General features: G+C 46.0%; 2 protein-coding genes, 25 non-coding genes and 1 pseudogene across 28 annotated transcripts; 16 read left to right on the top strand and 12 right to left on the bottom strand.

Annotated features, from left to right (window-relative positions):
- Positions 1 to 12,001: 12,001 nt before the first annotated feature.
- On the bottom strand, positions 12,002 to 13,572 carry LOC147854613 (remorin-like). 2 transcript variants are annotated; one of them, XM_087331663.1, is made up of 6 exons: positions 13,475 to 13,572; positions 13,406 to 13,438; positions 13,103 to 13,225; positions 12,838 to 12,925; positions 12,643 to 12,724; positions 12,002 to 12,442 (listed from the first exon to the last, which is right to left on the bottom strand). In XM_087331663.1, the coding sequence occupies exons 1-6, from the start codon at positions 13,536 to 13,538 to the stop codon at positions 12,245 to 12,247; spliced, it is 588 nt and encodes a 195-aa protein (XP_087187789.1). In that variant the 5' UTR covers positions 13,539 to 13,572; the 3' UTR covers positions 12,002 to 12,244. The 2 variants fall into 2 exon arrangements, with proteins under 2 accessions (XP_087187789.1, XP_087187790.1); XM_087331664.1 differs by having other exon boundaries at positions 13,406 to 13,551.
- A 33,223-nt stretch (positions 13,573 to 46,795) lies between these two features.
- On the top strand, positions 46,796 to 48,894 carry LOC147854612 (uncharacterized). Its single transcript, XM_087330976.1, has 2 exons — positions 46,796 to 47,073; positions 47,754 to 48,894. Exons 1-2 carry the CDS (start codon positions 46,796 to 46,798, stop codon positions 48,892 to 48,894), a joined length of 1,419 nt encoding a protein of 472 aa, XP_087187102.1.
- Positions 48,895 to 59,882: 10,988 nt separating this feature from the next.
- On the top strand, positions 59,883 to 59,981 carry LOC147854611 (small nucleolar RNA Z157/R69/R10). The gene has a single exon (XR_015531090.1). It is a non-coding gene; the product is annotated as a small nucleolar RNA Z157/R69/R10 (small nucleolar RNA).
- Positions 59,982 to 60,068: 87 nt separating this feature from the next.
- LOC147854610 (small nucleolar RNA snoR80) lies at positions 60,069 to 60,203 on the top strand. Its single transcript, XR_015531087.1, has one exon. It is a non-coding gene; the product is annotated as a small nucleolar RNA snoR80 (small nucleolar RNA).
- A 2,337-nt stretch (positions 60,204 to 62,540) lies between these two features.
- Positions 62,541 to 62,747, top strand: LOC147854609 (U2 spliceosomal RNA). Its single transcript, XR_015531138.1, has one exon. It is a non-coding gene; the product is annotated as a U2 spliceosomal RNA (small nuclear RNA).
- An 811-nt stretch (positions 62,748 to 63,558) lies between these two features.
- On the bottom strand, positions 63,559 to 63,722 carry LOC147854608 (U1 spliceosomal RNA). Its single transcript, XR_015531106.1, has one exon. It is a non-coding gene; the product is annotated as a U1 spliceosomal RNA (small nuclear RNA).
- A 2,119-nt stretch (positions 63,723 to 65,841) lies between these two features.
- LOC147854607 (U2 spliceosomal RNA) lies at positions 65,842 to 66,048 on the top strand. Its single transcript, XR_015531137.1, has one exon. It is a non-coding gene; the product is annotated as a U2 spliceosomal RNA (small nuclear RNA).
- An 811-nt stretch (positions 66,049 to 66,859) lies between these two features.
- LOC147854606 (U1 spliceosomal RNA) lies at positions 66,860 to 67,023 on the bottom strand. Its single transcript, XR_015531105.1, has one exon. It is a non-coding gene; the product is annotated as a U1 spliceosomal RNA (small nuclear RNA).
- A 2,119-nt stretch (positions 67,024 to 69,142) lies between these two features.
- Positions 69,143 to 69,349, top strand: LOC147854605 (U2 spliceosomal RNA). Its single transcript, XR_015531136.1, has one exon. It is a non-coding gene; the product is annotated as a U2 spliceosomal RNA (small nuclear RNA).
- An 811-nt stretch (positions 69,350 to 70,160) lies between these two features.
- On the bottom strand, positions 70,161 to 70,324 carry LOC147854604 (U1 spliceosomal RNA). Its single transcript, XR_015531104.1, has one exon. It is a non-coding gene; the product is annotated as a U1 spliceosomal RNA (small nuclear RNA).
- A 2,119-nt stretch (positions 70,325 to 72,443) lies between these two features.
- Positions 72,444 to 72,650, top strand: LOC147854603 (U2 spliceosomal RNA). The gene has a single exon (XR_015531134.1). It is a non-coding gene; the product is annotated as a U2 spliceosomal RNA (small nuclear RNA).
- An 811-nt stretch (positions 72,651 to 73,461) lies between these two features.
- LOC147854602 (U1 spliceosomal RNA) lies at positions 73,462 to 73,625 on the bottom strand. Its single transcript, XR_015531103.1, has one exon. It is a non-coding gene; the product is annotated as a U1 spliceosomal RNA (small nuclear RNA).
- A 2,119-nt stretch (positions 73,626 to 75,744) lies between these two features.
- LOC147854601 (U2 spliceosomal RNA) lies at positions 75,745 to 75,951 on the top strand. The gene has a single exon (XR_015531133.1). It is a non-coding gene; the product is annotated as a U2 spliceosomal RNA (small nuclear RNA).
- An 810-nt stretch (positions 75,952 to 76,761) lies between these two features.
- LOC147854600 (U1 spliceosomal RNA) lies at positions 76,762 to 76,925 on the bottom strand. The gene has a single exon (XR_015531101.1). It is a non-coding gene; the product is annotated as a U1 spliceosomal RNA (small nuclear RNA).
- Positions 76,926 to 79,044: 2,119 nt separating this feature from the next.
- LOC147854599 (U2 spliceosomal RNA) lies at positions 79,045 to 79,251 on the top strand. Its single transcript, XR_015531139.1, has one exon. It is a non-coding gene; the product is annotated as a U2 spliceosomal RNA (small nuclear RNA).
- Positions 79,252 to 80,062: 811 nt separating this feature from the next.
- LOC147854598 (U1 spliceosomal RNA) lies at positions 80,063 to 80,226 on the bottom strand. Its single transcript, XR_015531100.1, has one exon. It is a non-coding gene; the product is annotated as a U1 spliceosomal RNA (small nuclear RNA).
- Positions 80,227 to 82,345: 2,119 nt separating this feature from the next.
- Positions 82,346 to 82,552, top strand: LOC147854597 (U2 spliceosomal RNA). Its single transcript, XR_015531132.1, has one exon. It is a non-coding gene; the product is annotated as a U2 spliceosomal RNA (small nuclear RNA).
- An 811-nt stretch (positions 82,553 to 83,363) lies between these two features.
- LOC147854596 (U1 spliceosomal RNA) lies at positions 83,364 to 83,527 on the bottom strand. The gene has a single exon (XR_015531099.1). It is a non-coding gene; the product is annotated as a U1 spliceosomal RNA (small nuclear RNA).
- Positions 83,528 to 85,646: 2,119 nt separating this feature from the next.
- Positions 85,647 to 85,853, top strand: LOC147854595 (U2 spliceosomal RNA). Its single transcript, XR_015531131.1, has one exon. It is a non-coding gene; the product is annotated as a U2 spliceosomal RNA (small nuclear RNA).
- An 811-nt stretch (positions 85,854 to 86,664) lies between these two features.
- On the bottom strand, positions 86,665 to 86,828 carry LOC147854594 (U1 spliceosomal RNA). Its single transcript, XR_015531098.1, has one exon. It is a non-coding gene; the product is annotated as a U1 spliceosomal RNA (small nuclear RNA).
- Positions 86,829 to 88,947: 2,119 nt separating this feature from the next.
- On the top strand, positions 88,948 to 89,154 carry LOC147854593 (U2 spliceosomal RNA). Its single transcript, XR_015531130.1, has one exon. It is a non-coding gene; the product is annotated as a U2 spliceosomal RNA (small nuclear RNA).
- Positions 89,155 to 89,965: 811 nt separating this feature from the next.
- Positions 89,966 to 90,129, bottom strand: LOC147854592 (U1 spliceosomal RNA). Its single transcript, XR_015531097.1, has one exon. It is a non-coding gene; the product is annotated as a U1 spliceosomal RNA (small nuclear RNA).
- Positions 90,130 to 92,248: 2,119 nt separating this feature from the next.
- On the top strand, positions 92,249 to 92,455 carry LOC147854591 (U2 spliceosomal RNA). Its single transcript, XR_015531129.1, has one exon. It is a non-coding gene; the product is annotated as a U2 spliceosomal RNA (small nuclear RNA).
- A 978-nt stretch (positions 92,456 to 93,433) lies between these two features.
- Positions 93,434 to 93,635, top strand: LOC147854590 (U2 spliceosomal RNA). Its single transcript, XR_015531082.1, has one exon. It is a non-coding gene; the product is annotated as a U2 spliceosomal RNA (small nuclear RNA).
- A 1,055-nt stretch (positions 93,636 to 94,690) lies between these two features.
- Positions 94,691 to 94,848, bottom strand: LOC147854589 (U1 spliceosomal RNA). The gene has a single exon (XR_015531108.1). It is a non-coding gene; the product is annotated as a U1 spliceosomal RNA (small nuclear RNA).
- Positions 94,849 to 100,961: 6,113 nt separating this feature from the next.
- Positions 100,962 to 101,099, top strand: LOC147854588 (U4 spliceosomal RNA; annotated as a pseudogene).
- Positions 101,100 to 107,427: 6,328 nt separating this feature from the next.
- LOC147854587 (U1 spliceosomal RNA) lies at positions 107,428 to 107,591 on the top strand. Its single transcript, XR_015531080.1, has one exon. It is a non-coding gene; the product is annotated as a U1 spliceosomal RNA (small nuclear RNA).
- A 725-nt stretch (positions 107,592 to 108,316) lies between these two features.
- On the bottom strand, positions 108,317 to 108,523 carry LOC147854586 (U2 spliceosomal RNA). The gene has a single exon (XR_015531118.1). It is a non-coding gene; the product is annotated as a U2 spliceosomal RNA (small nuclear RNA).
- Between the last annotated feature and the right edge of the window lie 34,636 nt (positions 108,524 to 143,159).

The following is a 143,159-nucleotide window of genomic DNA, read 5'->3' as shown; positions in this document are numbered from 1 at the left end:
ATTTGTTAGTCAACCACATAAATTAGTAGCCACCTAGTTAGAATCTAGTTAGTGTGTTGACCTTAAAGCCTTAAATAGGATTTGGTACTTGAGTGGAATACATTGTAGATCCTCCACTCCCGTGTTCATTTAATATAGGACTACGTTTGTACGTATACTATACTCACACATGTGCACCTTTGCACATGATATGTATATATTGTTGAGTGGAGAAGCTCAACTAGATCCGGATCAGCTGAATAAGCCCGAGTCGGATCGCTATCCGGAACGGAGAACCAGATCAGTATCCAGATTGGTATATGCAACCAAGATCCGGATCGGATCGTAACCGATAGGCCCCCGGTCGGCCGTTAGAGGCCTACGAATTTAGCCTAGTACTTAGACAGATTCCTTGGAGTCAGTGTTAATCGCTCGTATGAGCATTGGAGTGCTTGTCAGTACTTCAGTCAGTCCTTTATGGGCTTGTATAAAAGTGCTCACTAAGCACATTCTACGTACACCACCAATATCAAGGAGATCTGCGATGCACTCGGTTCTATGAACGTGATGATGGATGAGGACGAGATAGTCTAGATTTGCCTCAGTGGTCTAGCACAACAGTACGGGTATCTGGACGACAATTTGCACCCGGGAGAAACCACCGTCCTTCTTCGACCTATAATCAATGTTGTACACGAGATGGGTTAAGGACCACTGAAGCGGACAATCAGATGTTGTACACGGAGACAGATCGGCCCCGTGGGCATGGAGGATGAGGTGGATTGGCATGCAATAGTAGCAGTTGACAAGAGCAGAACTGGAGGCACAGAGATAGTGCCGACAGTAGTTCTGGACCCTCCACAAGCATGGGGAGTCAAAGAGGCTCCGGAAATCGGCAAGGAAGTATGGTATGTTGACTCTGGATAATCTAACCACATGACGAGCCATGAAGAGTGGTTCTCGTTTCTGGAAGAGCCGGAGCAACCGGGAGTTGTCGAAATTGAAGATGACACTCCTCACCTGATTATGGATGTCAGAGAAGTCCCTTTAAGCCATGTCAGACAAAAGGGAAAGATGATGAATGTACTACATGTTCCGACAATCACAAAGAACCTGGTGTTAGTCGGGCAGATCGTCGACCAAGGGATGCAGGTGCGGTTTACGCACCTCGGGTGCTTCATTGAGGAAGAGTGCCAGATTATTGTGCAAGGGCGTTGGAACGAGAGGATGTTCATCCTTGACACCAATGACGTTGGCACTGATTTGTTCGCAAAAGGATAGAAGGTCGAATCGGATATCAACCTGTGGCACAAGCGGATCGGCCATGTCAACTATCATAGGCTTGAAGACCTACAATCGAAACAAGTTGTTCTTGGAATGCCAGAATTTAGTGGCCAGAAGGCCCAAATTGGTGAAGCCTACCAGCTCGGGATGCAACAGGGGCTCCCATTCCCCACCGAAAGAAACCGGAGCTGTAACAAGTGTGATCTAATACATTCGGATGTATGGCGACCGACATAGAACATTAGTCTTGGCAGGAGCCGATATTTTGTCTCCTTCATCGACGACTACAACTGCCACACGTGGATCTACCTAATTGAAAGGAAAAGCAAAGTTTTCGACTGTTTCTGGAACCTGCAAAGTCTTGTAGAACGAGAAACTGAGAGGAAGATCAAGTGCTTGCAGTCGGATGGCGGAGACGAATATTTTTCCGGCCAATTCAAAAGTTATCTGCAGCAGGAAGGAATTCGGAGGGAATTCAGTTGTCGATACACACCAGAACAAAACAATGTGGCCGAAAGGAAGATCCATTCAATTGTGGAGGCGGCACAAGCAATACTCGAAGAGAAGAGCATGCCCAAATTCTACGGTCATCTACATCCGAAACCGGATCGGGGATAAGGTGTCGAAACAAGAGCTATATTTCGGGCAAATGCCAGATTTAAGACACCTTAAGATATTCTATAGCATTGCATATGTGCATGTGCTAGATAAAAAGCGGAGAATGTTGGACCCGAAGTCGGAGAACTACATCCTTGTCGACTACTCACATGAGCAAAAGGGTTATAAGTGCTATAACCCCTGAACAAAACAAGTTCGAGTGAGCCGAGAAGTCGAATTTGATGAGTTGGCATCATGGTACTCTCTATTGGCTCCGATGTTCGACTCCGACCTGATTCCGAAGGATGAGGCCAGTGAGCCCGAATCGATCCAAGCAGAAGGTGAAGAAGGAATCGGTACTCTAGATGAGAGTTTGATTTCATTCCGGCTAAGTGGGTCACCTACGCGACTGAGTCGAAATGACCAATCTGATGAAGCATCGGCGAGTACTGGAGACTCGGTTGTGCTCTCCCCACGCTAGGAACCAAGGATATGGTTCACGCACAAAGAAAAGGGGAAGAAGAAGATGTCGAAATATGCGACCGACAAAGACGAGTCGGATTGGAGCGAATCTGACTTCGAAAAAAATAGTGACGGATCTTCGGAAGAGAAGTCCACGTCGCGTCTGTCAAGAGGGCCGCGAAGTCGGCGAATCAAGAATTGTGTCGATTCACCCCCCATAAAACCCTGTGAAAAGGTACAGGTACAATGAGTAAATGGCGCATGATTATGCGTACATGGTGAAGATGGCAGCCGTGCGTGAGCCGAACAGCTATGTAGAAGCGGCTAAGGGTCCAAACTGGCAGAAGGCCATGGAGGAAGAGATGCACACACTAACTAAAAATGAGACATGCGATTTAGTGAACGTACCGAAAGGAGTGAAGACGATCAGTTGTCAATGGGTGTACAAGGTTAAATACAACACTGACGGCTCCGTCAATAGGTACAAGGCCCGATTAGTGGCGAAGGGCTATGCGCAGCAGCACGACATCGATTACGATGAGACATTCGTGCCGGTCACAAATATGACAACCGTCCATGTCCTGCTTGCAGTAGCAATGGCGATGGATGTGAAAAACGCATTCCTACAATGTGATCTTGAGGAACAGGTGTTTATGTTTCAGCCCCCCAGATTTCAGTCCGGAATGAACATGTTGGCCATTTGCCGACTAAACTCCCTTTACGGACTCAAGCAAGCCCCACGCGCCTGGAACGTGAAAATCACACAGAGATTGCGTCGGATGGGGTTTTCTCCGTCGAAATCGAACTCTTCTCTCTCCACCTGGCAAGATCGGAACGGGCCGGTTAGTATTTAACTTTATGTTGATGATTTTGTCATCGCCCGCACCAACCTAGACAAAATCTGTCGCGTCAAATCCTATCTTGCGACATCATTTGAGATGAAGGATCTAGGAGACTTTCATTACTTCTTCGTTATCGAAGTGATTGGAAACACCGAAAGCATACTAATCAGTCAACACCACTATGTGCTGAGTATGCTCTTCAAATTCGGTATGACGAATTGCCCACCAGTTTCCACACCGTTGGACCGGAACTTGAAGCTTCGTCCCGACTCCGGACCAGCTTGCCATGAGAAACGGTTCTGACAAATTGTCAGAAGCCTTATATATTTTCCGATCACCCGACCCGACACTAGCTATTTGGTCGAAGCATTTAGTCAATTCATGCAGAAGCCAAGTATGGAACACCTTCAGTGCGTGCACCGAATACTGTGGTATGTTAGCCACACTAAGGACCGGGGACTGTTATATTGACATGGTATAACCGAGAAGCTCGTCGGATATACCGATGCTGACTGGGCCGGAGATGCGTTGGATCAACGGTCCACATCTGGATTAATGTTCTCTCTAGGTAGCGCAGCTGTTGCATGGAGCAACAAAAAGCCGCTAACTATGGCTCTTTCGAGCACTGAGGTTGGGTATCGGGGTGCCACCATTGCAACCTGTGAAGCCATTTGGCTTCAGTGATTGCTGCAAGACCTCCGGATCAAAGTCCTGACTCAGATCTTGATCTACTGCGACAACATGAGGAGCATGCAACTAGCCAAGAACCTTGTGTTCCATGCTTGGACGAAGCACATAAAAGTGCATTACCACTTTGTGCGAGAGCGGGTCCTCGGTGGTGAAGTCGAACTCCAGTATGTCCGGACGGATCGACAGGTTACCGACATCTTCACCAAGGCCCTCGGAACCAACAAGTTGCAGCATTTTGACGAGATGCTTGGTCTTCAACATCTCGACATGCCGCACTTCAAGGGGAGAACCGGTACTGGTATGGGGAGAACCAAAAAGGCAAGAAATGGCACTGGACAAACCACGAGAGCCCTTGGGCCAGACACCGCGGAACTTGGGCCACGTTTGAAAAGCTGAAGGAGAAATACAGGTGGCCAGGGATGTACCGGGACATGCATCAATTCGTGGCGACCTACGAGAGCTTCCAGATGCATTCCGTGATCAGGCACAGAGATGAGTTGTACCCGATGTACCCACCGACCGTCGATTTCAAATGGATGGTGGATTTAGTAACGATGCCAATGGGAGTGGGGCAAATGCGGTACCTGGTGCTTGTGTGGGAGAACCTCACGAACCAAGTGGAGGGTCGTGCACTGCAGAACAAAATGACCGCGGCCATATGCGGGTTCCAAATCAAAGAGGTGGTTTGCCGATACGAATGCGTGGGAAAGATCGTGGCCGAACAGGGAGAATTGGACGCGTAGGAAGCCGAAGAGTTGTTCGGCCCGTTGAGGATAAAACTCTCTCTTACTACGGCGTACAATCCGGAGGCGAACGGAAATGTGGAAGACGGACTTAGTCCAATTGTGAAGGTGTTAGTACGGGCGTGTGAGGGGCAAGTCGGGAATTGGTCGCGGCTCCTACCTTACGCACTGTGGGCGGACTGAACCACGCACAGTTCGGTGACCGGATTTATGCCGTTAGAGCTTATGTACGAGTAGAAGCCAATCATGCCAATGGAGCGGATGATCCCTTCGTGGGTAGCAATCGACTGGACGGACAAAATGAGCTAGGAAGAGCTATTGGCGGCGCGGATTCGCCAACTCGAGCGGAAGTTGAAGGACGTGGAACGGGCAAAGGCGGAGTTGTACGTGGCTCGAGAGAAGAACAAAGGCCAGTTCGACCGAACACACCGGTTGAGACCAAAGAAGATCGAGAAAGACGATTGGGTGCTGGTTTATGATAGCAGCCTCGACAACCAGCACAATGCAACGCGGAAATTCACAAAGAGGTGGTTCGGGCCTTACGTGGTGACGAGCGCAAATGGCAACGCCACATACCATCTCACAGAGCTCGACGGAACACGGATGGCAGTACCGGTCGCGGGTAAGCAGGTCAAAGGCTTCAAAAAGCGATACGAGGATGAGTCGGACCCGGAGTGTGCAGACGAAAATGACGACCCGAGAAGGGCGGACGAAGACGAGGAAAACCGGCTACGAGGTGAAATAGGGGCGCGTGCGTGTGTATAGTCGCATGCGTGGATGCATAGACATTGTAAATAAACTTGTACATAATCTAAGACTAGGCTAGGTCGGCGGGAGGGGAGAGCTTTAATAGACGATAATTAATGCGTGAAACAATCAAACAAATCTCTGTCCGAAGCAGTAGAGAATAAATTATGATGTAACTGCGTGATGTGACGGCCTCTCCCTCTTTGACCTATAAAAAGAGGAAGAGCGAGCTGGAAAAAGGATCCGCGTTTTGGGAGGAAGTGTTGTCGGACTAGCGACCGAGCACCGATCACCATTGCGTTCTTCTTTTGCCAGATGCCTTTGTTCCTATAGGAAGCTCGTGTGCTCCTGACAGAGGTGTTAGAAATATTGAGAATCGATTAGATAGGTATATAGAGTTACAACTACAGAGATGGGATATATGAAAACAAAACTTCTATTACATATGAGAGTAGCTCACAATGGTAGTTTTCCCATGCACTCACACCTTAGAGCTTAGATAGGATATGGACCAACTCACTACAAAATTAGTGGGGACTGATAATCAAGCCAACCATTGTGAAAAGAAAGTGGATTGCTTTCTATGTTTGGTCTAAGTATAACATTAAATGTGCAAGTCAGTTGATAGTAGTGGAGATATTCCTTTTCTGTCAACCGACTTGTCATTTAATATGACCAACTCCCTAGGTACAGGCTAGGGCTAGATAGTACTTATCTTGAAGTCAATGACGCATACTTCAAGACTAAGTACACCGTAACGTGCCCACAAAATATTCTAGTTGACTTGATTAGCCAATCCTATAAGCTATTTCTCTCTTTCCTAAATACATTGTGTCCTACGCATCTATGGTTTCCTAGATTAACACCTTATCGACCCATATGGTCGAGTTGCACACTAGCCGCTCCTCATTTGGGGCGATATCACAAAATGTGCACTCTAAGAGCACATATGGGGATAGATTTACAACTTGGGGCTGATCATTGATTATATAGAGGTTCCATGTTCTATCTCTCCTTTGTGTGTGTGTGCGCGCACGCATTATCGACTGAGTAGTGGCTCAGTTACCGGTGAGCCGGTTGTAATCCGATCTTAATCGATCGAGGGTTTCTTCTCTCTTCTTGTTGTCTCTTGCATTGATCCGAACTCGACCGAGTTGTTCAAGCTCTGTGCTTGCCCAACACACTCTCTTTGTTTTACTTTCCCCTTCTCTCACACTCCTCGGTCTAGGACCCGTGCGGTCCCACCTTCGTTTTTTACGCGTATGCATAATAACGCAACAACGTTGTATCTTATGCATGCCCGGATATGCCAAGAAGAAGTGAACGTAGCATCTAACACTGCCAGTGGCACAAGAGGTTGTGTCACATGAGCTAGAAGGGGATGAGAAGACTTGCCGAAGATAACCTCATTCCGAAGGTGAAAGATGTACATCTTGATAAGTGCACTGATTACTTGGCCGGTTGGCAAAACTGAACCTCATTTTGGTCAAGACCACTGATGAGACGGAATGCACCACTGGAGTTGGTGCACACCGATGTGTGTCAAGGGGATACGAAGTCACATGCCGGATCAGAGTACTTCGTGACGTTCATACACAACCACAGCCGGAAGTTGTGGGTCTCACTGCTGAAAACAAAGGATCAGGTGCTATCCGTCTTCAAGGAACTCCACGCGAGAGTGGAAATAGAAACCAGCCGGAAGTTGAAGGTGGTTCGAGCAAATAACGGAGGAGAATACTGGGGGAAGTTCGAGGAGTACTTCCGGTCGAAGGGAATCCGTCTCGAATACACCGTGCCGAAGATGCCGGAATTGAACGGGCTAGACGAACGGATGAACCAGACCATAATGGAGAGAGTCTGAAGCATGCTAGCACAGGCCTAGCTATCCAAGATGTTTTGGGCTGAGGTGCTGATGACAGCGACCTATGTGATAAATAGATCACCCTCAACACCCTTGGAAGGAGACTCAGCTCAAAAAGTATGGACCGGTAAAGATGTGTCTTACCGGCATCTGAAGGTGTTTCGTTGTCTTGCATATGTGGATGTCGCAAACGACAAGAGAGCAAAGATGGATCCGAAGTCTAGGCCATGCATATTCCTTGGATATGGCGATGATGAGTTTGGTTACCGGGTGTGGGATCTAGTCGACAAGAAGGTGTTCCAGAGTCAGGACACCATTGCCGACTGGAAGTCAGAGAAGAAGGTGATGAACTCTAGATCATCCAATGAAAACCGGCTTGAGGACACAAGGACTAACCCGGTTGAAAACCGGATGTTAGCCGGTAACCGAATGACACTTGACGAACTGGCCGGACTCGGACATGAAACTGAACTGACCGAAGAAGAAGAAGAAGAAGAAGAAGACACTGGAACCGGACAAGATCCCGAATGGGATTCGGATGAAGAACAAATGGAGGAACCGGAAGTTAGAAATCAAGGACGAAGATACCCTCTCAAAGAAAGAAGAGCCCCCCGAAGATTTTTGGATGTAGAGCACGTATTGATGACCGATGAGGGAGAGCCGGAAACTTCAAAGAAGCAAAGAAAGACACCCACACCCGCAAGTGGTTGAGTGTCATGTAGGACGAGATGGATTCCCTACATGAGAACCACACATACAAACTAATGGAGTTGCTGAAAGGAAAGAGGGCACTCCGAAACAAGTGGGTGTACAAGTTGAAACCAGGAGACGCCAGAAATCCACCAAGGTATAAGGCCCGAATTGTGTTGAAGGGCTTCCAGCAAAAGAAAGAAGTGGACTTTGATGAGATCTTTGCCCCGGTAGTAAAGATGACATCCATCCGGACGGTATTGGGCATAGCAGCAAAAATGGACCTCGAGGTAGAGTAACTCGACATGAAGACGGCATTCCTACATGGCGACCTTGAAGAAGAGATCTACATGCATCAACCGGAAGGATTTGAGAAGAAAGGAAAGGAGCACCTGGTGTGCCGGCTGAAGAAGAGCTTATACGGATTGAAGCAAGCCCCCCTCCAATGGTACCAGAAGTTCGACTCCTTCATGAAGGATCAAGGGTACCACAAGATGCAAGCCGATCATTGCGTGTTTCTGAAGAAATTTGACGGGGGAGATTTCCTGATATTGCTTATGTACGTGAATGACATGTTGATCGTCAGACCGGACCGAACCAAGATTGGGATGCTGAAGAAGGCCTTGAACCGAACCTTCTCCATGAAAGATTTGGGTTTAGCAAGACAAATCTTAGGGATGCACATCATCCAGGACCGGAAGAATAAGTTATTGTGGTTGTCACAAGAAAAGTACGTGACAAAGGTGCTTTAGCAGTTCAACATGTCGGATGCAAAACTGGTCAGATCAACACTTCCGGCAAACTACAAGCTATCTGGAAACAAAGCCCAAAGACGAAGGCAGAAAAGTCGAATATGATGAAGATACCATATGCCCTGCCGTCGGAAGCTTAATGTACGCAATGGTTTGCACCCGGCCGGATATTGCATATGTTATCGGAGTAGTTAGCCAATTCATGAGCAATCCGGGAAGAGAGCATTGGAACGTGGTCAACTAGATACTCTGGTATCTGAAAGGCACTTCGAGTATGTGCCTCCGGTTTGGCTCCAATAAACCCCAACTTCATGGATTCACGGATTCAGATATGTTGGCTAATGTGGATACCAGCCGGTCTACATCGGGATATGTTATGACTTATGTAGGGGGAGTAGTATCGTGACAGTCGAGGCTGCAGAAGTCCGTTGCACTATCAACAACGAAAGCGGAGTATATGGCAGTTGTGGAAGACGGCAAGGAAGTAATCTGGATGAAGGACTTCATTGGAGAGCTAGGGATCCGATAGGAGGAATACTGGCTCTACTGCGATAGTCAAAGTGCCATCCACCTTGCGAAGAATGTGTCCTACCATTCGCGAACCAAGCACATCCAGAGGAGATATCACTGGCTCCGGGAGAAGGTAGAAGATCAAGACTTCGTGTTGACGAAGATCCACACGAAGGAGAACTGATCAGATATGTTGACCAAGGTGCTTCCAACCGACAAGCTGGACGCATGCCGAAGATGGATCAGATTAACGAGAAATCCCATGCCAGAGTGAAGGGGGAGTTTGTTGGGAATTCGGTCCATCCGGATGAGAACTGAACGAGCCGGATGAAGGAACCGGATCCGGAAGGGTTCTAGATGAGACCCGGAAACCGGATTGGGTCAATCCGGATGGACCCGGTGCAAACCGGATCCAAGGACATATTTGTAAATATGTTAGAGTAAGCCCATTGAGGCTATATTTGTAAATAGTCCTAAGGTAATATGAGTATAAATATGACTTAGGGAAATCACAGAACTGTGGTTGTTATTATTGTTGTAGAGAGAGAGAGAGAGTAGCTACGAGCACTTTCTGTTGTAACCATTGTCTAGTGAAGATCGCGAGCAGGAGCTCATTGCCTCTGTGTGTCCACTTTGTATTTTCTCTCATATAGTGATAGTTCAGAGTCCATGGGCTCCCATGGTTTTTTCCCAATTAGGGTTTTTCCACGTAAACATCTTGTGTTCTCTATCGTTGTTTTGTGTACATGCATTCATCATACTTATTTCTCATTTCTGTGTTGGTCCTTCATAGAGTGATTTGAGACTCGGTTGTAGTCGAGCAATACTTCCGCACTAGTTCCGATCACTTGAATGGTTGATCCTCTAGCTAGTCCTTCCACCACAGTTGTCGTAACTCCCAACCCCGAGTTTTCTAGAATCCTTTCCGGGGCTCAGACAACTCTCGCAAGGTATGTCTCTCTTCCAATAGGCATTTGGCCACTCTTGGAGGTTTCATCATACTAGTAACGTTTCTTGTCGAAGCGGCTACATACCCTTCTTACCACGACCCAATCCATGGTGAGCCTATCTTCTTTCTCAAGTAGGGAGTTGACCTTTTCTCTGTCTTGCACGTCCGATGCTTTGAGAAATAATAGGACTTTACTCGTGTCGAACACTATCCTATCTAGTGTCAAGAGGCAAGTGAAACGCTTGTCGAACTCTTGAAGTATTATTATCGTATTTCTCCCCTTCCCAAGGACATCAACCCATTCCATTAGGTCTTTCTTGGTCATTCACAAGGAGTCATCCAAGCAGTACTCTTCAAGGACCCTGCTTTCAAACTCCGCCATAATAGCGGCTCTCCGAAATAATCTCAAGTATCTCCTCGTGTACACTCAGCGTTACAACTCTCACAAAGCCACTAAGTTGTTGTGCGCCAAGAATGTCCCTCATCAACATCTCAACTTTGTATGCCTCTAGGCCTCTAGGTAGCGTGACACATCTTTCCCATTGATTCAACTTATCATTTCGACAACCATCTCTATGGCTCGGTCTAGGTTGGTGGTGGTCTTCCTTTCTTGCATCATTTGGTCCATGGTCACAACCATCATCAGCAAGATCCTCTCCTTGCATCTTGATTTTTCCCTTTTCACTCTTTCATGTTGGGTTCACCAAATTATGGCACATAAACACATGTGCATGTGCTACTTGAGTTGGACCATGGGGGTCTTGGACTAGGGAGTTGAAAAGATGGAGTCGTCAAGAGAGAGTAAGTCAAAGACTCACACTTGTTGAAAGATGGATGTAGTAAAAAAGTCACACTATTTGAAAGATCAAACTAATCGACAACTAGCACTAGTCGAAGGCTTGCTCTTGTTGAAGAAACGCATATGTTGAAGACTCGCTCTTGTCGAAGAAAGACACTTGTCAAAGTGTGATTTCATTAAACTCTTAGTCAAATGATTACTCAAGATTGATTACTTCATTAACCATTTTAACTATCTACTAAAAAGAAAAGCACATGAATCCTCTAAGTATATCATGAATCATTGAATTACAAATGGCACGCTTCTTCACATTTTTATTCGTGCAATAATAGACAAGGTTAGAATCAGATAGGGATTTAACATATTTTTGGATGAGTCACATTGAAAGTGTTTGGTAGCTAATAGCCAAAGAAAAGGTGTTGAATTGCTATTAGCTAAATAATCACACTCATTGCTAAATCATTACATGTTGCTCAATGTACAATACCACTCGTCCTCATCAGATATCCTAGTTTCCCTTGACAACTAGTCAATACTCACTACAATAGTGCTAGTTATTGTATATCTTACGTTTCCAAGCAACACATTGCTAATAATTGGCAAGGATCATAAGCCATTGATGAAACCTACTTTCAACAAAATGATAGTGCAAGAATTATCTCTCTTGCCTTGGAGAAATTTGTCAAACTGATGAATCATGATTTACTTCCTACCCCCATTTAGTAACTCACTTGTTCGTATAACCTTGTTCCTACTTGTAGTAGTGAATCACTTGTTACTATCGACTGTCCATGACTTGTCATGCATCGGATCATTGCAATATGAATTCACACAACTTTTTGTACAATTTGTGAACTCATTTGAAATGTCAAGAACCTATGTCAAGGATAATAAGGCTTACTCAAAACCATGAAAGAAAAATAAAATGAATAGAGTTTTCAAGAGATTGGGTATATTCATTAAAAAGGCAAAGCAATTATGAAGAAAATGAAAAGAATGGTCGAAGAACTATGATTGTGGTGGTACACATAGCAAATCAGGATAGAAATCCCTCGGATAATAAAACCCCTAAGATTTGGATGATAAAACCCCTAAGAAATCAAAAGATCTCTGAATTATTCAATTGAAACTTTGAGTGATCAATCAAATGTTAGGAAAGGAATCCCCCAAGACATCATCGAAACACTTGGGAACTCAAACCCAGGCAAGAGCTTTTGTACTCACTCGACTTTCAATCTTTACAATGGTTCCCCATAATTTACACCATAAGGTTTCAAAACTACTTTTTTGCACAAAAATAACCTCGGATCTTGCCTATCAATTTAATAAAGCAAATGTGTCAAGCTCCGAAGCACAAAAACTTCTTGGGGGCTTTCCCGATTGCTCGATGTTTGGCTGCCAGTTCCTCCGCCTTCACAAGCTCTTCACCTTTCTTTGCCTCTGCAACAGCACGCTTCTCCTCTGCACTCCTATGCACCTCGGCGATCGTGTTCTTCATTTTCTCAACATATGCCGCTCTCTTCTTCTCCAGAGCTTCCTATATAATGATCACCGCACATAAATTCGACCAAAAATAAAACCATGATTATATCGAAATCCTTAGTGCAAGTTTTCCCTCCTCAACATGAATATCTATTCTATAACCCAAGGTCCAAAGGTCTTTGTCGAAGGGTGTTTCAACTAACAATCAACATATTCGTTGATGTATTAATTTATGTTTGCAAAGATATAGCTCACCTCTTCTTGTTTTAGCTTGGCTTCGGCCGTGGCCTTCTTGGCATTCTCCCAAGCATTAATCTTCGCAATCACCTTATTGTACCTACTCAACGCGCATCGAACAGAAATGATAAAGAAACATAACATTAAGACTAATAATCGACATGAAGAATCAATAAAAATATATGAGAAAGAGATGACTAAGAGACTACATACTTGTTGAGGGACTTGGATTTTTCATTGTCTTCCCAGGCCCTAATGTGAGAGAGGGTCCTATCATGGTTAACTTTGGCAAGAGCCTCATCTATGATTATACATGCAAAAACAAATACCAAGAATAAGCACATCTATTACAGTGCTCAAATTTAAAACTTTACTACAAGAGATAGATCAGTAAAGTGGGAACCAAAATTTGTATCATGAGAGAGGATCAAAGGTTCATAAAAAGAGCATGTTTTCCTGTATATAGATGGAATTCTACCTCTATCTTTGGAGCCGAGAGTGGTGGCCGCTTCACCGGTGCTTACAAGCACAGGTAAAGAGCTCGAGCTTCCCGATGATGGCTCTGCTTCAGGGTGGACAGATGGAGATGGAGATGGTTCGTCTGCAGAAAATGTAAGAAAAAGAAATTCATATGGATTTCAGGATTACACGTGAGGCTCAGATTTAACAACCTACACACAAAATTTTGATTTTGATGTTTGTTCTGCCTGTTGAGAAGGCAATTCAACCTAATATTAGCAAGTGTAAGTTTTCAAAAAGAAAAAAGAAGGGAGGGCGAAACCTGTGGGAACAATGGTTTTGGGAACCTCTGCTGGTGAGGAGTAGGAATTCACGTCATTACCAGCAGCAGCAGGAGGAGAAGGTGGAGGTGGAGGTGGAGATATTGGGGCATGGACATGCTCCTCTGCGGCCATGGAGAGCTTTCTCAGAGATTGATGATGAATTGGCAGAAAGAAAATTAAAGAAGGCAACTGCAGGGTAGGAACAGAGCAAGAGTAATCAGAAGATATGCGGATGGATGGAAGAAGAGAATAGAAAGAAAGATGAGGAGGAGGAGGAGATGGTGAGCTGTCAAGGCTCAACACTTCCTATTTTTGAAGGGGAAGAAACAGAGACTGACAGACAGACAGAAAGGCAGAGACAGACAGAAAGATGGACATATATTATTCATGAAATTATTTTGGGATAAATATGTGATGCGGGAGGGATTTGGATTTGGATTCATTTCATTCCTTCCTTTATTCATTTCATTTCATTGAGGAAGCTCTTCCTCATCATCATCTTCTTCTTCTTCTTCTTCTTCTTCTTCCTTCTTCTTCTTCTTTTTCTCCGCTGTGCTGTCTGCATCTGCCACGTGCAATTGCCAGGTGTTCTTGCCACGTGTACGCCCATCCATCACTTCACCACCTCCCTCCCCACCTCCTTCTTTTTGTTTTAACCTAATTGCTAACACAACCACCACATCAATAAACACTATACATACATCAATATGTATATGTATATTATTATTCACTTCGTCCTCTTCTTCTACTACAGTAACTACTACTACTACTACTACTATAACCACTACTACTAGTAACTACTATTACCACTACTACTACTACTACTACTACTACTAGTTACATGTCCATTCCTCACGTCCCTCTATCGCACCGTAACTCATGTCCATCTTTGCTCTAGAAAAAATTAAACGCTTCGGAAATAAGCTTCCGCATGCTTGGTGGATATATAAGTTATAACCTTCCGCTTTTGACACCGGCCATATACTAGCATATAAATATGATTGTTACGTCACCTCGCTGCAATTCATGGATTGATCAGGATTTAACAGTTTGTACATAATCCCCGTGTAGATATTTTAGTCGCTAGGCAAAGCTGGCACGCCATATTATTTTAAAAAAGGAGAACATGCATGAATGATTACGGAAGTATTTTATGAGAAACCAGTATCGTGTCTAAATCATAGAGTTGGAGCATTTCTCTATCTCATGTAGGATCTCCTCCATGTCATCCTCGATTTGATAGAGAACATGCCAACATACGCAATAAACCATCAACTAATCTTTTATATTCACATTACAAAAATAAAAGCATGATGTTCTTTTCTTCCAATTATCATCATTTTTATCCATATGGTAGACCCAACCATGTTTGAAGAACCATTGTCGTTGACGGTTGCAAAATGAACAATAGTTATTAGAACTATGGAGGTGTGTTTTTAGCATATTCATACAATACATATTTTGCATATCATAGGTTCTTAGCATTGCTTTTAATAAGACAATGATGTTGTTTTAAATATTTGGCTCCTTGCTTTAAACTTGTGACCTCAAGGTCATAAATAAATATCTTTAAAACCACAACACTCCTCATAATTATAAATTCTACTGGTGCATAGCATGCAATGTGTTACAGGCATGACCATATAATATCCACCTGTATAGAATACTACGGTACAATCTTACCACGAGATATTATATGGTCATGCCTGTAACACAACGAAGGTTCGTTTTAGCATATAAATGATATTACTAATTGTACCAAGCTCAATGACAATATCTCATATTATATTTAGGGATATGCTCATGTGGGAGCATCACTAAAATATTGATCACCGCTTAATGTCTTATATCAACTACTCACCACTACCAATATCTAATAAGAACAAAATTATACAAATTGCTTGCATAATGGTATTTTATACATAGATGAGATTTAAAATAAAAAATATCAACTTCCTCCTTAGTGAGGATGTTAGCATATTTTCATGATCACATTAAGCAAGAGTTATCAAGATGTTCTATTCAAATTACAAGATATAAACTATTTTCCAACATATCCGTAAATATGATGTTTTAGAGTTGATGCTTCAAAGTAGCTCTTATTTGGAAAGTTACACTTTCTTTTGGCTTCCATTAACCTAATTAGTAAACAAAGAAAGAAGCATTGGTAAACAAAGAAAGAAAACTAAGAATCATAGAGTGTAGGTACATAGAAATTGGTGTGACACACTTTGATATCTTGACATTGAGTAAACGGTTAATCTAAAGTTTTTCTTTAAAAAGAAAAGGATTTGATGTGCCACAAGACAATACTCTAATAAATGATATATTGCATGATTATCTTGTGGGGTTTGGTGTGATGAACCTAACAACATCCAAGAAATGTGGCCGTGTTATATTACATTCAAAGTATCTACTTACCAGCTCATCTGGACAAGATTGAAGAACTATCTTTCACTTTGATTCAGAGATGCATTTTGACAATAGAGGATTTCTATAAATAAAATTGCGCTTATTTTAAAGTGCATGATCATAAGTCTAGATAACAAAGAGCTATTTCTTCATATGTCTAGTTAACATAAAACTAACACTTATTGCTTTGATGATGCATTAAGAAAGAATTCATGTAAATCATATCAACTCTACAATTTTAAATATTGTTGCAAGTTGCATGTGTTTTCATTGCAAGCTTAGAAACTCTATAGTTCATGTGCATAACTAAGTTGTTTTTTATTGATTTGGGTTTCAATTTGCATAGCTCTTTTGTAAAGCATGATCTAACATAACATAGATTGACATCACCGTGTGTCATCAAGGATCCTTCCAAAAATGAAGCCATCAATGCCATCTTGAGAATGTGTATGTATAATGCAACTACATAAAACAAAAATAAATATCACAAATTATGTCACAGTAATTTGTGTTTCTATTGTCTCTTATGTTGGAGAATATATGGATGCTTCTTTGTTATTTATCTTTTCATATATTATATGTGTGCTTCCTTGCATTTCCTTTCATTTTCTATTGACAAACACCAACTTTGCATTGTTTGTATGTATGCATGTGATATCCTTGTGATCACTAGCCTAAACCAACAGCACCACAGAATGCAAACAAACACTCGCCCCCTTTATCGAGTCATGGTTTCGATCGTTTATTTTCCCTTAAAAAAGTATGTCATACATCATCTCTTGTCTTTTATTTTCTCGACTTTTTAGATATTATAGCCACTTCACCATTGATTGACCTTGGTTCCAAATTTGTCAACATCATATCTTTTACCTTTAAGGTATGACATAACTAGAACATTACTTGTCGTTTAAAGAAAAATTATATATGATCCTTCAAAATTGAAGAAACTCAAACTAGTATAAAATGGAATTTTCTAATGGTTAGAAACTCTAAAAACCCAATAGTTTTGTCCCCCCCCCCCTCCTTAAACCTAGTTATAACTGATGACTTAGGTCAACCTTAAATCAAAAGAGACAAAAAGGAGATGAATTGACTATGTAATTGCTAAAGTAACTCATAACAACGGAGAAGGAGGTTATGATTTTACCACATTATTGATCGAGATTTCGTTGACTCCAAGGCATTCAGAGAAATAGTGGAATCTTATGGTGGTTTGGACAAGGAAAAAAAACTAAGGTGTTTTGGAGTTTTTCATTGAATAATATTGTTAAGATGCTGCTAAAGAGTTACACATTGAACTACGAATTAGGATTCATCCACACCATCCATCATAGAACACAATAAACTTTTGGGCAATTTAATCTCAAAACTATCAACTACATTTTTGTAGGGAACACATATGTGGACATTATCTCAATTGAATTGCACACACCATCACAACTAAATCTTTATGGCTATTTTTGCAATTAAGTTTGTGGTGTTTTAATGATAAGCAATGAATTGAGAGACAATCACTTTAATCTAAAAAGAGCAAGTCAACAATTGTATTAAACTAAGAGCAATGTGTTTAAATGTGTCATATGATACAAATAATACACTATGTATATCAAGAGGATGACAATGATAACGCCATAACCTAAAACATTTGACTATAGAGTTTATTTTTCTTGGAAATAATGTTGACTCTCATAGAGTCATGTGTGCAAAAGCATTATGCGTGTGTGAGCAAGTGAAAGAATCAAACAAAACAACCAAAAATAAAATGTACACAAAAGGGGATGAGAGCTTATGCACAAATGAGAAAACTATATTGATCGAGTATAAATCATCAACAAAACACAATGGTCTAAGTGGGCTTTATATACAAGCCCTCAAGTGACTACCACATTAAATGTGGTTGGTGGAGTCTAGTCATAGACATCCACTTGATTACGATTTTGTCAATAGAATACCTAATATTTTCTTACCACATTTACACTTTACAACTAACTAGACATTAGAATTTAGTTCTTCCTATAATAAGATAGTTTATATGGATTAAAACAAAGTGTGTTCACCCACACTTTTTTCACAAATTGTGCTTTTCTCCATAAAAACGTGTTTACACGAGTTGAGCATGATTCTCAAAAGACCCCTCAAGCTCAATTGTATGTCTTGCTAAGCTCCATTGTATCAATGTAGTTGAATACTAGGGTTGTGGTCTTCACATCGCTCCTCTGTACTCAATCTCAATCATGGAAGGTTATTTTTATCAATCCAAAAGTGTCGATAAAAAATCTCAAGGAACAATAGACTAAAGGAAGGAAAGAGGATGCCAAACCACTTGACCACCCCTTAACAACAACATGAGACAACCTTAAATCTCCTCGATCTCCCATACCATCGAGTGTTAATGTGAGTCTTACCTTGGGTTTGTGAGAATTGCACGTGCGTAGCTCAAAAGAGCCATAACTACCTTGACATAGTCTCAACATAAGTCTTGAGCATCCCTCTTAAAAAGGTAGCTAGCCTTATTATATGGGCGAAAGCCATAGGTCGTAGTGTGTTCACACTTGACTACTTTATATGAAGTGGTCATCTCATAACACACTTTGATAGTTATTCCACATTGTAGAACTGTAATTCAAATCATACCCTTACTCCTTTCGAAATTAATCCACATGCACTCATCCACTTGAGATCGGGACTCGCAGTGAAGGCAATTGACAAGTCTTCGGCAGTAGGGGACATAACATTAGGAAGGCGTCATATGTTCATGTCACAAACCCATATCAATGAGAGCGGCGACAATCTTTTGGAGATGGAGATGGTCATGCTTCCTCCAGTGGACATAGGAGGAACAGGTATCGATCCGAACCCACCTCCAGCTGAAATATTAGATACATGTATGCATCCAGACCCGAACAACAAGAAGTCGATAGGCAGGGAGCCGATCATGGCACATTCCGAAACGAACACCAAGGAAGTCATGGACAATGTCAGGCTGGAAAAGGAGGATAATGGCATTGGTCCAGTCCAAGAGAAGCCAATGGAGGAGGGCATTGATGAAAGAAAAGGAATCGACCTTTATCTTTCTCCGACAGAGAATCGAAGGTTGGTGGAAGAAGTGGGCCGATTGAAGTGTTCATTGTTCATATGTTGTCTGCTAGGAGAATGACCTAGTAAAGGGTTGCTAAGGGACATGTTGCAAGCAACCCTTTTGGATAAAATGCCACCTATCCAGAACATTTTGAGAATGGGCCTCATGTGGTTAATGTCGACAGTTATGCGGAAGTGTGTGTTCAGATCTTTTGGCTATGAACAACAAACAACATACACACAGAAGATAGAGAAGGCAGATATAGACTTACACAATTGCAAGCTTTAATGGAAAGCTTCTTATTTCTACACAACGCGTTTCTCTCTCTCAGATTACAATCGTCTGCTCGTCATCGTCACTCATTACAATGTTAGGTATTTGCTTATATACTAAACCCTAACTTATTAACGAGTTCACACTTGGACGGATACAACTTGGAAAGAGTCGGCCTTTTATGCCAACAAACTCCCCCGTAAAAGGACTACTCTTTCTTGCATGTACAAGTGCTTGGTGTTATCTCCCCCGTAAACCTAGATTACAAATTTAACTAGATCTTATGTTACAAGTCTGTCGGCAAGTAGCCGAGTCGGCAGAGGTATAGTATGAGTGTCGGTCAACTCTTACCTTCTGCTCCTTGTTCGACTTTCTTCTACTCGATCTCTTGTCGTAGCCCCATCTTCATCCTTAGCATTCCGAAGTGTCGATCTGGGAGTGGCTTCGTCAAGCAATCGGCGATGTTCACCTCAGTGTCGATCTTCCTGACTTCGAGTTTCTTCTCGTTCACAAGCTCCCGGATATGATGATACCGCTGTCGTGAAGATTTTTGGCAATAGTGTGAAAATCCCATAAAACGTATGAAATCGAGTATGAATCACGTAATAAAATAATTGTGAAGATAACATTTTAATATCTAAGTACAAAATGATGGAGGTTTCGAATGCACTTTATTACACGAGAAATGGACAACTAAATGTCAAGATATGAGGGTATAAAGTTTGTGAAAAGAAAAGAGAAAATTGTGAGATATCCCACATAGGCACGACAAATACGGCTCTCATCATATATAAGGTGGAGCAAAAGATATTATCTTTGTGTCTATGTGTGGAGCATAGAGAGTTCAAGGTAACTTGAACTAAGAGTGGAGGTGGCTAGCTACTCGTAAAGGGTTTTGGCCAACCAAAACCGGACCGGCGATGGAGCCGGTGATCTGACCGCATCCGGCCGCAATCCGGCGTCGACACCGGTATCCGGCGATGGTATCCGACGACTAGATAAAATAAATATATAAATATATATACATATTTACATATACAAGGAGGGCAAGTATGGATTCAAACCTTGCACCTCCAAGTTAGGAGTCAAATGGCTTACCATTAAGCCATGCTGTTTAGTTAAAATTATATTTCTATCATTGTACTTTTACATGTAAATTCTCATACATGAGAGCTAAAATGAGTGACATGGTTAGCATGCACCACATGTAATACTTAAGCGCCAAATGGCAAACATGCAATTTATGCATGTCTTGTACCCTCACATGCATCATATGCATGAGAGCATCTATAAAAGAGGGAAGGGGGAGGAGAAAAAACACGGTTTTTTTTTATGAAAATTAAGAGGAAGAAATTCGTTTTCAAATCAATTGTGTAATCTCAACTTCTCTCTTTCCCAATCTATCTTAAGTACTTTCTCGCCAAAGCTTGTATCGACTCTAAATCCTTCTGGTCCAGAACCCCGGCGGTTCCGCCTCACAATCCGCACGTAGTGACGGATCTTCACGACACCGCACCTCAATGTGCTTCGTCTTTGCATGGTAGAAAGAATTGTTGATGAGGTGTATTGCGCTCTGTGAGTCACAATAGATGGTCTGTCTATTCGGTTTGCAGTTCCGAAATTGACAGACAGTCGGTGCAGCAAGATAGTTTCCTTCAATGCTTCCGATGTTGCTATGTACTCGGCTTCTGTGGTAGACAGAGTTGTGCACTCTTGTAGTTTCAACCTCCATGATATCGCACCACCACCATAGGTGAATATGTAGCTTGATGTCGATTTCCGATTGTCCGTGTTTCCAGCATAGTCGGAATCAATGTAGCCTTCAACTTCAATTGATGTTGTCAAACCGAATGTCAATTGTGCATACGTGGTTCCTTTCAGATACCTAAGGATGTGCTTGACGGTCTCCCAATGCTTCTTTCCTGGGTTTGACATGTACCGGATGACCACCCCTACGACATAGGCTAGGTCGGGTCGGGTCGGGTCGCCACCATTGTGTACATAATACTTCCTATTGCTGATGTGTAGGGTATCTTTCCATTAAGCTCTCTCTCCTTGTCCGTTGTAGGAGAGTCTCTATTTGATAGTCTGATCGATGTCGAAAGCGGTGTCGGTGTTGGCTTCGCGTTCTCCATGTTGAAGCGCTTTAGCACCTTGCAGATGTAGTCGGACAGGGAGAGTCAGAGAGTTTTGGTCGTCCAATTTCGCTCTATCCTCATGGCTAGTATGTGTCGGAAATTTTGCGTGAAGGCTTCGCTTGAGCTTTCCAATCTCTGCTTGATTGCTCCCTGCAATTAGCATGTCGTTGACATAAAGGATCAGATAGATCCTAGACTCATCAGCCAATTGCCGAACATACATGCATGGGTCGGAGTTTGATCTGTTGTATCCAAGCTGCCTTATGTGGGAGTCGAACTTCTAGTACCACATTCTCGGCGCTTGTTTGAGGCCATATAGACTTTTCTTTAGTCTTCATATGAGGTGATTGTCCTCCCCCGTCGCCGTGAAGCCTGCCGGTTGAGACATGTATATGTCTTCTTCTAGATCTCCGTGTAGGAATGCCGTCTTTACGTCCATCTGCTCGAGCTCCAGATCTTCTGTCGCCACGACTCCTAGTAGGAGTCGGAGGGTGGTCATCTTGACTACTAGTGAGAATATCTCGTCGTAGTCGACCCTGTATTCCTGTTTGAATCCTTTCGTGACAAGCTGAGCTTTGTACTTGGGTTTCTCTGAGTCGGATACGTACTTGTATCAGAACACCCATTTGCAAGGTAGCGGCTTTCTTCCTGCTGGTAGTTCAACCAGCTCCCATGTCTGATTTTGATGAATCGAGTCCATTTCGGATTTCATGGCTTGCAACCATGTTTCGGCATCCGGTGCGGCCATAGCTTCGTCATACGTGCTTGGTTCGCCTGCATCCGTGTAGTTGACATAGTCGAGGCCCGGTTGATAAAACTTTGTTTGCCTTCGAGCCCATCCAAATCTCCTGGGTGCTGTAATATCTAGTTCGGATCCTTCGATCGGTTCCGATTGACGATCGGTATTTGTTGAACCAGTTGTGGCAAAAGTCTTGTGAGATGTCCCGCCCTTGGTTTGAGATTTCGGCGGTGTCTAGTTGTTCTCCCCTGTGGTTGTTGTCGACTCGGTTCTAACTTGCCTCTTAGCGACTTTGCCTTTGTCGACTCTTGTCAATTCGGCTGTGTCTTTGAAGACTTTGTCTTTGAGTTCGACGAGAGGACTTGTTGCTGATTCGGTGTCGGCAGGGAAGTTGGCAGCTTGTTGGAGTTTGACTGTTTGTCGAGTCTCCGATTCGGCCTGGTTGGTCGGTCCTTCCATGATAGTGTTATGTTGTCTTCTTCGAAGGATACCTTCTTACCAACTGTTTTCTATTGGTTCCGCTGAGAAAAGATAGAGTCTTCATTGAAGACTACGTCGTTGCTCTGGATCAATTTCCAGTTCTCAAGGTCCCATAGCCAGTAGCCGAAGTCCCCATTGGTTCCATAACCGAGAAATATGCACTTTGTTGCATGGGGTGCCAGCTTCGTCCTTTTGTCCCTAGGGATGAACATGTAGGCTTCGCATCTGAATATATGAAGCCTATTGTAGGTCGGTTGTTTGCCTGACCATAGTGCCTGTGGCACTTCGAGCCTGATTGCTCTTGACGGCACTAGATTTATCAGGTACACTGCCGTCTACAATGCCTCGCCCTAGAATTCCAGCTTCAGTCCAGCTTGCTGGAGCATTTTCGTCACCCTCTCCTGAACCGTTCGATTAATCCGTTCAGCCACCCCATTCTGCATGGGTGTGTAAGGAACGGTCTTTTGATGCCGGATCCCTTTTTCAAACAGGTACTATTTGAAGGCTCTGGAGGTGTACTCACCTCTATTGTCAGATCGGAGTGTCTTCACTCTATGTCCCGACCTGTTCTCCTCTTCAGATATCCATCGAATGAAGACCTCGAGCGCTTCATCTTTGGACTTGATGGAGTATGCCCAATCCTTCCGTGTATAGTCATCTACGAATGTGATGAAGTACCGGGAGTCTCCTAGTGATCACTCTGGCATGGGCCCACATATGTCTATGTGCACGAGCTCTAGGGGTTGTCGTACCGTCTCGTAGGGGAGAGAGTGCGAACTTCAGGTCTGTTTCCCATATCGACAGTGCTCGCAGAAGTCCGTCTTTACCTGGAGTTTCGGGATGTAGCAGACTGTCATTAGTTGATCAAGTCCGGCTTGAGACATGTGGCCAAGTTGGCCATGCCATAAGTTCGGGTCGGTTTTCTCGGCTACGTTCACGACCCCTTCAAGGTTCATCTCCATCAATGGGTATAGATTATTATACTTATGCCCACTCCCGATTTTGAGTTTTCCTTAGCTGATCACCCATGTCGACTAGTGTAGAATCGTTCGATACCCGTCTTCGGCTAACATGCCGATGGAGACCAGACTCCTCTTCAGATCGGGTATGTGCCGAACTCGGTGCATGGTTATTGTGTTGCACTCCTTCCCAATTCCGGCTATCTTGCACTCCTGCCCGTTTCCAAGTCGGATTGTGCCGCAGGCGTCAGCTGAATAGTTCGAGAACCATTCAACGTTGGGGGTCACGTGAAATGTGGCACCAAAGTCTAGTAGCCACGTATGTGCAATTTGTGCATTGTAGAGGACTTCTCCGATCATTGAATCCTCTAGGGAGAGGATTTCTCCGGATCGGGTGTCGACAACATTGATCTAGTTGCCGATTGGAGAGTGGTCCGAGTCGGAACGTCCCCGATTCTACTTGGATCGCCGACCATTCTCTTTTCTTTTTATTGACCAATAGTGGGAAACACTCTGGCCAGCTTTCCTGTAGTGTGTGCGGTATTCACTAATTCGGCCCGTTCTTGACTTCGATCGTTGTCGGTCACCCCTTGTTTTCAATCGGTTGTAGCGACGACCGGTTCTGTCGGATTGTTCTTTCATTCGACTCAGTCGAGTAATGGGCTTCTGCCGACTCATCGATGGTTAGTCCCATCGATTTTTGCCTGATGGCCTCTGTGAGGACTTGGCCGGTAGTTTCGTCCAGATTTAGGATCGATCGGCTATTGGCGTATGTCGTATAGAATACCTCCCAACTCGCTAGCAAGCTCGATAGGAGGGCAAGGGCTTTCACTTCTTCTTCAAAGTTGATCCCTTAGGACGAGAGCTCTGACAACACCCGGCTGAAGGTGTTGATGTGGGAGGTTGCAAGATCAGTCTCTTTCATCTTCATGTTGAATAATTGTTTGATCAAGATAAGTTTTGAAGATGAGGACTTCTTCTTATATACGGCCTGTAATTTCTCCCACAATGAGAACTTTGTCATCTCTTTTGCCATGCTGAAATAGACATTTTCAGCCAGATGCATTCAGATGGTGGAGCGTGTTATTTCGTCCATTGATCTCTACTCTTTTGCTGTCATCGAAGCAGGCTTTTCGTTATGCCGAATGGCTTCAACCTGTCTTCAGATAATCAACACATCCTGCATCATCTCTTTCCACAGGGGAAAAGTTTTTGCCGTCAAACTTTCTAATTTCAACTCCTATTCCGGATGTTGAAGCCATATTCTTTCTGTGGATTCGATGTTTCTAACCTGGTCTTTTCTTTTAGCTTCTTCTTATGTTATCTGTTGCCGCTGCTCAGCAGAACACGGCTCTAATACCAGTTGTGGTTAATGTTGACAGTTATGCGGAAGTGTGTGTTCGGATCTTATGGCTATGAACAACATACACACAGAAGATAGAGAAGGCAGATATAGACTTACACAATTGCAAGCTTTAATGTAAAGCTTCTTATTTCTGCACAACGTGTTTCTCTCTCTCAGAGGTTACAATCGTCAGCTCGTCATCGTCACTCATTACAATGTTAGGTATTCGCTTATATACTAAGCCCTAACTTATTAACAAGTTGTAAAAGATTGCTTGAGGAAGCATTAGAAAAAACAATACACAAAGAGAGAGAGAGTACGCGGGAGAGAGAGAGAGAGAGAGAGAGAGAGAGAGAGAGCAGGACACACTATTCTTCAAAATTATATGAATACTCTGTGCTCTCTCTGTATCTACAACGCGCTCATCAGCGCTATTTATACAAGTCCACACGAGACTGTTAGAAGTACGGTGTACTTCAATGCTCACACGAACATCTGACACTAACTATGAGACTATAACTGCCTAGTAGTCTAACCTATACTAGGCTTCCAGCTACGTATTGGATCCGGCATACCGGCTCCCCAACTCACCGGTCCTTACTGATTCATCTCGCTTATCGGCTCATGCTTATTCAGCCGATTCGGCTCCGGTTGAGCTTGCCGCTCAACACTCCCCCTCAAGCTCAACCTGAGGTAGGGTCGTAGTGTCAACCTCTGTGGCAGCCAGTTCTTCCAACTGACTTCTCCTGGCGTCGCTTCTCCTTGCTCGCGCTCCTTGTCCAGTCCGGTCCCATTTGTCGCGACCCCTTTGGTTCTGCACGCCTCGACCTTCGGCATGTCTACTCAATAGGCCCATCTCAGCTCCTTCGCTGCTATGACTCCGACGCTTGCCGATTCGTCGGTTCCTCCGCGATGGCATCGACTTCCACTGCATCCGTGTCTCCTTGGTCTCTTCAGCCGGTTCACCGTAGTCGAATTCTTCATTCAACTCCGCATCATGGCCATTACGATCGTGATGACCTCCGCATAGCATGCACTTCTCTTCCTGAGTGTACAATTCTTCTTCACAACCGCTCACTCCGACTTGTTCGGATGTGCCGACTTCCTTCGTCGACTCGGCTTCATTTTTCTTCTTGTCTCCACCTCTACTAGTTCTTCTCTTACCTACGGGTTCAATAGTTTTTTTGCATTTGCTCATTTCGGTAGTGTCTTTGCCCTTGCGTCCCCCCCTCAAGTGCGGCACGTCGAGATGCTGAACACCAAGCATTTCGGTAAAGTGCTGCAACTTGTCCGACCCGAGCGGCTTGGTGAAGATGTCGGCAACTTGCCGATCCGTGTGAACATACCATAGTTCAACTTCACCGCTTAGGACCCGCTCACGCACGAAGTGATAATGCACTTCTATGTGCTTTGTGCGAGCATGGAACACAGGGTTCTTGGCGAGCTGCATGTTGCTGAGGTTATCGCAGTAGATCAGGATCGGGGTTGGTACCTCGATCCACAGGTCTTCCAGTAGTCGCCGAAGCCAAATGGATTCGTAGGTGGCAACGGTCGCGCCCCGGTATTCAGCCTCAGTGCTGGATAGAGCCACTGTTGGTTGCTTTTTGTTGCTCCACGCAACAGCCGCGCTCCCAAGAGAAAACATAAAGCCTGAAGTTGAGCGACGATCCATTGCATCGCCAGCCCAGTCGGCATCCGTGTAGCCGACAAGCTCTTTGGTTATACCTTGTCGGTATAAGAGCCCCCGGTCCTTAGTGCCGCTTACATACCTCAGTATTCGTTGCGCTCACTGAAGGTGCTCCACGGTCGGCTTCTCCATGAATTGGCTTACCACTCCGACCGAATAGCTAATGTTGGGTCAGGTGATGGTCAAGTAGATCAGGCTTCCGACTATTTGTCGGAACCGTTTCTCATCGCAGGCTGGTCCGGAGTTGGGACGGATCTTCTGATTCCGGTCCAGGGGTGTGGAGACAGGTCGGCATTCCGTCATGCCGAACTTGTACAGTATATTCAACGCATAATGGGGTTGAGAAAGCAATATGCCGTTGGGGGTGCGGATCACCTCAATTCCCAAAAAATAATGAAGGTCCCCCAAGTCCTTCATATCAAATGTGTCCGACAATTGGGACTTGACGCAGTTGATTTCCGGAAGACCTGGGCCGGTGATGACTAAATCATCAACATAGAGTAAGATACATACTGGACCATTTGAGCCTTGACGGATGAACAGGGAAGAGTCCGACTTAGAAGCAACAAACCCCATCTTTCGCAACCGGTGCGTGATCTTAGCATTCCAAGCACGGGGGGCTTGCTTCAAGCTGTACAACGACTTCCTCAGCCGGCATACCGCCGACTTATTCACCTCCGACTGAAATCCGGGGGGCTGAGTCATAAAGACTTCTTCTTCAAGATCTCCTTGAAGGAAGGCATTCTTCACATCCATCTGATGAAGATGCCACCTCCTTGCCGCAGCAACCACCAGTACCACACGAACCGTCATCATCTTCGCTACAAGAGCGAAGGTCTCGTCGTAGTCGATTCCGTGGGTCTGCGCATATCCCTTCACCACTAACCAGGCCTTGTACCGGTTAACTGTATCGTCGGCATTGTACTTTATCTTGTACACCCTCTTGCATCTAATCGGTTTACAGTGATGGGGAGGGTCAACCAGGTCCCAAGTTCCGTTGGCATCCAGTGCCCGCATTTCTTCCTCCATAGCGGCACGCCAATTTGCGTCCTTTGCCGCTTCTGCGTAGCTCTCCGGCTCACGCACTTCCGCGACCTTGGTCATGTACGCATAATGATGCGCCATGTACTCATTATACCCATACCGTTTAACGGGATCCTTCTGGCGGGTGGACCGGCGTAACTCACCCTTACCCGGTATGAGACCCTTCTTGGCTGGTTCGGTCTTCGTTCCCGAAGATCTGCCTTGCCGAAGTCAGATACGCACTGATCGGACTCATCATTGCCGGTCTCGAATTCCGGCATCTTCTGCTTCTCTTTCTCTTTGTGTGTGAACCGTCTCCTCGGTTCCTTGCACGGGGAGAGCACGCCAGAGTCTCCATTACTTGTTGTCTCATCATCTGACTGGTTGGACTGATCCAGTCTCTCATTCGGTCCGCTTAACCGGAACGATTCCGGACTCTCATCTTGAGTCCCGGCTTCATCTTTCTCTACCTGGGCCGGTTCGGGCTCACTAGCCCCATCCTCCGACATCAAGTCGGGATCGGAAGTCAGAGTCGATAAGGAATACCACGATGCCGATTCATCAAACTCGACATCTCGGCTGACTCAGACCTGCTTCGTCCGGGGGTTATAACACTTATACCCCTTTTGCTCTTGAGCATAGCCGACTAGGATGCATTTTTCCGATTTTGCATCCACCTTTCTCCGCTTCTCATCTGGCACATGTACATAGGCTAAGCTGCCGAATATCCGAAGGTGTCTCAAATTCGGCTTGCGCCCGAAATACAGCTCATGAGCTGACACCTTGTCCCCGATCCGCTTCTGGATGTAAACGGCCGTTTGGACCGCCTCCGCCCAGTAGAACTTTTCCTCCAGCATTGCCCTAGCCACGTCAATCAGCGACCGATTCTTCCTTTCGGCCACACCGTTCTGTTGCGGTGTGTATCTGCAGTTGAATTCTCGCCGAATTCCTTTTTGTTGCAGATAGTTGTTGAATTGGCCGGAAAAGTACTCTTTTCCGCCATCCGACCGTAGGCATTTGATCTTCCTCTTCGATTCCCGTTCCACCATCTTCTGGAGGCTCCGGAAACACTCGAAGACTTCGCTCTTCCACTCAATGAGGTAGATCCACGTATGCCACGTGTAGTCATCGATGAAGGAGACGAAATATCGACTCCCGCCAATGCTAACATTTTGTGCCGGTCCCCACACATCCGAATGGATAAGATCGAGCTTGTTATGGCTTCGATTTCTTTTGGTGGGGAATGGAAGCCGGTGTTGCTTCCCGAGTTGGCAGGCTTCACAAATCTGGGCTCTCCGGCCACTAAACTTCGGCAAACCGAAAACGACTTGTTCCGTTTGCAGGTCTTGAAGCCTCCGGTAGTTGACGTGGCCGATCCGCTTGTGCCACAGGTCGATATCCGACTCGACCTTCTGTCCTTTGGCGAACAGTGCGGTGCCGACGTCATTGGTATTGAGGATAAACATCCTCCCATCTCTGCGCCCTTGCGCAATAACTTCGCCCTCATCCTCAATGAAGCACCCGAGGTGCGTAAACCGCACCTGCATCCCCTGGACGATGATCTGTCCGACCGACACCAGGTTCTTCGTGATCGTCGGAACATGTAATACATTCATCAGCTTCCCCCTCTATCCGACGTGGCTCAAAGGAACTTCTCCGACGTGCATGATCGGGTGGGGAGTGTCATCTCCGGTTTCGACAACTCCCGGTTGATCCGGCTTCTCCAAAAAGGAGAACCACTCCTCGTGGCTCGTCATGTGGTTCGATGCGCCGGAGTCAACGTACCACACTTCCTCCGATTTGGAAGTGGTCTTCTTCATTGAGTTTGCCTTGTGCTTCATCACCAAGGCTGGCCCCTTACCGTTCTTGGATCCTCCCGATCCGTTTGCGTAGTGCGAGCTTTGCCAGCCTTCCTTACCGGTCTTGCCGAATCCGGATTTGTCCGAATCGGCACGCTTTCCCCAGCACTCGCTTTCCCTGTGGCCCTTTTTGCCAAAGTACCAGCATTCCGTAGCGGATTTGTCTTGCCGGCCTCCGGCACCACCTTGACTTCCCCTTGCTTGTGGAAGTCCCGGAACTGCTGTCGGCACGCTCACTGTGCCTTCGTTCCTGCTCTTGTCGGCCGCCTCCATTGCGTGCCGACATGCCTCGTCCACCACGCCCGCGGGACTGATCCGATCCCGTGTACAACATCCGGCTGTCTGGGGATGCACTGGTAGATGCCCCGGCGTGGTTCTCCTCTACAAGGAGCATCGACTGTAAGTCGAAAAATGAGGGCGTATTCTCCCTTGTACAAACCGCAATCTGGAAAGCTCCGAACTTGGACGCCAGGCCTCCAAGACAGACCTGCACCATCTCGTCTTCCTCTATGGTGACGTTAATAGAGGCAAGCGAGTCACAGATCCCTTTGATCCGGTCTGTGTAATCTGCCACCGACATGTTCTTCTATCGAACATTGCTCAACTCCTGTCTGAGTTGCAGCTTCCGGGCAGTGGTGCTTGCGGCAAAGACCTTTTTCAAGTTTCCCCAAGCATCCTTCGGTGTCTTGGCGTCACGGATATGGCTGAGCAGCTGGTCACTGACATTGGACGCGAAGCAATACATCACCCTGCTTGCCGCCTATTCCCACACTGGGAAGTCCTTGTGTGTCATTTCCAGTGTTGAGTCGTTCACTCCATCGCATAACTTTAGTAGCCATGCCCAAGCAGGTACTGGTGCATCTTGTATGACCAAGATGCGTAGTTGGTTCTGTTGAGCTTCTCCACCGGGAGCAACGTAGCCATACCTCTGTCCATTTCTCCTTTTGTGTCTGTTTTCTGATCTGTTAGGGTTTCCTTCACAAGCGTAGATGTCTGCAGCAGAGGTTCTCAACCCACCTGCTCTGATACCATGTAAAAGATTGCTTGCGGAAGCATTAGAAAAAACAATACACAAAGAGAGAGAGAGAGTACGCGGGAGAGACAAATAGATAGATAGATAGATAGATAGATAGATAGATTATATTATCGTCTTCGGAGGTCAAATATGACCTATGAGACCAAAAATATTACATTTCACGTGATACGTGTGAAAGTGAGTAGTGACTCTCGATGTTCAAGAACTTTACCAATGAATGTTGCAATCGAGAGTGCACATTGTGGTTGTGAGAGGAATTCATGCAAAGATTGGGCTCGATCGAAGAGATGTGGAAAGCATGGTCGAATATGATCAAAGGCAGAGCATTGTATCAAAGTGTGATACTCAGACTCGCAAACTTGTTTAGGGCAAAGTGTGCATAGCCGACCACTCTCATCACTTGTACCCCAACGCCCTGTTTCACATCGCAATGCATGTGAGCTAAGTCGCATGGAAGCAATGGTTCGAATGGAAGATAACGGTATGGGCTCTAACATGTATGGATGTGTACGATTTCCCTGTTCCGCAAAGAATATGGTTTTGTAGTTAGGTGCAACATGTGTAGTATAATGTGTGAAGCGTGAGCCTCCACATTTGTCCCATGTCATGATACATTGGCGTTGCAAAAATGCCTCATTTACAGAGGAATCTAATGATGCATCATGAAGCAAGTGTCTTGCATCCCATCTACCAAACCATTTTTCTATATCTTGCATCCAACCGGAACACAAATTTTTTCTTTTATGTGTCTTTTGGATCTTTTTGCTTGCTTCCCACGCAATTCTAGGAAGTCGATGTGAGGGACTTTTTTGAACCTTAAGCATGTATTCAACAACCCTTTCCATGGCCATGATCTCAATGGGAAGCGATCCCGTCTCAAGGAGGAGGAGGGTGTAGGGCGTTTGTTTCTTAACTTGTAGAAACTTGGTAAGAAAATGCTTTTGGACATTTTCAAACTCTTTCCACATAGATTTAGGAATGCTACCACCCCATACTTCCACCCCATAGAGAAGAACCGGTGTCACCAAAGTGTCGAAAAGATATTTCTTGAGGACCCAACACTTAATATCTCCAAGATTGCATGTGTTCTCAAATGCATAGTATGCTCGCTTGCTCGCCTCTAAGCGGTGTGTAGCACATTCATTCCATCTATGATTTGAAGGAATTTCAAGGCCAAGATATTTGAAGCTTTCCACACATTCAAGTGGCTCATTGTTTTACATAATGCATGGTTTATCTCTTTTTTGGCTCTTCACAAGCATAATCTTTGTTTTAGAGCTATTGACACTTAATTTAGTATGCATGCAAAATTTTTCCAATGCCTTCATAAGCTTTTGTGCATCTCCTAAAGTATTTGCAAAAAGCACTACATCATCTGCATATAGCAAAAGCATAATCACAACATTCCCAATGGCAACTTCTTCAACACATTCTTCCTTTGCAAACTTGGTAACCATTTCTTCCAATTCATCAATGCATAGACCAAATAGTGTTGGTGAGAGTGGGCATCCTTGCTTAACACCAATAGTGCTTTTGAAAAAATCTGAAAGTTTATCTCTCATGCGCACACAACATATAACCTTCTCATAAATTTGGGAAATTGCAAGCTGTTGAGAGACAATCTCAACATCGGCCGGATCGGCTGAAGAAGTCGAGGACCGATTGGTTAGGCCGAGTGCGTAAACCGGGAAGTCGTTAGGAAAGTATTCCGTGAGGAATATATTTGGGAGTTAGTGTAGGGGCTCTTGATGAGCATTGAAGTACTATCAGTACTTCGGTCAGTCCTTTTAGGACTTGTATAAAAGTGCTCACTGAGCATGTCTTATGTACAGACTGAGTATTATTATTGAATATAGTGTTTCCGCTTTCTCTCTCTGTCTCTCCTGCGTATACCGTGTAAGCCCAAGCTCTCCATTGAACCTGAGTTTCCTCCCTTCTGTTCGATCTTCATACTTGTTTCCGCACGGTATTTTCTACATGGTATTAGAGCGCGAGGGTTGAGAACCTCTCTGCAGCCGACACAGCTTGACGAAGAAGAACAAGAAGAACGATGGATAGAGGCATGGTGAGCTCGCTTCCAACAGAGAAGCTCGACAGAACCAACTACGCGTCTTGGTCCTACAAGATGCACCAGTACCTGCTCGGGCACGGCTACTAGAGTTATGTCGAAGGAGCTAATGACGCGGCACCCGAATCGACACACAAAGACTTCCCGTCGTGGGAACAATCGGCGAGCAGGGTATTGTACTGCTTCGCATTGTGTGTGAGCGAACAACTATTGAGCTATGTTCGGGATGCAAAGACGCCGAAGGGTGCGTGGGAAAATCTGAAGAAGATTTTCGCCGCGAGCACCACAGCCAGGAAGCTTCAGCTCCGACAGGAGTTGAGCAACCTACGACAACGCGACTTGTCGGTGGCGGACTATACCTCGAAGATCAAGGATATCTGCAACTCCATCGCCTCCATAGAGGTGAACATCGAGGAGAGCGAGATGGTCCAGATCTGTCTCGGAGGTTTGGCGTCGAAGTTCGGAGCGTTCCAAACGGTTGTGTGTACCCGGGAGAATACGCCGTCCTTTTTTGACTTACAGTCGATGCTCCTAGTAGAGGAGAACCACGCGGGTGCGTCTACAAGCACGCACACTGACAACAGAATGTTGTACACGGAGGGAGATAGGCCCCGTGGACGTGGAGGACGAGGCGAGTCGGCACGCAATGGAGGCGGCCGACGAGATCAAGAAAGAAGGCACCGAAGTGATGCCGACAGCAACTCCGGACCCTCCGGAAACAGGGGGAGTCGAAGCGATGAGAACCGGCAAGGGAAGTCCATCGCGGACTGCTGGTACTGTGGCAAGAAAGGCCACAAGGAAAGTGAGTGCTGGAAGAAGCGCGCCGATTCGGAGAGAATTGGTTCCGGGAACGGCTCCAGACATACCGACAAGGGAAATCGGCAGCGATCGCACTACGCCGAAGACTCCGGGAGAGCCGGAGAAGGGACTGCCTTCGTGACGAGACACGAAGCAAACTCAATGAAGCAGACCACCCCGAGATCGGACCAGGTGTGGTACGTAGACTCCGGCGCGTCAAACCACATGACGAGCCATAAGGAGTGGTTCTCGTACCTTGAAAAACCGATACAACCTGGAGTAGTCGCAACAGGAGATGACACTCCGCATCCGATCGCGAATGTCGGAGAAGTTCCCCTTAGCCATGTCGGGCAGAAAGGGAAACTCATGAACGTGCTGCACGTTCCGACAATCACTTAAAACTTGGTCTCGGTCGGACAGATCGTCGACCAAGGGATGGAGGTTTGGTTTACACACCTCGGGTGCTTCATTGAGGAAGAAGGCCATGTGATTGCGCAAGGGCGTAGAGACGGGAGGATGTTCATCCTTGACTCCACTGACGGCGGCACCGCAATGTTCGCGAAGGGACAAAAGACTGAGTCAGACATCGACTTGTGGCACAAGCGGATAGGCCACATCAACCACCAACGGCTTCAAGATCTGCAATCGAAACAAGTAGTATTCGGATTGCCCAAATTTAGTGGCCGAAAGGCACAAATTTGTGAAGCCTACCAGCTCGGGAAGCAACACCGACTTCCTTTCCCCAAGGAGCGAAATCGGAGCCGGAATAAGCTCGACATTATACACTCCGATGTATGGGGGCCGGCACAAAACGTTAGTCTTGGCGGGAGCCGATATTTCGTCTCCTTCATCGACGACCACACGCGGCACACGTGGATCTACCTCATTGAGAGGAAGAGCGAAGTCTTTGACTGTTTCCGGAACCTCAAAGGGTTCGTGGAAACGGAAACGGGACGAAAGATCAAGTGTCTGCGGTCGGATGGCGGGAAAGAGTACTTTTCCGGTCAATTCAACGGTTATCTACAACAAATGGGAATTCGGCGCAGAGCAGAACGGCGTGGCCGAGAGGAAGAACCGGTCGATTGTGGAAGCGGCACGGGCAATGCTGGAGGAGAAGAGCTTGCCCAAGTTCTACTGGGCTGAGGCGGTAAGGACCGCGGTATACATCCAGAACCGGATCGGAGACAAAGTGTCAGCGCACGACCTATATTTCGGAACGAAGCCGAACTTACGACACTTGAGGGTGTTCGGTAGCATTGTGTATGTGCATATACTGAAGGAGAAAAGGAGGAAGTTGGACGCAAAGGCCGAGAACTGCATCTTGGTCGGTTACTCGGACGAGCAGAAGGGTTATAAGTGCTATAACCCTCGCACCAAACAAGCGTGCGTTAGCCGTGACGTTGTGTTTGACGAGTCCGCGTCCTGGTACCAGCCCCCAACTCCGAGCCCCGAGTCCAATCCGTGTTCTGACGATGAGGTCAGCGAGGCCGAGATGCCTCCGGATGAGCCCGAAATCGAGACCCGCGAAGAGAGTCTGATTTCACTCCGGTTAAGTGGACCGATTGGACGACTGAGTCGGTACGACTAGTCCGATGAAGAGCCAACGAGTAGTGGAGACTCGGCCATGCATTCCCCGCGCAGGAAGCCGAGGAGACGGCTTACACGCAAAGCAAAAGGGAAGAAGAAGGTGTCGGATTCCGGCACGAAAAGGAACGAGTCAGACCGACGTGAGTCCGACTCCGAGGGAACCGGTGAGGGGTCTTTAAAGGTGAAGACCACGTCGACCGAGAAGGCCTCGACATCGGCTAATGTGAGATTACGCCAATCTACCCGCCAGAAGAACCCAGTTGTGCGGTTCGGATACAACGAGTACATGGCGCATCATTATGCGTACATGACCCGTGTAGCGGAAGTGCGTGGGCCGGAGAGCTACGTAGAAGCGGCGAAGGACGCGAATTGGCGCGCCACGATGGAGGAAGAGATGCGCATTGGCGGAGAACGAGACCTGGGACCTTGTTGACGCACCGAAGGGTGTGAAGCCGATCAACTATAGATGGGTGTACAAGGTCAAGTACAACACCAATGGCTCGGTCAACCGGTACAAGGCTCGGCTAGTGGCAAAGGGCTACGCGCAGAAACACGACATCGACTACGATGAGACGTTTGCGCCGGTCGCGAAAATGACGACCGTCCGTGTTTTGCTGGCAGTAGCTGCGGCGAAGGGGTGGCACTTACATCAGATGGATGTAAAGAATGCGTTCCTACAAGGTGACCTTGAGGAACAGGTGTACATGGTACAGCCCCCCGGATTTCACTCCGGAACGAACTCCTCGGCAGTATGCCGATTGAAGAAGTCCCTTTACGGACTGAAGCAAGCCCCGCGTGCCTGGAACGCGAAGATCACGCAACAACTGCGTCGGATGGGCTTCGTCACGTCAAAATCGGACTCTTCCCTGTTCATCCGAAAAGGTCGACTCGGACCGGTTAGTATTTTACTGTATGTTGATGACTTGGTCATCACCGGTGCCGACCTAGGTGAAATCGACCGCGTGAAGCTCCAGCTTGCGGCATCGTTCGACATGAAGGATCTGGGGGACCTTCATTACTTCCTCAGGATCGAAGTGATCCGTACCCCCGAAGGCATATTGATCAGCCAACGTCACTACGTGCTGAGTATGCTCTTCAAATTCGGGATGGCCGACTGTAAGACCGTCTCGACTCCTCTGGATAGAACCATCAAGCTTCGTCCCGATACGGGAAAGGTATGCGACCCGACGAGGTTCTGGCAAATTGTCGGAAGCCTCATATACTTGACCATCACCCGACCCGACCTTAGTTATCCAGTCGGGGTGATCAGTCAGTTCATGGCGCGACCTACCGAGGAGCACCTTCAGTGTGCGCAACGCGTACTGCGATACGTAAGTGGCACTAAGGACCGAGGACTGCTATATCGGACCGGTACAACCGCGCAGTTAGTTGGCTACACCGATGCTGATTGGGCTGGCAACGCCACCGATCGCCGATCCACGTCTGGATACGCGTTCTCTCTCGGGAGTGCCGTGATCGCGTGGAGCAGTAAGAAGCAGCCAACAGTTGCACTGTCGAGCACCGAAGCTGAGTACCGAGGAGCGGCTCTCGCGACATGCGAAGCCATATGGTTGAAGCGGCTACTTAAGGACCTGCACGTGGAGGTGTCAGATCCGACGACGATCTACTGCGACAACCTCAGCAGCATCCAGCTCGCGAAGAACCCCGTCTTCCACGCATGGACCAAGCACATTGAGGTGCACTACCATTTCGTCTGTGAGCGTGTCCTTTCCGGTGAAGTCGAACTTCAGTACGTTCCGACGGATCGGCAAACTGCCGACATCTTCACCAAGCCTCTTGGTCTAGACAAGTTGCGGCAATTCTCATGTGCGCTCGGGTTGCGTCACCTCGATGTGCCGAGCTTGAGGGGGAGAACAGTCCTGAACGACCAAGCAAAGCAGCAGGAAAGGAGCGGACACTGCGACACCGAGTCGGTTGTCGAGTTCGACATCGGATCGGCTGAAGAAGCCGAGGGCGGACCCGCGGAAAAGTTCGAAAGCGGACAAAAGGGGAGCAACCGAAGGAGAGAGTCGAAGCCAACCACGCATGAGGAGGATGACGCCATCGAGGGTGAGAAGACCGAAGACGAGTTGGAGACAGCCAACTCGGACGAGAGTGAAGACCGATCGGAGGTATCCGAGTCGGTTCGGATGTTTGATTCAGACACGCTGAATCAACCGAGGCCCAAGCGGAAGAAAAGGCAACAGAAGAAGTGTCAACACCGCAACAACAGAAGAGCTAATGAGGGCCACATGAGTAGACAAGCCAACCGGAAAGGTCGAAGCGCGTGGAGTCAAACAGGCCGAGGAGTGAAGCCAGGAGGAACTGGTGCTGTGAAGATCCCGAAGAGCCTCAAGTTGAGCTTGAGGGGGAGTGTTGAGAGACAAGCTCAACATCAGCCGGATCAGCTGAAGAAGCCGAGGACCGACCGGTTAGGCCGAGTGTGTAAACCGGGAAGTCGTTAGGAAAGATATTCCGTGAGGAATATATTTGGGAGTTAGTGTAGGGGCTCTTGATGAGCATTGAAGTACTGTCAGTACTTCGGTCAGTCCTTTTAGGACTTGTATAAAAGTCCTCACTGAGCACGTCTTATGTACAGACTGAGTATTATTATTGAATATAGTGTTTTTGCTTTCTCTCTCTGTCTCTCCTGTGTATACCGTGTAAGCCCAAGATCTCCATTGAACCTGAGTTTCCTCCCTTCTGTTCGGTCTTCATACTTGCTTCCGCACGGTATTTTCTACACAAGCATATATTCACTTGGCACCTCAAGTTCTTCCATTCGCCTCCAAAGATGCTCAATAGGTACCATATCAAAAGCTTTCTTGAAGTCTACAAAGCAACAATATAAACCTTTACCTCTAAGGCGACTTTCCTCCATTAATACTCGAAGGGTGATAAGGTGATCAATGGTGCTATGGTGTTTCCGAAAGCCAACTTGTCCATAAGCTCTCTTACCACTTTTTTCAGCCCATACACTTATCTTTAATTCCATTATACATCCAAATAGTTTTGCCATTAATGAGCCAACCATGATGGTTCGATAGTTGTTTACATTATTTATATCTCCACCTTTATGTAAAGGTTTGATCCAATTTGTAGTCCATTCGTACAGCATACCATGTTGTAATGCATCATTAAACATATCGCTTATCCATATATGTGCTTCCTTTCCCGTCCATTTGAGCATTTCAGCCTTTATACATTGAAGATCGCTTGCCTTTCGAGAGGCCAATTTCTTAAGTCCTATGTATATATCTTCAATTGTAAAGAAGGGAGACATATGTGAAAGAGAACCATAACACGTCATCTTTCCGGCAAGAGATAACTCATATAAATTCTTACAATGCATAGACAAGTCGTGAAGAGTTAAGTCACCATAACACTCAACACGTTTTCCCTTTAGATTTCCCCAAAATTTAGCACATGCATGTGCTTTCTCTTGCGTTTGGATAAGTTGTTGAGTAACTTCCCATATTCTTCTCTTTCTTTGAATAAGCCTTTTATACTCATGCAAATGCTTTTGGTAATTCTCTTTATCCTTAACTACATCCAAAACCATAAGGCACTTTCGAGCTTCACGACATTCTTTATCAAACCATTTTTTCCTAAGTTTCTTGGTGCATTTCCAAGATGTGCGATTGGTCGAAAAACATTTGTTTGTACATGAGAGAATGACTTTCTTGAAAGCTTCCCATTTGCATTCTAGTGTGGCACCATGTTGTATCTTTGTCATTTGTAACATATCCTCAACCATCTTGGAATACATGGGTGCTCGCTTAGGGTTCATGCTCAAGTGCGGTTGTTTATTATCTTCAATTGCCTTCTCACAATCAAACCTATGCATACATTTGAGATCAATACATAAAGGCCTATGATCAGATTCCAGTGTCCATTCACCAAGTGAGAATTTATGTATACGATCCAAAATACCTTCGGAAAGTAGCACATAGTCAATCACACTATTTCCGTTGTGTTTTCTACATGTAAAACCATTAGTGTTGGGCCATAAGGAAATACCATTTACAATAAGCAATCCGGTACTATTGCACATTTGTAGGAGTAACTTCCCAAATTGGTCCGAATCTTTTTCATCGCTAGAAGAGTGGTTATACATTTGCATATCCTCTTGCATCCTCGAGATATGTGGCATGAAAGATTCTTGTGAATCAAGTTGGAAACTTCTTGTATGAGCATTCATGTCACCAAAGACAATAACTTCCCCTTTGGATTTGAAATAAGCAATATCATCTTCTAGATTGGCAAATGGTTGATCTTTATCCAAACAAGCATAAAAGTTAGAATCTTGATGAGGAATGTAACATCCAACTACAAAAGTGGGCAAATCATTAGGTGTTTCTATTTTGAGCCATATGTAGCATTTATTTTCATCATTTTTTATGATTGACACATATTTCTCTATTTCCTTCTTAATCAAACATGCCACCCCTCCTTGTCCTCTTCTTTGTCTTGGATTTTTCTTCCATATCAAAGAGTGTACATTATAGTTTCCTAAACCTTGAATCCTTTGAGTATCATGCTCTCATGTTTCAACAAGAAGTGTGATATCCGAGGCATCGGTGAACTCCTCTATGCCAAATCCCGCATTCCATGGGTATCTATTGCAATTCCAAAAGCATAGTCGTAAAAGGTGTGGGTTAGTCTCATAGATCACGTGTCCCTATTTGCCTACATTTCCATCTTTAGGCACATCCTTAACCTTGTTTTTCAATCTTTCTTCATATGCTTTACGACGAGCATTTTGTTGTGAGATAGTACGATCTTCACTCACAAAGCATTATGTACCTTTGAGGTATACCCAACTATTTTCAAGTATGATCTGCCGCTTTGTATCATCTGTCATTGTGCATACAATAGGCCTTTCTCCGAAGCGAGTAACACCATGTTTCCCAACTCGGTGTGCCCCATATACATTCACATCTGACATCCCATAATGCATGCTAAAAAAATCACCAATGGCCTTTCCAAGGGATGCGGGTGTTTCAATACTCTCTTCTTTAATCCCACAGACGACAATGTTCTTTGATCTTCGTTCACGTTCTTTCAATTCTCGAACATCTATGTTTTCTATATTCTTCTCTTGATGCATCACATGCATATTAGATGAGTTTGATAGCACATCCCCACCACATACATCGGCCCATGACTTCGTTGTACATACATTTTTCATCTCACTTACATCCCGCCTCATCGTGTCCAATTTTTTTTCTTTTAATGCTTCCTTTAACTCAATCTTGTTAAGGCGCTCATTTGTTTCAAAAGAAGCTTTTTTACATTCTTGAATCTCTTCTTGAAGTTTTGCAACCACTTGTTTAAGACTTTCATTCTCAATGACAACACTTTGGAGCTTAGTATTCTCTTTCATTAACGTCCTAATCTCTTCACCTTGCTTGTTTATGGTTTCTTGAAGAGAAATTAAGTGACTCATAAGCATTTTGTCCATTGCATTAGAATTGAGATTTGTTGGTGATCTCGGCTCATTATCAATTATACCCCCGAACTTTGCGGCGGTTTTACGAGTATTTGCCATTGTAGGGACAAACCCTACAGGAAAAGAGAGACAGAGAGGGAAGGAGAGAGAATGTACCTTTCACTCGATTTAGGGCTTCAAAATCTACCTTCCGTTTGAGGAACCGTGGGGCAAAGATGGCTCCAGATGAAAATGCTCATAACTTCTCGCTACGGTAACGGAATTCAGTAAATGAACATTCTTTAGAAAGCTCTCTCAAAGAGCTTTCCAACGATGGCCGGAGTGAACTTACAGAGAGCTTTGAAAGAGAGAGAGAGAGAGAGCAGGACACATTATTCTTCAAAATTATATGAATACTCTGTGCTCTCTATGTATCTACAATGCGCTCATCAGCGCTATTTATACAAGTCCACACGGGACTGTTAGAAGTTCAGTGTACTTCAATGCTCACACGAGCATCTGACACTAACTACGAGACTATAACTGCCTAGTAGTCTAACCTATACTAGGCTTCCGGTTACGGATTGGATCCGGCATACCGGATCCCCAGCTCACAGGTCCTTACTGATTCATCTCGCTTACTGAATTGGGATGAACAAACATTGGTTGTTTGCAGCCGTTTCGACAAACGACGCGATTGGAGCGACAGAAGCTCGTCGGGGTCAGGGCCGGTCCTAGGGAGGAGGCTCGAGGAGCCGGTATTGGTGCCGGCCGGTAGGAAGGAAGAGACCCGAATCTGGCCAGAGTCAGGGTTGGCATCGAAGGACGTGGTTAGAGGCCCATCCGGAGGAGTGGCTCTGGAGGAGTTGACACATATGGTACACGACCTGCAGATCGCACAGGCCCAGAGAGACAGCAGCGAACAACCTCGCGACCGGAGGCCGCCGGCTGGGCAGCGGTGCATGTGGTGTGACGCGATCGGTCACATTCGGAAGGATTGCGCGGATTTCACCGACGCGCTCAGGACCAACGTGGTGTACCTCTAGAACGGGTGAGTGCACGCGAGCGAGACCCGGAGAGCCCTAGAACTAAATACGGGGCGCGGCGGAATGAAGAGGTTGATGGAAGAGGCAGTGGCACGGCACGTTGAAGCCGTTAACTACTCAGTGTCGGCGGGAATTCGGGTCGGGGGTGATGAGACCCGGAAGGCGAAGGACTCCGGATTCTGGCCGCTAGTGCTAGAAGGCCTCTCCGGAGTTCGGTTGAAGAAGGAAGAGGCAGACCGCGTGGAGCAGAGGGTCCAGGAGGTCACCGGTTGGGACGATTCGGTCAAGGGCTTCGTAGAAGCCGCTTGCTAGAACTACGAGGTTCTGGTGGACGACAAATGGGCAGGAAAGACCGGAGGGGTCGGTCCCCTACAGAGGTATGAGACCCGGTTCGGACCGAAACCGATCGGTGCCGGCAACCCAGGTGCGCCGGACAGAAAGAAGCAGGCGGGGTTTTGGTTGAGCACCGAAATCGAAAGGACCATAGACCTGCGAAAGGTCCTAGAGGAACGTATCCTCGACAGTAAAGTGGAGTTGTCGTTGCGGGAGGTGTTGGGAATCACCAAGAGGGAGTTCCACGACTCCATCGTAGACTTGGTGAAGCGGACGAGGCTCTCGACGGAGCCAGAACTGGAGAAGCCGGTGGAGGTGCGGACTACACACTTAGAAGACGTGGCCCTAGAAGATGAGTTGGCGGAAAGCCACTACGCAAAGCCGCATTGGGCCAGGGCAACTACGGAAACCCCTGTGCAGATCGGCGACGTTCCGGAACCGGTGGTGGCCTTGGTAGACCATGGATCCGAAATCAACCTTATGTCCATGGATTTCTACAAGAGGGGTAAATGGCCGATCAACACCAAGCATGGGTGGAAGATACGCGCGACGACGCGTGCTATGGAGGAGCTGCATGGTGCGTGCCCGAATATACGCGTAAAGGTCGGTGACGTCGAGATAGATCAACATTTCTTCGTGCAGGAAACAACCTCGCACCCGGTGATTCTCGGCGAACCATACATTACGGCAGCACGCATGGAGACGAAGGTGTTGGACAATGGTTCGGCGTATGTGCGCATCAAGAGCCAGGACGATCGTCGTTCCGTCCAATTCATGACTGTACGTCCGAACCATGAGAGGAATCGCGAGACCCTTGGCGGCGACAACCGAGGGGATTTTTAGAGAGGGCTATCAAGGCGTGGGGCCGCGGTAGTCCGGACGAACCAGAAGAACCCCACACATGTACAGTAGGTAGGAAGTTTTGGTTTTTTGAAAACGGAGGTTGTACTATAGCCAGCGTCAGCGGCCGGGAAAGGAAGCGAGCGGAGGAGTGGCTCAGGGGATGCGGAGTCCTCTCCCCCGACGAAGAGATCAGCGGCGCCGTGGAGGCGGTCTCTTTTGACGATACCTTGGGCGAGTTGCGAAAGGTGATCGGTGAAGACCTTAGAGAAGACCGGACCGTTCTGGTTAGTTCGATGGGAATGTACGAAGTCATCGCGAACTTCGAGGAAAGGATCGGGTCGGATCAGACGGCCCGCGTGGATACAAAGTACAAGACTGTGGACCGGAAGGTGAGGCTAGTCGTAGCACCATTGCCGGAGGGCAGCGAGGAGCGGATAAAAGGGGTCGCATCAGACCCAAGTTTACGGAATTTGGCTGGCATAGGGCACCGGTTCACTGACATAATGCTACGGGAGCTCAAGGTCGGTGGGGGTGGCTTCCTACTGCGGGCGGAGGAGGACAGGTTTCGGAGAATGCTCGGAAGGCATGGGAAAGCCTTCGCGTTCTCGTCGGAGGAGATCGGGTGCGTGGACCCGACGATCGTCGAACCGATGGTGATCTTCACAGTACCGCATGTACCGTGGAATCTCAAACCAATTCCGGTGCCGAGAGCTCACATCCCGAAGTTGATGGAGCTTATAAAGCAGAGGGTGGAGATGGGCATCCTCAAACCGTCGAGTGCCCCGTATTCGAACCGGTGGTTTACGGTGCCAAAGAAGAACGGCATGTTGCGCTTCATTCAGGACCTACAACCGGTCAACAGGGTGACCATCCGTAACGCAAGAATCGGGCCGACCATAGATGAGTTCGTGGAGGCCTTTGCTTGAAGGTCGATCTATTCGGTCGGTGACTTATACTCGGGGTATGACCAGTTCCAGCTAGCAGTCGAGAGCAGGGATATCACGACGATGCGAACCCCTCTCGGCCTAGTACGGATGTGTACCCTACCACAAGGCGGGACGAATTCGGTGGCGCATATGGTGAATGCAATGAACAAGGTGCTGAGGGACTGCATCCCGGACATCACCATGCCATTCTTGGACAATATCCCGATAAAGGGGTGTCCGGTGGATGACGCGGACGAGACTGTCGGGCTAGACGGATGCCGGAGGTTCCTCGTGAACCACATCAACGATTGTGAGAAGGTGTTGCAGAAGCTCGAAAACGCACGACTCACCTTCTACGGAGAAAAATCGGCGTTCGGGCAGTCGGAGATCTTGGTGGTCGGACACTTGTGCGGGCCCTATGGTAGGAAACCGTCTCTGGCAAAGGTGGAGGCCATCTCGGCGATGAGGGATGATTGCAGGTCGGTCACGGAGGTCCGCAGATTCTTGGGAGCATGCGCGTTCTACCACATCTGGATTCCGCACTACGTGCATGTTGCGGAGCCTCTCTACGGGCTATTGAAAAAGGGGCGTAGCTTTGAGTGGAGGACGGAGCACACGAAGTCGGTACGGAGACTAAAGGAGGCGCTTACAGTAGCACCGGCTCTCCGAAAAGCGGTTTACGGCAAGGATGTCCCCATTTGCGTGACGGTGGACACGAGCCCGACCGGGATTGGGTGGGTAATCAGTCAGGAGGACAAGGACAAGGACTATCTGATCGGGACGGAGGTAATCATTGACACGGATTGCCTGCCGATACTCGGCATGGTTTCCGGATGCGCGACGCCGGACCTAGCAATGCTCCGGTGGATAGCGTACATTAAGTCCCTGAACCCGGAGATACGGCACATCTCCGGAAAGGACAACGCCATGGCCGACTTGCTTTCGAGAGCAAGGTTCAACGACGAAGACCGCATGGTTTCGGATGACGAAGAAGTCGGCGAGGATTTCTTCGGGTCGGCTAACGTAACGACGAGGAAAAGGGACACTCCGGCGCTTAACGAATTTGACGAAAGCAGGTATGATGGGGAGTGGCTCCAAATCGGGAGGTTCCTACGGACAATGACGCTGGACGTAGCATGGACGAGAGAGGAGGCGAGCCGGGTACGGAAGAAGGCGTACCGATTCTTCCTGCGGGACGGGTGCATATGGAGGCACCCAAAGAAGAGAAACGACATCCCACTCCGAGTAGTGGCAAAGAAAGAAGAACAGGGGAAACTACTGGCGGCATTTCACGAGAGTCCTTGGGCCGGACACCGTGGAACGTGGGCCACGTTCGAGAAACTGAAGGAGAAGTACTGGTGGTCGGGGTTGTACCGGGACGTGCATCGGTTCGTAACGACTTGTGAAAGATGTCAGATACACTCCGTAGTCCGACATCGGGACAAGCTACACCTGACTTACCCGCCTGCGGTCCATTTCAAGTGGATGGTGGACTTGGTGATGATGCCGATGGGAGTAGGACAGATGCGATACATGGTGCTTGTGCAAGAAGACTTAACGAACCGGGTGGAAGGCCATGCACTACAGAACAAGACAACCACAGCGGTATGCCGGTTCTTGATCGAAGAGGTAGTGTGTCGGTACGGGTGCGTCGGGAGGATCGTGGCAGACCGGGGAGAGCTGGATGCGCGGGAAGCTGAGGAGTTGTTCGACCGACTAGGGGTCAAACTCTCCCTCACTACGGCATACAATCCGGAGGCGAACGGGAAGGTAGAACGTGGGCATGGGCCGATCGTAAAGGCGTTGGTGTGTGCATGCGGAGGGCAAGTCGGGAATTGGCCGCGACTCCTTCCTTACGCACTATGGGCGGACCGAACTACGCACAGTTCGGTAACAGGGTTTATGCCGACAGAGCTGATGTATGGACAGAAGCCGATCATGCCGGTGGAACGGACGGTTTCTTCGTGGGCGTCAGTAGATTGGAAGGACGAGATGAGCCGGGAGGAGTTGCTGGCGGCGCGGATTCGGCAACTCGAGCGGAGGCCGGAGGACATGAAACGGGCAAAGGAAAAGTTGCAGGCGGCAAGGGAACGGAACAAGACCCGGTTCAACTAGACGCACCGGTTGCGACCAAAGAAGATCGAGGAAGGCGACTGGGTCTTGGTGTACGATAACAACCTCGACAATCAGCACAAGGCGATGCGAATGTTCGCGAGGAGATGGTTCGGGCCCTACACGGTGATGAGCGCGAACGACAATGGCACGTACCACCTCGCAGAACTTGACGGGACACGGCTAGCAGTACCGGTGGCTGGGAAGCGGATCAAAGCATTCAAGAAGCGGTTCGAGGACGAGCCGGACCCAGAGGGCGTGGACGAGAGCGACAACGACGATCAGTTTGGGCCCGACAAAGAATCAAAGAGCGCCGACTAAAGCCGGTTTTCTTCGGTATCATCCCGTCTCTGGCGCATGCCGGTGGATGTGTGGTTTTGTGGGGGCGGATGTCGTGAAGAAAACCGGCCATAGGCGGATTCGGGCAAAAGGGCGCATGAACCGGCTCTTACACGGATGGACGCATGAATTGATATTTTGATATTGATTCATAAATGGATCAATTGATGTAAATACTAAGTAGTGCACATTTATTAGGAGGGATTGTGCGTATCTCTATCAGAAGGGACAGGGAATAAAGCGATTTGACTAGGGAAAGGGGCACCCCTTTTTGGGAACTATTTAAGGAGAGGAGAGAAGGAAGAGAGGGGGATCGCGCGTTAAGGAGGATGAAGTGTTGCAGGACCGAAAGCCGATCTCTCTCTCCTCCTCCGACCGTCATTCTCCGTGGGTGCGGGGGAGTTCGACGCCTCTGCTTCGTGGGTAGCCCGTGCACTGCCAGCAGAGGCTTTTCCTTCTGCGTTTCTCTGGGTCCACTGTGTTCCGTCTATGTGCGTGAGTAGGGTCCCCGTGTCGGGTCCATCGCCGCCTTGCCGGTTGTAACCGTCGGAGTTTGTAATCTCTTGTTATTGTAATCTCCTGTTATTGTAATCAAGTGTTCCGTTCTATATCTCTCCTTCTCGCTTCTACGTGTCTGTGAATCTCTCTCTCTCTCTCTCTCTCTCTCTCTCTCTCTCTCTCTCTCTCTCTCTCTCTCTCTCTCTCTCTCTCACTCCTCGGTCCAAGACCCCCGTGGTCCCGCCCTTCTACGTGCACGCGCGTAACAACGCGACACCGGATAACCCAAAGTTAGTGATAGGAAGCCAGATGATACTAGTTCACAATGGGAAGCAAGTTGTGGGGGAATAATGATGACTATTGCCGAGGAAAGTGGCCATGCCTAACCTCCATGGTCTTACAGGTCCACCTACAAGTGGCAGTTCCATTTCGAATAGATTTGATATCCTGTCACAAATGGAAGAGGAATCCCAAGCAGGCAAAATATCTTTAGCAACTCCATTCGATTTGCTGCCAAGAGTCAAGACCCACGAAACACATGTAGAGCCCTCCGAAGGTCGTGGCAATAGATTTTCATCAAACCTGAGAATGGTTAAGGCATGGATCAAAAAAGGGAAGGACAAGGAAAGTCAAGCAGACATTGGGAATAGTGAATTGTTGGAAATGATCGCATGAATTGAGATCAGAAGTCCTTCAACTATGGGAGTTGAGTTTGTTATGTTGAAAGAATGGAGGATGCAAGTTATGTAGGTACCCAAGGTCGAGGTGAACATTGGTAATCCGAGGGGAAGAATTCAAAAGTGGAGTAGAGCAAATATGGTCCTCGTCAACAACAACTCAGGTAGACCTGAGACTAGTTGTTCTTTAGACTTGGAGACTGATTTGGAAAATGAAAGTGGAGAAGACTCGTCCTTGAAGTCGTTTTGTAATAGGGCATGAGTATGTATCTGGTACCTTACATCTGAAAACGAGGTTGAGGGGCTGCAAACATTGTGGAAGAGCTCCCCGATACAAGGGGAGCTTATGGAACTTGTTCAAGATGTTCCATAGGTTTGCATATGGAAGGTGCATGATCTAGTGATGAAGCTTGGTTTGTCCCACTTCGATTTTGATGAATTACCCATGGATAACAAATGGAAAATAAGTATGAAGTGGGAATTTCTATGGAGTATGGTGGAGACATATTTGTCAAGCATGGGAGATTCCCCCTTGGCTTTTTTCGTGAACCCAAGAAAATGAGAATTTGTTCTTGGAATGTGCAGGGACTTGGTGGGTCACAACATCTGCTAGAGACATGAATTTTTAGGAGAGACTTGGAAGTTGTTGGCTTATGTAGGACGATTGATATTTTGCTCTTACAAGAGCATCACCTTGGACGAGAAAGAACAGAACTTTTCAAAGACCTATTGCTAGGGGATTGGTACACATGGTGGGCTCCTGCTCACGGTGTGTTAGAGAGGAGAAGTGGAGTATGTATTTCGGTGAGGAAATCACCGGATATCGCCATTTTAGATCATGGCATACTGATAGAAGGCAGGGCCATGTTCAGCTACTTGGAATGGAGGAATGTAAAATTTGGGGTGCTAAATGTTTATGCACAAAATAGTAGCAGCGAGAGGACCTCATTTTGGAATGTGCTAGCAAACAAAATTCCCTCCTTCGGTAATTGGATAGTGGCGGGGGATTTTAACATGACAAAGAAAATGAAAGATTTTCTTGGGGCTCATTCGAACTTGTTACAGGGGGAGGAGCTTAGAGCATGGGGTTTCTTAATTTCTATGCTAGGAATCCGGGATTCATGGTATTCTAGTATGGAGGTCGAGGCAAATTCCTTGAGGTTTTCACGATTTGGTTGGAAGGAGAGTGAAGGACGTCACTCTAGATTGGACCGCATCTATGTGATCCCCAGAATAGATGAATGGCGCGACCACACATCCATTCTAGCTGGCTTTACCTATTTGGATCACCTTCTAGTCTCCATGATTCTCGATCCTGTTTATAAGAAGAAGAGTGAGGGAAATTCAAGGATTCCTCCGAAGATTTTTGGTATCCAGAAGGTTAAGGATGCAATGAATAACATTTGGGCGACATCCCCATCATCTGACAACCCGGTACAAGTATTGGAGGAAAAGATTATTAATTCTTCTTTTATTCTTCAGAAACTGGCTAGGGGGGAGTTGGTAAGGTGTCAATACCAACTGCAATGCCTGAGGAAGGTAGTCATCTCAGCTCAAAAGCTTACGCAAGTGAACCCATATTGTGCTTGGGCGAAAGACATGCTGCAAGAGGTCACGAGGGTGATGCAAGAGATTAGGCAACAACGTGAGCAATTCCTCTTCGGAAAGTCAGCATCATGGTGGGTTGTCAAGGGAGATAAAGTCAACAAGGAGTTTTTTCTTACCAAGGCTCCGAAATTGAGAGGAACACATATTCAAAGTCTCAAATGGGAGGATGATTGTTGTTCGACCGACTACTGAGACCAACAACACAACAGGGTCGAAAATTCTATATCAAACGTTCTATCAAGAAACTACGGAGTTACGAATGGAACACAAACTCACTTACTAGGTAGCTTACGATATCATATAGATGTATCGTGATCGACTAATTGACATAATATAGTTGCCGACAGAATATAACTCAGTCAATAGAACAATAAATTACTCAACAAATATGCAGCATAGATTTCTACTAACTAATAACTATATTAACCTTAAAATAGAACGATAGTGTAACAATGTCTTTGATTCCTTTTTATAGGTAACCGAAAGACAGACTCATCAAGAATTACATCTTGCCTCATCGGCAAGAACTATCCAAAACTTCTAACTAACTTTACTTTCTATGATTATTTTAAAAAATACTGACTCATTGATCCGCCTTGTCGATCCGGCTCCGATTTTATCTTTTCCGAACATTGTCGACTCCGACGCTTCCACACTTATCCGACTCTTACCCTAACTGACTAACACATGGCACGCCCGTGGGCCAAGGCCTTGCCCCGTCGAACCCATAGTACCTGTTACGCTTGCTCGGTTGGGTCAGGGTCGTCATCGTCGTTTTCATCATCGTGGAGTATGTTGAACAGTGATGGTTCTGCTTCCTGTTCAGGGTTGTTGTTGTCGTCGGCGCTATTCTCCTCGTCTTCAACGTTGGTTAGTTGTGGTGGTGGCTGCGGCGTGGGGGAAGATCCAAGCTCGGTTGTTTGTTGTCGTTGGTTTCATTCGTATTTGTCTAGCTTGGTAGCGGTGTTGATGTCATGGGCATCGAATTCCTCCATTAGCCGAGTTATTTCCTCTCGATGGCTTGTTGCTAGCTCATACAAGTCCCGAGCTAAGTCTTCCTGTACTGTAGAGATGTCTTCCTTTGTCAATTTGAAGAACCCTTGACCTTGCACTTTTCTGTTCCCCCTGTCGGCACACAAGAGTTGCAATTCGGCTGCCAGCGCCAACCAGGTCCTCAATCCTTTGTCGAGGGGTTTGGCTACCAGATGTAGCATTTTGAGCTTGTGGGCTTTTATTATCAGTCGGACTTTTTCCTCACCCATACTTACCTGGTATTGTGTCGCGGCTAATAGTTTTCTTAATTCTTCTATTTGCGCGTTGTTTGAGCCTTCTGCTTGCATTAACTTAGCTTTGGCTACCAACAACTCTAATCGTTCGTTCTCATACTTGACTTCTAACTCGGCGCAGATTCTTGTTAAATTGGTATTCATCGATTCCAGGCGTCACTTTTCTTCTTCATGCGCCTCTTGTGTAGCCCCTTTTTGGAGTTCTGTCTCGGCCATTTGGTTCGCAAAATAATCGTCCTTGATTCTGATATACTCTTCCAATTCATGTACCTGTTCTGTTTGTTGTTGCGTTTGATCCTGTTGTTGTGCCAATTGTCTTTTTAATTGTTAGATAGCATCATCTTTCTCATCCCACCACCTTCTAAATTCTTGACCTTGTGCTCTACTGCTTCGGCTCTAGCAGTTGCATCCCCCCGCTTTCTTCTCTCATGTCTGGCATGTCTGTTCTTGAGCTTCAGCTACTTTTAATTTTTCTTCAGTTTGTCGGGGTATTTCCGACAACTTGTCATTTTTAGCTTGGCTTTTTGTCCATTGGTCCTGTAGCTGATCTGTTGCTGTTGTGCCTCTCTTGTATGCTTCAGCCATGTCTTTGGTTGCCCTATTTGCCATGTCATATTCTCTATGCACTTCTACAAGTGTTGTATGTAATGGAGGCAATGGAATTGCCTCGCCTGGATTCGTTGCATTTTGTTGTCGGCTGATTCTATCAAGTTCTTGTTGTTCCTCTAGCTCGACAGCTCCAATTAAAGACTTCTGGATCATTACCCGATCCTTATGTTCTTGGGCCAACCGTTCCGATACTTCTTGCAGTTGTTGTGCGATCCATTCCACTAGTTCATACGATGTGTCAAATTGCATAAAGGCCGCTAGTTCATGTGTTGTCGGTGGAAGTTCGGGTAGCCCTAATACTTCTCTAGGAGTCATAATTGATGATTTCCCCTTTTCTACCCGGCTTGTGTCATTTGGATCGACGCGACCTTCTTCATTTGTTTGTTGAGACTGTGTATCCATCCTCTGTCTTTTCGCCACCGGTACTTCCTCGTCTGGTTGTGTGTAGCGTTGTGCTTTCTGTTTGTCCGTCTCATCCTGAGTTGTATTTCCCGATGTTAGTGTCGAGACCTGTTCTTGGGCCTGCTATGGTGCTAGGGTCAGTGTCTGTTCTAGTACTTTGCTATTGGGCATAGGAGTCGCTATTGAATCTTGTGGTTGCTCTGTTGCCATTTTTGTTTATCGGACGGGTTCCGACTATTGGTTACCGATAGAAGTCGATTCTAGTTCATGCCATTCTTCCCGTGGCACTTGCTTCCTAGCCTTTGATGTGGCATGTCTCTGTGGTTGTCCTTCTGTTTGTGAGGCACTTTGCCGACTCTCCGAACTAGGTGTTGGGTAGAGTACTACTAACCATTTGGCGAATATCGGCTTCATGGGTTTTCCACTTTGAACCTCATTGAGTTGCTCCCTAAGCGCTTCTGCAGTCAAAAGTCCCCAGTCAAACATCTCCCCTTCATATGTTGATATGATCAAACCTACCCTCTTTTTTGGCATGTAATAAAATTGTGGACTGACAAATGCTACTTGTAATAGAAATTTGGTGACTTCGTGAAGGAATTGATCTTCTCCACCTTGCGTTTGATAGGCCTTGGCCGATGGTGAGTATTCGCCGAAATAGGACGCCAAGACCTCCGGTTTCAATTTTGTCATAGCATCATACCCTTCTATCCTCAGATTAAGAATTTGATGTACCTATTTGTTGGTTATATTGGTTATGTCAATCTGTTGGATGATATGTGTGGCATGTAGGTGGGGTTCGGAATCTGCAACCTTCAGGTATCCATCCAGTCCCTTGTTGCGCAGATGGTCCTTAACAAGTTGCATATTGCCAATCAAGAATGTATCTTGTTCGTCGCCATTGATAGACAAATACTTTTGTCGCAACCCCCGCAAGTTTGTCTTTCCAAATTTTGATAGACAAAGGCTCCCACAACATACCTTGCATATATCAATTGCAATTTGCCAATCCCAACACAAAAAATTATATCGTTTAACCCTCACTTGTCGAGGAACTCTTCGAAAATTTAGAGGCTTGTTGACACATTCATTGTCAACATTCGAAAAACTAGACTCGTCATGATTTTTATCTACTTTAATATTGCTTATTTAACCTAAGTTTAAAGGCTCTATAGAAAAAAGTGACGTCGAACTTTGCTCTCGATTGTCATTTGACTCTATATGGCAATATTTATTATTAACATGGTTATATTCCTCGATTGAGAATAACGAGTTATCAGATAATTTAAAAGACTCAATAGAAAACAAAGAATTTTTAATCGAGTTTGAGGACATTTTGAGTAAGGGGGCTAAGATCACGGGAGTCCAAAATAGGCTCAAGTTTAGCTCTATAATAAGAACCATGTCCAAAAGCATTTATTTAAAATAAAAATAAAAAACAAAACTATATGAGGGAAAGTCATCTTCTCATTGTCATTATCGCATTCAAGCAACAGAAGAGCACATGAGCACAGAGCAACCAAGACTTCCAGTTTTCGCCTCCCCAGACAAGTCGACACCAACGTTAGCAACATGAACAAGGGAAAGAAGATTGCCAGGTATGTTTCCCAAACTATATTTTTAGATTCTTCTAAGATTCCTAAAAGATTCCTTTCTATGTTTGTTAATTTCTGTGTCCAGAATTCGATGCTTTCAATCGAGTGCATCGAGTTCCCGTTGAAAGGTGGGACTTTCATGATCAATATACTAGAATTGGTCACTTTCTTGCTATTTTTTGGCATTTTTCTCAATGTTTTTTATGTAACATTACACCCCTAAACAGGTGATTTTCGCTTACTTTTGCGGAACTTTACCTTAGTTTTCTGGTTTACGTTGTGGATTTTTAAGATTATCGATATATCATTGTGTTATTGCCTGTGGTTTTCAGTGAATCACGACAAAAGGTCCCATCCTTCAAATTGAAGATTCCCTCCCCAACAAAGAAAACTTCTGACACCATGCCTAAGCCTGACTCATGGAAAACATTTGTTGAGTAGTGAGGGGATGGGACTTCACACACTTTAGGAGAAAAGAGTACTGGGGAGCCTCGTCTGAAGTGGACACTAATCTATAACCAAGACGAAGGAGATTTGCTCCTTATTTTTGCGAAATCTAAAGGTGAGGGTAAGTTGTAGGTGGGGAAGACATTCACCTACGGCCATGTAAAGAACATCGAATACGAAGATAACGACTCATCGAACCTTTTGTTCGATGTTAATAGCTCGATGGGGATGCACAAAGTCAGGATAGATGAACAAAATTTCGTAACTGACTCGTGCCACCCGAAAGCTTTGAAAAAAGATGTTCAGATTAAAAATAATTTGATTGTTGCTTTGCGCCCTTTTATTAAGGGAGAGCTGATGGTCTCACAAGCTACCACACCACCAAAGTTTGCCAATAAATCAAAACAGGAACATAAGAAGTACAAGAAAAGGCAACAACCTGAGGACAACGAGCTCGAGGTACTCGAGTTCGTGGAAGATGAGGAGGAAGATACCGAGCTCGAAGTTATTCCTCCAGGGGGGCACATTGCTTCGGGAATACTCACCTCAGAGCAGAATCGGATCAGAGAAAACATTGTAAAGACAAAGCTTGTTCGTAAAGGACAACTACTTCACTTGCCGGTCTCCTCTATTCAGAGGCCACCCATTGATCCTGAAACAGGAAGACGGGCTCTAAAAATAAGAGAGCCACATTCAATGCATGTGCAAAACTTAAAAGGCAAAATGAAGATAAATCCACATGCCAGTGTAGTGTCATTCTTTGTAATGGTAGACTCTGATCAGTGCCCAACTGCTATTGACTTTAAGTATAGTTCGGCTGACGACTACACATACTATGTGATTGGAGAATCCCACTCTACTGAAGCTCGACATCAACTTGTGAAGGAGTATCCTCTTACCCCATTCTTCAAGTATGCAGAATGTAAAGTGTATGTTGGCCTTACACATGAAGAAGCCAAGTTGTTAGCTTAGGATCATAACAACAATAATGTCATGTATCAAGCGCATCAGGTTCTTCCATCACGAGTACCTTGCTTGATGCGTTGCAAAAATTTGGTCCTCGGCTGCATCCAGGATTGCGATGACAATGTCTGCTTGAAGTGAGGATAACAGTTGACGAAAGCACCAATTCTGAAGGCCTGAGAAAATATGACTCATGGTTTCAACTTGCGTTTAGAACAAGGGAGGTGTGGGACTTCCAAGATCGCATTTTTAGTATGTGGGAGCAGAAAGAAAGAAATAGGTCAAAGATCAAAGAATGCTAAGCTCGACCCGCAGGTGGAGATAAAAACTAAGTCACGTAAAAGTGACTCAGTAATTGAAGAGTTAGCCGAAGATATGAAGCTGCTTCCTTGTCGGTCACTACAAGGAATTAAAGATGACAGATTATTAATATCTGTATTATCAAGAGTGTCCGCCAAGGAGTTCAGCCTTGACGAAATGGTGACAGAGTTTCAAAAGTGAGTAATCTATGTGCATGTATCATTTTAATTGGATTGATTTGTTGTTTTGGTCTTTATTCTAATCTTAGTTTCTAAGTTTTGTTTTTTAGCCATAAGGTTTATATGAAGATACAAGAGTTGATGATGAAAAAGTTGTCCCTGCCTACGTGGGAAGAAGTGGAGCAATCGTGCCCAAAAACATCATCGTACAAGGCTCTTGAAGAATTCTTTATCGTGTTTAGAGAATGGGTATGTATGTTTTACAAATATTAATTGATTTTAGGATAATGGGTTTCTTCTTACAAAATTTATAATTATAGAAACCACATCATTCAAAGAAAATGAGTGACAACAATGAAGGCATACCGTGAGAGTGCGGAGAGTGCGTCTAATGAAGGCGATCGCCTTTTCTTGCCCCTGGCAATCAACTTGCAGGAGGACAACTCCTAACCCATGGTTTGATGTGTCTGTTTGCAACGTGAACGACTGGTCAAAGTTAGGATGGGCGAGCAACCTTGATTCTTGGACCGTGGTTTTGAGGCAACGAAAGTTATCTTCGCAAGCACGATCCCAAATGAATGACACACCTTTCTTCAAGAATTGGCAAAGGGGAAGAGTAACCAAGGTGAGGTTTGGGATGAAGCGAAGGGAAAAGGAGATCATGCCCAAAAAAAGTTGCAATGATTTTATTGAGGTGGGGCGGGGGTAGTCGATGATGGCAGCTACCTTTGCAGGGTCCATACGGATTCCGTCGCCAAAGGTGATGAAGCTAAGAAAATAGAGGTTGGTGCTTCCCCATCGACACTTCTTCCATTGGAGTTGCAAGTTATGCTTAGTTATGGAAGAGAGGACTTCAACGAGAGTTTGTAGATGGTCATCCGAAGTGGTCGTGTGGATAAGGATGTCATCAAGATAAAGAGGAGGTGGGTGTTAGAAGGCTTTAGGGGGATTTGCCAATATCCTGAGGCTAAGTCAAGGGAGGTGAAATAACGGGAGCCATCAAGCTGATCCAAGAGGTCGTCCACGCGAGGGAGCGGGTAGAGGTCATGGATAGTCACTTTGTTGAGAGGCCTGAAGTCGATGCAAAAGTGGAATGTGCCATCATCCTTCTTGATGAGGTGGGGTTCCGAAACCCAATCACTGGTGGAAGGAATGATAATACCTTTGGCGAGCATGTCGGTGACGACAGCATCGATGCGATCGTGGTCGAGGGGGGAACGTTGTTGGGTAGCCATGTGGATCGGAGTGGCTTCCCCGGTACGAATGGCATGTTGTATCGGGAAAGAGGCAGTAGGAGCATGCATGGGTTGGAGGGCTAGTGACAGAAAACGAGCTAAAAATTGGCAAATGGAGACCAATCGCTCCTATGGACTGAGGGCCACCTGGATTTGGCTAAGGTGGGGGACAAGGGAGCTATCGTGTAGGAGGGGAATAGGGGGAGCATGTGGGACAAGAAGTTTGTGGGCATCGAAATCAATCACAGTGCGACGCTTGCGGAACCAATCACAACCTAAGGTGGGGGGAAGAGTTTGTGGGGAAAGACATAAAGGTGGTGTGAGAAGGTGAGAGTGCCTAAGGTGAAGGTGTAGTGGGCTTGGGTGCGAGAGTGGTATAGATGTTGGTGATCGCCAAAAATGACTTGGATGGAAGGAGCAGTGGATGTGGGGAGGCCTAACTAGTGAAGTAAGGCGGTGCTAATGGAAGAGATACTACTACCAGATTCTAACAAGATGGTGTGGGTGGAGCGATTGATGGTAGCGAGAGCGGTGCGTACCTTCGAACTGGAAGAGGCGGCCACTTGGATGTGGGGGCCTGGTTCTTCCATCAGTACCCCGAAAGTTAGTTTCCCGAAAGCTCAGCCAACGATGTTGCGTCAGCCATGGTTATTTGGACTTGTTGCTTGTGAGACTATTGTTGCAATTTCCAGCACTAACGTCGGACATGTCCATAATTGTTGCAGTAGAAACACTTCGGGCGCCCTTGGCCATCGTGATTGGGAAGGTCACGGCGAGCTTGCAGTTGCACGTTTTGGACATCGATGTCCCATGGGGGCCGCTCCCTGGTACTGGGCTCGCAGGTCGGTCGATGAAGGATGGGACCAACATGGTTGGGAGTCGGATAACGTACAAGCTTTGATGCGTTGGGCAATGAGGATGGCATCGTTGAATGTCTTGGGACCCTAGTCTCGAGCGCGACGAGTGATGTCATGGCGCAAACGGGGCCATAAGAAGAAAAGCTTCACATGCTCGGGCATGGTAGGGTCGGTGTGAACGAGGAGTTGATTGAGGCGAACACCAAATTGGCCCACGGGTTTGTGTGCTTGTTATTGCAACATTTTGAGTTGTTGCAACGCCGTTTGGGCTGAATTTTGATGGGCGAAGTTTTGCACGAGGAGATCCCGGAGGATCACCCAGTTCTTTGTCACTTCGCTTTATTGTTGTACATACCAGGTGGCGGCGACATTTTTGAGCAGGGTACGAACTTCCAAAGCTTTGCGCTCGTCAAACCATCAATGGTAACTGGAGATCATCTCAAAGTGATCCAACCAGGCCAAGACATCCTCTAAAGGCAAGCCGGAGAAGAACTTTGGGCCGATCTTCAACGCGGTCGTTGTTCGTGGAGAGAAAGGAGAGCATAGCTTGATTCGTGTCGCTAATTTGAAGCATGGCGTTGGAGAGGACTTGCAGGTGCTGCTCCATTTGGAAAGGGGATGGCCATTCATGAGGTTGTGGGAACTCAGGCTGCATATGGGTATCGGCTTCGAAGGTAACGAAAGGGAATTGGGATGCCATGAACGAGGTGGTAGTGGCAAAAATTGTACCCCGCTTCTCCACCAATTATGTGAAATGCACATAAAAGGAATCCAAACCAGCTTGCTTGGCTTCTTACTTATCGTTCAATTTATAGAAGATACAAAGGTACCCATTTTGGGTTGGCCTAGCTACATGCGTGCTAAAAGGGTGTGTTAAAAGGGTGGTGTGTTAAAAGGCATGCTCTTGCATGAAAGGGACACCCCAATATTCTATGCCACATAACTAGTGAGTTCCATATTCCCCATGACTAATGAGTCGCCACATTCCCCAAGAGAGAGTGGGCGTTTTAGTGAGTTAATGAAGAGAGAGGGTGACCCCATATAAAGCACCATCCTCCTACTTTGTAACCGTTGGTTAATCTCCCTTGTAATGTTATTACCTTTGTACTTGCTATTCTCTACTCCTTGTTGATATACATAATGAGTATTCTATTTTTCTCATCTATCTTGTGTCTCTCCTCTCTCCTCTCTCACACACACATCTCCAAAATATTCAGCTGCATAACATCACTCACTCAATTCTTTACATGTTAAACTAAAATGTGAAATCTTGGCATGATGCAATCAGAAGATTTAATGACAAGCTTTTGGTCGGGTACGCAAAACAAGTCCTCACAACTCCTCTACGTGTAGAGTCATCAACAACTAACACGATGAAGGTTGCCAAATGATATGATTGGAGCCCAATTCAAAGTGATGACACGAGTCTCACCCTACCCACCTACATAAATAACTTCACAATGTTCGCCATAATCGAAATTAGTGCAAAGCTCAGTATAATAAGCTACAATTGTTTGCGGAAGTTGGGTAACCCAAAGATACTCTAGCGATGTTAAATTAGAAATGCTTGACAGGTCAATCCAACGACCTGATTGCATGGTGTATAGGGAAACAAGTTTTCCCTCACCTCCATCATAACAAGACCCACAAATCAAGTAGCATATGAATTCTACTTGGAACTGCTTCCTTTGAGTAGGTGGGTTGGTCATGGACTTTGGCGATGTCACAATCTCCATGAGGAAAAATAGTAAGACTGACAAAATTCACATCTACACGTGAAAGGTTCACGAACAAGAAGGAAGCCCCCTAAGGGATGCCCACTCAGCCGCCATAGAATTTGAAACAAACTTACTCGTATGCCATCCATGAAAGGAGGTAAATTAACCACTATACTTGTGAGAGATAAGTGACAGTGCACCGCGCATGCGAAAGTACAAAATGAGATGCATGCTGAAAAGAGATATACTATTTTTATTTGCATGAGGAATTCTTGAGGCCTATAAAATGGACGCCTTGCCAAATTTCTAGAAGAGCTTGGGACTAAGAACCAAGAAGACATTCAAGACAACCCACGACAAAAAACAATGATGCCGTCTCACCAATACGTTGAACAAGAACTCAAGAGTCTCCTCCTAAGGCTTTGCTTAAGCCTATATTATCACTATCTTCCTAAGCTATTTGCCAACAAGTCACTCCATGTAACCTGAAGTTGAGTTATCTTGTTTGTATCTAAATCGATCTTAAAAGCCTTTGATGTACTCTGCCCTTTTGATATTTATATAAAATTAACTTTTGGTAAGCCTATTATCTAGAGGTATTTGTAATTGAATAAGGACTGTGATAGATTTTCCAGTTCACAAATTCAAGCTTGGGACATGAAATTACATGATTTGGAAGCAAAATTCCGAATTATTGCACAAAAAAACTCACAAACCAAAACAAAGATCTTACCACAAGGGTCTTGATAGAATTTTTGGATCTCGATTTCAATCAATGAGTGATGATTTATGAGTTTACATGTAATTTTCAAATGGCGGGAGTGAAACCTACTACGTCGATTAGAGTTGATGTCCCATCCACAGGAAGCGACTTGATGAGGTGGAAAACAAACAAAGTTCTATAGAGGTTCCTTTTTCGTCTTCGCCTATCACCGCCATCTTAACACCTACAACTGTTGCTACCGCATGACTGGCCCCACCACCATTGTTGGTGCTACTTGTTGCCCTTTGTTATCACCATTGACATTTCGACCTTTGCTGTTATTCACCATCAACACCAATAGGTGACACGTTGGCTAACATTGCCTGCCACATCAAAAATTTGCCATGTCAATCGCTTTTCCTGTTCGCACTTTATTTTTTTCCCTTTCACTGTTTCCCAACTACTATTCCCATTAAAACCCACACTTCTACAATTCCCTTAAACACTTCAACTTCCCAAAATACCCTTCAAGTTTCAACAAAATGGCGTCCTACCCACTAATGAATTAATACCTATACTTAATATGGGATAGAGGACATATACAAAGTCTTGCTTGTTGTACTAAATCTCCATTGGATGGATAGATATGACCAATGAGGTAATTTGAAAGGTCTTGCATGGGCGTCAATACATACACATATGTATAATGTATGTACATATATGCTTGAAAGAGTGTATGGGCTATATGTATAGTTTCGCACAAATATGGTATGCTTCGCCCAACCGGTGGTTGTAATGCGAGCTAGGGTTTCACAGTATAAATACACTGGAGAGATGGTAGCTACCCACATCTGAATTTCTTGGCCGATGGTTTGTATCTGCTCCCTTTTCTGCTGCAGTGATGAAGCTAAGTAATATATCGGACTAGAGTTTCTGAATTTGGCTATCCAAATTTGTAGACACAACCCTTGGCTGTCTGAGCGGCAACGCGGATTACATGCATGCCATCGCTACATTCTGTCACTTTTCTTCTGATTTATGTGGGGAGTTAGATGGGCTTGTCATAGCGCCATTTACCAATATCCAGAGCTTTTCTATTCTCTCGTGTTCTGTTTGATTATAATGGCATTGGCGCTAAATGCAGATGTGGTCATTTTGGTCGGTGGACGTATATACGTGTCCATTTGATCGGGAAACGCCACAGACATTTCTTCTCAAGTTTTGTTTGTATGGTTTCTTTCATTTTTGTTCAGGTGCTTGCTTGTCTGCGAACCTGCGTCTGGCCGAGCTGTGTTACGGGAGAATGTAGAACACAGCAAGTAAATCAGATGCATAAATCATATGATTCGGACCCGTTATAACCAGCCCTTCTCTTACTAAGATGTCGTTTGTTTGAAGGTTGAATTGGGTTCTACAGAACGGTGAGAAAGCTGTATGGTGAACTGCATCCTGACTGGATCTATGTTTATTAATTATGTCTACCGAATTCTTCATACCCTTAATTTGCGTAGCGTGCTAATTTTGGTTCTATCAAATAAGGTAGGAATCAGCCCATATCTTTCATGGCTCAACCAGATACTCTGTTTTTACCTTTGTATCTATTACGTTTTCATAACAGCTGGGATATCGAATGAACCAAATTCCTCTTGTAAGCAGTGATTATAGGAGTGTTGTTATATCCAAGAAAAAGTTCACCAGAAATGTTCAACCCGGTCATGGCACTGTCACATTCACGAAGGATAAGCTGTGCACTCTGATTTTACTTTTCCGTAAGAAGATTAATAGCATTGAGAATATTGAAATTGTTTTCTAGCAAAAATTAAATTTGTGATGTTCGAGGGTTAACATAAGGTGCGTTTAAGGCCTTAAAACATAGTGTTACTAGATCCAAGTAACTATGTCTATGCTGACGTCATAGCCATGGTTAATAGTCTTCATTGATTCGATGTGCAACTGTTACATATGAACCTCTAAAATGTATTTGTGACATGTGGGTGATCAATGTTTTATTCTATTGCTGAATTGAGACGTGAGGATAAATTTCCCAAGAAGATTTGAGATACTTGGAAGCTATCTGTGGTGTTCAACTTTGTTGTCCTTTTATGATTTGTTTATTTTACAACATTCCCTAGGAGAAAACTCCTAAACTCCTGTTTGGTGCATGGTAATGATATCTTTTCTTTCATTCTCAAGAATGTGGAAGTAATTTGGATTAAATGTTATCTATCATGTTTTAAGGTCGAGACTCCCTCTCGTTGCAGAACATTGTTTCACTATTTTGTATTTCTGGCATGTGTCAAGGCATATATACAAAAATCGTGAATATTAGTTGATTGTCTTATTATGACTCCTGCGATGAAGGGAGACACCGATGCGATGTCTCAGACCTCCTGTTTCATATACTCCCCCGATCGTCGAGTGTCCGTAGAGGCCAAAGGCGTTGATCACGCGTCTCGATTACATCGTCATTGGATTGCGTCTTTGTTTAAGGTCCGTTTATGTACGCATGTGGATGGGATCGCGTGTATGCCTATGCGATGTTATACATGTCCCATACATGTAGTGTGCGTGTTCGGAATTCGTTATACGATATCGGTATCCTATGTATGATGGTGTGTGTTTTGGGGTTTAGGGTCGCGGTGCCCGTCCTCGCATTTCTGTGGGGAAGGTGCGGTGACCATCCTTATTTAACGAAATTAGTGCTACTACCCTCGGTCGCCCCGATTGTGCCATATGTAAAAATTTCGCAAAGCATGGCCACGGTGTGTATGTTGCCTTAGAAATGGGCGCGCGCCCATTCCCCATCCATTTAAGGGGAATTAGGGTTAGACCAACTTCTCATTGGGCCGCCCTTACGAATCCCGCATCGAGTCTCCCCGGTTCGTTACTTGATTAGGGGGGCGTCACGAGACCATCATTGTGAAACGCATTGGTCATGAAATAACCATGTGACGGGCCACACTAGCTTCAATGCGGAGAAGAGGGCGCGTGTCGGCGTGGCCATTAGGTTGCTCGTTAGTGTGTGCCGTTGTCATGACGAGACTTGAGGTTGGGTAACGCGAGAACGTAGCTACCTAGCTGCAACGATGCGGAACATATTTCCTTGAGGTTTATGCGCGTCGGTCGTTCAAGTAATTGTAAATGCTCTTTCCCTCGACATGCAGTGGGGCCTAATGATTTACTACGTGCAAACGGGTGGATCTCCATTACAACTCTCGTTCGATTCGGGAAGCTCACACGATTTCGTGAACGTTCGTTTGGTTCAGATATGGGGGCTTATAACCACCAATAACGAATCGCACCTATAAGGTGCACCTGGCGATGGGAGAGTATGTATATCCCGACTTGGTATAGGGATGGATAATAAGGTGGCTACAACCAAAACAACAAGTGTCAAATGTGGTCCCTAGGATTGGCTAAGGTGGTTTCGATGCAATGAGAGGACCAAAGTTTGCTTAAATGTTGAGATGATTATACGTATATCCCACATGGGGAGGCATGTTAGGGTGCAGCCTATAAGAAGCAAATCGGGGCTTCAAGAGAACTCATACCTTTCTCGGCCTTTTGGCTAAGATCAAGTGTAGTATCTGTTCTTATCAGTTTAATATCTGATACGCGGCCTATCAGGCCGCACGATATTAACCTAATTTCTTTCATGGGGCCAGCTCCCGCTCGAGGCAGCTTGCTGCTTTTGGGAGTTGCGTGCGTCGCCTCAGCCTTGCACTGACGTTGAGGTCACATAGGCGCGCCCTCATTCTACAATGATAATAAAACTGAAGGAAGATGTTACATAGGCGCCTCCCGCTTCTAATGATAATATGAAGGACGATGTCACGTGGATGAACGTTCTAGATTTATGCATATCTATCTTTTCCCAAATATTTCTTTACGTACTAGAACGGAAGGCTTTCAACGCATGGTGAGCGTCGTAGAGAAACCGACCACACCGATGCCCGGGCTAAAGAAGAACACTATTGGAATGGGAGAGAAGATAAATGGAGGATGCGGCGGGCGTCCGCCTATGGCCGTTAGGCGTACGTATGTGGTCTCTCGTGGTCCTGGCGCCCAAGGCACAGAAGTGAACTAGATTTTACATCGACGCGTGTGCAGCTCGTCGCGTGTATCCACTCACAATTCTCTTCACTCTTACCATGGATACGCCATGTGCCACCTCCGACCTATGACATGTGTATATCCTATACGTGTATATCTCCGCTTGATGGCTCTTTATGCTCCTCTCATTTCTCAGGGTAGTGGAAATCTGTGTTGTGTTGGGTGTCTGAAACCATATTTTGATCTACCGAGCAGGTGAAAATGTATTTAAAATGTGAAAGCAACAGGTGCTTCCTCCAAATCATTATGCATAACATGCATGGCCGAGGGAAGCCACCAAAAAATAAGATGCCTCCGCCAAGCAAAATGCCGAGGGACTCTTAGCGCAACCGACGCTTCCGCCAAACATGGCCAACTTGACGATCAAGCATAAGCGCATCATTTGAGACGAATCCGCCATGAGCGACCAATGCTTCCGCCAAACGTGGCCGACTTGATATCACTGGATTGAGATGGGGGCCGCGCGAACGCGAGCCCCTGCTGTCACAAATTATGACGTGCACTCTCCCGCTTGGGGAGATGCTAGGGCAAGCAGTCCCTCCGGTGGTGCAATGGAGGCACCGGCCCTAAGCCATCGGCCTTCTTGATCACCGATTGACCCCGCCCAGGTAAGTATGCTTTGGCTTAGCGCAACGCTCCCGTTTTATAGCCCCCTTGCTCTGCATCCTCTGTATGTGGGACGTTCTTATCCCGCGCCTGTATTCACCATGACACGCACGCACGCACAACCGTCATCGCGCCACCATCCTCTCACGTCAATCTACCCACTCGCTATTAGTGGTTCACTTTAACCTCGTCCATGTTTTAGCCCCTTCCCGTTTCCGTTCATATCTATAGATCACACAACACACGCTCCAACCTCACCTACCGTCTCCTTCTTGTAATTAATTTAAGTACAACGGCTGGGGAGAAACCATGCGCGTCGTGACGTAGAACCGTGCGTTAATGGCGATGGGTTGCCGAAGCTGTAGAATAACAAAGGAGGGAAACACCGATGCGATGTCCATGTACAACCAACACGCTCGCACAATCCTTGAGCACTGGCCGAGACGTGAATCCACCCGTGCGTCGCTTGTGCAATCCCCGTCGACAGTTGAAGAACGTGACCACTGAGGCGCATGTCTCACATCGGTAAATTTTGAGCATCACTTCCCGTCTCCCAAGCGCACAATTTGCGCAAATATGAGGAGGAGATACAACGCTTTCTAAAAGTTTGGAACGTCGGGAGCAAGAACTTCAGGTCGTGCGTTGCAAGGCCGGAGGAAATATAAGACGAAGCACGGAAATAGCAACAACACAAACCTTGAGATACATCAGGGATGTTCTTCATGTGCTTTATCGTCTTCTCCCTTGCTTGTACATGTTGAAGTCACTATTTTGACGTATAGATCGTTAGATCATGTTGTCTTGGTCATACTTTATGCGTAGAAACCGTATGCGTGTTAAATGTATTGCTTGTGAGGTTTACGCCTACATTACGTATTACACTATCCACTCCGTTATTCGAAATCCATATATAGTACATGTTCGATAGGAGATGTTGTGTCATACGTGTATCGGGTCAATGCCTCAAACCTCCTGTTTCATATACTCCCCCGATCGTCGAGTGTCCGTAGAGGCCAAAGGCGTTGATCACGCGTCTCGATTACATCGTCATTGGATTGCGTCTTTGTTTAAGGTCCGTTTATGTACGCATGTGGATGGGATCGCGTGTATGCCTATGCGATGTTATACATGTCCCATACATGTAGTGTGCGTGTTCGGAATTCGTTATACGATATCGGTATCCTATGTATGATGGTGTGTGTTTCGGGGTTTAGGGTCGCGGTGCCCGTCCTCGCATTTCTGTGGGGAAGGTGCGGTGACCATCCTTATTTAACGAAATTAGTGCTACTACCCTCGGTCGCCCCGATTGTGCCATATGTAAAAATTTCGCAAAGCATGGCCACGGTGTGTATGTTGCCTTAGAAATGGGCGCGCGCCCATTCCCCATCCATTTAAGGGGAATTAGGGTTAGACCAACTTCTCATTGGGCCGCCCTTACGAATCCCGCATCGAGTCTCCCCCGTTCGTTACTTGATTAGGGGGGCGTCACGAGACCATCATTGTGAAACGCATTGGTCATGAAATAACCATGTGACGGGCCACACTAGCTTCAATGCGGAGAAGAGGGCGCGTGTCGGCGTGGCCATTAGGTTGCTCGTTAGTGTGTGCCGTTGTCATGACGAGACTTGAGGTTGGGTAACGCGAGAACGTAGCTACCTAGCTGCAACGATGCGGAACATATTTCCTTGAGGTTTATGCGCGTCGGTCGTTCAAGTAATTGTAAATGCTCTTTCCCTCGACATGCAGTGGGGCCTAATGATTTACTACGTGCAAACGGGTGGATCTCCATTACAACTCTCGTTCGATTCGGGAAGCTCACACGATTTCGTGAACGTTCGTTTGGTTCAGATATGGGGGCTTATAACCACCAATAACGAATCGCACCTATAAGGTGCACCTGGCGATGGGAGAGTATGTATATCCCGACTTGGTATAGGGATGGATAATAAGGTGGCTACAACCAAAACAACAAGTGTCAAATGTGGTCCCTAGGATTGGCTAAGGTGGTTTCGATGCAATGAGAGGACCAAAGTTTGCTTAAATGTTGAGATGATTATACGTATATCCCACATGGGGAGGCATGTTAGGGTGCAGCCTATAAGAAGCAAATCGGGGCTTCAAGAGAACTCATACCTTTCTCGGCCTTTTGGCTAAGATCAAGTGTAGTATCTGTTCTTATCAGTTTAATATCTGATACGCGGCCTATCAGGCCGCACGATATTAACCTAATTTCTTTCATGGGGCCAGCTCCCGCTCGAGGCAGCTTGCTGCTTTTGGGAGTTGCGTGCGTCGCCTCAGCCTTGCACTGACGTTGAGGTCACATAGGCGCGCCCTCATTCTACAATGATAATAAAACTGAAGGAAGATGTTACATAGGCGCCTCCCGCTTCTAATGATAATATGAAGGACGATGTCACGTGGATGAACGTTCTAGATTTATGCATATCTATCTTTTCCCAAATATTTCTTTACGTACTAGAACGGAAGGCTTTCAACGCATGGTGAGCGTCGTAGAGAAACCGACCACACCGATGCCCGGGCTAAAGAAGAACACTATTGGAATGGGAGAGAAGATAAATGGAGGATGCGGCGGGCGTCCGCCTATGGCCGTTAGGCGTACGTATGTGGTCTCTCGTGGTCCTGGCGCCCAAGGCACAGAAGTGAACTAGATTTTACATCGACGCGTGTGCAGCTCGTCGCGTGTATCCACTCACAATTCTCTTCACTCTTACCATGGATACGCCATGTGCCACCTCCGACCTATGACATGTGTATATCCTATACGTGTATATCTCCGCTTGATGGCTCTTTATGCTCCTCTCATTTCTCAGGGTAGTGGAAATCTGTGTTGTGTTGGGTGTCTGAAACCATATTTTGATCTACCGAGCAGGTGAAAATGTATTTAAAATGTGAAAGCAACAGGTGCTTCCTCCAAATCATTATGCATAACATGCATGGCCGAGGGAAGCCACCAAAAAATAAGATGCCTCCGCCAAGCAAAATGCCGAGGGACTCTTAGCGCAACCGACGCTTCCGCCAAACATGGCCAACTTGACGATCAAGCATAAGCGCATCATTTGAGACGAATCCGCCATGAGCGACCAATGCTTCCGCCAAACGTGGCCGACTTGATATCACTGGATTGAGATGGGGGCCGCGCGAACGCGAGCCCCTGCTGTCACAAATTATGACGTGCACTCTCCCGCTTGGGGAGATGCTAGGGCAAGCAGTCCCTCCGGTGGTGCAATGGAGGCACCGGCCCTAAGCCATCGGCCTTCTTGATCACCGATTGACCCCGCCCAGGTAAGTATGCTTTGGCTTAGCGCAACGCTCCCGTTTTATAGCCCCCTTGCTCTGCATCCTCTGTATGTGGGACGTTCTTATCCCGCGCCTGTATTCACCATGACACGCACGCACGCACAACCGTCATCGCGCCACCATCCTCTCACGTCAATCTACCCACTCGCTATTAGTGGTTCACTTTAACCTCGTCCATGTTTTAGCCCCTTCCCGTTTCCGTTCATATCTATAGATCACACAACACACGCTCCAACCTCACCTACCGTCTCCTTCTTGTAATTAATTTAAGTACAACGGCTGGGGAGAAACCATGCGCGTCGTGACGTAGAACCGTGCGTTAATGGCGATGGGTTGCCGAAGCTGTAGAATAACAAAGGAGGGAAACACCGATGCGATGTCCATGTACAACCAACACGCTCGCACAATCCTTGAGCACTGGCCGAGACGTGAATCCACGCGTGCGTCGCTTGTGCAATCCCCGTCGACAGTTGAAGAACGTGACCACTGAGGCGCATGTCTCACATCGGTAAATTTTGAGCATCACTTCCCGTCTCCCAAGCGCACAATTTGCGCAAATATGAGGAGGAGATACAACGCTTTCTAAAAGTTTGGAACGTCGGGAGCAAGAACTTCAGGTCGTGCGTTGCAAGGCCGGAGGAAATATAAGACGAAGCACGGAAATAGCAACAACACAAACCTTGAGATACATCAGGGATGTTCTTCATGTGCTTTATCGTCTTCTCCCTTGCTTGTACATGTTGAAGTCACTATTTTGACGTATAGATCGTTAGATCATGTTGTCTTGGTCATACTTTATGCGTAGAAACCGTATGCGTGTTAAATGTATTGCTTGTGAGGTTTACGCCTACATTACGTATTACACTATCCACTCCGTTATTCGAAATCCATATATAGTACATGTTCGATAGGAGATGTTGTGTCATACGTGTATCGGGTCAATGCCTCAAACCTCCTGTTTCATATACTCCCCCGATCGTCGAGTGTCCGTAGAGGCCAAAGGCGTTGATCACGCGTCTCGATTACATCGTCATTGGATTGCGTCTTTGTTTAAGGTCCGTTTATGTACGCATGTGGATGGGATCGCGTGTATGCCTATGCGATGTTATACATGTCCCATACATGTAGTGTGCGTGTTCGGAATTCGTTATACGATATCGGTATCCTATGTATGATGGTGTGTGTTTCGGGGTTTAGGGTCGCGGTGCCCGTCCTCGCATTTCTGTGGGGAAGGTGCGGTGACCATCCTTATTTAACGAAATTAGTGCTACTACCCTCGGTCGCCCCGATTGTGCCATATGTAAAAATTTCGCAAAGCATGGCCACGGTGTGTATGTTGCCTTAGAAATGGGCGCGCGCCCATTCCCCATCCATTTAAGGGGAATTAGGGTTAGACCAACTTCTCATTGGGCCGCCCTTACGAATCCCGCATCGAGTCTCCCCCGTTCGTTACTTGATTAGGGGGGCGTCACGAGACCATCATTGTGAAACGCATTGGTCATGAAATAACCATGTGACGGGCCACACTAGCTTCAATGCGGAGAAGAGGGCGCGTGTCGGCGTGGCCATTAGGTTGCTCGTTAGTGTGTGCCGTTGTCATGACGAGACTTGAGGTTGGGTAACGCGAGAACGTAGCTACCTAGCTGCAACGATGCGGAACATATTTCCTTGAGGTTTATGCGCGTCGGTCGTTCAAGTAATTGTAAATGCTCTTTCCCTCGACATGCAGTGGGGCCTAATGATTTACTACGTGCAAACGGGTGGATCTCCATTACAACTCTCGTTCGATTCGGGAAGCTCACACGATTTCGTGAACGTTCGTTTGGTTCAGATATGGGGGCTTATAACCACCAATAACGAATCGCACCTATAAGGTGCACCTGGCGATGGGAGAGTATGTATATCCCGACTTGGTATAGGGATGGATAATAAGGTGGCTACAACCAAAACAACAAGTGTCAAATGTGGTCCCTAGGATTGGCTAAGGTGGTTTCGATGCAATGAGAGGACCAAAGTTTGCTTAAATGTTGAGATGATTATACGTATATCCCACATGGGGAGGCATGTTAGGGTGCAGCCTATAAGAAGCAAATCGGGGCTTCAAGAGAACTCATACCTTTCTCGGCCTTTTGGCTAAGATCAAGTGTAGTATCTGTTCTTATCAGTTTAATATCTGATACGCGGCCTATCAGGCCGCACGATATTAACCTAATTTCTTTCATGGGGCCAGCTCCCGCTCGAGGCAGCTTGCTGCTTTTGGGAGTTGCGTGCGTCGCCTCAGCCTTGCACTGACGTTGAGGTCACATAGGCGCGCCCTCATTCTACAATGATAATAAAACTGAAGGAAGATGTTACATAGGCGCCTCCCGCTTCTAATGATAATATGAAGGACGATGTCACGTGGATGAACGTTCTAGATTTATGCATATCTATCTTTTCCCAAATATTTCTTTAGGTACTAGAACGGAAGGCTTTCAACGCATGGTGAGCGTCGTAGAGAAACCGACCACACCGATGCCCGGGCTAAAGAAGAACACTATTGGAATGGGAGAGAAGATAAATGGAGGATGCGGCGGGCGTCCGCCTATGGCCGTTAGGCGTACGTATGTGGTCTCTCGTGGTCCTGGCGCCCAAGGCACAGAAGTGAACTAGATTTTACATCGACGCGTGTGCAGCTCGTCGCGTGTATCCACTCACAATTCTCTTCACTCTTACCATGGATACGCCATGTGCCACCTCCGACCTATGACATGTGTATATCCTATACGTGTATATCTCCGCTTGATGGCTCTTTATGCTCCTCTCATTTCTCAGGGTAGTGGAAATCTGTGTTGTGTTGGGTGTCTGAAACCATATTTTGATCTACCGAGCAGGTGAAAATGTATTTAAAATGTGAAAGCAACAGGTGCTTCCTCCAAATCATTATGCATAACATGCATGGCCGAGGGAAGCCACCAAAAAATAAGATGCCTCCGCCAAGCAAAATGCCGAGGGACTCTTAGCGCAACCGACGCTTCCGCCAAACATGGCCAACTTGACGATCAAGCATAAGCGCATCATTTGAGACGAATCCGCCATGAGCGACCAATGCTTCCGCCAAACGTGGCCGACTTGATATCACTGGATTGAGATGGGGGCCGCGCGAACGCGAGCCCCTGCTGTCACAAATTATGACGTGCACTCTCCCGCTTGGGGAGATGCTAGGGCAAGCAGTCCCTCCGGTGGTGCAATGGAGGCACCGGCCCTAAGCCATCGGCCTTCTTGATCACCGATTGACCCCGCCCAGGTAAGTATGCTTTGGCTTAGCGCAACGCTCCCGTTTTATAGCCCCCTTGCTCTGCATCCTCTGTATGTGGGACGTTCTTATCCCGCGCCTGTATTCACCATGACACGCACGCACGCACAACCGTCATCGCGCCACCATCCTCTCACGTCAATCTACCCACTCGCTATTAGTGGTTCACTTTAACCTCGTCCATGTTTTAGCCCCTTCCCGTTTCCGTTCATATCTATAGATCACACAACACACGCTCCAACCTCACCTACCGTCTCCTTCTTGTAATTAATTTAAGTACAACGGCTGGGGAGAAACCATGCGCGTCGTGACGTAGAACCGTGCGTTAATGGCGATGGGTTGCCGAAGCTGTAGAATAACAAAGGAGGGAAACACCGATGCGATGTCCATGTACAACCAACACGCTCGCACAATCCTTGAGCACTGGCCGAGACGTGAATCCACGCGTGCGTCGCTTGTGCAATCCCCGTCGACAGTTGAAGAACGTGACCACTGAGGCGCATGTCTCACATCGGTAAATTTTGAGCATCACTTCCCGTCTCCCAAGCGCACAATTTGCGCAAATATGAGGAGGAGATACAACGCTTTCTAAAAGTTTGGAACGTCGGGAGCAAGAACTTCAGGTCGTGCGTTGCAAGGCCGGAGGAAATATAAGACGAAGCACGGAAATAGCAACAACACAAACCTTGAGATACATCAGGGATGTTCTTCATGTGCTTTATCGTCTTCTCCCTTGCTTGTACATGTTGAAGTCACTATTTTGACGTATAGATCGTTAGATCATGTTGTCTTGGTCATACTTTATGCGTAGAAACCGTATGCGTGTTAAATGTATTGCTTGTGAGGTTTACGCCTACATTACGTATTACACTATCCACTCCGTTATTCGAAATCCATATATAGTACATGTTCGATAGGAGATGTTGTGTCATACGTGTATCGGGTCAATGCCTCAAACCTCCTGTTTCATATACTCCCCCGATCGTCGAGTGTCCGTAGAGGCCAAAGGCGTTGATCACGCGTCTCGATTACATCGTCATTGGATTGCGTCTTTGTTTAAGGTCCGTTTATGTACGCATGTGGATGGGATCGCGTGTATGCCTATGCGATGTTATACATGTCCCATACATGTAGTGTGCGTGTTCGGAATTCGTTATACGATATCGGTATCCTATGTATGATGGTGTGTGTTTCGGGGTTTAGGGTCGCGGTGCCCGTCCTCGCATTTCTGTGGGGAAGGTGCGGTGACCATCCTTATTTAACGAAATTAGTGCTACTACCCTCGGTCGCCCCGATTGTGCCATATGTAAAAATTTCGCAAAGCATGGCCACGGTGTGTATGTTGCCTTAGAAATGGGCGCGCGCCCATTCCCCATCCATTTAAGGGGAATTAGGGTTAGACCAACTTCTCATTGGGCCGCCCTTACGAATCCCGCATCGAGTCTCCCCGGTTCGTTACTTGATTAGGGGGGCGTCACGAGACCATCATTGTGAAACGCATTGGTCATGAAATAACCATGTGACGGGCCACACTAGCTTCAATGCGGAGAAGAGGGCGCGTGTCGGCGTGGCCATTAGGTTGCTCGTTAGTGTGTGCCGTTGTCATGACGAGACTTGAGGTTGGGTAACGCGAGAACGTAGCTACCTAGCTGCAACGATGCGGAACATATTTCCTTGAGGTTTATGCGCGTCGGTCGTTCAAGTAATTGTAAATGCTCTTTCCCTCGACATGCAGTGGGGCCTAATGATTTACTACGTGCAAACGGGTGGATCTCCATTACAACTCTCGTTCGATTCGGGAAGCTCACACGATTTCGTGAACGTTCGTTTGGTTCAGATATGGGGGCTTATAACCACCAATAACGAATCGCACCTATAAGGTGCACCTGGCGATGGGAGAGTATGTATATCCCGACTTGGTATAGGGATGGATAATAAGGTGGCTACAACCAAAACAACAAGTGTCAAATGTGGTCCCTAGGATTGGCTAAGGTGGTTTCGATGCAATGAGAGGACCAAAGTTTGCTTAAATGTTGAGATGATTATACGTATATCCCACATGGGGAGGCATGTTAGGGTGCAGCCTATAAGAAGCAAATCGGGGCTTCAAGAGAACTCATACCTTTCTCGGCCTTTTGGCTAAGATCAAGTGTAGTATCTGTTCTTATCAGTTTAATATCTGATACGCGGCCTATCAGGCCGCACGATATTAACCTAATTTCTTTCATGGGGCCAGCTCCCGCTCGAGGCAGCTTGCTGCTTTTGGGAGTTGCGTGCGTCGCCTCAGCCTTGCACTGACGTTGAGGTCACATAGGCGCGCCCTCATTCTACAATGATAATAAAACTGAAGGAAGATGTTACATAGGCGCCTCCCGCTTCTAATGATAATATGAAGGACGATGTCACGTGGATGAACGTTCTAGATTTATGCATATCTATCTTTTCCCAAATATTTCTTTACGTACTAGAACGGAAGGCTTTCAACGCATGGTGAGCGTCGTAGAGAAACCGACCACACCGATGCCCGGGCTAAAGAAGAACACTATTGGAATGGGAGAGAAGATAAATGGAGGATGCGGCGGGCGTCCGCCTATGGCCGTTAGGCGTACGTATGTGGTCTCTCGTGGTCCTGGCGCCCAAGGCACAGAAGTGAACTAGATTTTACATCGACGCGTGTGCAGCTCGTCGCGTGTATCCACTCACAATTCTCTTCACTCTTACCATGGATACGCCATGTGCCACCTCCGACCTATGACATGTGTATATCCTATACGTGTATATCTCCGCTTGATGGCTCTTTATGCTCCTCTCATTTCTCAGGGTAGTGGAAATCTGTGTTGTGTTGGGTGTCTGAAACCATATTTTGATCTACCGAGCAGGTGAAAATGTATTTAAAATGTGAAAGCAACAGGTGCTTCCTCCAAATCATTATGCATAACATGCATGGCCGAGGGAAGCCACCAAAAAATAAGATGCCTCCGCCAAGCAAAATGCCGAGGGACTCTTAGCGCAACCGACGCTTCCGCCAAACATGGCCAACTTGACGATCAAGCATAAGCGCATCATTTGAGACGAATCCGCCATGAGCGACCAATGCTTCCGCCAAACGTGGCCGACTTGATATCACTGGATTGAGATGGGGGCCGCGCGAACGCGAGCCCCTGCTGTCACAAATTATGACGTGCACTCTCCCGCTTGGGGAGATGCTAGGGCAAGCAGTCCCTCCGGTGGTGCAATGGAGGCACCGGCCCTAAGCCATCGGCCTTCTTGATCACCGATTGACCCCGCCCAGGTAAGTATGCTTTGGCTTAGCGCAACGCTCCCGTTTTATAGCCCCCTTGCTCTGCATCCTCTGTATGTGGGACGTTCTTATCCCGCGCCTGTATTCACCATGACACGCACGCACGCACAACCGTCATCGCGCCACCATCCTCTCACGTCAATCTACCCACTCGCTATTAGTGGTTCACTTTAACCTCGTCCATGTTTTAGCCCCTTCCCGTTTCCGTTCATATCTATAGATCACACAACACACGCTCCAACCTCACCTACCGTCTCCTTCTTGTAATTAATTTAAGTACAACGGCTGGGGAGAAACCATGCGCGTCGTGACGTAGAACCGTGCGTTAATGGCGATGGGTTGCCGAAGCTGTAGAATAACAAAGGAGGGAAACACCGATGCGATGTCCATGTACAACCAACACGCTCGCACAATCCTTGAGCACTGGCCGAGACGTGAATCCACGCGTGCGTCGCTTGTGCAATCCCCGTCGACAGTTGAAGAACGTGACCACTGAGGCGCATGTCTCACATCGGTAAATTTTGAGCATCACTTCCCGTCTCCCAAGCGCACAATTTGCGCAAATATGAGGAGGAGATACAACGCTTTCTAAAAGTTTGGAACGTCGGGAGCAAGAACTTCAGGTCGTGCGTTGCAAGGCCGGAGGAAATATAAGACGAAGCACGGAAATAGCAACAACACAAACCTTGAGATACATCAGGGATGTTCTTCATGTGCTTTATCGTCTTCTCCCTTGCTTGTACATGTTGAAGTCACTATTTTGACGTATAGATCGTTAGATCATGTTGTCTTGGTCATACTTTATGCGTAGAAACCGTATGCGTGTTAAATGTATTGCTTGTGAGGTTTACGCCTACATTACGTATTACACTATCCACTCCGTTATTCGAAATCCATATATAGTACATGTTCGATAGGAGATGTTGTGTCATACGTGTATCGGGTCAATGCCTCAAACCTCCTGTTTCATATACTCCCCCGATCGTCGAGTGTCCGTAGAGGCCAAAGGCGTTGATCACGCGTCTCGATTACATCGTCATTGGATTGCGTCTTTGTTTAAGGTCCGTTTATGTACGCATGTGGATGGGATCGCGTGTATGCCTATGCGATGTTATACATGTCCCATACATGTAGTGTGCGTGTTCGGAATTCGTTATACGATATCGGTATCCTATGTATGATGGTGTGTGTTTCGGGGTTTAGGGTCGCGGTGCCCGTCCTCGCATTTCTGTGGGGAAGGTGCGGTGACCATCCTTATTTAACGAAATTAGTGCTACTACCCTCGGTCGCCCCGATTGTGCCATATGTAAAAATTTCGCAAAGCATGGCCACGGTGTGTATGTTGCCTTAGAAATGGGCGCGCGCCCATTCCCCATCCATTTAAGGGGAATTAGGGTTAGACCAACTTCTCATTGGGCCGCCCTTACGAATCCCGCATCGAGTCTCCCCCGTTCGTTACTTGATTAGGGGGGCGTCACGAGACCATCATTGTGAAACGCATTGGTCATGAAATAACCATGTGACGGGCCACACTAGCTTCAATGCGGAGAAGAGGGCGCGTGTCGGCGTGGCCATTAGGTTGCTCGTTAGTGTGTGCCGTTGTCATGACGAGACTTGAGGTTGGGTAACGCGAGAACGTAGCTACCTAGCTGCAACGATGCGGAACATATTTCCTTGAGGTTTATGCGCGTCGGTCGTTCAAGTAATTGTAAATGCTCTTTCCCTCGACATGCAGTGGGGCCTAATGATTTACTACGTGCAAACGGGTGGATCTCCATTACAACTCTCGTTCGATTCGGGAAGCTCACACGATTTCGTGAACGTTCGTTTGGTTCAGATATGGGGGCTTATAACCACCAATAACGAATCGCACCTATAAGGTGCACCTGGCGATGGGAGAGTATGTATATCCCGACTTGGTATAGGGATGGATAATAAGGTGGCTACAACCAAAACAACAAGTGTCAAATGTGGTCCCTAGGATTGGCTAAGGTGGTTTCGATGCAATGAGAGGACCAAAGTTTGCTTAAATGTTGAGATGATTATACGTATATCCCACATGGGGAGGCATGTTAGGGTGCAGCCTATAAGAAGCAAATCGGGGCTTCAAGAGAACTCATACCTTTCTCGGCCTTTTGGCTAAGATCAAGTGTAGTATCTGTTCTTATCAGTTTAATATCTGATACGCGGCCTATCAGGCCGCACGATATTAACCTAATTTCTTTCATGGGGCCAGCTCCCGCTCGAGGCAGCTTGCTGCTTTTGGGAGTTGCGTGCGTCGCCTCAGCCTTGCACTGACGTTGAGGTCACATAGGCGCGCCCTCATTCTACAATGATAATAAAACTGAAGGAAGATGTTACATAGGCGCCTCCCGCTTCTAATGATAATATGAAGGACGATGTCACGTGGATGAACGTTCTAGATTTATGCATATCTATCTTTTCCCAAATATTTCTTAACGTACTAGAACGGAAGGCTTTCAACGCATGGTGAGCGTCGTAGAGAAACCGACCACACCGATGCCCGGGCTAAAGAAGAACACTATTGGAATGGGAGAGAAGATAAATGGAGGATGCGGCGGGCGTCCGCCTATGGCCGTTAGGCGTACGTATGTGGTCTCTCGTGGTCCTGGCGCCCAAGGCACAGAAGTGAACTAGATTTTACATCGACGCGTGTGCAGCTCGTCGCGTGTATCCACTCACAATTCTCTTCACTCTTACCATGGATACGCCATGTGCCACCTCCGACCTATGACATGTGTATATCCTATACGTGTATATCTCCGCTTGATGGCTCTTTATGCTCCTCTCATTTCTCAGGGTAGTGGAAATCTGTGTTGTGTTGGGTGTCTGAAACCATATTTTGATCTACCGAGCAGGTGAAAATGTATTTAAAATGTGAAAGCAACAGGTGCTTCCTCCAAATCATTATGCATAACATGCATGGCCGAGGGAAGCCACCAAAAAATAAGATGCCTCGCCAAGCAAAATGCCGAGGGACTCTTAGCGCAACCGACGCTTCCGCCAAACATGGCCAACTTGACGATCAAGCATAAGCGCATCATTTGAGACGAATCCGCCATGAGCGACCAATGCTTCCGCCAAACGTGGCCGACTTGATATCACTGGATTGAGATGGGGGCCGCGCGAACGCGAGCCCCTGCTGTCACAAATTATGACGTGCACTCTCCCGCTTGGGGAGATGCTAGGGCAAGCAGTCCCTCCGGTGGTGCAATGGAGGCACCGGCCCTAAGCCATCGGCCTTCTTGATCACCGATTGACCCCGCCCAGGTAAGTATGCTTTGGCTTAGCGCAACGCTCCCGTTTTATAGCCCCCTTGCTCTGCATCCTCTGTATGTGGGACGTTCTTATCCCGCGCCTGTATTCACCATGACACGCACGCACGCACAACCGTCATCGCGCCACCATCCTCTCACGTCAATCTACCCACTCGCTATTAGTGGTTCACTTTAACCTCGTCCATGTTTTAGCCCCTTCCCGTTTCCGTTCATATCTATAGATCACACAACACACGCTCCAACCTCACCTACCGTCTCCTTCTTGTAATTAATTTAAGTACAACGGCTGGGGAGAAACCATGCGCGTCGTGACGTAGAACCGTGCGTTAATGGCGATGGGTTGCCGAAGCTGTAGAATAACAAAGGAGGGAAACACCGATGCGATGTCCATGTACAACCAACACGCTCGCACAATCCTTGAGCACTGGCCGAGACGTGAATCCACGCGTGCGTCGCTTGTGCAATCCCCGTCGACAGTTGAAGAACGTGACCACTGAGGCGCATGTCTCACATCGGTAAATTTTGAGCATCACTTCCCGTCTCCCAAGCGCACAATTTGCGCAAATATGAGGAGGAGATACAACGCTTTCTAAAAGTTTGGAACGTCGGGAGCAAGAACTTCAGGTCGTGCGTTGCAAGGCCGGAGGAAATATAAGACGAAGCACGGAAATAGCAACAACACAAACCTTGAGATACATCAGGGATGTTCTTCATGTGCTTTATCGTCTTCTCCCTTGCTTGTACATGTTGAAGTCACTATTTTGACGTATAGATCGTTAGATCATGTTGTCTTGGTCATACTTTATGCGTAGAAACCGTATGCGTGTTAAATGTATTGCTTGTGAGGTTTACGCCTACATTACGTATTACACTATCCACTCCGTTATTCGAAATCCATATATAGTACATGTTCGATAGGAGATGTTGTGTCATACGTGTATCGGGTCAATGCCTCAAACCTCCTGTTTCATATACTCCCCCGATCGTCGAGTGTCCGTAGAGGCCAAAGGCGTTGATCACGCGTCTCGATTACATCGTCATTGGATTGCGTCTTTGTTTAAGGTCCGTTTATGTACGCATGTGGATGGGATCGCGTGTATGCCTATGCGATGTTATACATGTCCCATACATGTAGTGTGCGTGTTCGGAATTCGTTATACGATATCGGTATCCTATGTATGATGGTGTGTGTTTCGGGGTTTAGGGTCGCGGTGCCCGTCCTCGCATTTCTGTGGGGAAGGTGCGGTGACCATCCTTATTTAACGAAATTAGTGCTACTACCCTCGGTCGCCCCGATTGTGCCATATGTAAAAATTTCGCAAAGCATGGCCACGGTGTGTATGTTGCCTTAGAAATGGGCGCGCGCCCATTCCCCATCCATTTAAGGGGAATTAGGGTTAGACCAACTTCTCATTGGGCCGCCCTTACGAATCCCGCATCGAGTCTCCCCGGTTCGTTACTTGATTAGGGGGGCGTCACGAGACCATCATTGTGAAACGCATTGGTCATGAAATAACCATGTGACGGGCCACACTAGCTTCAATGCGGAGAAGAGGGCGCGTGTCGGCGTGGCCATTAGGTTGCTCGTTAGTGTGTGCCGTTGTCATGACGAGACTTGAGGTTGGGTAACGCGAGAACGTAGCTACCTAGCTGCAACGATGCGGAACATATTTCCTTGAGGTTTATGCGCGTCGGTCGTTCAAGTAATTGTAAATGCTCTTTCCCTCGACATGCAGTGGGGCCTAATGATTTACTACGTGCAAACGGGTGGATCTCCATTACAACTCTCGTTCGATTCGGGAAGCTCACACGATTTCGTGAACGTTCGTTTGGTTCAGATATGGGGGCTTATAACCACCAATAACGAATCGCACCTATAAGGTGCACCTGGCGATGGGAGAGTATGTATATCCCGACTTGGTATAGGGATGGATAATAAGGTGGCTACAACCAAAACAACAAGTGTCAAATGTGGTCCCTAGGATTGGCTAAGGTGGTTTCGATGCAATGAGAGGACCAAAGTTTGCTTAAATGTTGAGATGATTATACGTATATCCCACATGGGGAGGCATGTTAGGGTGCAGCCTATAAGAAGCAAATCGGGGCTTCAAGAGAACTCATACCTTTCTTGGCCTTTTGGCTAAGATCAAGTGTAGTATCTGTTCTTATCAGTTTAATATCTGATACGCGGCCTATCAGGCCGCACGATATTAACCTAATTTCTTTCATGGGGCCAGATCCCGCTCGAGGCAGCTTGCTGCTTTTGGGAGTTGCGTGCGTCGCCTCAGCCTTGCACTGACGTTGAGGTCACATAGGCGCGCCCTCATTCTACAATGATAATAAAACTGAAGGAAGATGTTACATAGGCGCCTCCCGCTTCTAATGATAATATGAAGGACGATGTCACGTGGATGAACGTTCTAGATTTATGCATATCTATCTTTTCCCAAATATTTCTTTAGGTACTAGAACGGAAGGCTTTCAACGCATGGTGAGCGTCGTAGAGAAACCGACCACACCGATGCCCGGGCTAAAGAAGAACACTATTGGAATGGGAGAGAAGATAAATGGAGGATGCGGCGGGCGTCCGCCTATGGCCGTTAGGCGTACGTATGTGGTCTCTCGTGGTCCTGGCGCCCAAGGCACAGAAGTGAACTAGATTTTACATCGACGCGTGTGCAGCTCGTCGCGTGTATCCACTCACAATTCTCTTCACTCTTACCATGGATACGCCATGTGCCACCTCCGACCTATGACATGTGTATATCCTATACGTGTATATCTCCGCTTGATGGCTCTTTATGCTCCTCTCATTTCTCAGGGTAGTGGAAATCTGTGTTGTGTTGGGTGTCTGAAACCATATTTTGATCTACCGAGCAGGTGAAAATGTATTTAAAATGTGAAAGCAACAGGTGCTTCCTCCAAATCATTATGCATAACATGCATGGCCGAGGGAAGCCACCAAAAAATAAGATGCCTCCGCCAAGCAAAATGCCGAGGGACTCTTAGCGCAACCGACGCTTCCGCCAAACATGGCCAACTTGACGATCAAGCATAAGCGCATCATTTGAGACGAATCCGCCATGAGCGACCAATGCTTCCGCCAAACGTGGCCGACTTGATATCACTGGATTGAGATGGGGGCCGCGCGAACGCGAGCCCCTGCTGTCACAAATTATGACGTGCACTCTCCCGCTTGGGGAGATGCTAGGGCAAGCAGTCCCTCCGGTGGTGCAATGGAGGCACCGGCCCTAAGCCATCGGCCTTCTTGATCACCGATTGACCCCGCCCAGGTAAGTATGCTTTGGCTTAGCGCAACGCTCCCGTTTTATAGCCCCCTTGCTCTGCATCCTCTGTATGTGGGACGTTCTTATCCCGCGCCTGTATTCACCATGACACGCACGCACGCACAACCGTCATCGCGCCACCATCCTCTCACGTCAATCTACCCACTCGCTATTAGTGGTTCACTTTAACCTCGTCCATGTTTTAGCCCCTTCCCGTTTCCGTTCATATCTATAGATCACACAACACACGCTCCAACCTCACCTACCGTCTCCTTCTTGTAATTAATTTAAGTACAACGGCTGGGGAGAAACCATGCGCGTCGTGACGTAGAACCGTGCGTTAATGGCGATGGGTTGCCGAAGCTGTAGAATAACAAAGGAGGGAAACACCGATGCGATGTCCATGTACAACCAACACGCTCGCACAATCCTTGAGCACTGGCCGAGACGTGAATCCACGCGTGCGTCGCTTGTGCAATCCCCGTCGACAGTTGAAGAACGTGACCACTGAGGCGCATGTCTCACATCGGTAAATTTTGAGCATCACTTCCCGTCTCCCAAGCGCACAATTTGCGCAAATATGAGGAGGAGATACAACGCTTTCTAAAAGTTTGGAACGTCGGGAGCAAGAACTTCAGGTCGTGCGTTGCAAGGCCGGAGGAAATATAAGACGAAGCACGGAAATAGCAACAACACAAACCTTGAGATACATCAGGGATGTTCTTCATGTGCTTTATCGTCTTCTCCCTTGCTTGTACATGTTGAAGTCACTATTTTGACGTATAGATCGTTAGATCATGTTGTCTTGGTCATACTTTATGCGTAGAAACCGTATGCGTGTTAAATGTATTGCTTGTGAGGTTTACGCCTACATTACGTATTACACTATCCACTCCGTTATTCGAAATCCATATATAGTACATGTTCGATAGGAGATGTTGTGTCATACGTGTATCGGGTCAATGCCTCAAACCTCCTGTTTCATATACTCCCCCGATCGTCGAGTGTCCGTAGAGGCCAAAGGCGTTGATCACGCGTCTCGATTACATCGTCATTGGATTGCGTCTTTGTTTAAGGTCCGTTTATGTACGCATGTGGATGGGATCGCGTGTATGCCTATGCGATGTTATACATGTCCCATACATGTAGTGTGCGTGTTCGGAATTCGTTATACGATATCGGTATCCTATGTATGATGGTGTGTGTTTCGGGGTTTAGGGTCGCGGTGCCCGTCCTCGCATTTCTGTGGGGAAGGTGCGGTGACCATCCTTATTTAACGAAATTAGTGCTACTACCCTCGGTCGCCCCGATTGTGCCATATGTAAAAATTTCGCAAAGCATGGCCACGGTGTGTATGTTGCCTTAGAAATGGGCGCGCGCCCATTCCCCATCCATTTAAGGGGAATTAGGGTTAGACCAACTTCTCATTGGGCCGCCCTTACGAATCCCGCATCGAGTCTCCCCGGTTCGTTACTTGATTAGGGGGGCGTCACGAGACCATCATTGTGAAACGCATTGGTCATGAAATAACCATGTGACGGGCCACACTAGCTTCAATGCGGAGAAGAGGGCGCGTGTCGGCGTGGCCATTAGGTTGCTCGTTAGTGTGTGCCGTTGTCATGACGAGACTTGAGGTTGGGTAACGCGAGAACGTAGCTACCTAGCTGCAACGATGCGGAACATATTTCCTTGAGGTTTATGCGCGTCGGTCGTTCAAGTAATTGTAAATGCTCTTTCCCTCGACATGCAGTGGGGCCTAATGATTTACTACGTGCAAACGGGTGGATCTCCATTACAACTCTCGTTCGATTCGGGAAGCTCACACGATTTCGTGAACGTTCGTTTGGTTCAGATATGGGGGCTTATAACCACCAATAACGAATCGCACCTATAAGGTGCACCTGGCGATGGGAGAGTATGTATATCCCGACTTGGTATAGGGATGGATAATAAGGTGGCTACAACCAAAACAACAAGTGTCAAATGTGGTCCCTAGGATTGGCTAAGGTGGTTTCGATGCAATGAGAGGACCAAAGTTTGCTTAAATGTTGAGATGATTATACGTATATCCCACATGGGGAGGCATGTTAGGGTGCAGCCTATAAGAAGCAAATCGGGGCTTCAAGAGAACTCATACCTTTCTCGGCCTTTTGGCTAAGATCAAGTGTAGTATCTGTTCTTATCAGTTTAATATCTGATACGCGGCCTATCAGGCCGCACGATATTAACCTAATTTCTTTCATGGGGCCAGCTCCCGCTCGAGGCAGCTTGCTGCTTTTGGGAGTTGCGTGCGTCGCCTCAGCCTTGCACTGACGTTGAGGTCACATAGGCGCGCCCTCATTCTACAATGATAATAAAACTGAAGGAAGATGTTACATAGGCGCCTCCCGCTTCTAATGATAATATGAAGGACGATGTCACGTGGATGAACGTTCTAGATTTATGCATATCTATCTTTTCCCAAATATTTCTTTAGGTACTAGAACGGAAGGCTTTCAACGCATGGTGAGCGTCGTAGAGAAACCGACCACACCGATGCCCGGGCTAAAGAAGAACACTATTGGAATGGGAGAGAAGATAAATGGAGGATGCGGCGGGCGTCCGCCTATGGCCGTTAGGCGTACGTATGTGGTCTCTCGTGGTCCTGGCGCCCAAGGCACAGAAGTGAACTAGATTTTACATCGACGCGTGTGCAGCTCGTCGCGTGTATCCACTCACAATTCTCTTCACTCTTACCATGGATACGCCATGTGCCACCTCCGACCTATGACATGTGTATATCCTATACGTGTATATCTCCGCTTGATGGCTCTTTATGCTCCTCTCATTTCTCAGGGTAGTGGAAATCTGTGTTGTGTTGGGTGTCTGAAACCATATTTTGATCTACCGAGCAGGTGAAAATGTATTTAAAATGTGAAAGCAACAGGTGCTTCCTCCAAATCATTATGCATAACATGCATGGCCGAGGGAAGCCACCAAAAAATAAGATGCCTCCGCCAAGCAAAATGCCGAGGGACTCTTAGCGCAACCGACGCTTCCGCCAAACATGGCCAACTTGACGATCAAGCATAAGCGCATCATTTGAGACGAATCCGCCATGAGCGACCAATGCTTCCGCCAAACGTGGCCGACTTGATATCACTGGATTGAGATGGGGGCCGCGCGAACGCGAGCCCCTGCTGTCACAAATTATGACGTGCACTCTCCCGCTTGGGGAGATGCTAGGGCAAGCAGTCCCTCCGGTGGTGCAATGGAGGCACCGGCCCTAAGCCATCGGCCTTCTTGATCACCGATTGACCCCGCCCAGGTAAGTATGCTTTGGCTTAGCGCAACGCTCCCGTTTTATAGCCCCCTTGCTCTGCATCCTCTGTATGTGGGACGTTCTTATCCCGCGCCTGTATTCACCATGACACGCACGCACGCACAACCGTCATCGCGCCACCATCCTCTCACGTCAATCTACCCACTCGCTATTAGTGGTTCACTTTAACCTCGTCCATGTTTTAGCCCCTTCCCGTTTCCGTTCATATCTATAGATCACACAACACACGCTCCAACCTCACCTACCGTCTCCTTCTTGTAATTAATTTAAGTACAACGGCTGGGGAGAAACCATGCGCGTCGTGACGTAGAACCGTGCGTTAATGGCGATGGGTTGCCGAAGCTGTAGAATAACAAAGGAGGGAAACACCGATGCGATGTCCATGTACAACCAACACGCTCGCACAATCCTTGAGCACTGGCCGAGACGTGAATCCACGCGTGCGTCGCTTGTGCAATCCCCGTCGACAGTTGAAGAACGTGACCACTGAGGCGCATGTCTCACATCGGTAAATTTTGAGCATCACTTCCCGTCTCCCAAGCGCACAATTTGCGCAAATATGAGGAGGAGATACAACGCTTTCTAAAAGTTTGGAACGTCGGGAGCAAGAACTTCAGGTCGTGCGTTGCAAGGCCGGAGGAAATATAAGACGAAGCACGGAAATAGCAACAACACAAACCTTGAGATACATCAGGGATGTTCTTCATGTGCTTTATCGTCTTCTCCCTTGCTTGTACATGTTGAAGTCACTATTTTGACGTATAGATCGTTAGATCATGTTGTCTTGGTCATACTTTATGCGTAGAAACCGTATGCGTGTTAAATGTATTGCTTGTGAGGTTTACGCCTACATTACGTATTACACTATCCACTCCGTTATTCGAAATCCATATATAGTACATGTTCGATAGGAGATGTTGTGTCATACGTGTATCGGGTCAATGCCTCAAACCTCCTGTTTCATATACTCCCCCGATCGTCGAGTGTCCGTAGAGGCCAAAGGCGTTGATCACGCGTCTCGATTACATCGTCATTGGATTGCGTCTTTGTTTAAGGTCCGTTTATGTACGCATGTGGATGGGATCGCGTGTATGCCTATGCGATGTTATACATGTCCCATACATGTAGTGTGCGTGTTCGGAATTCGTTATACGATATCGGTATCCTATGTATGATGGTGTGTGTTTCGGGGTTTAGGGTCGCGGTGCCCGTCCTCGCATTTCTGTGGGGAAGGTGCGGTGACCATCCTTATTTAACGAAATTAGTGCTACTACCCTCGGTCGCCCCGATTGTGCCATATGTAAAAATTTCGCAAAGCATGGCCACGGTGTGTATGTTGCCTTAGAAATGGGCGCGCGCCCATTCCCCATCCATTTAAGGGGAATTAGGGTTAGACCAACTTCTCATTGGGCCGCCCTTACGAATCCCGCATCGAGTCTCCCCCGTTCGTTACTTGATTAGGGGGGCGTCACGAGACCATCATTGTGAAACGCATTGGTCATGAAATAACCATGTGACGGGCCACACTAGCTTCAATGCGGAGAAGAGGGCGCGTGTCGGCGTGGCCATTAGGTTGCTCGTTAGTGTGTGCCGTTGTCATGACGAGACTTGAGGTTGGGTAACGCGAGAACGTAGCTACCTAGCTGCAACGATGCGGAACATATTTCCTTGAGGTTTATGCGCGTCGGTCGTTCAAGTAATTGTAAATGCTCTTTCCCTCGACATGCAGTGGGGCCTAATGATTTACTACGTGCAAACGGGTGGATCTCCATTACAACTCTCGTTCGATTCGGGAAGCTCACACGATTTCGTGAACGTTCGTTTGGTTCAGATATGGGGGCTTATAACCACCAATAACGAATCGCACCTATAAGGTGCACCTGGCGATGGGAGAGTATGTATATCCCGACTTGGTATAGGGATGGATAATAAGGTGGCTACAACCAAAACAACAAGTGTCAAATGTGGTCCCTAGGATTGGCTAAGGTGGTTTCGATGCAATGAGAGGACCAAAGTTTGCTTAAATGTTGAGATGATTATACGTATATCCCACATGGGGAGGCATGTTAGGGTGCAGCCTATAAGAAGCAAATCGGGGCTTCAAGAGAACTCATACCTTTCTCGGCCTTTTGGCTAAGATCAAGTGTAGTATCTGTTCTTATCAGTTTAATATCTGATACGCGGCCTATCAGGCCGCACGATATTAACCTAATTTCTTTCATGGGGCCAGCTCCCGCTCGAGGCAGCTTGCTGCTTTTGGGAGTTGCGTGCGTCGCCTCAGCCTTGCACTGACGTTGAGGTCACATAGGCGCGCCCTCATTCTACAATGATAATAAAACTGAAGGAAGATGTTACATAGGCGCCTCCCGCTTCTAATGATAATATGAAGGACGATGTCACGTGGATGAACGTTCTAGATTTATGCATATCTATCTTTTCCCAAATATTTCTTTAGGTACTAGAACGGAAGGCTTTCAACGCATGGTGAGCGTCGTAGAGAAACCGACCACACCGATGCCCGGGCTAAAGAAGAACACTATTGGAATGGGAGAGAAGATAAATGGAGGATGCGGCGGGCGTCCGCCTATGGCCGTTAGGCGTACGTATGTGGTCTCTCGTGGTCCTGGCGCCCAAGGCACAGAAGTGAACTAGATTTTACATCGACGCGTGTGCAGCTCGTCGCGTGTATCCACTCACAATTCTCTTCACTCTTACCATGGATACGCCATGTGCCACCTCCGACCTATGACATGTGTATATCCTATACGTGTATATCTCCGCTTGATGGCTCTTTATGCTCCTCTCATTTCTCAGGGTAGTGGAAATCTGTGTTGTGTTGGGTGTCTGAAACCATATTTTGATCTACCGAGCAGGTGAAAATGTATTTAAAATGTGAAAGCAACAGGTGCTTCCTCCAAATCATTATGCATAACATGCATGGCCGAGGGAAGCCACCAAAAAATAAGATGCCTCCGCCAAGCAAAATGCCGAGGGACTCTTAGCGCAACCGACGCTTCCGCCAAACATGGCCAACTTGACGATCAAGCATAAGCGCATCATTTGAGACGAATCCGCCATGAGCGACCAATGCTTCCGCCAAACGTGGCCGACTTGATATCACTGGATTGAGATGGGGGCCGCGCGAACGCGAGCCCCTGCTGTCACAAATTATGACGTGCACTCTCCCGCTTGGGGAGATGCTAGGGCAAGCAGTCCCTCCGGTGGTGCAATGGAGGCACCGGCCCTAAGCCATCGGCCTTCTTGATCACCGATTGACCCCGCCCAGGTAAGTATGCTTTGGCTTAGCGCAACGCTCCCGTTTTATAGCCCCCTTGCTCTGCATCCTCTGTATGTGGGACGTTCTTATCCCGCGCCTGTATTCACCATGACACGCACGCACGCACAACCGTCATCGCGCCACCATCCTCTCACGTCAATCTACCCACTCGCTATTAGTGGTTCACTTTAACCTCGTCCATGTTTTAGCCCCTTCCCGTTTCCGTTCATATCTATAGATCACACAACACACGCTCCAACCTCACCTACCGTCTCCTTCTTGTAATTAATTTAAGTACAACGGCTGGGGAGAAACCATGCGCGTCGTGACGTAGAACCGTGCGTTAATGGCGATGGGTTGCCGAAGCTGTAGAATAACAAAGGAGGGAAACACCGATGCGATGTCCATGTACAACCAACACGCTCGCACAATCCTTGAGCACTGGCCGAGACGTGAATCCACGCGTGCGTCGCTTGTGCAATCCCCGTCGACAGTTGAAGAACGTGACCACTGAGGCGCATGTCTCACATCGGTAAATTTTGAGCATCACTTCCCGTCTCCCAAGCGCACAATTTGCGCAAATATGAGGAGGAGATACAACGCTTTCTAAAAGTTTGGAACGTCGGGAGCAAGAACTTCAGGTCGTGCGTTGCAAGGCCGGAGGAAATATAAGACGAAGCACGGAAATAGCAACAACACAAACCTTGAGATACATCAGGGATGTTCTTCATGTGCTTTATCGTCTTCTCCCTTGCTTGTACATGTTGAAGTCACTATTTTGACGTATAGATCGTTAGATCATGTTGTCTTGGTCATACTTTATGCGTAGAAACCGTATGCGTGTTAAATGTATTGCTTGTGAGGTTTACGCCTACATTACGTATTACACTATCCACTCCGTTATTCGAAATCCATATATAGTACATGTTCGATAGGAGATGTTGTGTCATACGTGTATCGGGTCAATGCCTCAAACCTCCTGTTTCATATACTCCCCCGATCGTCGAGTGTCCGTAGAGGCCAAAGGCGTTGATCACGCGTCTCGATTACATCGTCATTGGATTGCGTCTTTGTTTAAGGTCCGTTTATGTACGCATGTGGATGGGATCGCGTGTATGCCTATGCGATGTTATACATGTCCCATACATGTAGTGTGCGTGTTCGGAATTCGTTATACGATATCGGTATCCTATGTATGATGGTGTGTGTTTCGGGGTTTAGGGTCGCGGTGCCCGTCCTCGCATTTCTGTGGGGAAGGTGCGGTGACCATCCTTATTTAACGAAATTAGTGCTACTACCCTCGGTCGCCCCGATTGTGCCATATGTAAAAATTTCGCAAAGCATGGCCACGGTGTGTATGTTGCCTTAGAAATGGGCGCGCGCCCATTCCCCATCCATTTAAGGGGAATTAGGGTTAGACCAACTTCTCATTGGGCCGCCCTTACGAATCCCGCATCGAGTCTCCCCCGTTCGTTACTTGATTAGGGGGGCGTCACGAGACCATCATTGTGAAACGCATTGGTCATGAAATAACCATGTGACGGGCCACACTAGCTTCAATGCGGAGAAGAGGGCGCGTGTCGGCGTGGCCATTAGGTTGCTCGTTAGTGTGTGCCGTTGTCATGACGAGACTTGAGGTTGGGTAACGCGAGAACGTAGCTACCTAGCTGCAACGATGCGGAACATATTTCCTTGAGGTTTATGCGCGTCGGTCGTTCAAGTAATTGTAAATGCTCTTTCCCTCGACATGCAGTGGGGCCTAATGATTTACTACGTGCAAACGGGTGGATCTCCATTACAACTCTCGTTCGATTCGGGAAGCTCACACGATTTCGTGAACGTTCGTTTGGTTCAGATATGGGGGCTTATAACCACCAATAACGAATCGCACCTATAAGGTGCACCTGGCGATGGGAGAGTATGTATATCCCGACTTGGTATAGGGATGGATAATAAGGTGGCTACAACCAAAACAACAAGTGTCAAATGTGGTCCCTAGGATTGGCTAAGGTGGTTTCGATGCAATGAGAGGACCAAAGTTTGCTTAAATGTTGAGATGATTATACGTATATCCCACATGGGGAGGCATGTTAGGGTGCAGCCTATAAGAAGCAAATCGGGGCTTCAAGAGAACTCATACCTTTCTCGGCCTTTTGGCTAAGATCAAGTGTAGTATCTGTTCTTATCAGTTTAATATCTGATACGCGGCCTATCAGGCCGCACGATATTAACCTAATTTCTTTCATGGGGCCAGCTCCCGCTCGAGGCAGCTTGCTGCTTTTGGGAGTTGCGTGCGTCGCCTCAGCCTTGCACTGACGTTGAGGTCACATAGGCGCGCCCTCATTCTACAATGATAATAAAACTGAAGGAAGATGTTACATAGGCGCCTCCCGCTTCTAATGATAATATGAAGGACGATGTCACGTGGATGAACGTTCTAGATTTATGCATATCTATCTTTTCCCAAATATTTCTTTACGTACTAGAACGGAAGGCTTTCAACGCATGGTGAGCGTCGTAGAGAAACCGACCACACCGATGCCCGGGCTAAAGAAGAACACTATTGGAATGGGAGAGAAGATAAATGGAGGATGCGGCGGGCGTCCGCCTATGGCCGTTAGGCGTACGTATGTGGTCTCTCGTGGTCCTGGCGCCCAAGGCACAGAAGTGAACTAGATTTTACATCGACGCGTGTGCAGCTCGTCGCGTGTATCCACTCACAATTCTCTTCACTCTTACCATGGATACGCCATGTGCCACCTCCGACCTATGACATGTGTATATCCTATACGTGTATATCTCCGCTTGATGGCTCTTTATGCTCCTCTCATTTCTCAGGGTAGTGGAAATCTGTGTTGTGTTGGGTGTCTGAAACCATATTTTGATCTACCGAGCAGGTGAAAATGTATTTAAAATGTGAAAGCAACAGGTGCTTCCTCCAAATCATTATGCATAACATGCATGGCCGAGGGAAGCCACCAAAAAATAAGATGCCTCCGCCAAGCAAAATGCCGAGGGACTCTTAGCGCAACCGACGCTTCCGCCAAACATGGCCAACTTGACGATCAAGCATAAGCGCATCATTTGAGACGAATCCGCCATGAGCGACCAATGCTTCCGCCAAACGTGGCCGACTTGATATCACTGGATTGAGATGGGGGCCGCGCGAACGCGAGCCCCTGCTGTCACAAATTATGACGTGCACTCTCCCGCTTGGGGAGATGCTAGGGCAAGCAGTCCCTCCGGTGGTGCAATGGAGGCACCGGCCCTAAGCCATCGGCCTTCTTGATCACCGATTGACCCCGCCCAGGTAAGTATGCTTTGGCTTAGCGCAACGCTCCCGTTTTATAGCCCCCTTGCTCTGCATCCTCTGTATGTGGGACGTTCTTATCCCGCGCCTGTATTCACCATGACACGCACGCACGCACAACCGTCATCGCGCCACCATCCTCTCACGTCAATCTACCCACTCGCTATTAGTGGTTCACTTTAACCTCGTCCATGTTTTAGCCCCTTCCCGTTTCCGTTCATATCTATAGATCACACAACACACGCTCCAACCTCACCTACCGTCTCCTTCTTGTAATTAATTTAAGTACAACGGCTGGGGAGAAACCATGCGCGTCGTGACGTAGAACCGTGCGTTAATGGCGATGGGTTGCCGAAGCTGTAGAATAACAAAGGAGGGAAACACCGATGCGATGTCCATGTACAACCAACACGCTCGCACAATCCTTGAGCACTGGCCGAGACGTGAATCCACGCGTGCGTCGCTTGTGCAATCCCCGTCGACAGTTGAAGAACGTGACCACTGAGGCGCATGTCTCACATCGGTAAATTTTGAGCATCACTTCCCGTCTCCCAAGCGCACAATTTGCGCAAATATGAGGAGGAGATACAACGCTTTCTAAAAGTTTGGAACGTCGGGAGCAAGAACTTCAGGTCGTGCGTTGCAAGGCCGGAGGAAATATAAGACGAAGCACGGAAATAGCAACAACACAAACCTTGAGATACATCAGGGATGTTCTTCATGTGCTTTATCGTCTTCTCCCTTGCTTGTACATGTTGAAGTCACTATTTTGACGTATAGATCGTTAGATCATGTTGTCTTGGTCATACTTTATGCGTAGAAACCGTATGCGTGTTAAATGTATTGCTTGTGAGGTTTACGCCTACATTACGTATTACACTATCCACTCCGTTATTCGAAATCCATATATAGTACATGTTCGATAGGAGATGTTGTGTCATACGTGTATCGGGTCAATGCCTCAAACCTCCTGTTTCATATACTCCCCCGATCGTCGAGTGTCCGTAGAGGCCAAAGGCGTTGATCACGCGTCTCGATTACATCGTCATTGGATTGCGTCTTTGTTTAAGGTCCGTTTATGTACGCATGTGGATGGGATCGCGTGTATGCCTATGCGATGTTATACATGTCCCATACATGTAGTGTGCGTGTTCGGAATTCGTTATACGATATCGGTATCCTATGTATGATGGTGTGTGTTTCGGGGTTTAGGGTCGCGGTGCCCGTCCTCGCATTTCTGTGGGGAAGGTGCGGTGACCATCCTTATTTAACGAAATTAGTGCTACTACCCTCGGTCGCCCCGATTGTGCCATATGTAAAAATTTCGCAAAGCATGGCCACGGTGTGTATGTTGCCTTAGAAATGGGCGCGCGCCCATTCCCCATCCATTTAAGGGGAATTAGGGTTAGACCAACTTCTCATTGGGCCGCCCTTACGAATCCCGCATCGAGTCTCCCCCGTTCGTTACTTGATTAGGGGGGCGTCACGAGACCATCATTGTGAAACGCATTGGTCATGAAATAACCATGTGACGGGCCACACTAGCTTCAATGCGGAGAAGAGGGCGCGTGTCGGCGTGGCCATTAGGTTGCTCGTTAGTGTGTGCCGTTGTCATGACGAGACTTGAGGTTGGGTAACGCGAGAACGTAGCTACCTAGCTGCAACGATGCGGAACATATTTCCTTGAGGTTTATGCGCGTCGGTCGTTCAAGTAATTGTAAATGCTCTTTCCCTCGACATGCAGTGGGGCCTAATGATTTACTACGTGCAAACGGGTGGATCTCCATTACAACTCTCGTTCGATTCGGGAAGCTCACACGATTTCGTGAACGTTCGTTTGGTTCAGATATGGGGGCTTATAACCACCAATAACGAATCGCACCTATAAGGTGCACCTGGCGATGGGAGAGTATGTATATCCCGACTTGGTATAGGGATGGATAATAAGGTGGCTACAACCAAAACAACAAGTGTCAAATGTGGTCCCTAGGATTGGCTAAGGTGGTTTCGATGCAATGAGAGGACCAAAGTTTGCTTAAATGTTGAGATGATTATACGTATATCCCACATGGGGAGGCATGTTAGGGTGCAGCCTATAAGAAGCAAATCGGGGCTTCAAGAGAACTCATACCTTTCTCGGCCTTTTGGCTAAGATCAAGTGTAGTATCTGTTCTTATCAGTTTAATATCTGATACGCGGCCTATCAGGCCGCACGATATTAACCTAATTTCTTTCATGGGGCCAGCTCCCGCTCGAGGCAGCTTGCTGCTTTTGGGAGTTGCGTGCGTCGCCTCAGCCTTGCACTGACGTTGAGGTCACATAGGCGCGCCCTCATTCTACAATGATAATAAAACTGAAGGAAGATGTTACATAGGCGCCTCCCGCTTCTAATGATAATATGAAGGACGATGTCACGTGGATGAACGTTCTAGATTTATGCATATCTATCTTTTCCCAAATATTTCTTTACGTACTAGAACGGAAGGCTTTCAACGCATGGTGAACGTCGTAGAGAAACCGACCACACCGATGCCCGGGCTAAAGAAGAACACTATTGGAATGGGAGAGAAGATAAATGGAGGATGCGGCGGGCGTCCGCCTATGGTCGTTAGGCGTACGTATGTGGTCTCTCGTGGTCCTGGCGCCCAAGGCACAGAAGTGAACTAGATTTTACATCGACGCGTGTGCAGCTCGTCGCGTGTATCCACGAAATTGCTTTCGGATGATATTGCTAATTTCATCGGGTTGAATATTTATTACCATCTTTTCTCCACCAAAATCTTACCCATGGAAGGGACGAAAAGAGTGAAACTTATTACATAAGAAGTTATAGGTAAAAATAACTCTCCCACTTCAAGAAAGGTTTTGGTGGTCGAGTCTAGGTGTAGCGTGAAGAGAGCCAAACGGTTGCTTGACGGTGGCACAGTCCTATATTACGAGGTTGTCAATCTTGACGAATATCAACCAACCTCCCATATTTCTGCACTAGAAACCAATGTATCAAAGCTACACACACTTACTTCATTGTCTAGGTGTTGGTGGTGAAGAGCTAGCGAATATAATTCTATGAAGGATCACAAAATGGATTTAAATTAGGCCTCTATAGTTTAATGGGGCATTTATGGGAGAAGGGCGAAATGAGCTTGGTTTGTAGTGTGAAAAGCTTGTGTGGTATTATTATTGTTGCTTGGTGCCAGATAATGCGAATATGGTAGCCAGACATAGATATATATATATATATATATATATCCCACATATTAAAGCCTTCTTAACAGTAGCCTATAAGAAGCAGAGAGGGGCAATGGGCAAACTATAGCTTTCTGAGCCTTTTGTCTAAGATCAAGAGTAGTATCTGTTCTTATCAGTTAAATATCTGATATGTGCCTATCAGGCTACATGTTATTAATCTAATTTCTTTTAATGGGGGCAGATTCTGCCCGAGACAGCTTGCTACCTCTGGGAGTTGTGTGCGTCGCCTCAATCTTGCACTGCCTCTTGAGGTAATGCTTGTGCGTCGCCTCAGTCTTGCAGCCCTCCATTACAAATTCAAATTTGAGAAGAATAATATACTGTAGTTTAAAATGGGCTCTTCAAATTAAACGGAAAATCCGACTGATAGTTTATGGAATAAAAACCATAAACCGTTCAATGTATGTGCACATGGAACCAGGATATATATGCTTCGGCCAACAGATTTATACATCTGACCGAATTGGCCCGTTCCTCACAGGAGCAACAAAACGCAGTTTCGCTATTATTTTAATCATTCGTTTTACATACCATAGAGGGAGGCTCCGTCTTTCTTAGACATTGTTAGATGCCTTAAGACAGATTTGAAGCACGTTTGCAATTAAATTCCGGACGAATTAAGGAGAAGACGCCATGCATATACAAACGTCCTTAATGCATATACATGGAGGTGCACATGGAAAAAATGGATGTTGAGAGGGCAGAGGCCGACAGTGAGGTTAGATCTGACCACCTCGGATCATGCCTTTCCTATTCAACACCATTTCCTGTTTGTAAGCTTTGACTGACTTTCTGAGCGATTGGGAAGAGAGAAATCGATTAATCTACACGTCCTAACCCCTTCCAATAGACTAATCGATTAATCTACACGTCCTAACCCCTTCAAATAGACTAACCCCTTCCAATAGACTAATCGATTAATCTACACGTCCTAACCCCTTCCAATAGAGGTTCAAGGAATCAAACAAATACAGGCCATGTTGAATGCCGTCGGGAGCTTCTAAGAAATGTCATGGCGAAATAGCAAGCAGCTTGACACTCGCTCGAAGTCTTTGAAATAATTGCCTCGAGACCTTGCTTCGGTCCTTCTCGACAGAATCGTCACGAAGCGAAAGGCTCACATGGCAAAAGTGAGAACTAGACTTGAAATCCCACACTGAGGTTTTAATTGCAGAGATTCGTTTGCAACAGGATAGGAGGCGGATTATGATGAAAATCATGCACTACCACCAAGTGGAAATTCGTTTGCTTTCCAGAAATCACAGTAGGAGTGGAGAACTCATTTAATCGGGCAACTGCACTACATTGAATTAAATTGATAAGGGGGGCACGTGAACGCGAGACCCCGCTGCCACAAATTATGACGCGCACTCTCCCACATTGGGGAGATGCTATGGCAAACAGCCCCTTCCGGCAGTGCAATGGAGGCGCCGGCCCTAAACCATCAGCTTTCCTGATCACCGATCGACCCCGCCTTTTCTACATCTAAGCTCCTTCTTTTTATACCCAACTCTCTATGTGGCCTCTCTAGGTGGGATAATTCGAATCTAATCTTTCATAATGCTGTGTTTCTTTTGTACACAATCAATCTATAAAATACCAGCCCACTATTATTTGTGGGTGGGTGAGTGCGTGTCCCTGTAGCCTCGCTCGGTACTTAGCCACTTCACTTCTTGGATCTTGGTTCCTATCTATATGTATATACAAATATCACACCTCATACACACCCAGCTCACCTCAATTTTCCTTTTTATACATAAGTATGCTACATACAGTTATTGGAGACCAAGGTTGTAACGTACCAACTAGGCATTGATGGTGAGGGTTACAAGAGTTGTACAACAGCATGGGAAGGGAACACCAATGCATTATGCACGTACAACCATACACCTTTGCACTCCCTAGACAGCAACCAGATGTGCCACTCATGCAATTCCCATACATGATTAAGGAACGGGATTTGTTTGCCCCGCAAAGAATGGCCAATAGTAGGACAATGACTTGGACTTGTTTCTAAAAAAATTGCAACATTTCTTGGCAATTTAATGGTGTTCAGTGCAATTGACAAATATTTGAACCTAATGGTATTACATCAAGAAAAATATATAGAAGCACAACTCAGTTGAACGTACTTTAACTGTTTGAACTAGATGGCTCCTTTGCCAAAACTTCATGAAACGCAACCATACAAGGTTAAGGTTATCCTCGACACCCTAGCACCAGCAAATGTTGTAAGTGTGGAATTGATTTGTGCACTTAGCAAGATTGAAGGGTAGATCCCACCATACTGTTGCATATTTCATTAATATGGACAATTATTGGATTAAAAAGCATAGACAAAACTATTGCTCGTATTGTCGTAAGCATCAAAGGATTAACTAGCATGCTACAAAAAAGAGCTCCATGTTTTTGACAAAGACATATGATGTGTTTATCGACTAACATATTATGCTTGTAATATTGTCGAAACCAAGTAGTTAGTATTTGTCCTCAATGTTACTTCAAATGTTGTTATCTAATGTCAAAATCTTCACGAAGCGATCAAGCCAAGGGTTTCGAAGGTATGACATCTTATTGTCTCAAGTCATTTTTATGCCCTATCAAAATGATGTCCACCAGCCAAACACTTATCCATTTGTGAGTTCTCGAAGAATCTTGTATCTTGGGTCAAAGATCAGTGCCAAGAGACAAAATGCATGATAGCACCAAGTGCTCGTGTCATTTTCTTTTCAATGAGCATGTTAATCCCATCAAAACAAAAGTCTTATTTCTATGAGCTAAGATCTTGGGACAAAACAAAAGTGACCAAAACTGAGAAAAATGCAAGAACCAAATTCCTATACGAGAATGTGAATGTGATCTAGAGGTTTGGAAGTGATTGATGTTCTCATTACCTTAATGATGTCATGGTTCGCCTTTTAGGCAAGCATCGAAGAGCTCCCCTTACCACCATAGATGTCATGGCTAAGTGGAGAGATAGCTCTGAAAATATATTTTTTAGTGTCCTTATTAAAATAGTCATCATTATCAAGATCATATTATAGCCAATAGATACGTGTGGCACTATTTTGTTTTTGAACTTCCTATCAAGTAGGCACATGACACACCATTTTGGCTAGTCTACAAGCAAGACACCATTGTGCCAATGGAGTTCGTCATATCTAATCTACAGATAGTCATCCAAGAAGTAAAGTCTAGTTCAATAACAAGATCAAGGACAAAGACCTAGAGGAAAGGTACATAACCCTCGTGTTCTCCTCAAAGTGTCATAAGGAGAAACTCAAACTTGTGGGAGAGGGTCCCTATATAATAGCATAGGTCACAAAAGCAAGTGCATGTAAACTTAAAAACTTTGACAAACAAGACCTCCCCAACTTTACCAACAAAAGTTTGTTAAAAATATACCGCAACTAGCTAATATTAGAAACCTTACTTTCCCTTTGACATTAGACATATTGTCTTATGTTTTTCTTCTCCCTCCTAGTAAAAATGGGCATAGGACAAACTGTTATTCATGTACAATTGCTACTTGTGGAAGCCAACATATTGCCTCATGTTTTTCTTCTGCCTAGTAAAAATGGCCACAAGACAAACCATTGTTCATCTATAGTTATTGCTTGCAGAAGTCTCAAAGCAACAATGTCCTTTGGGACAAATTTTTTGTCATGAGAGTAGGTGCATGATTGCGTCAAGGGACCATGCAATTTTGACCATCAATGATCTTGAATGGAAAGCTAGTTGAGACTTCGGACGACCATATCAAACAAACTATTGACCCTCGGTCCTAAGATCTGACCTTGAACTAGCACAATCTATAACACCAACTATAATGTATAACAAATTACAATGAGCTAAAGTGGCAACCTCTAACCTACAAAACATATAGAAACATTCTGGTTTGGCCAAAATGTCAAAGGTGCAATGTGTTAGGAAACAGGTCCCTCCGGATGGGAAGTGAGAAGAACAGTGTTGATGAGCAAACTCAGCCGAGGCCGAAACCAGATGTGGAGTACCCGGTGAGAACTGGATGACGAGTACCCGGCAAGAGCCGGATGGCGAAGGCCCGGTGAGAAGTGCTCACCGGATGAAGGGACATATTCATAAATATGTTTTCTAAGAGTCCATCAGGGCTATATTTGTAAATAGTCGAAAAGTCATATTAGTATAAATATGACTTAGGGCAAACTTAGTGTGTAGTTGTTGTCATTCTTGTTGGTGCAAGATTTGAGCGCGTAACTGTGTACAGAGAGAGAGAGAGAGAGAGGAAGAGGTCGTTGCCTCTGTTGTAACCGCCGCATGTGGCGAAGATAGCAAGCTCGAGGTCGTTGCCTCGGTGCTTTACTATTGTACATTGTGATATAGTGATAGTTTGCAGTCTATGGGCTGCCGTGGTTTTTCCCTAGTTTGGGTTTTCCACGTTAACATCCTGTGTACTCTTCTCTTCACTGTGTCGTGCATACCTTACCCGTTTTCTGTGTTTGATCCTAGACTCGGTTGTGGCCGAGTGTTGTGCTTAGGGAGCGTGTATCCCTGTCACAATGGTTCCCCACAAAAGGCTCTCAAGTGCCTTCTAGGAAGTAACTAACTAAGGCCCACAGGTGGACAAAGGTGCAACCCATGATAGAAGGCCAAAGCACTATATTGCAAAACCAAATGTGAAGGGGTGGGTGTGAAGAGACATTTAAAAGTGAATGAAAAGGCAAATCGTCGGGGACATACAAGTTGGCACCTCATTATGTGCCACTATAATTAAATATCCAAGCCTTCATTTTTTTCCAAGTAGGATGATGAGTAAGAACAAAAGTGGAGGGAGATATTCAAATATGAGGAGAGAAGATGGGAAAGGACCAAAATGGAGTTGTATGGCTAAATATGCAATGAGCACCACTACAAAATCGGGCAAAGTTCCATGTGAGACTCTAAAAGAACTAATGCACAACGTGAGATCAGGGTTCATTGGAAATGGGAGAGATTGGAAATGAGTGACGCCCTTGATGACTACACTATTTGAACAATATGTTTAACCCCCACCTAACCAACTATGGTTTGCAAATACCGAATCACACATATGTAAGATCCTTGTTCACTATCTTCACCCTCTAAGTGAGCATTGGTTGCCCAATCACCTTCACTCAATAATGTTGCACTCCATCCACTTTCATCACACTTGTGCTACCATCAACAAATCATTTTGGATAATTTGAGTCAAGATGGAGCTCATCAACATTCTCATTGGGATCCTCGACCTAGACACCCATACAACCTCTCAGTTCTTGGTGTTGCCTTCACTTTGCCTCTCCATTTGACCCTCAACACCTCCACACTTATGACTAACGTAGTTGGAGCCTCACTTTCAACCTTAATAAACATTGTATTAAGCACCAAATGCTCAATCTTTCCTCATCCTTCAAACAATACTTTGAGGTGATGAAATCCTCTATGATGAACACACATTTAACCAAACTCTCCCTATTCTCCCCTACCTCAACATACAACACCTCTAGTGCTCACAGTTGCTCGATCACAAACACCAACCTCCTCGCTCCATCCATCCATCCCCTTCCCCCCACAACAATTAACCCATCACTAGCTTCACTGCATCACTCTCCATCTTCTAACACCCTCTTCAACAATTGCCCACTCTTCTCCAACCTTGACAACCTTCGCCTTGTGAATTGTCTGATTAACATTAAGTGCTAATTAGTTGAACGTTAATCATACCTCTTTTGTTTCTGGCATGTGACTTCCCTTCTTAATCAAGTTAGGTTGAGTACTATTGTGTCATTTTGTGACTTCAGATGTGTGTGTACTTACTTAATAAATTTAAGCTTGCTTAAGGTTTAGGTTAACTTCTTAATTAGGTTTGTCGTAGTTAGGTGAGAGTGATGGTTCATGAGGCTAGGGTTTGCATGGCTAACAACTCAAGCGTGATTGGCAACAACTCTTGCACGGTTCACTACTATTAGGGTATACAACAAATAGAACCCCTCGGCCAACAATATCTGTCTCGAGGTAAAATGTGCTGATATATAGGCATGTAATCAACGTAACACACTAATAGATGATTGAATAACAATTTGCACCTCTTTATGCATATCATGATGCCTACAAGTATATTCATAAAAGCCACATTGTTTTAACATAAAATCAATGACACAATGTACTCTAACACATAAACTATTACGTTCTCATGTTCGGTATCATGTTGGTCACGATACACCATTACTAGGAGTTGCATGGAATGAGTTTTTTGGTACCTTTTACTTTGTTGGCTTTAAGAATTAGAGGAAAATTGATTCATGTTATATAACATTTGAGTTTTATATAGACAAGGAAGTTGATGCACTCCATTTTATTTACTGATTGTGATTCGTTTCTAGAATTTGTTTCGTGGTTTTCTATCCCCCTTAAAAGAATTTTCACATAAACAATTTTGGTGTATTGTGCAATCCTTATGTTGTAGTCTTGGTTTGTATTTAAAATAACTTCCATGAAATCACCTTTGCCTCCTAATCAAGTAGTAGATTGCTTTTGACATTCCTAACATGGCCACAAGCTCAATTCTGTTTCATTTAGGGTTTACTTTCATTTCTTTTGTTTGATTTTGGGTGTAATTGTATTTGTTTGTGATGGTTCTACTTCCCATTACATGTTGCTCTTTATGGAACTCAAGTAGGCTTTTTTTATTACAACAAAGAAAAAAAAAGTGAAGACATAAGAAGCTCCGAAGGACAAACAAATCTTATCATGTGTCAAATGTCATGCTTGAAAGTAGTTACTCTCAATTGTGCATTTCAAGTAAACATCTTAGTCAATAATTAATTCATTATTTGTGTTTAATTAATCTTTCTTATTAATGAATATTCTTATATGAACTAGCCTTTTATTGTGAATGAAAACACCATGCTTTTATAACATATCCTCTTATTAACTCATTCTCCATGCTTAATTCTTCAAAGATTATTATTATATACTCATCTTTAGTCTTTAATTAGCCATGTTTTTTGCCCATACTTGCCAAATGCTCTTGTGTTAATTCACTATTAATTGGTAAGCAATAATCATCGACGATTTTTCAAGTTATACTAGCCAGACAATACAAATGCTCTAAGCGTTCTCACCTCAATATTGTTTTCTTTGACTTGTATTCTTGTCTAATGCTAATCGTGATGCTCTCCACAATAGAGGGAATTATTCCTTTCTGAAGGATCTCAATTCTTCTATACTTGAGTGTTTTCTACATGTATTTATATCTTTTGCATGTTCAGAGGTAAATGGACATGCATATGGAAGGCATCATATGGGCATATATGGGTGGGTCATTCGGGTTTTATTTTGGTGAGGCAAAATATCCCAATTCACGTTGAGGATTCTCTCTAGGGCCATAATTTGGTGTTAGAAAAGACGTTAATATATCTTTCTTTCTTTCTCTTTATCTATGTGCCATGGGACATCTGAGTATGGAATATGGAATATGGAATGAATGGTTAGGTCTGTGGCTGAGTCTAGCAGGCAATATTTGGGCGTCCCACATAGAAAGGCAAGGGAAGGCTATGGCTATAAATAGTGAGGGGCTTCTCTGTTGTTATTCATCTTTGCGCTTGGGGCAATGACGCAGTTAGTGAGGGCTTCCCGAGACGCGTCAATTGCTGGTTGAAAACTATTTCCAACCCCCCTCCCCGGCTCCTGCAAGGGAACCCCGGAGAATTTTTGTCAAAGGCCCTTGCTCCTCTCCGGAGGAGTGGGCCTCTAAAAAATCCTTTCGAAAATGATGAATGGAACAATCAATTTAAGGAGTTATCGTGATTTTTAACTGCAGATGCTGGATAATCGACTCCTGCTGCTGTATTTGCCAAGATAGTTATATAGATGCTGATTTCTGTTACATTTCAACGGATTTTATCTATATCAGTCCCTGGTGTGTGAATTATTGCGGCATATGATCTCGTTTCCATTGTTGTGTATGTATCTCAATTCGCTCAGGTAGATAGATCGGTGCGTTTCTCATACCTCAAAGAAAAGAATCATCTCAAGTCGCATAGGTAGATCTGTGCATTTCGATGATTGTTATGTGTGTACTGATTAGGTAGATCTGTGCATTTCGATGATTGTTATGTGTGTACTGATTCTGAAATTTACTGTCATCTGCCTTGGGTTAGGTTGGCATCTTAATATATAGGAGGCAGGCCAATGCCACATACACGCACATTACTATAGACATTTGGTAGCGTTGAAAGGGCAGCCCCCAGAATCACTCTAGTAATCACTCGATGATTATATAAACAGATCCCCACAACCACTCTAATCGCTTCCATAATGGTGATCAACCACTCTAATTGCTCCCAGATTATATCTCTAGGTGCAAAGGTTCTTACATACCGTAAAGCAGGTTTTATCAATATATAATTGTAATATAAATTTCAAAATGTAGAAGTAGTTTCCCAACATTGTAAATTGAACAAACTTGTGTTTCTTTTCCAACAGCTGGGAAATGCGATTACATGACTTCTGTATGAAATAGTGAAAGACTTAGAAATCTGATTTTTGTTGATGAATATTGTTGTTTTTAAATATTTGGAACATAATTTCAATTTGATTCAATGTAATTTTGTCATGAAACAATGTAAATTTTTTTATTTGGATTTTGGGGTAACCAAGTTCGTGTACTTGCCATTACTGTTGCCACTATTATTATGGTAACTCTCCTTATTTCTTTCCATTAAACCATTCCCTTGTTGCCTGTTTCTTCTTCAATTCATCTCTCGATGTTGCAACGATTCTTATCCAACTAAAGAGGGCCTTATTATAGCTACCAAATCTCTTTTGCTAAAGGGGCCATAGTTTATAGCTTCTGCTTAATTACAGAAGTGATCTATGATGGCTAATTTATCACTGCTTTTGCCAGCAAAGAGAATGACTGTCATGTGCATTTACATAGTCTAACAGAATCATATTGTGCTTTGCACATAACATCCTGTTTGTTTGCTAGGGTTTCTGGTATCCATATCTTTATTGCATAAGAGGATCTGGTGTCCCGCATCACTTTCCAGTTAAATCTAATGACACTGTTTGTATCCTTAGCCTGATGTCTTAAATCAAAGGATATATAACCGATACCCAATGAAAAGGGGTAAAAAGAACTTTAGCTCAAAAATTTGTTGCACCTTTTTCCTGTCAAATCCTGGAAGATCTAACCCTCTCTCTCTCTCTCTCTCTCTCTCTCTCTCTCATAGATTCATCATACTTAACTCTTCTTCTTATTCTGGTGTAGATTTTTGCCATATCTACTCTAACTTGAAGCTTCCAAACTAATAATGTCAAGCCTATTCAGTCTTTCAAAATCAAAGCTCAGTCCCCAGTTTCAGAGAGATTGTTTCATGTTATGTATACCCAAAAAATGTCATTACTAGCGTGCCCCATATGATAAAAAACACAACAATGTCAACGAAACAACCTACCAATAACTCTTTTTGGAACCATAATTGAGTTTGATAAAAAAGGATTGAATTTGCATTAAATCTGAATAATTTGTCCACACATAGGGCAAATTGTTGCATCTTTTTGTCAAAACGGAATGTAAGTGTATCATTTGATTCATCACAAACCTTGATGCCTTCCATAACATCTCGGTACTTCACACACATTACTAACCAAAATAGCCCAAGCAACATACTCATCCCCTTACAACACATCCTTAGCCCATATGTAGAGAAGTGCTCAGTTCTTGTTCTCGGGGCCTCCACCATTTCTAGTGTTTTCCAGAACGTGCTCTGGGTCCATCCGTCATTTTTAATTTCCTCTAACGGTATTCCAAATCTCATAATTTTGAGCCTCATATAAAGTTGGGGGTTTATATTTGTGTGATTGCATCCATCTACTTGATTACGCTTACAGATTTAGTGTATGAATTGGCAAATATTTAGAAACCAAATAACGATGGCTTAATGGGCTCAACATTGCTAAATTGTTGGCCAAATCAACTATATGCATGCTCAATGGATCCATGGTAGTATACATTGTCTAATGTATCTTCTCTATAGGATTCAAAATGGTATATAATTGAAAGAGGGGATCATTCTAATTACATTCTTCTCATATTGTGCTTTCTTTGTTCTTGTTTGACAACGCATACCATATGCAAACTAATCAGATGAGTCTCTTATTCACCATTTGGAGATTGTGAGAGAATGCAAGAAAGTCATGAGATGAAGTAGGAAATTAGTAAAGATTTAGTAGAATGTTTCTGCATTTCTATTCGACACATACATTCCCTTGATACATATATGTTCACATGTAGAGCACCAAACAAGAAGTAATGTATGGTGAAAAATGAGGGTCACTAAAGTAATGTATGTATTACTCTAAAAATGGAATGGAATGGAACGAGATGGATTAATAGAATGAATTTGAGTGAGAAGAATGCTAATTTCCACAAGGTAGCAATGGGGAATGTGTAGGTAAACATGTATGCAAAGACCTTCAATCTGGATCAGCTATCAAAAGAATGAAAGGAAAGTAAAAGGAAAGAAATGAGATATATAAGAAGAATGGAATGGAACGAAAAGGAAAGAAATGAGAGAATTGATGGAATGAAACTGGTGATTTTGAATTATACCAGATTGTCAGTAAGTGTAACAGGGTTTTGTATACGGGAAACAGGGTTTTGAAACTGGGGATTTTTCCTAACAAGCCATTAACTATGAATTAGTACCCTGTCAGTAAAAAGCTGGAATCTTTCAATGTTCCTTCAGAAGCTTCTCATGCTTTCTGCACTATCTCAGACCTTTGAAGCTCTGCGAAGAGATGAAGGGATTTGGGAAGGAATTTGGTCATGCCTAGGCAGTCTATAAGGAGAAGGAGAAGAAGGTTAGGTCTGTCTGGACCTCGAGTAGACTCCATTGATTACATACTACCAAGAAGAGAAACAGAACAAAGAAAAAGCTCTCAAGGACAAATAAAGCTGTGTTACATACTCCCAGTTAGAAAGTCACTGCTTTCTGTGTTCTTTATCAGCAGCATAGCGCCCCTGCCAATAGTAAGTACATCAGGTAAATGTCCTAAACAAGTTTTTAATCCAGATTCTCCGTGTTTAATTCTTTCCAAGCGTATTAATGACTGCTGATCTATGAACTGGCTCTTTAATTAACCCAATGTTGCAGGTCGTATTAACTTGTTAGCAATACAGATCCTTAGCATCTTCTATCTCTTTCCTGCTACTTGCTCCCAAATCCAAATTCTTATTTAAATCGAATCCAATCTCGTTTGTTTAGGTTTTCACTCTGAGCATTCCTTTACGGTTTGTTATGTCTAATCATGACATTCTCTTATAAAAATTGAAATGTTCATAATCTGGCTTATTAATACAGGTTATTTTGTGGGTCATGGCTTGACATGTGTGAAGGGCAATTCTACTCATCAAGTTGAATTTCAGGAAGTGGTTTGGATACATTAGGACATGTCTTCCAAACCCTAATGTATAGCTGGCTTCCATATCTTCCAATTATGCTACCATGGGTCCTAGGGGACATGCACTCCTTTTTTATAATCAAAATTTGGTATGCGTGTAATAATGCCACAGTTTTTATATTTTCCATTGTCTACTTCGGTTTAGGTTAGGTTAGGTTGGTTAGCCATGCTCATGGATTATGCGAAAGAATGGTCAGAGATGTGAATGCACAAGCTTTAGGGTTTAGGCCCTTCGTTTTTAAAGCCGCTTCATCGATATGTAGTCTAGGTGCTAAAAACTGCATTGGCACAATTGTTTCTTGCTCGTACCCTCATAGGAAGTTCAAAATAAAACCGTTCCAATTGTCTCTATTGGCTCTAATATGATCTTCTTGATAGGACAACTTTTTGGTAAGGAAGCTAAAAAGAATCTTGTTAGAGCTCTCTGCTCATCCTTTCCATCTCATGTAGTTAGTTAGAGGATCTCTTTCAACGCTCATCCTTTGTTAAGGAAATGAGAACATCCATTACTTACAAACTCTAGAGGGCACCCACAATGCATGATTGCGTTCTTGTATAGAAAGTTGGTCATGGTCCCAACTTCACTTTTCCTTACTATCAGTTGCGACCACATGTATGTTATTAACCCACACATTAAGTTCGTTTGGTGCTTGTGAGGGGCATAGGGGTAGATTTTGTTGTAGGCATGATACTTGAGTTCCATTTGTGAACCTAATCAATTTTGGCGCTTATCTCCAATTTGGTAACTTTTGTTTTGTCCCAAGGTCTTAGGTCAGTCAGGACTTGATTTAGGTTTGAAGTCTAGATAGGAAGTGGATCTCGTTCACATTTTCCCTCCATGTTAGCCTCACATGTTTTGATTAATGATTCTCATTGAAGTCCATTGGTCATTGAGAAATGGTATGATCACTTAGTGTCATCATGCATTTTCTCTCTTGGCACCAATTTACCCTAAGATGCAAGATTCTTTGAGAACTACCATGGGCATTATTCGCATGTGGATAAGTGGGTAAGTGGAAGGCTTTGTAATTGACCTTGTGTTTATGGGTAGGTTTGTGTATGTGAAATTACATTTTTTTGTTTTGGACACCATATAAATGAAGCATAGCATGATTCCTAGGCACAACGGTTTGGTGACAAGGAGTTCCAATGTTGGGCTCATCATGTGTTTTAGATGACAACATACAAGTAACATTGAGGCAACATTGCCTACTTGCTTTCAACTAACAAACGTTTAAACCCAAATAGTTCAAACTGAACTGTTACAAAAAATCCAAACTCAAACCAAATGGTTTTAGAGATTTTCAAACCACATTTTCACGGTTTGGTTTCTGTCTTCAAGTTAGGTTTTAATTCAAAACTTTCAACATTTCAACATTTTAAATATTTTTCCTAAAATGCGAAAATTAGGCCTAAAAATGAAAAGGTTGGTGAAAGCAATATTCAAGAAAATAATCAAGTGTCGACCCTAAATTGTCAAACCGTTTATACCAGAAACCATTAAATTAAGTTGATAAAGGCTCAAACTGCAGTGTTGACCCCCCCCAATCCGAACCGATTACAAAAACTTGAACTTGAACCAAATCGTTTTAACTGTTAAGCCATGGTTTCGTGGTTTGGTTTGGTTTGGTTCACAAGCTAAATTGTTATTGACTAGTAATTTCGAACACATTTTTCGGTAGTATGTTGGCCAATACCACATCAGATCATAGGACTACTCAAGTATGATTTTCACTACCATATTGGATGTGTCTCGCAAAAACATGGAACCCTTTATTCTAGTATAGTGGTCGATCCTTTAATGCTTTCAAGAACACGTGCATTAGATTTGGATATGCTTTTTACCCAACCAATGTCCATGTCATTGAAGTCTTCAATAGAGTGGCAGGATTTGCCTTGCAAGCCTACTCAACATTTCTTGGCCTTGGGGCTTCAAGAATAGTCTTGCTCATCCGTTGCACTTCTTCTTCCCTTTCCTCCAAAGCTTGCAACTTGTTGCAACACAAATGCCTTCTCAACCATGTTCGTTTATAAGTCGATGGGGGGATCACATCTCACAAATGGTGGTCATGGAATGCAAGGGTGTATGGTTGTATGTGCATAATATATTGGTGTTTCCTTCCCACGATACTCAACAACTTTTGTAACCCTCGTCATTAGTGCTTGGTTTGTACGTCACAACCTTGGTCTCCAAACATTGTATGTAACATATGTATATAAATGAAAATCGAGTCGAATTGGGTGTGTATGAGGTGTGATATCTCTATATACATATATAGATAGGAACCAAGGTCCAAGATGTGAGACGTGAAGGGGCGAAGTAAGTACGGGGCAAGGTTAGAGGCACACACACTCACCCACCCTCTAATAATAGTGGCGTTCACCCTAGATTGATTGTGTACATACATATATATACATATGTATAGGAGGGGGAATGGGATGGTTAGTTAGTAAGGAAGCAATGTGCGTATCGTCATAGTGAGAATAAATACAATGAACAGCATTGTGAAAGATTAGATTAGAATTGTCCCACATACAAAGGCAACAAAGCGAGTTGCCTATAAAAGGAAGGCGCTTAGTGATTCTAGAACATACTTACCTGGGCGGGGTCTATCGGTGATCAGCAAGGCCGATGGCTTAGAGCCGGCGCCTCCATTGCACTATCGGAGGGGCTGTTTGCTCTAGCATCTCCCCAAGTGGGAGAGTGCACGTCATAATTTGTGGCAGCGGGGGCTCGCGTTCGCGCGGCCCCCTTCTCAATTGAATGTAAAATGTTTAATTTAAGAGACTGCGTATAGCCAATCTACAAACCTATAACATTATATCACTGTTCTCATGATATTACTAAATGAAATGTGTGATTTCGAGTCAAGTTCGCACTTTGCCGTGTTAACCACGAGCAGGAAATGGTATGAAATAGGAGAGGCCTGAGCCAAGGTTGTGAGATCTAATATTTTTATATATGTCGGCCTCTCAACATACTTTTTCCATGTGCATCTCCATGTATGTTTATGCATAACGACGGTTGTGTCCATCCCATCTAATTCTCCCATATATATATTATATAAATATATGTATCAGTCACTATACTTTCCTCTGATGCATGGTGTCTTCTACTTACTTCGTCCGTAACTTAATTCTGAACGTGGTTGAAATCAGTCCAAGACATCCATCCAATCAAAAAGAAAAAGACAAACCCTCCATGGGTATGTAATATAACAATATGATTATTAATCGCAAAGCTGCGTCTTGTCTCTGTTGTGAGCCACGAGCAGGAATGGTATGAAATAAGAGAGCTATGGGCCAATTCGGTCAGATGTATATATAAATCTGTCGGTCCTTCCGCCGGCCGCCAAGCATATCCTGATCGACATGTGTCACATTCATCAGATCCTGTGAATAATGTGGTGTTGCTGCGGTTTTCCTGTAATCCGCAGTTTTTCTTCAGATTTATTATTCTCTTCTTTAACATATTTGAAAGGGGGGCGCGCCTGTGTGACCTCAGAGGCAGTGCAAGACTGAGGCGACGCACGCAGCTCCCAGAGGCAGCAAGCTGTCTCAGGCAGGAGCTGCCCCCATGAAAGAAATTAGGTTAATATCATGTGGCCTGATAGACCACGTATCAGATATTAAACTGATAAGAACAGATACTACACTTGATCTTAGCCAAAAGGCCGAGAAAGGTATGAATTCCCATAGTGAGTTGGTTTGCTTCTTATACGCCACACCCAAACATGTCTTTATATGTGGGATAATATAATACTGTGTCTAGCACCTTTACTTTTGATTTAGATACACACATCCTAATTTATTATCTATTATGTGATCCTCCATAGAGAACTATATTCGCTTGGTCTTCACAACTAACACCTGGAGAGGGGTTTGCCCGCCATCACATAACCATTACTCCGATCTCGTGAAGTTCATGTATAAGTCCACAAGTAAGTCTGGGATGAGACATGTTCCTGCCTCTTATGACTACCTCAACTAGAGAACTTTTAGCAGACATATGTCATACATGGATACCACTTAATGCTACGAGCATTACTCCTCACCTAGAGATACCTAATTCTTGGTGAGATTTCATCCAAAACAAGACTTAATTTAGCTGCTTTCTCCAAAAGATGCAAATGCATTTGAAAAACATCTCCGGTATATGCTTCTCGCATTGATGGTCTTAACAACAAGAGAGACATTCGTCAATGAGCTTGGCCTTGCTACTTGATATCATCAATCAAATTTTTATCATTAGCAAAATAGATATTTTGATCCTATATAAGTGGTTCAAATTGCTATACTAAATGCAGCCCCACACTAGAGCCTTGGAAAGAAAGCTAATTTCTCCACTAAATTGGAGTCACATACAATTATGAATTTGTGGATTAAAGGTTAAAAAGTTTTAAGTTGCATTAATAGAGGTAGAAATTTGATTATTACAATAATTAAAATGAGCACATTAGAGTTTATAGAGGTAATAAATATGAGTAAACAATGATTAAAAGTTCAAAGTTGAATTAATAGAGGTAGACAAATTTATTATCACAATAGTTAGAATGAACACTTTAGGCTTTACGGAGGTAATAAGTTTGCATAAAAAATGATTAAGTATTTTTTTGGTGAATTGTATTTACGATGGAATTGGAGTGGAAATTTTTAATAGAATGTATGACTTTGTGTTTATCATGCTCTATCCTCCAAGAAGTTTGTCTCCATTAGTGTGAAGAACCATCCAACAATTATATATAACATGTAGGAATTTGTAGGTTCTGGTACGAGTACATGAAGATTTATACATCAATCTGAATCCTTTTATAGGCATCCAGTACGAGTTTACAAAACGGTGCCTTACTGGCTACCGGCTACTAATCAATGTGGATTTGGATCGGTACAACTAACCGGATCTTTCCTTTCCTTAATAATTATTAACTACTCTTTACATAATATTCATCTAATCCATCTCTTCCCTGTCCACACTTCTCCTCCAGGTCATGCTCTTAGGGCCAACACTTGGCATGCTCGTGGGACAGTGCCTTGCACATCGAACCCATGGGTTAGCTTCATCACTCTTCATCGAGTATATCCAATATGCTATGGTCCAGGGGTTTGAGTGGTTCCTCCTCTGTTTCCGTCCTCTGCTACTATTGCTCCGTCTTCAGTTTCGGCTGCTTCTCCCGTGGCTCTGGCTCTGGTCCTGCTCCTGCCATCTGCTCCGCTCTGTGTGTGTCTGGCTCCGTTTCTAGTTGCTGATCCGGTTGTGTCCCTTGCAACTCTGTTCCTCCCGTTTTTGTTTGTGTTCCCGGCGTTGTCTCCGTCTCATCCACCTGTTATTGATGCTGTTGTTGTTGTGTGGAAGCCCTTGTCTCCGGTTGCTGATCTTCATCACTAATATTTATCTGCTCCACTTTTTTCTCTGCTTCCTTCCGTCGTCGCTCCCACTCATAGCCTTCCAACTGTAGTTGCACTCGGAGTTGGTCATCTTCAATTCCGTCAATGAGCTTTCAGACGGCCTCTAATTGTGTTTCGGCTAGGGCATAAAAATCATTCGACAATTCTTCTTGGATGGTGACTATACTTTCCTCATCCATCTTATAGAAATTGTCGCTAGCTTTCTTTCCATTTTTAGCATCTGCCCGAGGCAGTTGAAGTTCCGCCGCTTGTTTTGACCACTGATTCCATACAGCCGTTGAACAATCGTCTATCTTTATTTTCATCTTGTCCCTCCATGCTCCGACCATCATCCGGATTCTCTTGATGCCCATTTTCACTTTGTCTTCTATGGCCTCTTTTTCTTTCTTCAGCTGCTTGATGAGGTTTTCCACTGTCGTCGCTTGCATTTCATACTCCATAATCCGGCTTTGGTAGGTTGTTGTACCTTATCCAACACCATTTTTGACCGCTCGACCACCTAATGATGCTCTGACACCAGTTCCATCCTTTCCTTCGCCGCTTCCTCCAACAACTTCGTCATTGTTTCCGCCATCAGTTGTCCCTGTTCTGTCAATGCCTCTGATTTGTCCTTCAGCTCTGCTCGGACCTCTCTAAGGTTTTCCTGCTTCTGGTTGTAGTCTGTCTCCAACTTCTTATGATCCTGGTACAACTTATCGAAATCCTCTGGTTTTTGTTTGAGACGCCGACTGACTTGCGAACACAGCCAATCATCTGTATCCTTCTCCTGCCAGATTTCTCCCTTGAGCCGCTCAATTTCCATCTCTGCCATTCCCCAAAGTTTGTCTTTTTCCTGCAGCAGATTCTCTTTCTCCTCCTTCAGTCGGTCCTTGTTTCCTTGTGTCTTTTGGAGACTATCTTTTGTCCTCTATTTCTCTTCCTCGACTGTCTTCCGTAGTTCTTTTTCTCTCTCTCTCCCAGTGCCGCTTGAGTGACCAAATCTTCCTTGAGCGCTTCGATTTCTTTATTCCACTCGTGCTCTTTCTCCAGTGCCGTATTAGCCATTGGTTCTACTTCTTTCATCAGAGCCGCTTCCTTTGTTCTTTTCGGTTCTACCGGCTCCATTAATGTGATGGTGTTGTGGACCATATTCGCCATTATGGCCACTAAATCCTTGGCCCTTGCCAACTCTTCTTCTAAAATCCGGATCTGATTTCACGCCTTCTCCAATTCCTTGGTTACAGTCAATAAACTTTATGTCGGGGTGGGTTCGCTTCTCCATACTTGTTGTTCCACTTCCACTTGGTTAGCCAATTCGGTAACCTGCCTGCCCAACCATTCTAGCCATTGTCGGCAGGTTCCGCGTTGATTAAGTACAATGAACGATTGTACTACCTCCAACATTACTTCATGCTCCTTCCCCAAGCTCGGTGTGGTCAACTCTTCCATCTCCAATTCCGGTACCGGCCTGTGTGCCTCCTCCTGTTGTTGCGTTAGACTTTGTTGAGCGAGCAAGCTCAACCTGATCCGGATCAACTGAATAAGCCTGAGCTGGATCGACATCCGGAAGGATGAGCCAGATCTGTATCCGGAAACAACTGGCCGGATCGGGGAGCCGGATTCGAGCGGAAACCAAAAGCCTAGTAGTAGCCTAGACTACTAGGTAATCATTGTCTCGTAGTTTGTGTCAGTCGCACTTGTGAGCATTGAAGTACCTATCAGTACTTCTGTCAGTCCTTTATGGACTTGTATAAATAGTGTTGTTTAGCACGTTGTATCTACAGAGTTTTAGAGTTAATTTTTGAATATATAGTTTTATGTTCTGCTCTCTCTGTCTCCTCTATGTTTGAAGCTTTTCTATTAAACCTTCATCTCATTTTCTGTTGTTATCCAGCTGAGCTGGTTTTGTCTGATGCTTTTGCACATTAACATTCACATGGTATCAGAGCGCGAGGGTTGAGAACCTCTGCAACCGACATTTGCTTCCAAAGATGAACCCTAGAAAGCAGCAAAAAGCAGCCAAAAATGGCTCTATCTAGCACTGAGGCTGAATACCGAGGCACTACCAATGCCACCTGGGAAGCCATCTAGCTTTGGCGACTGCTGCAAGACCTGCGGTTTGAGGTCCCGACCTCGACCTCGATCCTGATCTATTGTGACAACATGAGCAACATTCAGCTCGCCAAGAATCTTGTGTTCCATGCTTGGACGAAGCACATAGAAGTCCACTATCACTTTGTGCGTGAGCGGGTTTTGAGCGGTGAAGTAGAACTTCGGTATGTTTAGACGCATCGGCAAATTGCCGATATCTTCACCAAACCGCTCGGATCGAACAAGTTGCAACACTTCACCGAAATGCTTGATGTTCAGCATCTCGATGTGCCTCACTTGAGGGGGAGGATGGCACCGGACAAGGAGCCGGAGAGGAAGAAAGAACCAACAAAGGGGGAGACAAGAGGAAAAAGGAAGCCGAGCCGACCGAAGGAGTCAACACATCCGAAAAGGTCGGAACAAGCGGCATCGGCGACAGAGTCAAGAAGGACAGAGCCGACCGGAAGAAAACGACCAAGACCCGAACATGGTCTGGTGTGGTGAAGGGCCTGAAACTGGAAGATGAGTTGGAGAACACCGACTCGGACAGGAGCTGGAACGAATCAAAGGAAACCGATTCGGAGAAGCCGGATCAACTAAAGGCCAAGCGGACACAGACATAGTGGAAGTCGACGCCAACACGAAGGAAATGACGGGTCGACAAGCGCTGGAGTCGCAACAACGAGGGAGCTGAAATGGGCCTGTTGAGCAGACAAGCCGACCGAGGAGGTCGAGGTGCGCAGAACCAGAAGGGTCGGCAAACAAGACCGGACCGGACGAGGAGCGCGAGCAAGGCGGAGCAACGCTAGAAGGAGCCGGGTAGAAGAACCAGATGCCGCAGACACTAACACCACGATCCGACCTCAAGTTGAGCTTGAGGGGGAGTGTTGAGCGAGCAAGCTCAACCGGATCTAGATCGACTGAATAAGCTTGAGCCGGATCGACATCCGGAAGGATGAACCGAATCTGTATACGGATGGTATCCGGAAACAACCGGCCGGATCGGGGAGCCAGATTTGAGCGGGAACCGGAAGCCTAGTAGTAGCCTAGACTACTAGGTAATCATTGTCTCGTAGTTTGTGCCAGTCACACTTGTGAGCATTGAAGTACTTGTCAGTACTTCTATCAATCCTTTATGGACTTGTGTAAATAGTGTTATTTAGCACGTTGTATCTACAGAGTTTTAGAGTTAATTTTTGAATATATAGTTTTCTATTCTGCTCTCTTTGTCTCCTCTGTTTTTGAAGCATTTCCATTAAACCTTCATCTCATTTTCTGTTGCTATCTGGCTGAGCCAGTTCTGTCTGACGCTTCCTCACATTAACATTCACAGACTTGGCTGCTCCATTCCTTGTGTCTCCCGTTCTGGTGCAACACTTCTGGTCTCTCTATTGTTGGCGCCTCCGGCCCTAGCTCCACCACCGTTGAGAGGGTGGTCGGTAAACTGTTCCTTTCCGGACTCGAGCCTTCCCCATGTTGCTCCTGGTGACATATTCTAGGAGGTATTTGAAGATGCTCTTCCTCTTCTTCAAGCTCCTCGTCTTCTGCGGTCTGCTAGTGAGCCGTCGTCGCTGGTTCCGGCTGCTCCCTTTCTCGCCTTCGCAACTTTATTTTAATGGGCTTTGCTGGGCTTTGCCGGTTCTTCTTTGGTAGGCTCCGGAACTGGTGCCACTTGTTGAGATACTTCTCCTTCCCATCCGGGGGTATGCCGTGCTAGTAGCTGCTACCGTTTCGGTGGTTGAGTTGGCGTTGTCTCCACTCGTGCCCTTTTCTTTGGTTTGATGGTGTGTGTTGGTGGCACAAGCACTGTCAACCATTGTGCCACTCCGGTCCATACCTTTTTTGCTGTTGACCACTGTTGAGATCACCGTTCGCAGTGCGTTGGCGATGATCAATGGCTAGTCCACCCACAAGCCTTCAAACGATGCAATGATGAATCCAACGTGGTTCTTCGGCATGGCGAGTGGTCAGGGATGTATGAATTTGTATTCAGTAGGACCTTGGCTATTTCCCAGAATAAGGGATTCTCGCCGCCCGGTGTCCGGTACGCCTTCCTTGCTATAGAAAATTCCCCGAAATAATCTATCAAAATTTGGGTAGAGGGGTTTTCAATTGATTGCAGGCCTCCAAACAGCAACTCAGTCGCCACCTGCACCATTACTTCGAAGATTCCCTCGATGTTGATGGTCATGGTGACCTTCTCCGGTTCCTTGTGTGGTGGTGCCATTGCTACCCGGATAAGCCCTTCAAGCCCGTGCTTTGTGAGCCAACCCTTGGCTTCTATAGAGAGCGCCATTGGTTCGCTGGTTTTTGTGTCAAGGTCGGTGCAGAGGCTGATTCCTTGTGCTTTTCGGGAGTTCTGCGCACTTTGTGCTCTTGAAATCGTGAAATGAGACCCCTTCGTTCTTCCGGAAATTTTGTATCCCCATCTTCCTCAGCTATTCTTGATTCCTGCGTTTACACATTGTGTATCATTATAGTATGATTATGACGTGTGGTGCTCCTTAAATGTGGCTAACATCACACCTTTTCCACTTGCCTTTTCATTATTACCATTCAAAATCTCGTATATATATAGTGCTATTATTATTGTTATGGTTATTACTATTATCATTTTTTTTCTTTGTTGTACGTTGGAAGTACAATGTAATCTAGCTTAAGATCCAACTTGCATCAAACTTAAGATCCAATGCTCTTCTAGCTCGCACAGGGTTTCCAACCAGACTCGTCCCAATTCCTGCTCACTTAACCATTCGCGTACTTGTAGTCGCAAGCTAGGAATCTGGAATTCCATTGGCATGACTGCTTCTAAGCCGAATGCCAGCCGAACGGTGTTGACAAGATGTTCATCTTATAGGTTGTCTGGTAAGCCCAGAGAGCATTGTGCAACTTCGTGCCCCAATCCGTTCGGTTCTTGTTCACAATTTTCCACAATATGTTCTAAAGCATCTTATTTGTCAACTCTGCCAGTTTGTTCGCCTGGGGTAATACGGTGTGCTCTTTTTGTGGACTACTGCGTAAAATGTTGTCAAATTTTCAACCACTTGACCTATGAAGTGTCCCCCTTGGTCGCGTATCAGCTCAATCGGACATCCATACCAACACCATATGTACTCATACAGAAACTTTGTCATGGACGTCACGGTGTTGTCTAGGAGCGCCTTTGCCTCCACCCAATTTGTGCAATAGTCCATTGCTACGATAATATATTGGTTTCCGGTTCACATCGTCGTTCGCTTGAATAGTACAATGAAGTCCAATCCCCATTTCTGGAATGGTTCGAATGGAAGTACTAGTTGATGTGGCATTTGCGCATGTTTCGTGGGTTGCCCCATTCGCTAGCATAAATCACACTCCTTATAGTACCGTACCGAGTCCTTGAGGGTGGTCGGACACCATAATCGACCTATGATAGGCTCTGTATATTTGGATGCGAAGCCTACACATTTATCCCCAGGGAGAAAAGGACCAATGTAAACGATTTCTTGCAGAAGCGTTAGAAAACAGAGAAGGTAGGGAATACACAGAGTACACGGGAGAGACAGAGAGAGCAGAACTTCAAGGCTATATTCAAAAACAATAAAAACACTCTGTACATACAACTATGCTTAGTAGCATTATTTATACAAGTCCTTGTGGGACTGACAGAAGTACCGCGTACTTCAATGCTCACACGAGCATCTGACACTTACTACGAGACTATAATTGCCTAGTAGTCTACGATAATACTAGGCTTCCGGTTACTGATTGGATCCGGCTAATCGGCTCCCCAGCTCACCGGCTCTGTTGCTTGCCGGCTCGGTTGCTCACAGCTTACCGATCCGTCTCGCTTGCCGGCTCAGGCTTATTCAACCGATCCGGCTCTAGTTGAGCTTGCCGCTCAACACTCCCCCTCAAGCTCAACTTGAGGTTGGATCTTAGTGTTAGTCTCTGTGGCAACCGGTTCTTCCAACCAACCTCTCCTGGCGTCGCTTTGCCTTGCTCGCACTCCTCGTCCGGTTTGGTTTTGTTTGCCGCAACCCCTCTTGTTCTGCGCGCCTCGACCTTCTCGGTCGGTATGTCTGCTCAATAGGCCCCTCTCAACTCCTTCGCTGCTATGACTCCGACGCTTATCGATCCGTCGGTTTCTCCGCGATGGCATCGACTTCCGCTGCATCCGTGTCTGCTTGGCCTTGAATTGATTTGGTTCTTCTGAATTTGTCTTTTGAACCGAATCGACTGTCTCTGATTCGTTCCAGCTCTTGTCCGAATCGGTTGCTCCCGATTCATCTTCTAGTTCCAAGCCCTTCACCACATCGGACCATGTCCGGGTCTTGGCCTTCTTCCTTCGGTCGGCTCTGTCCTTATTGACTCTGCCGCCTTCTATTCTTCCCTCACCGGCGCAATCAGCAGTCTCTTTGCCTTTGCCCATTCTGGTGTCTCTGCCCGTTCTCCCCCTCAAGTGTGGCACGTCGAGATGCTGAACACCAAACATATCGGTAAAGTGCTGCAACTTGTCTGATCCAAGCGGCTTGGTGAAGATGTCGACAACTTGCCGATCCGTGTGAACATACCGTAGTTCAACTTCACCGCTCAGGACTCGCTCACGCACAAAGTGATAATGCACTTCTATGTGCTTTGTGCGAGCATGGAACATAGGGTTCTTGGCGAGTTGTATGCTACTTATGTTGTCGTAGTAGACTAGAATCGGGGTCGGTACCTCGATCCGTAAGTCTTGTAGTAGTCGCCGAAGCCAAATGGCTTAACAGGTGGCAATGTGTGAAAGTGTTTTTAGAATTCAAGGTATTGAAGTCTACAAGAATATAAGGTATGGTGCGTTCACATCCGGAGGGCAAGATCACGAGCTAAGGTCTTGAGGATAAGTCAAACAAAAAGCAAGTCACGTGGAGAAAAGTAAAAGAAGAAAAAAGCGGGCACCAAAATACAGTCTACAACGAACGCTCATAACTCATTCGTTTGGAAGCCAAATATAATTTGTAAATATGGGTTAGAAAGCTTATGACGAGAGCTATCCGTAGCTTTTTAAAACTCTAAATTTGGAGCATGGATGAGGGAGATATGACGATTAGAAGATCGTTGTGTCATAGCTAAGAATAGGAGATGGAAAAGCTCTAAAAAAAGCGTGGAAAAGAAAGCAAGCGAAACTTATCTACTAGAGGAGAACTTCATATAAAGCAAGAAGAGTGAGGTGGTGAAGAGGAGTTTTTTTCTTGTGGTGTTTTTCTTGCCTATTCATGTAGTGTGTTTTTCTAGTGATCAATTCATCCTTGTAGGCTTGAGTTTATGTATCTTCTTTCTCTTGTTTCTATGATCATCACTCCTTATTAATATATCTTTGTAGATTTGGGTTTCTATATCTTCCTTCTCTCTCTTTTCTATCATCATCTCTCTTTTCATTTTGGCGCTCCAGGGAGGGTCGATCCTTTCTGTATAACGGGAGGAACGGTTGTCCACTAATTGATGGTTGGATCTACCGATTCATCATCAAACTAATGGCACGATATGGAGTTCGCGATGCGATAGATCTACGAAGAGAACTTTTCCAATTGCGTATGGTTTCACCAATGTGCTACCTCGAGTATGAGAAGACGTTTTTGGATATATGGTCCACTTGGATTGGACTTGTTGGAGGCGTTGAAGATGTATACTTCAAGATGGAAAGATTCAAAGCAGGGCTAGATCCATATTTTCAATATGAAGTGCATATGAAGTACCCAAGGTCTTTCCATGATTTGCTTCGAGTATGTCAAAGTTATGATCAACAATTGAAGAAGTTGTTATTCGGTGAAGCATATGGAGTATCGGCGTCATATACCATAAATCCAAGCTATAATAATTGTGGATCGGTCATGAGCCAACAACCAGCCTACTTGCAATGTCCGATTCAACAGGTTCCCTCATATCATTATTCTAATTTTTGGAGTTATAATGATGTCTATGAAGGTGATTCCAGAGACAATGAAGAAGAGGTGATGAATGTGGAGTCCCCCCATCTAGTTCATGAGGACAACCATGATATAAAAAATGATGATGTGAAAGACGAATCTAAGGAGATAGTTATGAGAAGCGATGTTATGGATGGTGATGCCAATGCACATCATGTTGAGGACATTATTGATACAACAAGTGATATGGTGGTTGATGATGAATATGTGCAAGAAGAAATGGAAGATATGACAAAAGAAGTTGTTGATGGTGAAGTACCCACAACGAAGTTGCAAGATGAAGAAGGTAACCTAGAAGTGATAGTTGGAGATTGGCTTTTGGAGATCAATGCGTGTAAGGAAGCATTGGTAAGTGCCAAGTTGCAGTGTATGAAGGTGTTCGTGCATGATTTATGTTTTGGATTTGCATTGAGTAGCAACAAAGTTATGTGGGCATCAACTCTTCAACAACAATTTGACCAAGAGCCAAGAGATTTACTTGTAATGCATGATTGGAGTATCATTAACTTATCACCACCAAAGGATCCACCACAACTAATCAAATGTATAAAGGAGAAGGAATCATCTATCGACATTGGCAAGCAAGAAGAGGAAAGCATAACAATTGATGAATATTCGTGGGATAGGGAAAACAAATCATTCCACATGGTGTCTAAGGAGGAGGAAGAAGTCATTGAAGAGAAAAGTATTATCACCCTAAAGGGGAAAAAGAAGATGATTTCAAACGATGTCCAAGGAGAAGAGCATCTAAGGTTTAGTTCTTTTCTTTTTGAGTTTCCAAAATTACTCATAAATGTCTATTCACATATAAAAGGAGAAGGTTGCTTCAAAGACCTTATCAAATTGAAGGTACCAATTGCCCAAACTCTTCAAGAATCTAAGGTTGTGCAAAAGAAAGATCATAAAGCATTGTTACAAGAGAGTTTCATTTATCATATGGAGAATTTGAAGTTTGTCTCACTTATTGTGGTTGTTCCAAAGGAGAAAGACGTCAACTTCCAATCCTTGAATGATTCAACCAAACGAGATTTATTTTTGCTTCCTTTTCGAGATGAGATTCTAGATGAAATGGTCATACATAAAAAACAAGGTAATGTGGAGAATGTGGTGTGCCAAGAAGAAAGTCATGTTGATGAAGCAAAGATTGACATAATTCAAAATATGACAATTCTGACAAGTCTCGAAGCTTTGAAGGTATTTGTACAAAAGGTTCGCTCGCTCGAAAGATTTATTCATATGTTAACATGCTTACTTCTATCAAGAGTTATGTATCACATAGACCTACTTCTGTTTGGAAAGTTGATGAAGATATACTAATTGTTGTAACCTCTTTCTTTGTGTTGACAAGGAGAAAGATGGTGATGGCAATTGTCAATGTGTATGTGTGTGTGTTTAGAAGTGTGAGGTTTTTCCTACCGACTAGCGGGGGTTTTACTCACATCATTTGTTTTTATTTATTTATTTATTATCTCCTTCTTTGTCTATAGCCATGAATAAGGCGAAGGAGAACCTTTAGTTTTATTAGTAGCTTAGGGTTCACCATAAATGGTTCACCAAGAAGCAAGGGGGAGGGCTAAATGTGAAACTGTTTTTAGAATTCAAGCCATTAGACACTAAAAGAATATAAGGTATGGAGGATTCACATTTGGAGGACAAGGACATGAACTAACATCTCGTGGATAAGTTCAAATAAAAGCAATAAAGATGGAGAAAAGTTAAAAAGAGAAAAAGCAGACCACCAAAACGCAGTTAGAAACAAATGCTCATAACTCTCTCGTTTGACACCCAAATATCACGTGTAAATATGGGTTAGAAAGCTTATGACGAGAGCTATCCGTAGCTTTTTAAAACTCTAAATTTGGAGCATGGATGAGCGAGATATGATGATTAGAAGATCGTTGTATCATAGCTAAGAATAGGAGATGGAAAAGCTGTAAAAAAAGCGTGGAAAAGAAAGCAAGCGAAACTTATCTACTAAAGGAGAACTTCATATAAAGCAAGAAGAGTGAGGTGGTGAGGGGAGCTTTTTTCTTGTGGGGTTTTTCTTGCCTATTCATGTAGTGCGTTTTTGCTAGTGATCAATTCATCCTTGTAGGCTTGAGTTTATGTATCTTCTTTCTCTTGTTTCTATGATCATCACTCCTTATTAATATATCTTTGTAGATTTGGGTTTCTATATCTTCCTTCTCTCTCTTTTCTATCAATCATCTCTCTTTTCATTTTCCTGGAGCGCCAAAAATGAAAAGAGAGATGATGATAGAAAAGAGAGAGAAGGAAGATATAGAAACCCAAATCTACAAAGATATATTAATAAGGAGTGATGATCATAGAAACAAGAGAAAGAAGATACATAAACTCAAGCCTACAAGGATGAATTGATCACTAGCAAAAACGCACTACATGAATAGGCAAGAAAAACCCCACAAGAAAAAAGCTCCCCTCACCACCTCACTCTTCTTGCTTTATATGAAGTTCTCCTTTAGTAGATAAGTTTCGCTTGCTTTCTTTTCCACGCTTTTTTTACAGCTTTTCCATCTCCTATTCTTAGCTATGATACAACGATCTTCTAATAATCATATCTCGCTCATCCATGCTCCAAATTTAGAGTTTTAAAAAGCTACGGATAGCTCTCGTCATAAGCTTTCTAACCCATATTTACACGTGATATTTGGGTGTCAAACGAGAGAGTTATGAGCATTTGTTTCTGACTGCGGTTTGGTGGTCTGCTTTTTCTCTTTTTAACTTTTCTCCATCTTTATTGCTTTTATTTGGACTTATCCACGAGATGTTAGTTCATGTCCTTGTCCTCCAAATGTGAATCCTCCATACCTTATATTCTTTTAGTGTCCAATGGCTTGAATTCTAAAAACAGTTTCACACAATGGTAATGCCCCGATACTCAGTCTTAGTGCTCAACAGAGCAACTGTTGGCTGCTTTTTGCTGCTCCACGCAACAGCCGCACTACCTAGGGAAAACATGTATCTAGAGGTTGATCGGCAATCTGATGCATTGCTGGCCCAGTCGGAATCCATGTAACCGACAAGCTCTTTGGTTATACCTCGCCGGTATAACAGTCCCCGGTCCTTCGTGCCGCTTACATATCGCAGTATCCGCTGCGCGCACTGAAGGTGCTCCACGGTCGGCTTTTGCATGAACTGACTTATCATCCCGACCGAATAGCTGATGTCAAGTAAATAAGGCTTCCGACAATTTGTCAGAACCGTTTCTCGTTGAAGGCCAGTCCAGAGTTGGGATGGAGCTTCTGGTTCCGGTCCAAGGGTGTGGAGACAGGTCGGCATTCTGTCATGCCGAACTTGTACATCATATGACAGGAATACACGCTCCCTAAGCACAACACTTGGCCACACCCGAGTCTAGGATCAAACATAGAAAACGGGTAATGCACGCACGACACAGTGAAGAGAAGAGAACAAAGGATGTTAACGTGGAAAACCCAAACACGACATCCCACAGACTGCAAACTATCCCTATATCACAATGTACAATAGTAAAGCACCGAGGCAATGACCTCGAGCTTGCTATCTTTGCCACAGGCAGCGGTTACAATAAAGGCAATGATCTCTTCCTCTCTCTCTCTCTCTCTCTCATCCTGTACACAGTTACGCGCTCTAATCTTGCGCCAACAAGATTGACAACAACAACACTATACTGAGTTTGCCCTAAGTCATATTTATACTAATATGACTTTTCGGCTATTTACAAATATAGCCCCGATGGACTCTCAGAAAACATATTTACGAATATGTCCCTTCATCCGGTGAGCACTTCTCACCGGGCCTTCACCATCCGGCTCTTGCCGAGTACTCGTCATCCGGTTCTCATCGGGCTTTCCGTTGCCGGGTCCTCCACATCCGGTTCTCACCAGGTCTTCTGTTGCCGGGGTACTCCACATCCGGTTCTCACCGGGTCTTCCGTTGTCGGGTACTCCACATCCGGTTCTCACCGGGTCTTCCGTTGCTGGGTACTCCACATCCGGTTTCGGCCTCGGCCTCGGCCGAGTTTGCTCATCAACACTGTTCTTCTCACTTCCCATCCGGAGGGACCTGTTTCCTAACATCATATTCAAGACGTAATGTCGTTGTGAGAGTAATATGCTGTCGGGGGTTCGGATCACCTCGATCCCAAGAAAATAATGAAGGTCCCCCAGGTCCTTCATCTCAAATGTGTCTGACAATAGGAACTTGACGCGGTTGATTTCTGGAACACCCGGTCCGGTGATGACTAGATCATCAACATACAACAGTATACATACTGGGCCGACTGAGCCTTGCCAGATGAATAACGAAGAGTCCGATTTGTTGGCCACAAACCCCATCTTACACAACCGGTGCGTGATCTTCGCATTCCAAGCTCGAGGGGCTTGCTTCAGGCTGTACAACGACTTCTTCAGCTGGCATACCGCCGACTTGTTCATCTTCGATTGAAAGCCGGGGAGCTGAGTCATAAAGACTTCTTCTTCAAGATCACCTTGAAGAAACACATTCTTCACATCCATCTAGTGAAGATGCCACCCCCTTGCTGCAGCAACCGCCAGCACCACATGAACCGTCGTCATCTTCGCTACCGGAGCGAAGGTCTCGTCGTAGTCGATTCCGTGGGTCTGTGCGTATCCCTTCGCCACTAACCGGGCTTTATACTGGTTAACGGAACTGTCGGCGTTGTGCTTTACCTTGTATATCCACTTGCATCCGATCGGTTTACAGTGACGAGGAGGGTCAAGCAGGTCCCATGTCTTGTTGACATCAAGTGCCCGCATTTCTTCCTCCATAGTGGCATGCCAATTGGTGTCCTTGGCCGCTTCTGCGTAGCTCTCCGGCTCACGCACTTCCGCCACCTTAGTCATGTACGCATAGTGATGCACCATGTAATCATTGTACCCGTACCGCTTGACGGGATCCTTCTGGCGGGTGGTCCGACATAACTCACTGTTACCCGGTTTGAGGCCCTTCTTGGCCGGCTCGGTCTTCGTTGCCGAAGATCTGCCTTTCTCCTTCCCGGAGTCGGATGCACACTTATCCGACTCATCATTGCCGGTTTCGAATTCTGGCATCTTCTTCCCCTTCTCTTTGCGCGTGAACCGTCGCCTCAGTTCCTTGCGCGGGGAGTGCACGACAGAGTGTCCACTACTCGCCGGTTCCTCATCGGATTGGTCAGATTGACTCAGTCTCTCGTTTGGCCCGCTCAACCAGAACGATTCCGGACTCTCATCCTGAGTCCATGCTTCATCATCCTCTACCTGGGCCGGTTCAGGCTCACTAGCCTCATCCACCGGCATCGGGTCAGATTCAAAAGTCGGAGCCGGTAAGGAGTACCACGATGCCGATTCATCGAACTCGACATCTCAACTAACTCGAACCTACTTTGTCCGGGGGTTATAACACTTATAACCCTTAAGCTCTTGAGCATAGCCGATTAGGATGCATTTTTCCAAATTTGCATCCAGCTTCCTCCACTTCTCTTCCGGTACATGCACATATGCAATGCTACCGAAGATCTTAAGGTGTCTCAAATTCGGCTTGCGCCCGAAATACAGCTCGTGAGCTGACACCTTGTCAGCGATCCGGTTCTGGATGTAGATAGTTGTTCTGACTGCCTCCGCCTAGTAGAATTTGGGCATGCTCTTCTCCTCAAGCATTGCCCTTGCCGCATCAATAAGCGACCGGTTCTTCCTTTCGGCAACACCATTCTGTTGCGGTGTGTATCTGTAGCTGAACTCTCACCGAGTTCCCTTTTGCTGCAGATAACTGTTGAATTGGCCGGAAAAGTACTCTTTTCCGCCCTCCGACCGCAGGCATTTCATCCTCCTCTCCGATTCCCGTTCCACCATGCTTTGGAGACTCTGGGAACACTCGAAGACTTCACTCTTCCGTTCAATGAGGTAGATCCATGTGTGCGGCGTGTAGTCGTCGATGAAGGAGATGAAATATCGACTCCCGCCAAGACTAACATTCTGTGTTGGTCCCCACACATCCGAATGGATAAGGTCGAGCTTGTTACGACTCCGGTTATGTTCGGTGGGGAATGGAAGCCGATGTTGCTTCCCGAGTTGGCAGGCTTCACATACTTGGGCCTTCCGGCCGCTAAACTTCGGCAAACCGAAAACAACTTGTTTCGTTTGCAGGTCTTGAAGCCTCCGGTAATTGACGTGGCCTATCCGCTTGTGCCACAGGTCAATGTCCGATTCGACCTTCTGTCCTTTTGCAAACAAAGCGGTGCTGACGTCATTGGTGTCGAGGATAAACATCCTCCCATCTCTGCGCCCTTGCGCAATAATATGGCACTCTTCCTCGATGAAGCACCCGAGGTGCGTAAACCGCACTTGCATCCCTTGGTCGACGATCTGTCCGACCGACACCAGGTTCTTCGTGATTGTCGGAACGTGTAATACGTTCATCAGCTTCCCCTTCTGTCCGACGCGGCTCAAGGGGACTTCTCCAACGTGCACAATTGGGTGAGGAGTGTTGTCTCCGGTTTCGACTACTCCTGGTTGATCCGGTTTCTCCAAAAAGGAGAACCACTCTCTGTGGTTCGTCATGTGGTTCGACGCACCGGAATCAACATACCACACTTCCTCCGATTTGGAAGTGGTCTTCTTCATCGAGTTCGCCTCGTGCTTCATCACCAAGCTGGCCCATTGCCGTTCTTGGATCCTCCCGATCCCTTCGCGTAGTGCGAGCTTTGCCGGCCATCCTTGCCGGCCTTGCCGGATCCGGATTTGTCCGAATTGGCTCGTTTTCTCCAACACTCGCTTTCTCTGTGGCCCTTTTTGCCACAGTACCAGCATTCCGTTGTTGACTTCTCTTGGCGTCTTCCGGTGTCACCATGACTCCCCCTGCCTGTGGGAGTCCCGGAACCGTTGTCGGCATGTTCTCTGTGCCTTCGTTCCTGCTCTTGCCGGCCACCTCCATTGCGTGCCGACCCACCAAGCCCACGGGACCGATCCGCCTCCGTGTACAACATCCGGCTGTCAGTGGGTGCGCTAGTTGACGCACCAGCGTGGTTCTCCTCTACAAGGAGCATCGACTGTAAGTTGAAAAATGACGGCGTATTCTCCCTTGTACACACCGCCGTTCGGAACGCTCTGAACTTAGGTGCCAGGCCCCCAAGATAGACCTGTACCATCTCGTCTTCCTCTACGGTAACGTTGATAAAGGCAAGCGAGTCATAGATCTCTTTGATCCGGGCCATGTAATCCGCCACCGACAAGTCCTTCTGTCGGACATTGCTCAACTCCTATCGGAGCTGCAGCTTTGGGGCTGTAGTGCTCGCGGCGAAAACCTTCTTTAGGTTCCCCCAAGCCTCCTTCGACGTCTTGGCGTCTCGGATGTGGCTCGGCAGCTGGTCTCCGACACTGGACGCGAAGCAATACATCACTCTGCCTACCGATTGTTCCCACACTGGGAAGTCCTTATGTGCCGCATCAAGTGCTGTTTCGTTGGCTCCTTCGACGAAACTCCAGTAGCAATGCCCAAGCAGGTACTGGTGCATCTTATACGACCAAGATGCATAGTTGGATCTGTCGAGTTTCTCCATAGGGAGCGAGCTAGCCATCCCTCTATCCATCACTTCTTTGTCTGCTGTTTTACAACCTGTTAGGGTTTGCTTTCAAGCGTTTGTCGGCTGCAGAGGTTCTCAACCCTCGCGCTCTGATACCATGTAAACGATTACTTGCGGAAGCATTAGAAAACAGAGAAGGTAGGGAATACACAGAGTACACGGGAGAGACAGAGAGAGCAGAACTTCAAGGCTATATTCAAAAACAATAAAAACACTCTGTACATACAACTATGCTCAGTAGCATTATTTATACAAGTCCTCGTGGGACTGACAGAAGTACCGCGTACTTCAATGCTCACACGAGCATCTGACACTTACTATGAGACTATAATTGCCTAGTAGTCTACGCTAATACTAGGCTTCCGGTTACTGATTGGATCCGGCTAACCGGCTCCCCAGCTCACCGGCTCTATTGCTTGCTGGCTCGGTTGCTCACAGCTTACCGATCCGTCTCGCTTGTCGGCTCAGGCTTATTCAGCCGATCCGGCTTTAGTTGAGCTTGCTGCTCAACAACCAAGTTGGCACCCCATGCAACAAAATGCATATTTCTCGGTTATGGAACCGATGGGGATTTCGGCTATCGCCTACAGGACCCAGAGAATCGGAAATTGATCTGAAGTGGTGATGTAGTCTTCAATCAAGACTTTATCCTCTCTGAGCAGAACCAACAAAAAATAGTGGGCAAAAAGTTCTCTTTCGAAATCGACTGAGAAGTAGTAGAAAGTCTGACCCACCGGGCCGAATCGGAGATTCAACAAATAGTCGACCAAGCTGACAATACACCTGCTGACTCCGAATCAGTAGGAGGTCCACAAGTCGAACTCAAAGACAAAGCCATCAATGACAAAGCCGAATCAACGAGAGTCGAAAAAGGCAAAGTTGACAAGGTGCGAGTTGACCCGACTGAGACACCCAAGGCCAAAGGGAAAAATAGATCCGTGTCGGCTAAATCTCTCAATCCCGAAGCAGGGGAGAATGTGGTGACATCCCTGAGATCCTATCACAGGGGCAAGTCATCCGAAAGGACTCCTAATATAAGTGGTTCAACAAATGTCGTCGGCCAACAAAGATGATCGAAGGATCCAAACCGATCATCATGGCAGTCAGGAGATCTGGACGCAATCGAAGGCCGACAAAGTTCTATCAATCGGGCCTCGACTACGTCAACTACACGGATGCAGATGGAGGTAATAATCGAGATGGACTGCCTACCTATCCTAGGTATGGTTTCCGGATGCGCAACTCCAGACCTAGCTATGCTCAGGTGGATCGCGTACATCAAGTCCCTAAATCCGTAGATACGGCACATCGTCGGGAAAGACAATGCCATGGCCGACGTGCTTTCGAGAGCACGGTTCAACGACGAGGACAACATGGTTTCTAAAGACGAAGAAGTCGGCGTAGAATTCTTGGAGTCGGCTCGCATAGCGGCAAGGGAGGGGAGCACTCCGGCACTCAGTGAGTTCAACGAGAATGAGTACGACGAGGAGTGGCTCCAGATTGGTAAGTTCTTAAAAACGTTAACACCGAACGCAGCATGGACAAAAGATGAGGTGAACAAGATCCGGAAGAAGGTGTACCGGTTCTTCCTGCGGAATGAGAGTATATGGAGGCACCCGAAGAAGCGTAACGGCGTTCCGCTTCGCGTAGTAGTGAGGAAGGAAGAGCATGAGGCATTGTTGTCGGCATATCACGAGAGTCCTTGGGCCGGACACCGTGGAACATGGGCCACGTTTGAGAAGCTGAAGGAGAAATATTGGTGGCCGGGGATGTATTGGGACGCGCATCAGTTCGTGATGACCTGCGAGAGCTGCCAGATGCATTCCACGATCCGGCACAGAGATGAGCTGCACCCGATCTACCCGACGACCGTCCATTTCAAATGGATGGTGGAATTAGTGACGATGGCGATGGGGATTGGGAAGATGCGGTATCTGGTGCTTGCGTGAGAAGACCTGACGAACCAGGTGGAGGGTTGTGCACCGTAGAACAAGATGACTGCGGCCGTGTGCCGGTTCCTGATTGAGGAGGTGATCTGCCGGTACGGCTGTGTAGGGAAGATCGTGGCTGACCGGGCAGACTTGGACGCATAAGAGGCCGAAGAGTTGTTCGGCCGGTTAGGGGTAAAACTCTCCCTCACTACGGCATACAATCCAGAGGCGAACAGGAAGATAGAGCGCGGACACGGGCCAATCGTAAAGGCGTTAGTACGGGAGTGCGAGGGGCAAGTTGGGAATTGGCCACGGCTCCTACCTTACGCATTGTGGGCGGACCGAACTACGCATAGCTCGGTGACCGGGTTCATGCCGGAAGAGCTGATATACGGGCAGAAGCCGATCATGTCGATGGAGCAGACGATTTCTTCGTGGGCGGCAATCGACTGGGCAGACGAAATGAGCCAGGAGGAGCTATTGGCGGTGCGGATTTGCTAGCTCGAGTGTAGACCGTAGGACGTGGAACGGGCGAAGGCGAAATTGTACGCGGCGCGGAAGAAGAACAAGGTTTGGTTCGACCGGACACACCGGCTAAGACCGAAGAAGATCAAGGAAGGCGACTGGGTGTTGGTTTACGACAATAGTCTCGACAACCAACATAAGGCAACACGGAAATTCGCAAGGAGATGGTTCGGGCCCTATGTGGTGATGAGAGCGAATGACAATGCCATGTACCATCTCGCGAAGCTCGACGGAACACGGATGATGGTACCGGTTGCGGGAAAACGGATCAAGGCGTTCAAGAAACGGTGCGAGGACGAGCCGAACCCGGGTTGCGAAGACGAGAATAGTGGCCCGGGAAGAGCGGACGAAGGCGGGAAGGTCGACGAGTGACAAATGGCTGGTTCTTCCCCATCTCTCTCTCTCTCTCTCTCTTTTGGTAAAAGCACACAATTATATTAATTGTATGTAAAATCCACTTAGTTACAACACTTCTTAGTCTCCTCTACCTATCATATGCCTATGTAGGGAGAGGGCCGTTTTGTAATGCTACTAAAAAACCTGAATATGCATTTGAGGAAATGATTCCCACATGCTCTAACATCCAAAAATTCCACATGAGAATACCTTTAAGCTTCTTTATATAGACTTTCACCCCATGTATATTATCAAACATGAAACATTACGCATATTCCAATTGTGTTGTAGACCCCAATAACGTAAAAATTGGAACAATATCTCCATCTCATCATTTGATCCATTTTGAGCATATTGAGAAAAAACCCATTGTCGAGGTCTCAAACAACAACGGTGTCGTGAAGAATTTCGTCCGGAGGCGGAAACCGGGAAACATTGGCTACATCAGCAAGGTGCAGCATGTGTGCTCACCCTTGTACATTTAGTGTGAATAACGAGGGCGCCTTTATGGCGCCGAAGAGTAGTCAAGTCGGGACAGACGATCCCATGTAAGTCGGGATTTATCCCACATTGTAACGCATCCCTCTCTTTGTTCTATAAAAGGAACAGAGCGCCCTTTGTGAAAGGGTTGCCTATTTTTGCGTTAGAGGGTATACCGTTAGATTTAGGGTTAGTTACATTCTTCATCATCATCTTCTTCTTCTTCTTCTCCCCCCCTCCTTCGTGCTCGCTTAGGGTTTGCTTCAGCTCGTCTCCTGCGCAAGACCCGCTCGACGCGACAAGCCCGTGAGCTCCCCGACCGGCGGCTTGGCAGCCGACGACTACTGTAACCTACCTTGGTCCGGCTCGAAGCCGGGAATGTATTCTTTCTTTTATATATATATACATTTGCGTGTGTCTGTGTATATTCGCGTCTCTACTGGTGTGGGGTGCTTCCCCTTTCCTGCGTTTCCTGTACATAAGGGCGTGAGTCGGGTCGGCCTGTGTGTGTGTAGGTGTGTGCGTGCATCGGTGTCAAGCGCGCGCTCCCTCTCTTTCTCTCTCTCCCTTCGGTTGCTTCCTGTGTGCTTCTGGGATGCCCCAGGAAACGATGAGGTACGACTTCCTACGCTCCGTCACTCCCTAGTCCAAGACCCTCGTGGTCCCGCCTTTCTCCACACACGCGCGTAACAACGCGACATATTTGGTGAACCCGACGTGAAGGGCGGCAAGGGAGGATGGAGTCAGAAGACGACGACCTCGCGGTGATGGTGGTCGAAGTGGTGTTGGAGTCGGCACGAGTGGTGATGAGGCGAGAAGCAGCGCAACAAGCGGTTGAGCGAGTGGTCGAAAGAGTCAGCCGTTTTAACGGGGACAAAGTCCCATCTTACTTGGAAGCCTACAACGCGGAAATGGAGGAGCGAGACGTGGACGAAGCATTGAGGCTGTAATTCTTCTGTCGGGTCGTAGCTGTCCGGATACATGCGGAAGTAAAGGAGCTCCGTGAGGCTCGTAGTTCGTGGGAGGCCTTCGAAGAGGTGCTCCTGAAGGCATACGGAGGACGGCGGAAGAGCCGGGGACGACACGACTTCGACCAGTGGGTAGCATCGGCAAAGACCCACCGGGGCGTGACCAATGCGTTCCGAGAGTTCGAGCGACGGCTTGCTCGGCTCCCGGAGCGGGAACAAGGTTTGGTGGGGACGAACAAGGTCCTATTGTTCGTCAGGTCGATCGACCGAGCGGAACGGGAGGCCATCGGGATGGAGCTCGAAGACGATGACGGAGCGAATGGGCTTACGGAGCACTGGTTGAAGGTCGGAAGGGTGTGCCAACGGCTAGACGATGAGCGAGCCGAGAAGGCTAAGAGGAAGGCGTGTGACGGCGTGCCATCACAGCGGGAAGAGGCCGAACGGAAAAGGGAGTTGGCAAGGGTTGGCGTTGAGGCCCGGATTGCGGAGGCGTACGCAGCTCTCGAGGCGATGCTCGAGGAAGAGGAAAGATCGAGGCCGCAAGCCGAGACTGAGAAGACGGACTTGCCCCACGCGACGGCGGAAGATCGGTACGACGGTACCACGGGAGAGGGTGCGCAACAAAACGCCCTCTCGACTTGCGGAGAATTGCCGACCGAGGAAAGGGTCGAGAGCGGAGAAGAGCCCTCCACGCGGATTCCAGAGACTCCGGCGGTCATGCTCGTGTGCCGACATGAGACTGGAGAGAAGGAAGGCGCCGACGAGGAGTCCTGGCACGATGCCAACGAAGAGGGATGGGAAACGGCTTGCGAGGAGGCCAAGGATGGAGGCGGCACGGGAAGATCGGCATTCCGATTCGGATGGAGCAGAGTCCGGTCGTGGATAGTTCAATCGCGGCCAGATTCAGCATGAAAGTGCCGATATGGAAGAGGGTGCGGGACGAGCCACCCTCTTTTACATGGGGAGAAAGACCGACCGGGCGAAGGTCGGGAATTGGAAGGTTGGTGGCGATAGGAGAACGGGACCCGACAATCCGGAGAAGGACGAACGAAGACCCGGACGAGAACCGGGTGGAGCGGACTCCCGGATGACCATTCCGGGAGGGAGGAAGAGAGCAGGCCTACGAAGAGGCCGGGAACACGGTACGTCGGTACCACGGGAGAGGGTGTGGAGCGAGCCACCCTCTCGACTTACGAAAGAAGGAAGACCCGGGATAAGGGTCAGAGATACGGCAAGCCCGCGGAGGATCCTTCACACCAGTTCTACAGAAACCGGCGGTCGGCCCGAGAGCCGGAGGTCGGCCTAAAGTGACGAACGGTGGCGGCGAGGGGACGAAGGCAAAAGGCTACGGATGGGCGGTCTACGGAGATCCTCACATCGATCCGGCGGTCGGCCCGAGAGCCGGCGTGAGTCCTATAGGAAAGGACGGTGGCGGCAGGTGAACGGGACCAACAGAAGAGAATGGCGAAGGCAGAGCGGAGCAGCTGTGACCTTACACGAACCGATTCTAGAGACTCCGGCAGCCAACGACAAGAGGAGGCGTGAGACCTAGAGTAAGGGACGGTGGCGGCGGCAAGGTGGGCAACCAAAGCCAGAAGGGGAGGTCCCACGAAGACACTCACACCGATCCGGCAGTCAGCCCGAGTGCCGACGTGAGTCCTATAGGGGAGATTGGTGGCGGCAGGAGAACGTGATCGGACGACAAGAGGCGACAAACGGCAAGGAGGTATCAGGTCGGCGAGGCGGCGACGAACCAAATCGGACCTTCCGGCAAGGTCAGTGGGCATAAGGAAGTCCGGTCCTACGGGGTCCCCACACCTAACCCGAGACTCCTGCAGTTCGGCCAACATGGCAACATGAGACCGAGAGAGAAGGTTGGTGGCAGCGGGAAACGGGACCTGACTACGCGGAAGACACGAGGAGAGTCCGGGAGGGACTCAAACAAAAGACACCCGGATCTCGGCAAGCGACGAAATGAAGACCGGTCCTATGGGACCCTCAAACTAATCTGGACACCCCAGCAGTTCGGCCAACGTGGCAACGTGAGACCTAGGGAGAAGGACGGTGGCGGCAGGGAACGGGACCCAACGACACGAGGTAGCGGATAGGGAGCCGGTAAGACGGGCGGACGAAGTGCGAAACCCTCACTGGCCGGTTACGGTTTCGGAAGGAGCCGGTAGGGGCAAACACGAGGAGGTGTGTCGGGCCGGAAAGGCACACCTGGGACGGAATAAGAGTCTCGCAAGTGGCCATCGCGGGCCGTATCAAAGCGTGACTAAGGGACAGTGTTCGGCATGGGCGGTGCCGAATGAAGGAAGCGGAAGACGGCACAAGGGAGGTGTCGGGAATGAGGTGACAAGTGCCTAGTAGACTGCATAGGGTCGGAGTCACGGGATGGCAAGAGAGGCCGGAGGAGGATCCTCCACACTCGCTTCGTAGATCTCGGTAGCTCCGTCGAAGTAGCGAAGACTGACATGGCAAGCCGGGGTGACAACTTGGTGGGGGCGAGGGGACGACGGCAAGCGGAAGGCTCAGAACCTGTTGCAGTAGCACGAAGACGGGAAGGGCCAAGCGGGCTACTACGGGGTGTTCCTCGGATGCGGAGGACACCAGTATGTGGGTGAGCGGTGATGCACGATCTGGCCGGGAAAGGGGCCGACAAGGCGTGCAATGAACCGGAGTACGGCACAGGCAGTGCTAAACAACGGATGAGGGTATGTGGCACACGGAGGTGCCGGAGCAGAAAGGCGAGCGCGGAGATGGGTTGCGCGGTTCGGAGGTAGCGCATAGAAGGCCAAAAAGGGATCCTCCACACCGTTCTGGAGACCATGGCGGTTCGAGCTGACGCGGCGATGTAAGACCATGGAGAAGGAAGGTGGCGGCGAGAGGACGAAGGCAACGCGAGACAACATGAAGGTCAACGGAGGCCGAGCGGCCACTACGGGCGTTCCTCAAGCGGAGGACATCGGGCATACGGCGGGGAGCGGGGTGTTCATACGGCCGAACAAGGGCCAGCGGAAGTACGTGTATTACGGAGATCGCGGTAGAGGACCCATCGACGGATCGAATGAACCTACGGGGAGGTAAGCGCGAAGGAAGAACCGAAGCCGACGGAGCAAACCGACAGCGAGCCGGGATGCGGATTACGGAAGACCGGTTTCTCACCGGCCGAAATCTCTCACCCTTCACCGGATTTGGCACGTACCGGTGGACGTGCAGTTTGGTGGGGGCGGATGTCGTGAAGAATTTCGGCCGGAGGCGGAAACCGGGAAACATTGGCTACATCAGCAAGGTGCAGCATGTGTGCTCACCCTTGTACATTTAGTGTGAATAACGAGGGCGCCTTTATGGCGCTGAAGAGTAGTCAAGTCGGGACAGACGATCCCATGTAAGTCGGGATTTATCCCAGATTGTAACACATCCCTCTCCTTGTTCTATAAAAGGAACGGAGCGCCCTTTGTGAAAGGGTTGCCCATTTTTGCGTTAGAGGGTATACCGTTAGATTTAGGGTTAGTTACATTCATCATCATCATCTTCTTCTTCTTCTTCTCCCCCCCTCCTTCGTGCTCGCTTAGGGTTTGCTTCAGCTCGTCTCCAGCGCAGACCCGCTCGGCGCGACAAGCCCGTGAGCTCCCCGACCGGCGGCTTGGCAGCCGACGACTACTGTAACCTACCTTGGTCCGGCTCGAAGCCGGGAATGTATTCTTTCTTTTATATATATATACATTTGCGTGTGTCTGTGTATATTCGCGTCTCTACTGGTGTTGGGTGCTTCCCCTTTCCTGCGTTTCCTGTACATAAGGGCGTGAATCGGGTCGGCCTGTGTGTGTGTGTGTGTGTGTAGGTGTGTGCGTGCGTCGGTGTCAAGCACGCGCTCTCTCTCTTTTTCTCTCTCCCTTCGGTTGCTTCCGGTGTGCTTCTAGGATGCCCCAAGAAACGGTGAAGTACGACTTCCTACGCTCCGTCACTCCCTAGTCCAAGACCCTCGTGGTCCCGCCTTTCTCCACGCACGCGCGTAACAACACGACAACGGGTTAAAACTTGCCAAATGTCCGATAAGTACTTCCAAATGGTACACGCTATAGGACATTTGATGAACCTATGTGTACTATCCTCCAATGGAACCGTGCAAAAGAAACAAGTGCCAGACCCTAGTCTTCGTCTCTTTAAGGCCGAACCTCTGGGAGCCCACCAATCATGACTCTCCATATGAATACCTTTGCACGAAATGGTAGATGGGAATGCCAACCACGTACCACCTTGCATCTAACTTATATACATTCCACACCTTCATTGCTTTAGGAGATAACCAAGATAATGATGCCATCGCATGATGATACAATATATTTGTAGTGACCTGTAACAAGCGTGTACCGTCTTGTAACCGCCAATCTACCCAAGGTGCAAAATTGGTTTTCAATGGCAAAGATCCTTGCAACAATGGTATATCATGTAATTTCTCCCAAATAAATCCATAATTTGGGGGAATAGATAACCATCTCTTGGCATCTTCAAAATCCGACAACCTTTGAGATTCATTATCAACCACATCTTCCAAATGTACAATCCTCAACCAAAATAAACGATTGAATTGAGATCTCAACTTCTCTTTCCCATGCCAAAACAACACTCGAGAAGATACAAGAAATTCTTTTTGTAATGAATTACAATATTCTCAATCACTTGATGGTCCCTATTCAAAAAGAGATAATGCATCTTGCCACGATCTTACCAAATGTTGTCCACATACAGAATGTCGAATCTTTACACGAATACTTCCATTCAATAGTGACCACCGTGATGCTTGTGTTAGGAATAGTACTAAAACAGAGAGAGAATTAGTACTAGAGAAGGGAAGTACTATTAGTACTAAGAGGACGGGACTGCGTAAGACTCCCGAGAGGGAGGAAAGAGAAGAGAAGAGAGAGCAAGAGAGATAGTGAGGACGAGAGAGAGAGAGAGAGATGATGATAACAGATGATATATTATAGGAAGAGTAAGTACAAGATGACTATGAGGCTTAAGACTAACGTTGAACCAATTTGGTTCAAAATAATGCCTAGTGCCTTCTTTTATAGTGTTCTCAGGAGTAATCCTGAAGCTTCTAGAATGTTCCAGAGAAATCTGGAATATACATTAATTTCCTATAATAAAACTTAAATGAAAATAATATCTTACGTATTACAATAGATTGTATACCAATCCAATCAATCAATTGAACATTTGTAACATCAATGCCCAATGGATAACCCAAATGTCGATAAATTGAACCTCGTGTAAGCATTGACCCTCACCATCCCAAACATTCCAAGTCACTCTTCGTATAAGAAATAAGGTGAGACTTCCTCCAATTTATATACAACCCTGAAGCCAAAGCAAATTGATCCCAAACTTGCATACTCCTTTTAAGATTTTCTTTTCAGGCTTGTAAAAACATAAAAGAATCATTTGCCAATGCTTGTGCCACCATTTGTCCACCAAAAGGAAGATGCAAACCCACAATATCACCACTGGCCGCAAGATTTGACAACATTACTAACAAAGGATGTGTAACAATAGCAAATAACAATGGGCTTAGTGGACATCCTTGCCGCACAGATCTAGTAAGAAACACTTTCGGAGTGACTCCGCCATTAAGCATCACACAAGAGGTTGCATTTTGCCCTAGCAAAAAGATAAGTCAACACATACGAGGACCAAACCCCATATTATACATCACACCTGAGAGGAAAGACCAATTAACATAATCATATGCTTTTTCCAAATCTAATTGCACCATAACCATTTCTTGATGTGTATGTTGAGCATAATCAGTCGCCATTTGAACATTCAAAACATTATGCAATATATTTCTACTTGTAATAAAACCATATTGAGATGGATGAATAAGTTGAGGTAAGAACTTCTTAAATCTGTTGGATAATATCTTTGCAACCCTCCCATCAATGAAATAGGCCTCCATTGATGAAATGACTCCGCAGATGGTACCTTTGGTATCAATTTGATTAAGCCCACCTTCCAGCTCTCAGGCATGAAACCAGAATCCCAACATTGTTGAAACATTTGTGTGAATGGACTCTTAAGCATGCTAACATACTTCTTAAAAACTTCATTTGTAATACCATCCCAGCCAAGGCTTTTACCATTTCGAAGGTGTAACAATACCTTTTCTACCTCAACTTCTTCAAAATCAACATCCAATTCTTGACAAATATTTGTATTCACGGCACTCCCAATTACATTATAAAACTCTTGTCGTGCTTTCAAGACATCCTCGTTAATAATCAACTTTGGCCCAATCAAATTCTTAAAATGAGTAATGCATAACTCAATAACCTTGACTGGGTCTACAACAATGTCATCCCCTATCTTAATTTGTACCACATTTGAACGAGCATATGGTGGTCTTAATCCTTGAAAAAACATATGAGATTGTGATTGATTATCTATAAATCCTTCCTTTAATTGATGTAGTCTTGTCTGTTGATAACTTTGACAAGACAAATTATTCACAATGTCATGTACTTGAACTTGAACATCCAAAAGCTCTTCATCATGTGGATTATTCATCAATAGTACATTGCACCGTGTAAGAATATATGAAAACTTATCAATCAATTTCTTACTTCTTTTAGCATTAGTCATACCATACATACGATGCATATCATTGATGTTTTGTAGTGTTGTATCCCATGCATGCCATCCTTTTGAAATAACTTGTTTTGAAAACATGCCTAAAATTTGTTGCATATAGGCAACAAATAAAGAATGTAATAATAAAGAAGAATTAAACCTCAATGGAACTCCTCGAAGCAATGTTTTGTACATATCTACCCCATGTTTATTAAACTCAAAACATATGGGAAAATGATCCGATGTCACAACCTCTTGCATAATTGACATATTAAGCATCTCTAGCAAAAAGGACTCATCATGCATAACATACATTCTATCTAACCTACTCCATGTTTCCTTGTATTGTTGGGAAATCGGTCTCTCCAGATGGGATCTGGTGATGAATAAAGAGGAACTGGTGAGAACCGGAAGAGATCCGGAAACTGGAGGAGACCCGGTGAGAACCGGAAGAGAAGACAGATTTGAAATATGTCTTGAATAAGCCCACTGAGGCTATATTTGTAAATAGCCCTAAGTTCATATAACTATAAATATGACTTAGGGCAATCACTTTGTGTGTGCGATTGTGTTGTTGTCATATTGTTGTAACTGTTGTATAGAGAGAGAGGGAGAGAGAGAGATACAGAGCGATACTCTGTTGTAACCGCCATTGTGCAAAGAAACAGAGCTCGAGTTCGTTGCCTCTGAGTCTTCGATTGTACCCCTTTCTCTTCATTGTGATAGTTCGGAGTTTGTGGGCTCTCGTGGTTTTTCCCTATTACGATTTTCCACGTAAACATCCTGTGTTATTTTTTTGTGTACTCTCCACTTCCCATTTCTGTGTTTGATTCTTAAACAAGTGATTTACTACTTGGTTGTGGCCGAACGATATTCCGCGCATTTCTTTTCAATATGGTATCAGAGTGAACAACACAAAAAATGGAAGAATCTTACGGCGGCATGTTCAAGCTCACCGGCTCCAACTACTTAGTGTGGAAGTCGAAGATGAGGGACATGCTGGTGGTTAAAGATCTTTGGTTGCCGGTTCAGTTCGGGGACAAGAGACTGGATAAGATCGACGCCACGGTGTGGGAGGTGATGCACATGAAGATGACGACATACATCCGGTGCTTCATCGACATGAGCCTGTACAACAACTTCAATGAAGAGTGCAAGGCTCATGAACTCTGGGAGAAGATCGACATCATGTTCCAGAACAAGAAAGTCGTTAATTGGGTTTCGGTATTTCGGAAGCTAGTGAGGCTCCACTACCAAGACGACTCCAGTATGGCGGAGCACATGAATGCCTTCCAGGGGCTGATACACCAAGCAACCTCGTTGGAAGTACCTCTCGCCGATGAGGTACTTGGCTCTACTCCTGCTCGGTTCCCTCCCGGATAGCTGGGAGACGTTAGTTGTTAAGGGGGAGGCCCACTTGCTTCTATTGTGGCAAGCCGGGGCACTTCAAGAAGAACTGTCGACATTTCCGGAAAGACAAGGGAACCGACAGTACCGATTCGAAGAAGTCACCAGACCGAAACGGTTCGGATCGGCAAGACCCGGATCGGAAGGGAACGACGGTGATCGCGTCAAGTGAAGAAGAACTAATGCTCATTAATGAGGAGAGTGAGTTGAACCTTGTTGTCAACAAAACAACGTGGGCTGTCGATTCCGAAGCGTCGTTCCACCTTACCCCGGACCGGAAATGCTTCTCATCCTACACAGCCGGTGAGCACAACTATGTCCGGATGGGGAATGAAGGGACATGCCGAATTATCGACATAGGAGATGTGCTGCTGACGACATCAATCGGATGCAAGTTGTTGTTGAAGGATGTCCAACACGTTCCGGAGGTTCGATATCAGCCGATCAGCTAGATGATGAAGACTACACAGGTAGCATCTGGAATAATGGCTCGAGCCCGGAAGGTCAACACACTGTACTTAATGCATGCCCGGATATGCCGGGATGAAGTGAACGTAGCATCTAACACTGTCGGTGAGCTATGGCACAAAAGACTCTGTCACATGAGTGAGAAGGGGATGAAGAGGCTTGCCGAAGACAACCTCATTCTAGTGAAGGACGTGCAACTTGAGAAGTGCATCGACTGCCTGGATGGCAAGCAAAACCGAACCTCCTTCCGGTCAAGACCACCGATGAGACGGAATGCACCACTGGAGCTGGTGCATACCGATGTGTGTCAAGTAGACACGAAGTCACATGCTAGATCGCAGTACTTCGTGACGTTTATAGATGACCACATCTGGAAGCTGTGGGTCTCACCGTTGACGACAAAGGATCAAGTGTTATCCATCTTCAAGGAGCTCCATGCGAGAATGGAAAGAGAAACCAACCGGAAGCTAAAAGCGGTTCAAGCAAATAACGGAGGAGAATACCGAGGGCAGTTCGAGGAGTACTGCCGGTCGAAGGGAATCCAACTCGAATTCACTGTGCTGAAGACGCCGGAACTAAACGGGTTGGCCGAAAGGATGAACCGGACCATAATGGAGAGAGTTCGGACCATGCTCGCACATGCCAAGTTACCCAAGACGTTTTGGGTTGAGGTGATGACAATGACGACCTATGTGATAAACAGATCACCCTTAGTACCCTTGGGCAGAGACTCACCGCAGAAAGTATGAACCGGTAAGGATGTGTCTTACTGGCATCTGAAGGTGTTCGGGTGTCTCACATACGTGCATGTGGCGAAGGACAAGAGAGCAAAGTTGGATCCGAAGTCCCGGCCATCCATATTCCTTGGATACGGCGATGATAAGTTTGGTTACCGGGTGTGGGATCTGATCGACAGAAAGGTGTTCCGGAGTCTGGACATATTCTTCATGGAAGACATGACCATTGCCGACTGGGAGTCAGAGAAGAAGGTAATGAACTCCAGATCATCCATTGAGAACCGGCCTGAGGACAAAAGGATATACCCGATTGAAAACCGGATGTTAGCCAATAACCGGATGACACTCGACGAACCGGCCCGATACGGACAGGAAACCGAACCGACCGAAGAAGAAGACACCTGAAAGGACAAGATCCCGAATCAGATTCGGATTTGGAACAAAAAGAGGAACCGGTAGTCAAAAACCAAGGACGGAGATATCCTCTCTGGGAGAGAAGAGCCCCTCGAAGATTTCCAAATGCAGAGCATGTGTTGCTAACCGATGAGAGGGAGCCGAAAAGCTTTGAAGAAGCAAGGGGAGACACCCACAATCGTAAGTGGTTGAGTGCCATGCAAGATGAGATGGATTCCTTACATGAGACCCACACATATGAATTAGTGGAGTTGCTGAAAGGAAAGAGGGCACTCCGGAACAAGTGGGTGTACAAGCTGAAACTGGGAGACACCGGAAATCCACCAAGGTATAAGGCCCGAATCGTGGTGAAGGGCTTCCACCAAAAGGAAGGAGTGGACTTCGATGAGATCTTTGCCCCGGTAGTAAAGATGACATCCATCCGGACGGTCTTGGGCATAGCGGCAAGCATGGACCTCGAGGTAGAGCAACTGGATGTCAAGACGGAATTCCTACAAGGAGACCTCGAAGAAGAGATCTACATGCATCAACCAGAAGGATTTGAGAAGAAAGGGAAGGAGCACCTGGTGTGCTGGCTGAAGAAGAGCTTATACGGACTGAAGCAAGCTCCCTGACAATGGTACCGGAAGTTTGACTCCTTCATGACTGATCAAGGGTACCACAAGACGTAGGCTGATCACTGCGTGTTTGTGAAGAAATTTGATGAAGGAGATTTCCTGATATTGCTTCTGTACGTGGACGACATGTTGATTGTCAGACAAGACCAAGTCAAGATATGGATGTTGAAGAAGGCCCTTAACTGGACCTTCTCAATGAAAGACTTGGGTCCGGCAAGACAGATACTGGGGATGCACATCATTCGGGACCGGTCGAAGAAGCAATTGTGGTTGTCACAGGAAAAGTATGTGACAAAGGTGCTTCAACGGTTTAACATGTTAGAAGCAAAACCGATCGGATCGACACTCCCGACAAACTGCAGATTATCCGGTAAGCAAAGACCGAAGACAAAAGCAAAGAAGGCGGATATGACGAAAATTCCATATGCCTATGCGGTCGAGAGCTTGATGTACGAAATGGTGTGTACTCAACCGGATATTGGATACGCAATCGGAGTGGTGAGTCGGTTCATGACCAACCCCGGAAAAGAGCACTGGAATGCGGTAAAATGGATACTCTGGTACTTGAAGGGCACTTCGAGTATGTGCCTCCGATTCGGCTCCGGTAAACCCCTCGTGGAAGGATTTACCGATTCGGATATGTCGGCGGATGTGGACACTAGCCGGTCAACTTCCGGATATGTCATGACCTATGCAGGGGGAGTCGTTTCGTGGTAGTCGAGGTTGCAGAAGACGGTTGCATTGTCAACCACGGAGGCGGAGTACATGGCAACCGTGGAAGCTGGCAAGGAAATATTATGGATGAAGGACTTCATCGGAGACCTAGGGATCCGACAAGAGGAATATTGGCTCTACTGCGACCGTCAAAGTGCCATCCACCTTGCAAAGAACGCGACATACCATTCCAGAACGAAGCACATCCAACGCAAATACCATTGGATCCGGGAGCGAGTTGAAGATCGAGAGTTCGTACTAACGAAGATCCACACGGAGGAGAACGGGTCGGATATGCTAACCAAGGGGCTGACAACCGACAAGCTAGACGCATGTCGGAAACGGATTGGACTTACAAGACATCCCATACCGGAGTGAAGGGGGAGATTGTTGGGAAATTGGTCTCTTCGGATGGGATCCAGTGATGAATAAAGAAAGAGGACCCGAAGAGAACCAGAAGAGATCCGAAAACTGAAGGAGTCTTGGGAGAACCGGAAGAGAAGACAGATTTGTAAATATGTCTTGAATAAGCCCATTGAGGCTATATTTGTAAATAGCCCTAAGTTCGTATAACTATAAATATGACTTAGGGCAATCACTTTGTGTGTGCGATTGTGTTGTTGTCATATTGTTGTAACTGTTGTATAGAGAGAGAGAGAGAGAGAGATACATAGCGATACTCTGTTGTAACCGCCATTGGCGAAGAAACAGAGCTCGAGGTCGTTGCCTCTGAGTCTCTGATTGTACCCCTTTCTCTTCATCGTGATAGTTCGGAGTCTGTGGACTCCCGTGGTTTTTCCCTATTCGGGTTTTCCACGTAAACATCTTGTGTTATTTTCTTGTGTACTCTCCACTTCCCATTTCTATGTTTGATTCTTAAACAAGTGATTTACTACTCGGTTGTGGCCGAACGGTATTCTGCGCATTTCTTTTCAGTATTGCATAGACTAAAATGTAAACCCAACCTCATCTTGATGCAACCATTTCCATACATCCAACTTCAAAACCTCTGATGCCAATTTGTCCCAAACTACTTGCTCGGGAGAATCCATGAATGAGAATCGTGAAGTAGATTGTGAAGCATCAACACACATATTAAAATCACCCATTAATAAACCAACACGTCCCACTAATAACCGTGGATACATTGAAGACCATAACTCAATGCGTTGATTAGCATTATTGGGTGCATAGATTCCTACCAACCATATCAAATCCTCAAAATACTTGACTTCCATCACCAAAAAACGTCCATATGGATCATTATAGACTATATGTGGACAAAACGAATCATGAATAATCATGACAACCCCTGAGTAATGATGTGATAATTATCCTGCATAATATGCGGAATATCCATGCAAATGTAACACAGATCCTGCAAAATCATGACACTTATGTTCAAGTGCACATAAAACATCCCATTCTTGATCAAATAAAGTTTTCCATAATATATATTTCTTATGAGGAGAAGATGCCCCTCTCACATTCCATGATACCACTTTCATTTAACACCTTTGGTAAGAACTTGCTCTTTATGAGCAAGTATATTCATGAATGTACTAACTACTTGTTTAAGAGCTGCATAAGGATTTGTGTGTACTACATCCCCTCCACCAATATTAGGGTTTTGTTTTCTAGCTCCACGAGAACGAAGTCATTGATTTAATTGAGGTCGTACCACTCTTCCTGAAGAATCGAATTGTAATTGGTTGGACAATCTCTGATTTCGCACTTGTTTCTGCCAAGGATTTTTCTTAAACCCCTCCTTCAATCTCAAATTATCTTTTGGTAATGTCGTACCATAAGTATTTTTGTTTCCCTTTGTATAACAACACCCTTCCCTTTTATCTTATGGTCCACTTGATGCCACTCTCCATCTTCAACATTTGGGCCATCATTATTACATACTCCATTCTCCTCCCCAACACCTCTAACATGACCATGAACTTTAGGATCTCGCTCTAACCCATGAGATGTTCCCTCATCCATGACCATATCAACCATTGAGACAATATCCTTCTCAACATCTT

This window comes from Azolla caroliniana, unplaced genomic scaffold (genome assembly GCF_043228905.1).
Source record: "Azolla caroliniana isolate FFs.n. ecotype wild unplaced genomic scaffold, voAzoCaro1.0.p SCAF_15, whole genome shotgun sequence".
Classification (NCBI taxonomy): Eukaryota; Viridiplantae; Streptophyta; class Polypodiopsida; order Salviniales; family Salviniaceae; genus Azolla; species Azolla caroliniana.
This window is presented reverse-complemented; position numbering and strand designations above follow the sequence as displayed.

Bases quoted from the DNA above. Each gene is read 5' to 3' on its own strand.
- LOC147854612 (XM_087330976.1), top strand. From the start codon at position 46,796: ATGCCTAACCTCCATGGTCTTACAGGTCCACCTACAAGTGGCAGTTCC. The intron at 47,074-47,753 runs GTTGGAAATGAT...TGGCTTATGTAG, and splicing joins GACATTGGGAATAGTGAATT to GACGATTGATATTTTGCTCT.
- LOC147854613 (XM_087331664.1), bottom strand. From the start codon at position 13,538: ATGGCCGCAGAGGAGCATGTCCATGCCCCAATATCTCCACCTCCACCT. The intron at 13,226-13,405 runs GTTTCGCCCTCC...CATTTTCTGCAG, and splicing joins CAAAACCATTGTTCCCACAG to ACGAACCATCTCCATCTCCA. The intron at 12,443-12,642 runs GTGAGCTATATC...ATCATTATATAG, and splicing joins CCAAGCTAAAACAAGAAGAG to GAAGCTCTGGAGAAGAAGAG.